Source organism: Oreochromis aureus, linkage group 3 (genome assembly GCF_013358895.1).
Source record: "Oreochromis aureus strain Israel breed Guangdong linkage group 3, ZZ_aureus, whole genome shotgun sequence".
NCBI lineage: Eukaryota > Metazoa > Chordata > Actinopteri > Cichliformes > Cichlidae > Oreochromis > Oreochromis aureus.
Window position 1 is genome coordinate 21277124 of NC_052944.1, and position 121649 is coordinate 21398772.

Genomic DNA, 121649 nt, shown 5'->3' on the forward strand with positions numbered 1-121649 from the left:
CAGAATAATTCATTAAAACACGCCATTATTTACCCTATTTGTCTCGAATTAAACCGTAAAGGAAATGCAGATGTAGTATACATTTGTTAGTTTCAATCACAAGGATGTAGTCATCACTCTCTTGCTACTCTTCTGTGTGAATTTACGGTTAGCACACACTGAGTGACCTGATCTAGTTTTGCAGCAAGAGCACAGATGTTCCACTAGATGGCGTGGCTCATCCACTGTATTATCTAATGTGATAAAGTCAAGAGGCTTTGCACTTCTCATCCTGGGGGTCTGCTGTTGGCCCACTACATGACTTTTAAGTAAAATGAATTCACAAAGATCGATTTTCTATCATCATTGCCACAGATGGTAATTGTTATAAATCCATTCCTTTCCTTTATCGATCAGCCAATCAAGTGTTCAGTTTTCGGGGACGCTGTGCCCACACTAAACCCAGATCACAGCTCCTCACAAGTCCATTCACACCACCTGACCCTTCACCTTCTCTCGGTATTCCACTTAAATTCCAGTTCTACACTTGTCCTCCATCTACACCCTGGAAGAGGCCCCAAAGCCACGAGAAAGTGGGAGGTTTTTATTTTCTTTGGAGGGGACCTGCCAGTCAAAGTTAAACACATTGTATATTGGATTAACACCCCCCTCCACCTCTCTACCAATACCCGTGGAAAGTGGGACTGTCCACTTTCCCATAGAGCTGAGAGGTATTAAGGTGATATGATGTTTGATGTTATGAGGTTTCCATGTGCTGGCATGTAAAGGCGTGAGCCTGCCGACTCCTTCAAAGTCACCCTCTTTCTGTGCTGCCTTTTGTGTTAGCTGAGTGTTGTGTGTCGAGTTCACACAATTCCAAGTTTCTATGCTCGCCTAAAATATTCTCTATCAGTGTGTGTGTGTGGTGTTTTCTTGCAAAGGCTGGCCCTCCCTCCCACTTCTACTGTGAGGGGAATTCTGTACCATGTGTCTGTGGTTTTCAGGGAGCTTTCAAAGAAAATAAAGCACTGAGGCCTCGCAGCCCCTCCTTACTTCCCTCCTCCTTTCTTCTTCTTCCCCTCGTTTCCCCTCACTCACTCACTCCATGTGGCACTTTTTGTTTTTTACAGTTTCCACCTCCCCATTTTTCAAACCAGCCAGCCAGCTCCTGAGTGACAGAGCTAATTTCATACGCATCCTATAACCCAGACAAATCCATAATCACAGCAAACAGTCTCTCACGAGTCGGCTGAGAGGGAGAGTGAGAGCTGGGTGGTGTTGAGAGTAGGAAGGGGAGGGAGGGAAAGACAGAGAAAGGCTTTTTGTTTGGCTATGTACACTATGTGAAAGAGGGGGCGGTGAGGAAAAGGAACTGGAAATACATTAGAAAATGGTTGCGTCGGCTGTGGTGTTTGTGGCTCAGATGGCTTCAGATGTCATGTAGTGGATGGACCCACACACATGGATACCATGACTGTGTGTAAACGTACTTTACTGAGTCTGCAGTGATGAACCTTTCCCTAAGGCTCATGTATACATGGAGAAAAATAAAGGAAAGTTGTAGGATTAGGAGAAGCAGCTTGCAGTAGTTTCTGGCTGTAGTCAAAGGTTTTATTGGCTTATTTATGTTTTATTGTGGCTAACTGTAAGGGGGGAATAAGGAAAAAAGAGCACAGCTGTTTCTAACCTCTGATGAATACAGTGCATTCTTAGTCAAGCTTTCTTGTCATTTCCTTAAATAGTTCAGGAATAGTTCTAAAGGCTTCTTGAAGGACATTCAAAGCTCTTCTTTGGATGTTTCAGCCTTTTGTTCTGTTCTCTATCGTGCTGATCCCACACTGCTTCAATAATGTTGAGGTCCAGGCCAATCCATGACTGATAGTTTTCCACTGTGTGTTTTTGCTCTCCAGGTATTGGCATCGTGTGCACTGGGAGTATTTTGGGATCACTGTTGTGCTGAAAAATTAGGCTGAACCCAAAATTTCAAACTTGAACTCATCACTTCCTGTTGCCACTTATTGTCAGTCCAGTTCCTGTGTAATCTGGCATACCTTCGCCTTTTCTCTGTTTCCTTTCTGCAAGAATGAGAGTCTGAACAGATCAACAGAGGAGCAAGATGAATATCTCAGGTCCCGTGTCAGGTCTTTTTTGTTTTTTGTTTTTTTCCCATTTCTTAAGGAAGCGCTTTTTTTCCTCTTTCCTATTTCTGATACGTCTGGACAGATTCAATTAAAGAAATTGGAGCAAATTGGATGGAAAATGAGTGAAAAAGCAGCCAATGTCCAAAGAAAAACAACATGAGAATGAATTTCAGAAATCCTTCAGATGTTTTGCTTGAGAGCACTTTAAAAAAACCACATGAAAATCTGCCTCCTTGGAAGCAGAATATAAAGAAACGAGGGATGGCTCAAGACTTTTGCACAGTACTGCAACAGAATAAGTGTGAATAATGTTGAGGAAGCACTCTTGAAGCATGGAGTAGTGCCCACATCACCATTCCCACATGTGCTTCGGGAACAAAAGCTTCATCCATGTCCTACATTCATCGAGCTTCCTGTGGCCCACACCATGGAGGAAGTCATAAAGACCGGAAGACTTCCTGTATTGTTGCCAGCATCAAGCAGTACGAACTGTACATGATGTGCAAGGCCAGGGACTAGTGATGTAAACCTATAAAAGTAGATCACTTAGCCTCATCAAAGGGCCAAAGACGTACATCTGACGGGAGATTTATGCGTCTGTTTTCTTTCCACAGCTTTAAGACCTGTTTTTACTGCGCTCAGCAGATGTGTTGATGCTCTAAAGCAGGCTGGAAACCAAGCTATTTTAGGAAATCATTTTCACATTTACAGACTTGATGGAGCTTTTAGCTTTCGTTCATATATTGAACATCAGATTTCATAACATTCCTTGATTCATTATAACACTAACTACAACAGCCTTGATTTTACAGAAACAGACTGTAGTCTAGCACAGCACGCAAGCAATCTGTGCTTACCTTAGAGTGCATGGGACCATTAATTTGCAGTTGCATCATTTTTGAGGACTTGAAGGAATTATTAACCTACAACAAACTGAAGTTTCCAAATCCTAGCTTCAATAAAACTGAGCATACACTATATTGCCAAAAGTATTTGCTTGTCCCTCACCCCTTCACGCTCATCATATGAACCTGAGTGACTTCCTGTTCTTAGTCGTTAGGGTTTAATATAATGTTGGCCTGGAGGGGTGTTTATGGAAATTTTCGACCATTCTCCCAGAAGCACATTTGTGAGGTCAGATACTGATGTTAGATGAGAACGCCTGGCTCACAGTCTCTGCTCTAATTCAAACCAAAGGTGTTCTGTCAGGATGAGGTCAGGACTCTGTGCAGGCCAGTCAATGTCTTCCACACCAAACTCGCTCGTCCATGTCATTTTGGTCCTTTCTTTGGCACACTGGTGTGCATCCATGTTGGAGCATCCCCAAACTGCTGGATTGCCAGATGGAGAAGCGTGATTTGTCACTGCAAACAACACGAATATTTAGGCACTGTTCGTGCCTTGGTGCTCAATTTTATACACATGTGATCATGGAAGTGATTGGAACACCTGAATTCAGTGATTCGGATGGGAGAGTGAATACTTATGGCAATATAGTGCATATTGAGGTTCAAAATAGACTCTTGCGCTCAGAAATTGCACCATTAAGTAGCTTTTTTCCCCCTCTGTGGTGTCGATCATATCTGCTATCACTGTGGAAGCTCACCGAAGCATTTTTCTTAAGCACTTTAAAGGATTTATGTACTCTGTGAAAATCTGACACAACTGGGAATTCCAGACATAAAGCTCATGCGATGTTCCACATAGGGACTCCTGTGGTTATTTAACTGAATTCGTTCACACGATACTCTGCAGGTATTTCTAATGTTTATACAAGCAGGGTTATAGAGTGTATTTGCACCGCTGTGTACCTGCAGGTGCATGTAGGTGTGTTTGTGTAACTGCAACACAGATACAGTATGATGAACACATATACAATGACGAGATTATTGGCACTCAGACACGTCGGGTCCACCCGCTGGCTCTTGGCCAGCGCACCTCCCTATGACTGAACTCTGTGTCCTCTTGCTTTGGCTCCCATCCAGCATCCGTCTTCTTCTCTCTTTCAGTCGTTTGTCTTCGCCAGGGATGCTGTCACCGTAGCCGAGCCTGGCATCATCGCTGGCTGTCGCCACTACTACCAGATGGCCGCTGTGTCCATTCTCTCCTTATGATGCTCTGCGTTTCCGCCTTGTCTTATTTAACTGTAGCGAGATTAATCTGAATGAGTTTATCTGCTTTGAGGGCCTCAGAGTGCATCACAAAGATGGTTTACTTCTTCGTTTTTATTTCACTGATTGTGGATTTCTAAAGAAAAAGGAACATTCTTTGTGACAGTGTTTAAGGTCACTCACTAAATCGGGAGCATTCCCTAAGCACTGAATGGGACCAGAGAAATGACTGAAACTATAATGTACTAGACTATTTTGGTAAATGTAGCATTTCTGATGTGTTTCGGCCTTTCAGGCCACACTGCAGAACGAGCTTCTAAAAGTATCCTTCCAGGGTCAGGATGATCTGCATTTAAATGTGGACAAGGAAAACATCCGAGGCGTGCACCTTTATCTGTTTTTCCGATGTCAGACTGTGCACCTTGTTGTTATTAGTTGGCTTTTGATTGGCCAACATTTCTAAATGGTTATGTTCATAGCGCCACCTGTTGCTTTGGCATGCACTTTTTTTGAAGATTAAAATTCTCTGACCAACACGGACACAGCTCAGCTCAATGTCTTGTTTATTGCATCCAGAAATGAGGCTACGGCATTGTCACGGATCGAGCCCCAATCAGTGCTCAGCATATGGCTTATTTCGCAAATCACAAATGCACAAACAGTTGGAGCACAGGTTTTACAGTTTTACCACTTTTGTCCTGCACTTCCACCATCTTGGCCAAGTCAAGTCAGGGTTAGTGGGGGTGATTCAACTTTCCGATTTGGAAATCTGACTTGATGGGATGTTCTGGTGGAATAGGCTCAGAAGTTGAGATTTCTGATTTTTGAGTATAAATGGTGTGAAGAATTAGTCATACCCTAACAGCTACCTGTTAAAATTCCCAATTTTGCAGCATAAATGTATGGAAGCTTGTTTACGCCAAAGATTTTTTCTCTTTTTTTCCATCTATAAGTCAGAATTATGGACTATTAAGTAAAATTCTGACGTACAAACTTAATTAAAAAATAAAATAAAAATCGCCGGGGTTGGGTCTTTTACTACTATAGAAATTTTGGCAAAAAACAAAGAAATTTTTCATCAATCAACAAAAACTTTGTTTGTAGTTTTACACATGTATCATGTAGAAAAACTGTTGAAACTGCACTTCTTTGTCTTATATTAAAATATCTCTGGTATTAAACGTGTAATCAAACAGTTTTAGCTCTTCATAATCAAATACTGAGTTTCACTCGTCTTGCCTACAGTTGCCACAGTTGGCTGACACTTCTGTTTTCAGCTGTATTTTCCGAGATGCATTTGCACAAAAAGTGAACTAGCGCCAAAGAGAACTAAAGTGTCAGAAGAAAAAGCAGCAGTGTAGGTTTCAGTATCCTCAGGTGTGGTTTTAGTGCCTTATTTTAATCTTTGGAGGCTTATGGTTGTCTAAACTAGCCTTATTTTTATTCATAAAGGGAAGTGAGAGCGTGTGCAGGTGCATGCCTGGTCTCTGCGCGCTCTCATTTCTATTAATTCCTTCTGCCAGCCCGCAATCACACCTGGGCTGGGTTTAGTTACTCATCCATCTGTGGACGAAGACGATACAAGATCAACGCGTCAACGGTGAGGACAGAGGAGCACGGATTTATCGGGCCGAGGAAAGCTTATTTAATTAACCCAAGTGCTGAGTGAGAGGGTCGCATTGAATGAGGCAGAGGGAGGCCTTTGAGCGAACACGGTGTTGGTTAAATTCCCGGTCAGACGAGTGATTAACTCCACCGGAGAGCGGCCAAAAAAAAATCGAGTCAACGATCTTATCAATGGAAGTGGCGAATGTGACTAAGGCAGCTGAAAGACGCCTTTGAAAAACGACCAGGCCATTTTCCTTTCCACAAAACAGCGTGACATCTGCGCTGTGGTCGCAGCCTCATCGAGCGAGCGTGTGTGACTCACAAAGTGTGAGAGGGGCATGAGCCCGTCTGCGTCTGTGGCATTTCTCGCAGATGTTCACACTTGCCTCAGACTGTAAATTAAAGCGTCTTCTGCTCGCAGTTCAGTAGCTCCGTTGTTTTTCTGTCACTTTTTCTTTCTTTCTTCTCTCTTTTTTTTTTTTTTTTTTTTTTTTACCAAATCATCCCCATTACATCAATCAAAAACCCAGCAGCCAGTCTCAGACACAAAAGAAACCACAAGTCCTTTTAGTCCTTTTGTTGTTTGACTTTTTTTTTAATCCTTTTTAGTCAGATTTTGTTTTTCCTCAAGCAATAGAAGTAAAACTGTCTACATCAATGGCAAATCTCACAATATTCCCCATTCAGTACCATCCCTCAGGGGGAACAGGAGGAATACATACAATTCAGAACAGCAGCAGCAGCAGCACCTTCCTGCACATTTAATGAACACGTCTACATCCGCTAACAACGCAATGAATAAAATCATACAGCCGACCTTAAAACTGCCTGAGCGTCTCCCATAAGGAGTTCAGTTCATGATATGTGGGTGTGACAATCGAGTACGTCGCCACGGGCAGCTGAAGTTTTCCAGACTGCGGGCAGTTTGACAAGGTAAAAACGTTCATTAAGGAGCAAAAATAAAATAAAAAAAAGAATAAAATCATCAGATGCTCAGAGCTTGAGGAGTGGGGGAGGCTCGGGCAGGATAATAACGACAGGATTGAAAGCAACTGTGTTTGTGCGCTCTTTCTAAACTCCAAAGTACCATCGAGCATTTGTGTTTTGGCTGAAAACTGCTGAGTTACATTATGAGAACATCTCCAAAAATACCATTAGAAGCATTTCTACTCATTATCGCGTGTTTGCCTGCGAGTCTGGAGTGGGTAAACACGTGAGATTCATGTGTTCATGAGTCTGTTTTTTATTCTTCCCCCTCTCGATTATGAATGTCTATCCTTTATTACCCGCAGTTTCCTACCACTCAAAAAAAGCTCAATTGTTTTACGCTGTCAACCTCAAAAGTCATGTGACCAGAGGGAAAAAGTTCACGAGCATCCCGAGGCAGGCGGGCAAACACGCGAGTCCAAATTTGCAGCTACACACACACACATGTGTAGTTATTTATTATTTTTCTCCTTCTTGCTGCTGTTTCTGTGCGGCGGCCTTTTCTTCCTCTTCGTGTACTTGTATTTTTTTTAAACCCTCCAGTCAGAGTCACACACAAATTCAAGGTTAAAGCATACGCAAATCTTCACAATGAGCAGACAGCGAGGTGAGATATGTCACAGTTTTCCCCTCGCTGCTAAAGAAAACACCAAGGGAGGGAGAACATAAAAGGTTACATTTTTTAACATTTTTTTTTCACCCCCCCCCAAAACAAAAACAAAGCAATGTGTCCAGACTTGAGAGCTCAAGGTCACGAGAGGAGAACAGCCGGGTTTTTTTGTGTTTTGGCACTGCAGCGATTTAGTCCTCCATTAAGGTCCAACACTTCTGGGATCAGAGCCACGGCTATCAGTCAAGTCATCGGATAGATCGCTGCCACACCGCACAAACAGAACAAGTTATTTCATGAGAACTGTACAGCCAAAAGAGACCCAAAAAACAATAAGAGACAAAAAAAAATAGTCAGTATACTCTGATAGGATATCTATATTAGTGCTAGCTGCTAAGAGAGAGACGGATAGGACAGACAGGCACTTAAGTTCTAATGCATAGCAGAGATTGAAGCAAGAGCCAGACAGAAAAGAAGGACTCGGGGCCAAAGCAAAGTGAAAACACCTCTTAAAATGTTTGGTGCTGTGTAAAAAAAAACCAAGTGAACAAACTGCAGTTTATTTCATACCGATGAAATGAGAACTGATCCCTGCTCAGCTGCTAAAAAGCAGTGTGCTGACGGCTACAAAGCTAGCATCAGCATGGCTATTGATAGGGCCTCTGTCCTCAGCTGTGTGCACTGTATGCTATTTAGCATCCTGAGATGAAGGGGATTAAGTGAGACACAAGTGTCTGGAGCCAGTAGCTCTAATGGGATTGCTTAGCTGTATATTTGGGGTCTAACCCTGAGCTGTGGTCAGCAGGACGGCGAATTTACGCCCTGGCACGATGCTAATATGTTAATCTGATCTAGCTGGTTTTAACTAGCTAGCAGGCTACTGTACTCCCTGCTAAAAGTGTCTTTTGTTTGAGGCCTGTGCGCTCAATACTTATGGCTCACCGAACAGCGAAAGTATGCAGTGAAGAAGATAATAGGAGAGGAAAAATAGAATTCTGAAAAGTAAAAGCGACACAAAATATTCAACAGTACGCTAACAGCAGCTATGCTAGTATTTCTCACAGTAGAAAGGAAGGCTAGCAGATTGCTAGTACTTTAGGTCTCAGTCACTCAAGCCTAGAGTCTTGCCAGCGACCATTTGGCAGCTACTGGTCGCCAGGTTAAAATATTTATTCCTCAACCAGTTGCAAGTCATTGCTAGAGGCTGCTAACAGTTGCTGTGAAACTGATTGCAAAAGCTCCATACTCGCGTGGTTGGAGACTAGTTAGTGACCCTGTTGCAACCATCGTTTTCTAAAGAAAAATGGGTATTACACGATTCCAAAATTGGTCACAAAAAGGTGTTTTTATTGCTGCATCAAAAACATCACGATTGTTTTGCTTGCTAGAGGTTGCAAGAATAAATGCTGTTGTTGCCTGTTGCTTACACGGAAGACAACTTGTCCACTAACACTTGCCATGTCTTCGCCAAGCAACTGTGAAACTGTAAGAAATGAGTGGAAAAAAGTAGAAATGGAGAACTGTTGGCCTTCAAAATAAGCTGCAACTTTTGAAATGTGTTGGTTGCAGCAATTACTTCGAAGGCGAACAGTCTCGGGAGAGTAAGCGGCGAGTGTTTGCAGACAAGTCTGCATCTTCTTTGCAAACTACAAGTGACTGCAGCAACCTGCCTGCAACCACAGCAGTGACAAGAAGGTGCAGTTTTTGGTGCAGTGATTTCCTCTAGCAACAATTCGCTGGGGAACACTATTTTTTTCCCTAGCAACCAGAAGGTGCCAGGAGGTTGCCGACTGGTCTCTAGGCCTGTGGCTCTGAGGCCTTAGTGAAATTGCTGCGTTCATGTCATATCAGATTTATTGTGTACAATTTCCCCCCCCACTGGTTTCATTTTATTTCAACATCCCAGTTAGAACTGTCAACATGTTTTTATTTATTTTACCCATCTTGGAAGACTCACATCAAGGAATATGAACTGAAACCTAATGACATAGTGTCTATAATGTTTTTCAGCCACATAGGAGCAACTCTGTAATCACAAAACTGACGATCGCTGTGTGCACACATAGCAAACCTTCAAACCTTCCATACTTTATGACATGAATGCAGTAAAAGCTCACACCAGTGCTCCCCACTTTTGTTTTTATAACTACATTAAATCAAGCTTGGAAAGAAAAACAACAAAAAACACCCCACAAAGCTTCACTGAAGTTCTCTGGAAAATGGCTACAATCTGAAAATGAGGCACTTTTTGAGCAGATGTACAATTCGACACATTTTTCTTTTTCATCAACCGTTGTATTCTTTATAATTGGAGCTTTTCCAATTAGGAAAAAAAAAGGAAAAGAAAAAAGAAAACACTGTTCTCCATTTTTGTACCCTCCTCTGACGGGTTTCACTCAAGGAATGAGAGCAGCAAATAGCTTTTTAAGAATGTCATTTGGCACACATCCCTGTTGGTTTCCACAACCAACTAGATGAAAGCGAAGAGGAAAAAAAAAAAAAAAAAAAAAGACGTTTTCCATCAGTCTCTGACAAAGTGCTTGAGGACCGTGTCCGATCCAGCTGCTCTCTCGATGCGATAGGTTGCCACAAAATGAAGAGGCGGAGCCTTTGTTTTCCCCAGGGACGATTCACCGACATCAACACTCTAGAAGAAAAGCCAGAGAAGAGAGGTTTGATTACAAATCGTATAAACAACACCTCAGATATAAAGAATAAGAAGAAATAAATATTATGTAAACAAAGTGTCTCCTCCTTATCTGGTTAATATGTAATGCGTGATATCAGCTCTGGAACACGCTGACCCTAAAACGAACAACTTGAATACATAGTGCGGCTAAACGGGCTGGAAGAAAGACTCAGACAGGAAGAACGAGATAAAGGGAACAGCAGGGAGGGAGAAAGTGAGGACACCTATGGCTACAGGCAACTGTGTGTGTGAGAGTGTGTGTGTGAGAGTGTGTGTGTGTGTGTGTGTGTGTGCACCAGCCCGTACGTGGGAAAACAGAGTTCTAGATCCCATGTTGCATTTTCCTGAGCACATGCCCCACATGTGAGCACACAGGTATGTGGGAAAATGTCACTGCTGCAGTTATTCAAAATGTCAAGTCTGAACAGTAGTCATGGCTTCTTTTTTCTTTTTTTCTTTTTTTTTTTTTGCACTGTTGGAAGGATTAGCTGCATAATTCTGCTCCACAGTAGAGACAGCAGCAGAATCACATGACATCCAGAGCCATCTGTCAGTCTTGGGTCCTCTGTGCCGTGTCATATTAGGTCACTCTGGTCACAGCTTTAGTAGTCAGTGTACAGCGATGATTGCAGTGCAGAAGTGAGCTAAAATTGTTTTTATACAAGCGGGACTTTGCACCCTCCATCCACTTACTGCTACAAATGGTACCACTGGTACAAAAGAAACTGGTATATGGCTCGAGAAGAGCGGCACCGCAGCACTTAGCACTGATGCCACGTATCAGGAATATTACAGCTCTAGCAGGTCTGTGTATTGTGTGGGTGTGTCTTATGTCATCCAGGAGCTCAGATGCCACTCATTTCTCCTTTAGGAGCCAATGTACAGGTGGCTTCATTCAGCGATCAGCCACCCAGCAGTATATAAGCTAGCGAAGAGCTGCTCACTGAGTGGAGCTTTAGTGGCGTATTCTGCTTGTGTTAACTAAGATTTGTGTTTTATTTGTGCTACTAGTCACTTTTGTGATCTGTTTGGCCTTTTCTTTTCCTGGTCATATCACTGTTACTCCACTCATCCTCTAGCTCTTGTTCTTGGGGAAGTAACAGGAAGGTTCCCGGTTTGAATCTGTAGGTTGGTTTTGGCCTTTCTGTTCTAAGTATTCATGTTTTCCCTGTCCCTTCATGGGTTTCCACTGTGTTAACCCACAGTCCTAACATGTAAAGGTTAGGTCAGTTGGTGCTTCAAGTTTTTAGACTAAAGATGTATGAATGTGCGGTTAAAATTGTATTTAAAGTTTTCACGTGCTTTGAGCAGCTAGTAAGACATCCATCCATCCATCCATCCATCCATTTTCTTCCGCTTATCTGGGGCTGGGTCGCAGGGGCTAGAGCCTAAGCTGAGAAGCCTAGACCTCCCTCTGTCTGACTACCTTCTCCAGCCTTTCCGGCGGAACACCAAGGCATTCCCAGGCTATCTGAGATATAATCTCTCCAGGGTGTCCTGGGTCTGCCCCAGGGCCTCCTCCCGGCGGGACATGCCCAGAACACCTCACCCAGGAGTCATCCTTATCAGATGCCAGAACCACCTAACCTGGCTCCTTTTGGTGTGGAGGAGCAGCGGCTCTACTTTGAGCCCCTCCCGCATGGCCAAACTCCTCAACCTATCTCTACGTCAGCCCCCCTTTGGAGGAAGCCCATTTCTGCCTCTGGTATCCGCGATCTTGCTCTTTCGGTCACTACCCAAAGCTTGTGACGATAGGTGAGGGTAGGGACGCAGATTGACTGGTAAACTGAGAGGTTCGCTTTTACGCTCAAGCTCTCTCTTCACCACGACGGACCAGTATCATGCAGCCACAGCACCAATCCGTCTGTCGATCTTCCGCTCCCTTTTCCCCTCACTCATGAATAAGACCCCGAGATGCTTAAACTCCTCCAGTTGGGGCAGGAACTCGTCCCTGACCATAAAAACGTAGTACAAACTTCAACATTGTGAAATGATGGTATGTACACCTGCAACGTTGCTGTAGCGAAAACATGTTTTATTTGCAATATTGTGGAAAAGAACTATATCTACAGTCCTAAACTGAAACGGTGGCAACGCTGATTGGTGGAGGTTGTTGTTACCATGGAAACATTCTGTCTCCTTCCTCTCACCCCCAAACGGTCGTGATAGATGGCCGCCCTGAGCCTGGTTCTTCCCGTTAAAAGGGAGTTTTTCTTTTCCATTGTCACCAAATGCTTGCTCAAAGCATTTCTGTATTATGGTGGAGTTTTTACCTTAGGGTATAAAGCACCTTCAGGCCATTGTTGTGATTTGGTGCTAAATGAATAAAACTGAATTGAACTTAAGAACATCATGTGGCGTACTTGGGATTTCAATGATTCCAGTCAAAAGTAGTGAACAATATTGATAATAACTAAGCTACTTTAACACACACACACATCACAAACTACAACATGTATTCAAAATTATTATTATACAACACTATGATAATGAAACTGACTATATCTGAGAAGGACAGGAGTTAGCTGTGAAAGCTGTGACTTGCAATGGATTATGGGATAAGTAGTTCCTCCACTGTTAAAAGTATTTATGTACACACTCTTATCTTTTTTTTTCTCTTCTTTTTTTCTTCTTTTTTGATGCAGATTAAATCTCTTTATGGTTACGATTCACCTCGTTCAAGGCTTGGTTCAAGGCTTAAAACTCTGTGAGGGTTTTCTGAAACGTCAGTGGAGAAAATGGACCAACCAGTCAGAATGCAGGATGAAAAGAATCAGAAAACACTGGCTGACTCAACATTGCGCAGTCTGACAGGCTCCCGGACTGATGTTGTGCAGTCTGACATAGATTGCATTAGACACATAACTCGGTTACATGTGTAATTATTTCTTCAAGATTTCAGTTTTCCTGTGGTGTGTATGGACCTTCAAACCAGATGTCAGGTTGTTGTATTGTGGAGTAGATAACGACCGAGTACAGGCTGACTGCTTTTAAGGTCTTGTGTGTTGTAAATAAACAATGAATGCAAGATGCGAACCACAGCTCCTGCACCTTGTACTGGAAGCACAATTATGACGACCATAAAGGTCAGTAAGTGCCCTCTAAACTGGTTCAGTCAAACGTGGTGACTCACACTGAAGGCACTCAAGCCGCCGTGTGCCAAAATAACCAAAGCACAAAGCTAGTGAAGAGGACAGGCTCAGAGAGAGTTCCCAGTCTCTTTTCTTAAAATTAAAAAAAATTTAAAAAATTCCCAGCCTTGCTAGACTCTCTAATTGCAATCGAGGGTACTCTGTATTTACACCCCCTCCCTCTCTCTGTCTTCCCCCCAGCTTGTCTTCTTCCTGGTGCAGTGAGCTATATTTAGCGTGCCTCAGCACAGACGGTGCCCGCCAGCCGGCCAAGCCGTGACGGCCTAAATCAGAGCGGAGCAGCTCGAAAAGCAGCAACATAACCGAGCTATCTGGCGTGAGGATCCAGAGGAGGCTGTCGCTACACGCTCTTGTTACTGCTGCAGCTCTGCCATGGATACACACATGCAAACTCTGGGAGATGCTGTAATTGCGCAGATGACATTCACTTAATAACGACCTTTCCTCTGCACAGACGCGGCAAATTATACAGGAAAAAAAAATGTGAAACAGCTGTCTACACATACAGCCTTTTATACGCGGCTACATGTGAAGTGCTTCCTCTCCTGGTCACACTAATCAGATATCTTATTTTCCCCAGGCTGCCCCATGCCGGCGGCTTGGACCTGTTAATCGATCTCATCCACTTCCTAGCATCGTTTCTCCATTTGTTGGCTAATCGATAGGATAATGACCGCGGTGGCGATTGTGTGAGTGTGTGTGTGTGTCTCTCTTCCCCTTTTCTCTCCCAGACTGTTTAAATCAAGAGGTTAGACAAGGCTATCTGCCTCCGGAGTACAGTGTCTAGCCAATAACTGTTCTCTAGCCGCCTGTGTGTGTTTGTGTGTGAGAAAGTGTGTGTGTAATTAGGAGAGTCTGGGTCTATGTGATGTCTCAATCGAGGGCTGCCTAAAATTGAAAGCCACCCTGTTCTCCTGTCGTAAATCGACTGTGTCAGTCTGTCATTTTCATGCCGCCCGGCTCCCACAAGACACGGGGGCTGCTCCCAGCAACGTGATGTGAGTCACTGAGTGCACTGGTCACTTGGTTTGGTTTAAATCATATTTTATGCTAAAGGAAATTGGCCAGACCCACGCTAGAGGTATTAGAGTCCATCATGTGTTTACAATCAACGGAAAGTGGGGCTGGTTGAAAAACCAACTGTACAAAAAGAGCACCGTCTTCATGAGAGCAAGACACGCATGCACTAGATGGATCTTTGACCTTCACACAGGAACAGATGAATGAAAAATCACCAGAAAGCTTTATTGCTCATCAATGCATCTCATCCTTCTGTGAGCATCTCACAGGTCGCAGGGCAGAAAATGTACAAATTCGTTCTTACTGCGTGCCTCCGGCATGCTGCGACCTCTTTGTGCAAGACAGCGAATTCCTTCCAACTCCAAAAGTACCCAAGAAGCCACGACCTTTGACATACACATTGCGAGAAGCCAGGAATATTCTTCTGGAGATCATTAAAGTCTTTTCAAACGAGAGAATCTCTTGAGGGTTTTTCCATGATGGCTGCAATTTTTCGAGCCAGCGACTTGAGCTCCCGAAATCCTTCTGCACTGTTATTATACTTGATTCCATTAAATCATCTATCCTGCAGGCAAGGCGAGCAGCTAAGAGGCGAAACAGCGCAACATGAGCCGGGATCCAGCGTCAAAGACAGCTGCGTATACACGGATAGACGAAAACTGGCAGGCTGAACCGGCAGGACAGCTCCCGTGTCACCTCATTTTATTTCTTCCAGCGACGCCAGAAAGTCTGTCAGTTATAAGGATTTAATGTTTGCACTCTGACCACAGCGTCTGATTTCACCGTACTTATTTGTTAGTCATGAATTTGGCGTGCATGTGGATGACGGTTTGGTAAAAGTAATACTCCACCCCTAAATCTTCCTCTGAGTATCTAATGCTTGGCTCGTGGGGGCTTCAGAGGTGGGTGTGGGAAAAAAAAAAAATACATTAAAAAATCTGAAAACGGCTTCTTCATGGTGGGTGGCAGCTGCAACCAGCTCATCTTACAAGAACTACTAAAGATACTACCGTTACCATTTTAAACATCCAATGCAAGCACGCTGTGGTCATTTTTGCACAGAAAAGAACAAATGGAGGAGTTATATGGAAGACCAACAGTGCCCGAATCGGAAAATAAAGAAAATACAGTAGAAATGTAGAAGGAAATACAGAAACAAGAACATTTACTACAATACACAAATGTTCTGTCTGTCCTTGAACTCCTTGCTCATGATCAGGAGTTGAGCAACCAAACGTGGCACACCCAAATATTTTAGGCCGCTGCAGGTTCTTATCTAATCACATGCCTTGCAACCACCTAATAATTGATTAAAATCACAAACCAAACATTACTTTAGCATTGGCCAGGCCAGGTTTCCAGTGGCTCTACTCCAAGCCCCTCTCAGATGGCTGAGCTCCTCACCCCTTCTCCAAGGTAGATGCCAGCCATCCTTTGGAAAAAGCTCATTTCTTCCACTGTCAGTTTTTGTCATTTCTTAAAATCAACTAAAAATTATTGGCTAGATTTTTTTTCCAAATTTTTCATTTGATTTAAATCCTATTACTAACTGTTTTGTTCAATAATTTGTTATTCTGGCTTTTTTGGGCCTCCGCAGACTAAGAACAATCATTTCCTCAAAACAAACTCCTTTGGTTGAAGTCAAAACGAGAAAATGCAAAAGCATTAAAACCGGTTTCAAACAGCCACATTTTAACCTCATCTGAACTGAGCTCTTGTATTTTTCAGTTTTCTGAGATATTTGGAATCACTTAGACCTGATAAGTATAAAAACTAAGCATCATCTTTGAACAGAAAGTAATCTTTTTTTTAAAAGTATGTCTTGAAATGGAGCTTATTTTACAGCCAAAGACAAGAAAGATAACACTGTACAGGTGCAGAAAAGCCAAAATGTAAAGTACCCATATGCGGACACGCAATATATGACAGCTGTTCAGGTAAAGAACAATTTAATAGCAGAAGTAGCTGAGTAAAACATCAAAGTGTAATTCAAACACTAGTGTAAAGTAGTGTTTGAATCACACATGTGACAGACATGTGCACAGTCTGTTTCGGAGTCTACGGGAAACAGTCGACAGATATTTCGGGCGGAGTACTCACACCGTTTTTTGACTGAATCCTTTGAGCTGTTGCCAACAACCAGAAAACAGGTTGAAGAGATTTGTAGAAAGGTAAAAGGCAAAAAAAATTTCTTTATCTCCTGGTTACATCCAGAATCAGATCTCAAGCCCGTCCCCATCGTATTTAATAGTCTGCATAAACTCAGAAAAGGGAAGAATTAGAGTAATTAGACGTCAGGTGAGTAGAATAAGATTGTCACCAGTGGGCCACGACATTAAAACTCTCTTTAGGAGTGGCCCTAGCTAGGAGAGTGTGGTGCCCTGAGGAATTCCTTGAGAAATTTATGGTTTTTGTGAAGCTGTTCTGCTGCATTTTTTGCAGTGCAGCAGAAGGAGGGGGGGGATTTATCCCAATGGGGAAGTTGCTGCTGTTTATGAGGCGGTTGCACATGGCCCGCAAAAACGCCCATGTTGGAGTTTTAAGTAACATCCCCATTAAATGGTTTTAATGTTGTGGCTGATTGAGTTACAGCACAAAACGTTACATTTTCTGCACATGCTGTTCAGTACAAACAGAGTGGGAAGGTTTTCCTGGGAAAAACTCTTCTGGGACTCAAACAGCATCTCGTGTTCACCAAAACACGAGTATATGGAATCAGCATGCTCCAGAACGAGCACCTCCACGCGATGCTTAACCACCTTTAAAATAATGAGAATTAAGGCGCTAACCATCCATCTTTAATCAAAGCTTTTTATCACCTGAAGACATCCCTTTCATCCGAACACAACATTTTCCTTTTATGCTCAGCTGTAAATTTCCATACATTACACCCGTGCAGCTGACAGTGGCGAGCAGACTGCGTGGTGCTGAAAGACGAGTTGATGTGTGCGCTTATTGCATTTTCACACCTGCCCCTTCTGTAGCTCTGCCGCCGTCAATCACGCCTCCAGCAGCTCGTAGCATAGCTGCTGTAGCTATTTAACCAGGTGTGTGCATGTGTGCGAGGGGGTAACGTATATATATGTAACATGACGCGTGCGGGGGAGGAGGGTGTAAAGTTGCAAAGATTACATTGAAAATAACACCTGCAAAACACACACACACACACACACACACACACACACACACACACACACACACACGAGGTTATGAGATGAGTGCGAAAAGCTTAAAGACACTTTAAATGGTATTAAAAGCTAAATGCTTATTAAAGGTGGCAATTTGTTCCTGTATTCTGTGAGGTTCAGTGACAGGCCTGTATAAGGCTCCAGAGACTTTCCATTATGCAGCAGCACAGTGGGAAAGCCTGAGTGGGCGTGTTACAGCACAGGAATGTGTGGGGACAGGAAGAGATGGACAGAGACAGAGCAGCACTGCAGAGTCAGGGGGGAGAAGAACATCCACCGTCCTGTCCCATGTGCCGCTTCGCATCCGAGTATTTTTAGCTCATCCTTGAACAATATCCGAACAAGTAGTTTGTTATGCCGCCAACATACCGGCCTTTGCACACTACAGCTTTCTCGTCACCTAAGAAATATACTGGGGAAAAAAAATCTTCTGTTTCATCACTCTTAAACTCGTCACACCTTCGCTATTTCAACACCTGCCTCAAACAAACAACACAGAGCTTCTGAACTTTGCACTCAGCCTCAGGATCACACCTTAAACTTGTTCCCTGTACGATTCTGAATTTTGAGATCTCACTTCTGGCTTTTGAAGCTCTTCATAGCCTCTGCCCTGGCGTAAGACCTCCCTGATCTTTTAGTCACATATAAGCCTGTGTCAGCATTCACAGCCCAAAAACTAAGGAGGGAGATGCCCGAGGAAATCAGGTCTGCAGAGTCAGTGGCTGCATATGTACAGCCCAAACGCTTTAGTGAGAATACACAAGCGTCTGTTTCACAGGGGTGGCTTAAACCCTTTCAGAGAAAATCAGTGTCAACAAGTAAAGCTGATTACTGCCTGCTTTCTTCCTGATCTAAACGCTCAAAGTGTTCCTCTGCAGAAAGCCAGACGTTAATAAAGTATAAAGAGAGAGAAAATAACAGCAAGTCCTGCAATGAATGGAAGGAAGATGTATGTTTCACATATTCATCACTCTGTAAAAAAATAAAAAATAATACAACAAATCATCACCGTCTTATTAAATGCATCTTGTATCTCAGCACCAGAGCAGTAAAGACAAGTCAGTCACTAAGAACTGGACACATCTGCTTCTGTCATTTAAGTTTGAGACACTTGAAACAGACTTTCTCTGTTTCAAGTCATTATACATTGATTATCGCTGGGTTTGGACAGAAAAATTGCATCTAAACATGTTATCTCGACCTCTGGACAACTGTAGGGAGATCGTTTGCTGTTAATTAGTAAACAAATACTGAACAAATTCAATTCAATTTCATTTACACAGCACAAAATCACAACAGTCGCCTCAAGGCCCCCTATATTGTAAGATAAAGACCCTATAATAATACAGAGAAAACCCCAACGATCAAACAACAATCTTTGAGCAAGCATTTGGCGACAGTGGGAAGGACAAACTCCCTTTTAAAAGGAACAAACCTCCGGTAGAACCAGGGTCAGGGAGGGGAAGTCACAACTGGATGGCGGTGATGGGAGGGAGTCAACACAGAGACAACATAAAAGACACACTGTGGACGAGAGCCAGAGATTAATAATAACTAATAAATAAATAGAAATAACCATCAAAGCTCACAATTAGTTTTTTTATTGCAACAACAAACCAGTCCGGGCCTGTGCGAGTTGCTTCTTAACCTTTGACCAACTTTTAAAAGATAAAAAGTGTATTAATTTTTCCAAACAGCTCATGCTGCAGACATCAGTGTGTTGTAACCAGATGATCCCACTGTAGGTCCAAAAGTCAGATTCCCCTCAGGCCATCCGAGGATTTTCCTAACTTGTGAAATGAGTGGCTTAAAAAAAAAAGAAAAAAGAAAGACAGAACAATCAATGCAGAGAAACTCGAACCCAGTTTGAGCAGAAACTTCCTGCAGTTGCTCCAAATGCAGCGTTTAAACTGTGGAACAGAAACTGGCAACCGTAGTGAAATCTGACATGGGACGTCCTGTCCCTGGAGAGCGCAGACACAGCTAAAGCCAACGGGACCAAAGGGTTTTTGTGGACGTTATCTCATTCATTCTCCCACTCTCACTCACACAGACACAGCCACTGTCTGCTGATTCAGACCGGCGATTTCGCTCCGTCTTTGTATGGTGCCGCTCCACCAGTTCTGCCACTTTTTGCTAATGCCGATGGCCCCACTGAGCATTGACACATACACACACGTATACACACACATGACGGTGGCATCCTGAGTGAAGTGATATACTGAGTGATAACATGAGCAGGTGGGATCCTCTCTTCTGTGTAAGGCCTTTCCCAGAACGCCAGCGAACAGCTCGCTCCGGTTCTCCGACGTGGACGGACAAACGAAGTGAAACACAAGAAGCTGTTGCACCATCTTGAAGTAAAGCCGCCGAGCTGCAGAGCTGCTGCTGAGACATTTGTGTCTTTTCTTGCGCCGCTGTGTCCGAACAGCAAAATTCAGCCAGAAAGTGTATTTTTTTTGGCTCATCAGCGAAGAAGATGCATTTAAACGTGTAAAAGGAAGGAAATCTTCTTTATTAGTCTTCAAATCACACCAACACCAATCTGGATCAAGAAATTCATTGTGAAGCCAACTAAGGCTGGTAGTTATGGTTGAACCAAAGTGCTGCAAACATGAACATGATAATGTTGGGACACTCCCACAGCCCACATGTGCATCTGGAGCAGAAATTTAGGGAAATACATTAACGCGAATACTCTCAGCGGCCACTTTACTCGTGTCTTTATCCTTCAGAGCGGCTCTAACCCTTCATGTCAAAGATTCAACAAGGTGATGGAAACATCTTTAGAAGTTTTGGTTCATGTTGACATGATAGCTGTAAAAGTCTGCAACAATACTCAGGCTGGCTATGGTGCTTAAATGATGCTCAGGTGTTACTAAGGGACTCAAAATGTGCCAAGAAAATATCCCTCATACCATCACACCACCAGCAGCCTGAACCGTTGCTACAAGGCAGGATGGATCCACGCTTTCATGTTGTTTGCACTAAATTTGGATGCTATCATCTGAATTTCGCAGCAGAAATCGAGACTCAGACTGGGCATCGTTTCTCCAATTTACTGTTGTCCAGTTCTGTTGATCCTGTGTAAAACTGTAGCCCCAGTTTTTTGTTCTTACAGGAGTGACACCCGGTGTGGTCTTATGCTGAGGTGGCCCATGATATTTATTCATATTTAGCTAATTGTTTTGGTTTTCCATTCTGCAACTTTAATGTTTTATAATCAGTGTAACCGCTTAGCTGCTGCAGGCTGTGCCTGCTTTTATTTTCAATAAACAGTGGCTTTTTCCTAATAAATCTGCCATATCAGCTTAGGTGCCAACATGTCAGTGTGGTATTTACAAAATGTTCCACCCTCAAGATATACTGACTGTTCCATTGCAGCTGGCTTGAGTTATTATTAATTGCGAAAATGTTGTTTAAAAAAAAAAAAAAAAAAAGATTGTATAAACAATAAAAAAAGAAAGAAAGGTTTGCTATAGAAGTGTGAGATAACTCTCAATCAAAACCTTCACTTCCTGATGCCATCACAGTCAGTTCTTCAATAGGTCTTCATCACCTGATGAAGGAGAGGAGTGCTCTGCTGTGACAGAGGACCCAGAGAAGAACTCATCAACCTTTGGATCACTAAAATGACAAAAAAAGGGCTGACGGTGTGGAATCTGGAGTTCAGTTTGGAAATTGCGTCCCGTGTGTTTGGAAACTGATGCCAATCTGTGTTTCACAGTGCCTCCGTGTGTGTGTGTTCATGACAGCTCCTGGCCTCTGCTCCAATCTGATGATGAATTGTGTAATTATTAATAGAGACGCCTCTGCCGCTTCATACGGCAACAGCTCTGCTGGTTTTAAGTTACTATGTGCAGCTTTATTGAAAGAAGTGCAGCTCTTCGTGACTGCATATATATGCGTGTGCAAACACCGAGGACGAGTGTGATCGAATGTGCAGGCATGCACATGAGAGCGTAGGTGTGGATCTGTGTGTGGATCTGTCTGTGTGTGTGTGTGTGTGTGTGTGTGTGTGTGTGTGTGTGTGTGTGTGTGTGTGTGTGTGTGTGTGTGTGTGTGTGTGTGTGTGTGTGTGTGTGTGAGAGAGAGAGATTGTGGGTAGACAGCAGACTTGGCCAACATGCACAGCAAATATTTATCTAAGAACCTTCTGGACTCTCCACTACTGACACTTGCCATCGCCTCATCTCCACAAGAGGAAACGCCTCCTCTCCTTCTGCCCTAACTGCTCCCCATTATAGTTCGAAGCACCTCCTCAGCATGAGCTACACTCATCCCGAGCCGTTCCCTGCACTTGCTAAGGACTGGAGATCAAAACAGAGTTAAAAGGACTTGTACTAGACTAATATTCAACAGCTGACCGAAGTGAATATCACTCTGTGTCTGCTGGATGTGTAAATGAGCAACCGCATGCTAACAAATTAGCCCTAAAGAAAGTTATAAGGTGATAATATGTTTGGGCACTCGTTTGTTGGCTTGCAAGGCAGCCAAAGTAGTCGATTCATGCAAGTCAAACGCCTTTTCAGTGTAAGTACATAAACAGTATGTTGTGTAGTTTACTGGCAGTTTTTGCCAAATTTGATTGACGGCAGAAATGAAACGGCAGGACTCGCACGCGGCTCAAAATTAAACCACAAGTTCCTACAGACCACTCCAATCACACCAGCTTGGTTTGCAAAACGCTTTGCTGAGGCTCATGCAAATCCACTGCACCGGTCGCCTCACATGCGTGCTGTGTTTGGACGGTTGCACGCAGGTTGAAACAAGAAAAGGAGAGGGGCTAAAGAGGAGAGACCGAAACGTTGACATGGATACGAGTGACACAACAACAGGAGATGGAGTAAGCTCTGAATCAATGAGCTGCAATGAGCTGGAGCATGAGTATGAAATGAGTATGTGATTATATGTCTGTGTGTGTTTTGGAGAGCTGGGCAGCCATGCAGCTGTGGCGGCTGGCCTGGCCCATTATTATGGCCACCAACTGGATAAGAAACACAGTTCATAAAAATAAATAAATAAAAATAAGAGACATGGCTGTGCTTTTACTATTTATATACAACGTACCACACAGTGCACTGCATTCACTGACTTTTCAGCTTGTTTGAATGTCCAGTTCTGAGTATGTAAATTCAACCAACATGGAGCACTGCCTCGGGGATTGATGGGATTTTGTTTGACTCCTGACAAGTATAAAAAAAACAACAACATTACTGACACGTGCTAGAAAAACACCCACTCGACCTCCAGCTGCCTTCCACCTCCTCATTGTTTAGCATGCACTGAAATCAACACTTAAAAAGAAAAGTCCTTTTAATGTTTGCAGTGGTCACTGGCAGATGCATGCTGGGAGTCACAGTCCGACAAATATACTGTTCTTACCGGTCAGCCGGACAAAGGACACGGTGATGCTCAATCATCCAGGTAAGTAGATCCCAAAAGGCTGATTCTGTTCATCTGGACGTAGCGTTTTCAGTGGGAGAAACGTTTCGTCACTCATCCAAGTGACTTCTTCAGTCTCAGCTGACTGCAGGTTTCCCCAGTCTTATAAACAGAACATTTGCACAATGACTGAAACCAGCCCACTGAACCATTCAGTGGGCTGGTTTCAGTTATTGTGCACTTAGAAGTCACTTGGATAAGTGACGCAACGTTCCTCCCTCTGAAAACGCTACATCCAGACAAACAGAATCAACCTTTTGGGACGTGGTGATTATTTAATCCTAGCTGATGCACGGAGTAGCTTCTTATTACCTGCTCCACAATTCCCAAATTCCCATGTCCAAAGTGGATTTACGCTTCCCTCCCAATTGTCCCTACCACGAGCCGCCGGGCTGACAGACTTTGGGTTTCTGGGATCGACGCTGTGCTGAAGGATTACCCTGATCTACGGTTGATGTGAATGTCAACCTGATAAATAACTGATGTTTTAACGATGTTGTCAGAGGGGACTGGCTACTTTGAGGTGTTGGTAACACTCGTGAGTGTGTGCTGTTTCTATTTGAAGATCTTTATTTGATGAATAAACAGAAGACGAGTGATCATGTTAAACAATCTAACCTCAGTACAAGCCTCGTTTTTGCCACAGTGAAGCAGTTCTTTCAATCAGTGGAAGAAAGATAAAGCAGGTATGTTTGCATTCACATTTCTCTGACTTAGAGCTACACTCCCTCTTTCTCACACCTGTACAAAGTAAGATCGCCGTGGATATTCAGCCCTCATGTTATGTGAATGAGCTGCGTCATGACGCACGGCCGACCACCACCTCTGTGTCTGTGTCCCCGTCTTGTTTTGGACAGTTGGTGATGATTCACATTCAGATTCTGCCTAAGTCCCAAAAAAAAAGAAAAAGGAAAAAAAAGAAAAGCCTCCAGCGTCATCAGCTCACAGCGGAAAGCAACTGCCTCGCGGTGAGCATACACAATCGCCGATGACGAGCGTGCTTTATACATCAGCAGACATCGTCGACCAGCCGTGTACGACGCACACGTGTAAACGGGGGGGAAAAAAAAGCTTGCGTCATGTTTCTTTCGCCTCTCCTGGCTGACAACTGGTAATGAATACAAACAGTTTCATTAATGGCAAATGAAATTCAGCAAGAACATCAACAGTAAACACCGTGCACATCCCTTCCTCCCCACCCCCATCCGCTCCTCTCTCCTCAACATCCATCACTTTCCATGTGCACTTGTTTGTTCTCGGCCAGGTATGACTAATGAGTAAACAGGAGAGTTAAGCGCCTTTCATTTCCTCTCAGCTGCCAAATCGAGGCTTTAACTGCTCCGGTTGGGTGCTGTGACGCCCGCGGTGGGGAAGAACATTGTGTTAACAGCTCTGTGTGAGTGCGCGTCTGTGCGCAGTTTAATTGTAGATTCCATAGATGGTCTTTATCAGACTGACAGAAACGGTCCTCAAGACAAAAGCACTCAAGTTTCACAAACCACTCAAACCCACATACATGCACACGCAGGCAGCAGCACTTACAAGGCTTGAATGGAGAGGTATCAGCATGTGTGGAGACTATCTGAAATCTCAAATGCCAAATACCAACTGATGCAGTGCCAGCTTGTGCCGGATGGGTGCGGTTTCCACATCATTTACATCTGGCACACCAAAGGGCACACGGCACATGCCGCTTGAGTGGTGGGAAAACAAATCCAGGCAAACATCATGAATTCAGGCTGGCTAAACTCAAACGAACGTCGCGTTTTCATCACAACAACACTCACAATTTGGGCTTTGATGGAAGCTTGATGTGAATGATAACTGGATGCAACCAGTGATGAAGCCTTAACATATTTTATAAAACTTCTCCAATGTCATCTACCCACCTGATTCTCCTCTAGAGCTCACCATTTGCGTCATCTGTCACCGATTCAGTGTTATGGTGCTTTAATGCTCGCCGTTCACCCACTGTTGGGACGGCACCAAGCAGCGAAACCAATGTCGCATCCGACGTGTCATTTCTGAGCATCGTGCACGTCTCGAGACACGAGCGTGCCGCCTTAAAGTCATGCAAAGCAGCCAACATGTCGGCTATATACGGGCCTTTAATCCCTGCTTCTAGCACACTATAACAAGTGCAGTTTCCTTCTCTTTAACTATCCAAGACTGTCTCCAGAGATACACCAATCAGCAACAGCATTAAAACCACAGAGATGAACCAAATACTGACCGTCACTTTGACACGCATCACCCACTTACAGGTTGCTGCATGCATGTAACTCATTGCATGTCCTGTCACATTGCAACAATCACTCAAGCATGGTCTGAGAACACAACAAAGAGGTCAGGGGGTCGACTCAGTCCCCAAACCTGATTAGGCACATCTCACGGCTGCTCAAACAAGCACGGTTTGTCCAGCTGGTGGACGATGACCTCAGGGACTGATTATGGTCAGATAAGCCTGCTAAGCAAGACCATTAAAGCAATAAATTTGTATTTTTACTAATACAAATTAATATTATTATTAAATTCATGCTAAAGGTAATCTGCCTTACTATAGTACAACATCATCATCTCCACATATAACCAACACCTGCGACAAGGAAGCGTCTGGGTGCGTGGGTAAATTAGAGCTCAGCGTAACCGTGTAGCTGCTGTGATGATGTATCAGTGACTGCAGACCTCACAGGGCGACGGCAGAAAGACTCCTCGGAGGCCTCACCCGGCAAATCATGGGACCCAAAGGATCCACTCCCACTCCCCATTTAAAATGTCCCAAAAGGTCAGAGCTGCTCTGGCAAGAAGGATCGACATTGTACAATACACATGGATTTAACGCTTTATATTTGGCACTGAGATATCTTCTAATAAAATACTAATATTTTAACACCAATTATTTAAGATAAAAAGCACATAAATACTATTTTAGTTAAGTTGACAACTGACAGTTCACCTAACCTGCCTAATTACCACTGTGACAAGTCACAGCCGACTTGTCAAGCTTTAGATTTAGCTGCATACCACTAAAGCACGTATGACTCTCTAGTAATAGTACCCCTTGGCCTCTGAAGAACTCGGAGGCTTTTGTTTTCACGATCCAACGTGCAATGATTGGAATGCACACGCGTTTATCAATGCTTCAGCCTCTTAACATCCTTTTTAACGGGTTGCTGGCAGTAAGGTAGGGTAAGGATGTGTTTTACCACATGTTAAACAAGCACATTTTCAAAGTTACAAGACAAAAGACCCAGAACCTCTAATGCATCCTGAACATATGTTAATTAATCAGCTTTTGATTGAGCGAGTTGAGGGTTCAGGTTCACAACAAGGCAAAACTTGACTTGAAAAGAATAAACTTAACTACAGTCAGAGAACCCATATGCTTAACTGCCTCTATAAAAACACACACACACATACATTCTGTTCCCAGCAGTAATTTGGGCAATTTAATGAAGGAAAAAAAAAACTGCAAAGCACAGGAAGCTGTTAGTTCTACCACCGAGGCCCGGTTATGGTGCTGACGACGAGGTGACGTCGAGGTGAGGCTGCTCTCTAAAGGTTAACGACCGCTCTCAAGCCAATAATGGCAGCGATAAGCAAACAAATCTGCTCCTTCACTCGGTCTGCACCGAGGAGTTACATAAGGCAGGTCGAAGTACTGTTTGTTCCTCCTTGCCGTTACCATAAAGAAAACTTTAAAGGTCTCAGGAAAGCGTTCAGCTCGGGGGACTGCGTGTGGAGTTTACTTCATCTTCCTATATAGGCACAGTCGGAGTTGGAGGAAGTGTACGTTTGTGTGTGTAAGGGGAACAGCTGGGGTGGTACAGCCATATGTTAACACTGGGAAATATCGTTTCTCTGAGGTGACATCAGAGACCGAGCCCTTTGGCAGCTTGGTTTCCTGAGCTTAGTGAACAGAGTTCGTTGAACTCGATTACACAATTCAAGCCTATAGGCTCCCCTATAGGCAGTCAGGGTTGATATATGATGTTGAAAGGCTGGCGTAACTCATACCGAGATCCTCAATTCATTGTTTGCACTTCACGGTTCTGTGTGGCAAGTATAAGAAGCTCCAGCTACCAACAATAAACTACATTTTCACTTTTTTAACTCATATTTTCCTTCCCTTTTTATATGGTTTTATAAATAATTAGATGCCTCCTACTGTTTTTATGGTGCTCAAGCAAATCAATAGTGTACCCGTGAGTTTCCCCCCCCCACTCTTCTTTGTGCAATGCAACAAACCGCAGCACTACGCATAATACCAGTTTCCTCTCAAAGAAAACACAGTTTGCTAACTTAAGGGAAAAAGGAAGCAACTGCATTTGGGTTTCCGGTGTTTGCCGTCATAAACTAGAAACGTCTTGCACTCGGACGTTGAACTGTGACCAGCTGCACGCAAATTTCTGCTTTTTACTTGATGCAAAAGTCAGCTGTTTCAAGACCTCGTGCTCTCTTATTGTTTTGCTCACCCTTATTAGTGGTTGAAACATATTTCTCCTGTCAACTTTACTCCCTCTGAGACACCTAAATTTACCTTGTGACAGATGATTTTATGGGCTGAAGGTCATATACTGTCTCCATTGTGCTTCACGTAAGATGACTTTAAAGTTAGGATTTGGATTCTGTTTGCAAGATCTACTCAAGCAGCAACCAAGACAACGCAAACTGATTCAAAGACTTTCAGTGTAGGATTTGAGCTCTGTGATTGTGGTTTATTGAAACTAGACATGACATGATGATATTCCCTGATCAGTTACAAGTAGCTGCTGAAATCTGATCACTGTTACTAGCTAAATTGATTGCAAAGAGGTATATGGTGCTGCACTGAAAACGTCCAAGTTGTTCAGGACTGCTGTTGTTGGTCGTTAGCAGATTGCCACAGTCACGGGTAGTTTGGATAGAAGTAGTTGTGAAACTGTGAAAAGTGCAGCACAAATTGGAAATTGAGACTGTTTGTCTTTTGAAATGTGTTGGCTGCAGTGGCGAGCAACAACTTTTACTCTGAAGGTGACGGTTCACCATTTCTGATTTTTTCATTTCCTTTCATTAGCACTCTGTGGTTGGTTAGCAAGTGGTTGCAGACAAGTTGGTATCTTCAATGCGAAGTACGGGTAATCGTGGCATCTTGTTCGCCATCAAAGCAATCCCATGGAGGTAGTCGGTGCAGAACCTTCTTTGCAACCAGCTTCACCTGGAAGGAGCCAGCAAACTCAAGAAACCACTTGCCAGCACATTTTTGGGATACACATATTTCCCTAGTCACCAGTGGCTGACAAACAGTTGCCAACCAGTCTGTAGGCAAGTGTGACTGAGGCTTTATGATAGCAAGTTGTCAATGAGAACGGGCGACCCTTAAAGCACAGCCTGCTTTCCCTTCTTTTGACAAAGGATCATGAGTTACACAATGAATTTTCTATTTAATAATACTTGAAACTAGTGGTTGAGACCATAAATTAATCAGGAAGGTGTTTACTGAGGTCATAATAGAAGTGGGAAATTGGGCTGTTTTCCTGGAGATTTCTATACAATCTCATTCCCTTAACAACCAGAGCTGTTGCTCCCTACTGGCCATTAGAGGCATGTTTCACTTTTCAAAGCTCACTCCTAGCAAAACTATAAAAACTAAATTAATTTAAAGAAAAATATGGGAGAGAAAACCTGAAGCCTCTTTTAAAGCCTCATATTTCGAAAAAACACAGTGGGGGGTTTTTTTGTTTTGTTTTTTTAACTTACTTTATTTTAAGGCACTACTTAGATTAGCTTTATCTGCAGTGGTCACTCGGGCACAATCACTGCAGAATCAGCAAACTCTATAAAAGCTGCTTAAACTGCATGGTTAATGTACACCTGCAAATTTCCCCTCTCTTTTATAGACTCCAGAAGAACTTCACTGCAAGTATTTTGCAGGGTTAGTTCACAAATGTTCAAATTTGACTTGCTGACAAATGAAACTTAACATGTGGCGTGGGCAGGTGGCACTCGGCCATAGTGCAACTGTGCAGAGACCGTGAACAATATACCATTAATACCACGACGATACCACAAACAATACAAGCGCGTAGCAAATTCAAGTGGTAGTGCAAAGTGCCATTTGAAGGTAGAGTTCTGGCACTCTGAGATTGTATTAACTGCACTGTCCAGACAGATTAACAGTCACTTAGTGGAAAACGGCTCAGTTGGGTCCAATTCAAACATCCCAGTCAAAGCCCAAGCAAGTGAGGGAGTAAAAAAAAAAAAAGGACTTTAAATCGGTCTCCTCTGAGAATAACTTGACCTTCTCTGCATGAGACTAAACTCTCTCCGTTTTCACCGTGAGCACTTCAGCTGACCTGCCATGCACTTTAACCTCCTCTCATCCCTCTGAACCTTCATCCCCTAATCCGTCCGGGCCTCGGTACAGCTCGACTCACAACAAACACACAAACATGCACTGAAATCGCACACGGCGACGTAAATAAACAGTAATACATCCAGACAGGAGTACAACCATGGTCTCCATGTGAGAAGTGGCTCGTTAGTAGAGGGTAATCAGCTTAGTGCTCTCCAGCGCCCACCGGCACTAAGCTCTTTACAGACAAACCCAGTTAGAGAAGTAGCAGCTGAGCAACGCCGCGGCCCCGAGTCCAACAAAACACACACACACACACACACACACACAGTCAGACACATACAGATCATAGAGGCGACACGGGGAGATACATTGTGGAGGTGTTGACATCAACACAATTACCTGTGCTAGAAGAGAGATGTGTACGCGGAGGGGAGAAAAGTCATTTATATGGCAGAGCAGACAGATGGAGAAAATAAGAGAGACAGGGAAACGCACAGAGAGTAAGAAGAACGCCGAAAATGCCACACAAAAACTCAAATAAAGCACCAGGGGAAGCTTTCCTGGGAGAGTGTATTAGGAGGGAGGGGGGCAAACAAGAATGAGTGTGTGTGAACGGAGGGAAACACTCCCTCCTTCTCCTCCTCCTCCTCTTCTGCACTCAGTAACCCCAGTGGGTTGGTGGGTGGCAGCTCCGTTCTTTTAGGCAGCGCCCGACGCGCTCCGAGCCCAGCATACATCCCATACCACAGCGCACAATTGGCGCTCTGTAGCCGGGATCATGCTCATACAAGGAACTGGCACACTGCCCAGAAAACACGCAAACACACACACACACACACACACACACACACACACACACACACACACACACACACACGTACAGGAACTGCACAGTGAAGGAAGCGCAATGTAACCTCAAAATAATCACAGGACTAATGTATAATTTTTGGCTATAAGATCAAAAACAGCAAAACCTGCTTCAGGCAAATTTCCAGAGCTTTATGTCCTGTCAGTTTTTTAATTTTAACTTAAAACCACATGTTTTTCAATGAAAGGATAGCCGTCTTCAGACTGATGCATCTCAACAACTGCTGGATAGAAATTTGACATTTGTCCTCCTCTGGATTTCTTAGAACAACCGCCAAGCTACTGCACACGTGTTACCGAAGGTTAGACTGCATTAAGATGGAACGAGGCCCTTGAGTGTTTTCACACCTTCGCTGTTTAGATCGATTAAATTGTCTCGATTCCCCCCATTGGTGCGGTAATCGTAACACCACCTCCTTCCAAAGGTGCAGATGCAATTACTGCGTTCACATCTGGCGATTCCACCTGCAGAGCGGTTTGTTCATCATTAAACGTGATCCGACCCGAATTACCAGGTGTGCCCTGCAAGTTTGGGCCAGGCATGCTTTGCATTCTGGGATGCGGCAGAGCACAACAGACGTGCACAAAGTGCAGCAAAAAGCCATAAAACAAACCAAGGAGTCACTTGGAAGAGTAACAAGGAACACCTTATTGCTTTATTTGGTCAGATAACTATGCTTGGTGTTGTGCCATGTTGCCTGAAATAACAACCAGACAGATACGAGGGATAGGAGTAAATCCTCCATGTTATCCACTAGTCTCAAACATAGCATCTTCTTACAACTTCAGTCATGAACCAGTTCAAATCTTAATAAACAAACTACACATCTATAAAAACCTTTAACCCCCCACAGTACTAGGATACTACTTGAACCACACAGTTTACAAAGCAGTAAATCATATTTTTGTCAATTTATGTACGCAGCTATGCATCATAGACTGTATTTAAAAGATCAACATAGCAAAGCATGCCTTACCACCCGGCAGCTATCTTGGTAACACCTCTGAGTACTTTAGGGGGTAGTTATCTCCAAGCATCATCTAGGTTAAGATAAGATATATGTTTTTTTTTCTATTTGTTTCTACCTAAATGCAATAAAGTAAAATGAAAGTAATTAGCCAGAATGTCTGATAGCGTAAAATATCTCCAATTGAACAAACACAAATGGGATTTGAAACATTGTTTTTTTTTTAAAGAAAAAGAAAGAATTTGCCAAATCTGGGGTAAATGGCATCTTAAAATATCTCAATGCAACAGTGGACATTGTAGTGTAATAATAACTTCAATTTTAGTGATCACCAGGACATAAAACTTACATATATACACATACATTTTTAAAAAAAGGTTAAAAGGATTCCTGAACCCAGCAGAGTATTAGTAGTAATAATAGTGCAAAAATCGCCATCACTGTAATGAAGGGAGACCTCATTTTTGTAGCTGGCTATAAACATGGTAATTTCCCCACCGAAGCTAAAGACTTTAAACAGACGCGTCTGAGGGGGGATTGATGCACTTTTGGCGCCAGCCTCAAGTGGCCACTTTACAGTTTGGGGAACTTCTCTGCTGGCTTCATTTATCAACCCGGGAGGTTTCTGATGATGCACACACATAATATGCAAGATTCAAACACAGTCCTCACATTAAGTTGAAGGCAACTTCAAAAAAAAGAAAAAAAAGAAAAAAAGAGCCAGTTGGACAAGATTTATGCTCTGCAAGTTAAATGAAATCATCGCTCTGATCTAAATAAATGTAATCATGTACTCTGTTTTATATTTGACGGATGGCTTGGGTCCACAGTGACTCAGTCATAGGTGATTTATTTCATTTGTTCAAACACCTTGTATGCAAACACGGCTCGCATGCCCCAGAGGAGCACGACTGTGAGAAAGAAAAATAGAAGTCTGGTGTGAAAATAAAAGGAGAGCGCAAAACAAAGAGCCCGCTCTGCAAGAGAGAGAAAAGACAGGAAGAGCAGAAGAAGAAAGAAGTCTGGAGCGCGGAGGAGGTAGGAATGGTAGGCCGAGGGGCTTTGTTCGAGAAGAGAATGAGCAAAAACAGTACCGACAAAAGAGAGAGAGTGTGTGTAAGTGCGCGCATGTCTGTGTGTAAGTGTGGGTGTGTTTGTGGTAGACCACAGTCAGGTCACTGAAGGTTACTTTAGCTATTAATTGAGGAGATTTTGGCTGATCCCTGCTTCCTGAAAGGTGATTGGCTTAGATGATCCGTTTTGAGCCTTTCCTAGTAAAAGAGGTGAGACGTCTGTGTGTGTGTGTGTGTCTGAGTGAGATAAGTGTGTCTTTTCAAGCATGTGTGTAAGCCAAACAAACTGAGACTTTTTAATGTAACTAAAGAGGTGAAAAGTGAAAAGCAAGCAAGTGCAGGTGTAGCAATCATATGCTCTTCTATCAAATCCTGTGACAGCTTCAACAGTGGAAGGCCTCAAAAGGCGCACACACACACACACACACACACACACACACACTTACTCTGTCCAGCGGCGCCTCTTTGACTGACCAGGCTGCCAATACAATTCACTCTGCTGCCTCTGTTTTCTTGTGTGCCAAATCCATGTGAATAAGGTACTAGTTAGTCAAAACATGACCAGAGTGCTGAGCCATTAGCCAACGTTTTACTACCTAATTATCATTCGAAGGCTGGGCAGCTCACCAGTAACACACACACAGAACAAAAAGCAGCACAATTAAGGTCCTGTCAAGGGGCTCTTGAGTAAATGATTTAAGCCCAAGCTGAGTCATTTTGTGGATGAGAGAAATAGATTCATTAGTGAAGAAAATGAAAAAAGCCCATCCTGTAAGAATTAATATTCATTTATTTAGAATTTTTAGCATTTCTTATAGCCAAAGGATTTCTGAGACCTGGGAGCAAAATTTAAAAAAAAGAATATTCAAATCGTCAACGCAGGAATCCAGAGCTTTTTATTTTGCCATATTATTCAGTGTTTCTTTAAGCCTGACATGACTGCTGTTGTGATATGGTGCTATATACAAATAATGAATGGAACTGAATAGAAAATGCTCACACACTTCAAACCTCTGCAGGTCTCATTTAGATACTTCTAGTGCCAACACTTCATTATTCAAAGTGTTGCTGAACAACAGTTCGCTTGCTGCTCCTTTATGCTTTTTTATTGCCAAGATACTCTTCTCACATCCTTTTAGTGCATATTATCTCATCTCACTGAAACAGACTGAAGGTGTGTGGGGAGAAGGTGTAAGGGCTGGACTAAGACTGGGCTTTTGAGACCATTCCTTAATCTATAACCTCAAAAACGGACTCCTTTGGTCTCAATAACTCAAACCAGTTTGAAAAACCTTGGCAGCCGCTGGTCATCAGAGAAAAGTGAGTACGCCTACAATTGATTGGCGAGTGGCTGCTGAAAGATTGGTAACACAGTGGTTGCCGCATGCACAACTTGCATGGAAGAAGCCAAACACTCATCTACTATTCACTGCGTGATAGCCAAACGGCTGAGAAATACACATTTTCCCTAGAAAACAGAGGTTGCCAGAGGCTCGCCGATCAGTCTTTAGACCCCAATGAGACCTAATGCTCATTCTGCACTAACAAATTAAACAGATAGAAAAATGCTTCAGGGTGTGGCTACCATCCTACTGAATTTTTGCGAAATATCCCCCGATCATAGTCAGATTTAACCCTCACATGTTTATTATTAAACACTTCGTGAATAAGCTGCCCAGTATTTCCAGTAAGTAAACTTCTTTAAAGCGTTCCTTTAAGATTCAAAACTGTAAAAGAAAACAAAAAAAAGCAAAACAGATGCACCTTGATAACCAACCTGACTGGCTACTGATTGCATTGGCTGATAATCTCCAAACTGCACGTCACACATGACAGACATGTTTTCAAAATACTGCCCTTAGCAGTCAGATGACTTTCTGAGAACCTCGTCGACCTTTGCTGAACTTACTTAAAACTGCATGATTCACATCAAAGTGTGTTTAACTTTTACTGTCGTGCTCCAGTTGGATCAGTTGACAAAGTACTCACCATTGTGTGTACTAGAGAACGTAAGCGATACATGTGAAGCGTAGTGAAGGATGTGTCCATTACATTAAGGGCCGGAAATGAGATACGAGCCCGGCAGGACGTGTGGAATTACTGGAATTAGTCCCACACACACACACACACACACACACACACACACACAGAAACACACATCGTGTCCCATCAGGTGATCTGTCCCACTTCAGCTTCATGTGATGAGCTCAAGAATGAAGCCACACAGGTCTGCAGCTCTCGCTCTGACCTCGTGATACTATACTGTCAGAGTCACACTCACTTATAACCCACGCGTCATTTTTTCACCTCCATCAGCAAGATCGCACCAAGCAGGATCCAGGCATGAATGTGTGCACCCCGGCCTGGTTAAGGCCTCGGGAAGGGGAGTTACTGAAAACAAAACCAGCTGTGTGATAATATGTTGGCAAGGAGGGAGTGAAAAAGAGTCGAACGATTAATTAATTAATTTTCTTTACACTTGAGCACCATAGCAACAAACACCTGCTCTCTATTCAGGCAGTATTCAGTGTGTAAAGTCCATTTTTCTTATCTTGATCCAAGTAAATTAACTTATTATCACTCATGAAGCTCCCAGATTAATCACCATTGCTCTAAAAACACCCTGAAAACCATCCTCATTGATTCTCCACGCTTGCCGGCGTTCCAGGCTTTCGTATTTGAGAGTCAACAGCACTTTATGAAAGGGCTTTTTGATGTCCGTCAAAACGTAGCAAATAGAAATAGTATGAAAGCAAATATGTAGGAGAGATGGTAAATATTACACACTCATGTATGCAATCCGCCAATAGGAAAACAATCCGCTCAAAAGCAGAATCTACAGTCCAGGTCACCTCGTGATTGAACTGTGCTGCAAATACTGCGCTGGCTGATTCAGTTTAGGGTTTCTGAAGGTTCAACACGTGTGCGGAGAGGCTGCACGGTGACACACGCGCACAATGTCCAACACATACACCAGAGATTTAGTCTGTATTCATGCTGCAGAACCAAATCCTCCCATTTCCTCTTCTCCCTCACACCACACTCAGTGGAAGATTAGTTTGTGACGGGGAGGACAGCGGGCAACATCTGAAACAACGCACACACACACAGAAAATGGAAAGTCCAACCACCACTCCCCATGAAGGCAAAAGTCAGCAGCTATTTTTTTACTTACGTAACACCGCTTAATTTATATTACTTTATATCAGGGAAAATACTGATTTAATCTGATGAGATAGTGTAATTGATCACTGAACATACTTCCAATATTGGGGCTTTTGACCCTTAACACAAGATTAGGATTTAAACCTAATAGGTGTTGAGTTAATGCTCGTTTTGAGTCGGGATGCACTGATCCAGCTTTTACTGGTTCTGATATGGTTTAAACCCCAGCTGGTGACGGCAGATGGCTGCCCCTCCGTGAGCCTAGTTCCCCTTGTTAAAAGGGAGTTTTTCCTTCCCACTATTGCCAAATGCTTGCTCATAGGGGAGGGTCGTGTGATTGTTGGGGTTTTCTCTGTCTTTAACCTATAATATTAAACGCATTGAGGCAACTGTTATTTTGCTTGAGTGCTATATAAATAACACCGACTTGACCTGGCTTGAATTAGGGGTATCTGTCAATACTGAATACCAGTCCAACACCAGGGTTGAATTATTAACTGTAATGACTCTTTCATGCGTAAGGCAACATCAGTCTTGGTTTAAAGAGAGAGACAGAAGCCAAGAGCCATGAAAACTAATTTGATCAGTTTAACGAAAAAACAAAAAAAAACCCAAAAAACATACAAACGCAAAAAGATCCCGCCGATATCCCATCAAAATATCAAATCGGTGCTTCCTGCTTCTCCTGGGATCTCTATAAAGTTGTATATATTTAATGAACTAACCAGAAAGACTTCTACAAACAGCTGGACGCAAGAAACACAACTTCAGATCCTTCATCAGACCGTGATTTTTAACGAGTCTCTTTAATAACCTTTAATAAAATTGGTCTGTGTGCGCCTCTGGCAACTTACAAACTGTAAGCTTTGTGTTCACTGTGGAGCAAACATCTGGATACATGATCCACACGCATTCACAATCAAATGTCTGGATTTGCTGCCCCTCCCCATCAGTGATATCATCTTAATTTCAGAATTTCTCTTGTTCTTCGTTCTTATGTTGAACCTACTGACTACCACATGACCCAAGGTGAGAATACACCTATGCATGCACAGCACTGCGTGTGCAGTAATTTGTCGCAGTGTGGCTCTTCAGTAACCTGATCCCAGTTTGTCTGCAGTCTTCTCTCAGCTTAAGTTACGTACTGTAAGCAGTGTTTTAAACAATGTATGAATAATACCAAAGGCCTAGGGGCAGATTTTTAAGAGAAATAAGGGGTACTGTTGCTAGTCTGGAGATTTTATACTTTCAGGCTCACACTGCTGACTGTCGCTAACCATTACCGCAGTGTACTGAATTCTGCATTTCTGCATAGTGAGTAGGGGTGCTCACAAAGATGTGTGGGAGTATATGTGTTAGTAATCAACCCAAATTACCCCTCAAGCTTTTGGATTCACCCGACTGGACCATGGCGATGCACACAGATGACATCATAATATGACTGAAGTCAGTGGGGGAGGTGGAGGGAGTTCTCCGACAAACACACGTGCAGCGGGACGGACACACACGCATGCACAACCTTCAACCCTCCCCCAAATCCCAAACAGAGGAGGGTTGTTGCTATGTGCGGTGTGAGTTCGGTAACTCCCTGAACGGACCACCCAAACAATGCACACCGGACTTCAGAGGACACAACCTCGACTTAAACAAAAACAAACCAAACCTTCTCTCAAATCCAGAAGTTATTGAAAGAATCTAAATAACCATGGGAGGAATAATATATTTCACAAAACCCCACAGAACTAAACCTCTCTGATGTTCTTGCGCAACTACACTGCTTTTTTTTTTTCTGGATCTCCTCCCGGGGGGCAAATCAGTTGCATTATTCTGGAATTAGGCTAATGAAGGAACGTTGAGTTTGCAGTGTGCAGAAATTCAAGCTAATTTCCAGCTTATTATGCATTATGTAATCATGAGATGCAGGGGTGCACCTCCCACCTAGTCGTGTTTGTCATCCGTACAGCCAACTGTACAACAGATGAATACCAGAGAGGAGAATCTGGGAGGCTAAGGGGTACATAAATCTGGGATTATGAAATTGCTGTAAATAAAGGTATTGCTGCTGGTCTCTCTCGAACCAGAAGGCTCTAACACTAAATAGATGCATACCATTTTAACACCAGTAGCACTCAAATTCTTAACACCATCCCGATGAACTGCTAAGAATTGCAGTCACATATCATGCTTGGATTCGGCCGCCACATGTTTTGTCCTGCTGCACATCTGTGTGCAGTTACGCTCTGCATAAATATGAGCTGAGTTGTGTGTCACTGCGCTCCGAGACTAACTCTTCGGAGCAGGCTGGAGCTCGGTCTGCCTCCAGCACAAACAGAAATCACAACTGATAAACAACTTGGAGCACAAATGCATACGTACACTCCGTGCCCTGAGCTTCACCCTCTCCGGGGGTCGTGTCCCAGCCACGTGGGTCTGTTTTACATAACACCACTAGTGCTGTCAGTCTAACCTGGCGCTGGTTTGGATTACATGCACAGCGAGACGAGCCTGTCACACTCTGGAAAACTGTGAGGAATTTATAAATGTGAGGTTTGCTGTAGATCGGAGCATCATTCAGCTGCTTAAAGAGCAGTGCTAAATAAACACTTGTATAATTCGATAACACCTTAGGATAATTACAATTTCCTCCATCATTCATTGGTAATAATGAATAATGGCACAATAGTCAGAAAGCAAATTTGCTGAGATCTAATAAAATTCAGCAACACGGTAAAAAAGTAAAAACGCAACTAGAACACAAGACAAACCATTTTTAGATATATTTTAAGATATTCAGTGCATATATTTATAATGTAATCAGCCCAATCACACGTTGCATATTGCAACATAGCCGTTTCCAAATAAGCGCTGACATTACAAAATTATGTAGTTTGTAATCACAGGTTAAAGGTGAGAAGTTCATCTCTGCAGTGTCTCTAAATCAAGGAATCTCTGTATGTGTGCACGATGTGGTCTGGATGAGCAGTTCTAATATTCAAGATGCTTTCTGCTACACATAGCCTGCCAGTGAAGCATTAAGGAAACCTCTGTAAATCCTTTAGCCAAACCACCCACCACCAGAAGTACATTCTCAAACCACTGGAAATACTGCAGTAAAATTAAGGCTCACCATGTATGGTTATCGGTGATTTCAACAAAGCCAGCGGCAAATATACTGCGAGATTCATTTGGATTATTTAGCAATGGCTCCATTGGTTAGTATCAGCTGTGCTACTCTGTGCTGTGTACTCTGTACTGTGCACATCATCTGTGAAAGGAGGTGCATGCTAGGGTTGGGCGATTTGCTCCGTAGTCCAGTTGCCCCATCATCCCTCATTGTGACATTGCCAATGACCAACAGCACCGCCCCACAGAGTGCATCCGAACACACAAAAGAAGCACACTGGTATGAAAGGGAAACACGTACACCTGTAGTGCATATATCATGAGGCTGATGAATTTGGCTGACTGTAATTAGTTAACATAAGTTTTTGGAAATCAGCTGAGAACCACAAAGTCTTTGCAATTGTCAGTCACACATGTTAATATATGTGAAAGTGCACCATGAATCTATAGAGGCAAACTCAGTTTATCATGAATCTAAGAAAAGTCTCTGACATCATCGTCCATTAATGTATGCACTCTTTCTTAAAGTTACAAAATAACACCATTAACAGTTTTTTCTTTACAAATGTTTTACTTGCCACGCACTGAGGAAGGTAGTGACAAATAAATAATGAATTAAAATAATAAGCTGCCTCTCCAAAGAGTCCAACTTCATGCCTGACTGCAGATGGTGACAGCAGCGGAGTCAGAATTCCTTCTATGGGAAAAAAAAAAAAAATGTTTAGGACCAAAAGAATAAAGCAGAATTTCCAATCTGGGTGTTTTTATTTATTCCATGAGCTGCTATCCCAACATAAAAAACCAGACACTGAATCACAATTGAAGGTACAGTGTGTCTTTTCTTCCCTTTTCCTCCCCGACCACCAACCAGTGAGCCTGAGTCTGGTTTCTTCCTGTTAGAAGGGAGTTTTTCCTTTCCTGCTGTCGCCAAGTGCTTACTCATAAAGGAGCGTCGTCTGATTGTTGGGGTTTCTCTGTGTTATTGCAGGGTCTTCACCTTACAAAGTTTTATTTGGCCCTATACAAATAAAACTGTATTAAAAAGTCCAATTAATTCACTACAACTTTGACAGATGCTGATCCAAACAGTCACTAAGGCCACAGCAAACATATGTGAAAGGCCTCACCTCTAGGATCTCTCAGCTACAGCGTAAATGGGACTCGGACACCAAGATAACTTCATTCAGAGTTCAGGGTAAGATGAGGAGAATACCTAGTGACTAAATCAGAGCGTGGCAGGCTTTGTATACCTCAACTTACCAATCATATCTAGGCTTAACTGAATACTACAGATATGTGTGGTTGGAAATTCCTATAAGGGATCCTTATGGAGCAAGTGTTGGGAAAGAATTTTTGGAGCTACAGGTTATTTTGGGACTGGAACAGAGATCCCCTCCAGATGGTGAAGAAATAAAATAATTGGCCTCTGAGGAAAAAGATAATAAAATTCTTTCACATGGTTTTCCTGGAGGAAATGCTGGAAGCGGTCACTGATTTAATTTGTCCCCAAAAGAAAAAAAACATCCTCTCCACTTCATAATCTAATGTTTCACTCAGTTCTGCTGAAGGTCACCAAACTCCTCCATTACACGGGACAAAAAATAAAAAAAATAAAAAAATAAATCAGCACGACACCGGCTCAGCATCTGTAAAACGCAGCACAGATGCTCAAACTGTCTCCATAACATTCACACAAATTTGTTGCAACTGATTCATTTTTATGTCGTTCTTCTAAAAGACAGAACTGGGTTTGAAGTAGCTCAGTCTGCCTTTTCCTCATTACCCCAATCGCGGCAGGTTATTTTTAAACGCTACATATTGCATAACTGGAGTCCAAAAGGAGTGTTTCTGGCACTCGTCCCACTACTGATGTTCAATTTTAGCCTTTGCCCCTCAGAGCCAAAAGAATGCACCCCTGAGACATATACAGTCTCTTCCTATACAAGCTGGTGCCTGCTGGAAAAAAAGCCCTGTAATTACAGCAGATCTGAACTCCTTAAAAAACCACACACACACTAGATTGACACAGACAAGATAATTAATCCTTTCAAAACTGTATTTTTCTGCGTAGAAGCCGACAGATTGGACGTTATGTACCATCTCTCCATGTCTGCGTTTCTTTCTCGCACTGCTGCTGCAAAACAACAACATCTCAGCTCGAGATGCGTTTTCCAAACGTGCCTGCTCTTAAAAGACGGTGCTGAGACACAGTGTGAGTGGGGAGGCAGAAAGACAAAGGACGTCTTCAGCAAAAGAAAAAAAAAAAAAAAAAGTTGTTGAACAATAGTGCGTGTAGTGAACAGAAGGGAGGGAAGGAATTTCAAAAATCCATCAGGCAAGAAGAGGAACGAGGACAAGCAGTGTATAGATGTGATGAAGGCAAGCTGTCCAGAGGAAAGATGAATGCAAGAATAAAGAGTAAAATCAGAAAAGAAAGTAAGTTGGAGGGCGCAAATTACAGAGTAGACGAGAAAAAAGTTTCAGGAGAGTCCAGTAGTCTTGGGGTTTTGGTCCTGCTGAGGCCTGCCAGCCCACCGCGGCAAAAACACCCGAACAAAAGGATCATTTATTGGAGGAGGAGGAAAGAGGGGGAGGGATGAAAGGAGGAGGAACACTGTACAGAGGCATTTGAGAGCTGTGTGAGTGAGGACTGGCCCCATCTCAACATTCACAGCCAATGTGTAACATTCCCCCCCTCCCGCCCCAAACGCTGCACCGCTGATGTTCTCAGCAGCCAGAGCCCATATGGTCCTTCTGCGGTAGCATGCTAGCATCTCGATGTAAAATACACAGAAAACTCATGCATCTTCCACCGAGACAGCCTCACGTTTCCAAATAAAACCAATGCAGCGAGGTATGGACACAAGCCGGTGGTTCATTTCTATCCGTGGAATTCATGAAAACCAACTGTTGAGCCACGGTCACTGCAAGATCCCATGATGAATTTCTGCTAATGCCTCAAATTCTTCATTGATTCCAACGTTTACCACAAAAAACAACAACAAAAAAAAGGAAAAAAACCCAGAGAGGATTTAGGTCCAGCATGGCCCACGGTGCAAATCACGTGGAAGCAAGCAGGGCTTCATAAGCGGCGAGGCTTGGCAGGATGCATGCATCACAAGAGACCCACTGTGGAAGCTTAAGCAAGACTACTGAGTGTTTTACTGATGCATATAAATTCCCCCCATCTCCATTTAAATGCTGCTCTATCTGCTTAAACTGCAGGCGTCCGTTGCTTAACGGGCCAATTTAGTGCAGACAGAGGTTCAAAGGGAATGTTTTTCTATGAGGAAAATGCCTCAAAGGGAGTTAGTTAAGGCATTGTTTAGCCGCGGTGGTCCCCCACAGCTAGAAAATTGCTCCACACAGGAGGAGAAAATGTAAATACAATGAAAATCCATTATCCAGCCTCGATGACCTCATTGAATGTGCAGAGAAAAAAAAATGCTGACTTTAAATGCAGCGGGAACTCTACACATAAAGTGCATGTGATTACAGGAAAACACTCATCATAAAACATTTTTTGTTAACTCTGCAGTGGGCTCAACTAAACATTCAAAGCTTTCAGCTTAGATTAAGTAATGTACAAATCACAGCACACAACGCTTTCAGGGCCAAATCTACAAACGTGGAACTTCTTGTGACTCTTTGCATACTTTCCTACATACGTTTTAGAGCTCTAGAAGTGCAAAAAAAGGAAGAAGACGACAAAAAAAATCTGAATTTTAATCCAAAATTTCTTTCTCTCACAGCAATCTCCTCCAGTGTCATAATGGAGGATTTTAATTTGACAGGTCAACAGAAAACAGAACTTAAAGCAGAACGCTTCAGTGGCAATTGTGAATGGTTTCCTTTGCTAAGAGTGGGACTGCAGCGAGATGTCTCAGACAGCTCTTCTCCTCAACAAACAATGGCTCAATCAGAGCAGAATGATTCTGATGTTTGTCATAAACGTATTAAAAACGGATCCCAGTTCTGCTTTTAAACTCCCAATAGGGAAAAGCAGCACTGAGCACGCATGGACAATATTCAAGAAGCCTCAGATCAATAGCAATTTCCACAACTTCGATATTTACTGATTTTTCAGGAGTCTGTCTGACCTTTAACACCTTATCTAATCATATCAGGTGAAGAGTTTCTGTACACCGACGCTCAGAGAGGTAAATCAATTCATGATTTTTTAGAACAGCTAAGCTTTGGCTCTTACTGCAGATTATGCAGACAGTCGCACAAATAAACAAGTCTCTACATTTCAATCTGGCGCCAGGTAAAGTTTGAATACAAACATCGATGGATAGGGAGGCTGTGCTCTATTGGATTATCTTGAAAGCATATTCTTTTTCATTCTGAGCCATGTGATTGCAGGAAAAGAAAGAGATAGAAAACCTATGAGCATAGTGGTGACATAGAGATCACAGAGTCTGTATAAAGACAAATACACGAAGGGGAAAAAAAATAGCAATTCTTACCAGTTCCCTCCTTGCTTCCATTTTGGTGCGTCCGCAGCTCCTCTGATTTGTAGAAGTCAATGCTGGCGTACGTGTTCAGACTGGAGCTGCCACTGCTGCCGACTGATGCACCTGCTGCCCCCACCCCAGAACCAGAACCCAGTACAGAGAAGAGGCGAGATGGGGCCTGGCTGCCAGAGGGCCCATCCAGTCCCACGTGGGGGCTCTCCTTGTTGGCCAAATCCAAGTCTATGTAGTTAAGGCCTTGCTCTGCAGATGAAGTCTGAGCATTTGTGGGAAGAGATTGCTGTCCAGGAAGGGGGAACTGAGTGGGAGAATCAGTCACAACACCATTCCCCCACAGCATGCTTTCAAAGCCCAGCCGGCGGGCTACAGACTGGTGTTCAGGAAAGAGGGAAGCAGTTGAGGAAGAAGTCGAGGTAGAGGTGGAGAGGGAAGTTGAGGCAAGGAAGGTTTCTGAGCAGTGCCGTCTCCGTCCTTGGGGGTCAGCCCGGATAACTTTAGCTCCCTGGTCTGGGTTAGGTCCTGTTTTGGATAGGGGAAAGTCTAGACCCCGTGGCAGCACAGATGTATCATCCCTGGTGGGAGATGGGCCTTTTGGGGAGACGCTAGATGATGACCGGGGGACAGGGTTGTTATTCAAACTGAAGGCCATCTCTGTGTAGTCTCCACATGATGTAGGAGACTCGGATTTGGTCACTGATGGAACGCTTTCTCTGTTTTTCCTAAGTGGGGCCTCAGCCACTTCAACCTCATCTTCATGAGGTCTAGTATTATCCTCATTACAGGGTTTAGGGGCATGAGCAAGAGTTGGGGGTGTGGGAGGGGTATGGAAAGAGGGGAAAACCAGCGGGGTAAGAGAGAGGGGTGAGGGTGATGGAGAAGGGCCCAGGTCCATGTTGACGTACTCAGAGGCAGCTGGTGGAGTGATAGGGGCAGATGGGCTACGGGAAAGGGGTATAAAGTTTCCGAAGGAAGAAGATGGCTTGTTTTGAGGCTGCTGGCTGCTGGAGCCATGAGGCAGCGATAAGCCATGCCTTAGACCCCTACCACGACCTAGTCCTATCCCAGTCGGATTGCCCTTCTCCCCCTTGAATTCAATGCTTACATACTCCCCAGGGCTCTTAGGTTCTGGTGGCAGAGGGTTCTCACGAACTCTAGGAAGAGTGTTAGCTTTGGATACGTCAACAAACAGGCTAACAGGTCTGCTTCTAGTATAGCTACCCTGCTTGGACAACCCACCAGAGCCCCTTCTCTGCTGCTGCTTACTCCCATCCTTGGACTGAGTTCCCCCAGTCGCGTTACTCAAAGCCTGGGTAGTTCGCTCATCGCTCTCACCCAGACTTTCACTGCTGGCTGAGCTGGAGGAGTACGATGAAGACGAGAGAGACAGGTGGCGTCCAACCACTGCATTACCAACTGCTGCTTGCTCCTGAAGCCCTCTAATAGGTTTACCGCCACCCATTCCCCTCCTAGAACTCCCATTGGGCCTTCTTCCTCGTCCAGGACCATCATCAAAGTGTCCAGTAGAGGGGCTATGCTTATAAGACCTGGGTAGGGAATAGTAAGAGTACACCATCTTGGGACCATGTTGCTGTGGACTGGTCTCCAAATGTGATGAGTGCTCAGGAGGTGGGGGACTGCCGTTTACAGAACGTGCACTAATTGGAGACATGTTCATATAGTCACTGCCTGGCCTGCTGTCTGCACTGTCACTGCCCACCCAAATCCCACCTGAGAGACCTCCACGCTGGTCAGGGGAGCAGCTGCTATTAGGGGACATTATCATATAGCCATCAGAAGTTGGTGGAGGTCGAATCTGCTGTGGAGGAGACACGCTGTTGTTAGGAGTCATGGCCATGTAATCATCAGCAGGTCTGGATTCTGAGTCGGGGACCGAAACGGCCAGTGACTGGGAAAGGGACGTCGGAGGCTGAGTAACTCCAGGTAGCATAGACATGTACCCATTGTCCACGCCTAAATCTACACTACCACCTGCTCCTCCACTGCCTTCAGCTTTAAACTCTCCTGCCACATCCAAGTACCCTCCTCCTCCCCCTGCCGACCCAGCACTCATGGCAGATTCCTTCTGTGTAGAAGAGCAGGTGGACGTAAAAGACTCTCGGCTCGTGCTTCTTGACATGATAGCGTAATCAGCCGAATCGTCATCTGCTGGCTCCTCGGCTCTGCGCTGACGTGGAGCCAGCCTTTCCAGGGCCATAGGAGGTAAGGAGGCCCGCTTGCTCAGCAGCCTACGTTCAGCTTCACATTCCCGGCTGGAGGAGCGGCGTAGAACTCTTTTAGTTTGGGAGCCAGAGGTTGGTGTTCCTGGGGTTGGCTGGGAGCCACTTCCTTGATTACTGTTGCCACCACCACTGCTACCACGTTGGCCCATTAGGATATAGTTGGCTCCATCTTCACTGAGGGACTGACTACTGACACTGCCAACAGAGCTTCCAGGGAGGCTAGGCGAAGGTGGGACCGTGTGATCTCCAGGACTTGAACCATACTCGTCTGAGGATCCGTAGTCACTGGGTGAGCCTGAGACAGAGGCTCGATGAGAGGGGATACGACTGTAGGCTCCAGACCCCGGAGCACCAGCACAAGACGTTAAGCCACCAAACTCTGAGCCATGACCAGAGCTAGAGGACAGACTTGGAGCTGGGGAAGGAGCTGGGGTCGAGATAGAGCGCATCAACGCTAAAGGAGTTTTAGCAGTTGTGGTGGGTGCTGAACGAGCTGATTTTGATCTGAGGATTGGGGTGGTAGAGCAGGAGCCATTGGTGGAGGGGCTGGAGTTCACCCCATGGATCGGTGTGGCACCTGTTATCCCGTCCTCCCCTTTCCCCCCATCACTTGCAGTGCGAGACCTCGGGAAGCTATGCCTTGGCGTGGGAGAAGCGTTGGCACAGTTGATGGGTGCTCCACTGTTAGTTCCTCCAGGGGGCTCGGTTCGGGGCCGGCGGGTGAAGCCAACCTGGCTAGGAGGAGGGTTTGGGTGGTGGCGGCGTGAAGGAACACTGATGGGGTTAGAAGCAGTAGCACCTCCTCCAGGGCCAGAGTTGGACTGAGACTTGCTGCGCTGGCGGAACTCCTCACTCAATGCCTTCATGGCCTCTAGCAAGGTTTCATGCATGTTTTGGGCGACTACTGAATCATCCACCTAGGACAAGAGGCAAAAAGCTTCTGATAAAGGGAATGAAATCACAATATGATAGATTTTATATTCATATAATGTATTCAAAGTTAAAAACTACTACACATTAAACCACTAACATCTTAAAGACAAAGTGCTCTGTATTTAAATCTTAGATTGTCATGGAAACCCTGTTTAATCTCCTTTTTCAAACCCATGAAGCCTTACTCTGACAAAACTTTGACGTTTCTTTCACTCTGCTGATTGTGGGCTTTTAAGGTATGCGTAGGATTGGAGAATGAAAATAACCATCAACATGAACAGAACTGTAGATTACAGGCTCACCTGCATCCAGAACTCGCCCGGGCCTGTCACCGCAGAGCGTCCCACCTCAACGAAGAAGAAGTTTTCTGAATGGCCGCAGCGTCTCACGTTCATCAGCTGCAGCACCACGGCGGCAGCATCAGAGTTGAGCTTCACAAAGTTCACCGTCTTGTCAGTCAGGCAAAGGCGGTAGATGCCAACCAGGTTCTTGGCCTGACCCAGGCCTTTGGGCCATACCTTTACCTGCCATACCTCTTTGAATGCTGGTCCAGGATTAGGCACTCCATAGTCTCCTGCACCGCTACCGTCATTAGGATTCTTACCTAGAGGGACAGAATGGGGACAGAGTGAGATTAAAAGGTTACTCGCATGAAAACAAAGAGAAAAATAAGAGATTAAACTATTAAAGTGAGGATTTATGAAGAGCACTGGGAAGTACAGCTGTTGCAACAAAGGACTGACATGACTTTGATGCACCTGTAAATAAAAGAAATACCTGATAAAATCTCTATTATACGCCTGTTAGTTGAGGGCAAGCTGTCTTTATTATGTAAGCTGTGCTGTGGCCGAGCTTTCCATATATTTCTAAAACAGATCAAGTATAAACTGGGCACGTATTGGCTTGTGAGACCGGATCATTGTACCTGCAGGCTCCATACCTGTGGTCTCATTTATCAGCTACACAGGCATCCTGACACACAGAGGCACACATACTACCAGTGTGGGAAAATTAAACTCTTGACAACTGAAGCTGAACACAAGAATGATGACTATGGAAAGGAAAAAAAAACAGCTCTGTGGAAAACCTTAAGAGAAGCGACTTAGAAAATGCTTAACAAAAAATGCTTCTCCAAAACAAACAATGCAAATCACTGGCAAGAATCCTAACGGCACGCCCTTAAAAGCTATATTCTCAAGCGGAACTGACAATAAAAACTAGCTTTGTAAACTAATAAATTTAAGTTTCTTTAAGCAGCAGCACAGGCAGCACATTCACCCTTTGTGTTAAGTGTGCTGTAGTCAGATACCAGAGGCCTACTGAAGCCATAACACAAGAGAAAACGGCCCAAAGTGATATCTGATCCTAAGCTAGTAGGGGCCAAACAAAGGCATGGGACTTATCTAACCACCTAATATTTGTCTGACTATTATCCCAGGAAAGTACCTTAATACTACCATGTACTGGAAAATATTGTTAGCGGCTAGTGACACTGCCTTTGAATATGACAGATTTACATCTAAGCTCATTTATATCCACACACAAAAGACGTCACATCTGTTGACTAGCACGGATTATAGGAACAACATTATGTGAGTCATGTTTAGGGTGGATTTCGTATTCTTCTTCAGGGAACCACCCTAAAAAGTTCCTGAAACTTATTTTCACATGTCCCACATTTCTGAGATACCTCTGTATTGTTGCCAGTTTGGATATGTCTGAGCATGATAACCATCTAAGACACAGACTCAATCAAACTAATGACAAGACTAAAGAAACAGACCTCAACATCAGAACTCACCTGTTCCCTTGAATGGAACAGGATGTTCTTTGTGCATTCATGGCGAGCTTAAGCACCTGCCTTATTAGCCTACCACATCTGGCATACTGAAATGAGGAGACGACATATTGAAATAAGAAAAGTTCCATATTCAAAAGGGTTATCTCATTGAAACCACTGGTTTGCTATAAACATATATACATATATATATATTTATTTTGATGTTCCAACAAAGCCGATAATCAAATTTGTTCTCTAGAATTCATTTTATCGTCTGATCTACTTTTAGTTCACCATCAGTTAGTCGTAGTTACACAGTTCTTCTAATTTACCATTTTAGCTAGCTAGCGTTTTTAGCCATTTACCCACGATGTTTAGCTAACAATTTGTTGAACTACATTTATTTTTAAACTGTTAGCTTCATCTTTAGTTAATCATTTTGGACTTTAAGTCAGAATTTTATATAATATAAAATATATAATATATATTATATATAGATATATACTTATATAATAAAAACCACTGGATTTAAATGTTAATGGCCAAAGAGGCACCATATTGATACAATACTATAAATTGCAAATACTGATTTTACGCAGATAAAGAAAAATATTTTTGATTTCAATAAGCACAAGAGAGAAATAATTAAGGAGTCCTGACCGATCTTCTCTCCAAGTTAGGAATTTTGATAATTACGATCAGTTAACGAAGTTGCAGCTGTTGAGCCACACGAGTTAATTAATGCACATAACTTTCTTCCTGTGGATGCTGAGAAGTTTCAAACTGAAGCAGCTGGAAGGAACAAACAAACACAACTTCAGCTTCAGTAAAAGCTGCATTTAGTGGTGAGTCTCTGTTTAACAACCTCTTACACACAAATTTCTGTTTAGTTCTGGTGCTAAAATGTAGAAGAAGCCTCATGACTAAAAAAAAAAAAGGTCTTTAGCCCAACTATTTTTCTGCACAAAGGATTAGCGTTGATTTGTGCACTTATTTTACTGTCGATTCCAACTGCTTATCCAGTTGCTTTTGATTTTGATTCATGTACCTCTAGCAACTGTATAAGAGCCCACAGAGTGCGTATTGGTGGTAATCACTGCCTTAAGCTATAGTTTTGATCCAACAATGCAATATTATCACAATACTTTACCTACAATATGATATTACAAGTATTGCAATAATATACAATGTAATTTATCACTTTTTGTAAAGTGCAAATTACATCTTCGAAGTTAAACATTATCTTGTTTAATTTAAAGACATAAAATCATCTCACTCCAGTTATTTTTTTGTTCCAAAATGAGAATGTAAAGCACACCAATATTGTCACCAACACTTGCCATAAATGTTGCCACAAGACTGAGTCTGTCTGCTATGAGTCTGCAATTAAATGGAGGTTATACTGGCAATTCAATGCAGCCAATTTCTGATAATCCAACAATTAACTTTGAGAAATCAATGTTCACATGTCGGCTTCTGTCTACATATAAAGAAAGCGTTTAGTCAAAAGTTGCAATCGGTCATAGAATGTGAAAAAAATTCATAGCAATCAGTTTTTTATTTGCCATTTTTTGGCAATGAAGGAGGTCTTTATCCTTTTTTTACTGATGCGACTGAGCTATTAGCTTGCTCGGAATAAGAAGGCACCTTTGTCAAGCTGTGTTTGTCCACTGTTGGATAGTTTTTTCAATTTAGCCGATTTAATGCAAGTTTGCTTTGCTAACATTATATCAGAAAGATGGTGCAGACAATGAACCCCCAGAGCGTTTATATGCACCTAATAAAAAAATAAATCTGTATTTGATGTCCCTGGATCGAATATCGCCATGCAAAATAAAGCAACTCTATGCTGTGTTGATTCTTTTTTTTTTAACCCCCAGATTATGAGTTTTACAGTTTCACTAATGTTTATGTACACAATCTCGGGGTTGGTGACTTCTCCGACTTTCTGAGGTGAAAATCTGTCCCTTCCACTTCAGAATTCCACCTTCGAAGTTCAAATTTCCAACAGAACAATGACCATGTTTTACACAGACTCCCTAGTTCAATTCCAAGAGGAGACACAAACCCCTTTGGGGTTTTGTCACATTGCACATCTGGTGTAAAGAAAGGAAAAAAAACCTGACAAATCAAACATGTGGAGCAGCCCGCTGTGGCGACCTCATTTGAATGAGGAACAGCCCAAAGTAGCTTTTGTGTGGACGCTTCATTCTGTTTCCCCAAGCATCTGCTGGTTGAAAAGAAAAAAAATATCCTAAAATGACAACCACATGTAGACCGGGACCCTCAGCATGCACAGCGAACATCACGTAACTGAGCTTCTGTTATGCAAACTGTTTTTCCAGATCCCAATCCCAAAACAGCTTTACATGCGATTGCACAAGAGGGAGAGGTCTGACGTGTCTCGCCGCGTCTCCGTCCACTCTTCTTACCCAAAATTGGAAGATCGCTCACGACTTGAAAGAGACCTAGAATAGATGTTTTGTTGAAAGCCAGTGAAGCTGCGGCTTCGCGGCTGTGTGTGTGTGTGTGTGTGTGTGTGTGTGTGTGTGTGTGTGTGTGTGTGTGTGTGTGTGTGTGTGTGTGTGTGTGTGTGTGTGTGTGTGTGGTGGCACTCCCCCTACATTAGATGACTCACTCAAGGCCATGCACGGCTGTCTTCATGTGCTGCTTTTCTCTCCATGTGTGTGAATGAGTGCGAGGACCTCTGTGCAAGAAGCCCCGTTTGCTTCCTCGATTTAGATTTACAACAGGAAGAGACGGTTTGGGGACTTTTCAGCGGGGACCTATGGAATGAGGGACTGCAGGAGATTGCAAGGAGATATGAGAGTGTCATTAAGAAAGGGGGTTAAAAAAAAAAAAGGAGCGTTATTCAAAGTTTATTTTGGGATTGCTTTGCCTAAAAGAATCTAATTACAGGCTTATTTCAAAATTCCTTTTTTTTTTTTAAAGTCCCTGCTCTCTGAGAGTGACTCAGATTGCAGTGCAGCACGATCCTTAAAGAGTATCTTTTTCTTTTCAAGAACCCATTTAAAATGTCTCGAGGAGAGTGTGAGCGTGTTGTTTGTTTTGAGTACAGCAAAGCCTTAAACCTCAGCTGTGCCCTCAACAGCACTTACACAAACACCCTTTATCTCAAGGCCGCTCTGGCTGTGTACTCTTATCGACAACCCTCAAAAAAATAAAAACCCTTAAAGTCTTTTAAAAGATTTATTTTTCTAGAGTTTTACAGATTTGCAGGTGGATTCACACCTATCAAGCATTACAGAGCACAGGGCCTGATCTTACACAGTGCTGTATAAATTATGAATCGCCCCCCTCGGCTTTCCTCTGGAGTATCTTTATGGCTGTTTGGTGTTTGCCGGAAAGAAAGCGGGGCATGGAGAGTTTATCAGTCGGTCAGCTTCCGTGCAGCACAACGCCCCTATACTACATAATGAACCCTCAGAAAAACACGCACACAGAGTTGGAGATAATCTAAGGACCTAAGCCGGATGCACATGAAAGCACCTGGAGGTAATGAACCATCCGCGTGAAACCTGCTGGTTGAATACGGGCAACACACAAACACACACACAGAAACACTCTGACAACCTTGTCCCAACCTTCACAGATCATGCATCGGGTCCGGGAGTCCGTGCATATTTATTCGCAGTTTGAGGTGAAGATAACGTACACTGGCTTATTCACGCACCGCTTGTTTAGTCCATGTCCGCGGTGAGCACACACTGGAAGCCTGAAGCCTGGAGAGCGGGAGCCTGCGCGGGCAACACTGGCGCCTATTCACGTCGATTTATTTGCTACGCTTGAGCTGGCTCCCTCGAGATCACAGGTTGAACATAAAGAGGCCATAATCCAAGCTAATTTACTCAACTGCAATTTCAATTACGAGTTGAGTTGTTGGCACTGAGGGGAAACTTGCTTTCCTATAGCCTTTTGTGCTACGAGGGTTGTGAAGGGGTGAAGGAGGTGCCATATTTAGCCTCAAAGGCCGCTAGATCCCTTGACAGGACCTCACTGAGTGGCAGGCTCATCACTGTCGTGGTTACCCCAAAAATCCTGGGGACTCGGCTGCAGCAATACAGAAGTCCAGTGAAGAAGCCGCCTGTAAATCAGGGGAAATTAGCTGGCTGGCTCTCAGTGGGTTCTATTTCAAATTTCTGACCTCACTGCCCTAGCACACTGCGCTGTAGGGCCACAAAAGACTGCACAGAGACTGGTGAGGGTAAAAACCCCCTCCATCTCAGCTACCGTGCCGCCCAGATCCACCCACGCTCACTTACCAGTGTACCAGCTCAGATAGATGGGAGACAGCTGTGTACATTTTATCCCCGCACGTATTTGTGAGAGACGAGAGCCACCCGGCAGTGAAAACAGTTGGTCTAATCTCTGGCTGACATGTGTACCCGTTTTCCTCTTTTCTAACCTCTCCACTTCCTCGATCTTCATCCATCTCAAGCATCTGTAATCCCCCCCGCCCAACCCTCCTCACCCCACCTATCTCTCTAGGCCCACACTTGGGGGGGGCAACACCAGCATCCGCCCGGCGCTAGTTTCACATGTGGTCTCGGTTAGACAGGAGAGCGCACAGACGTACACGCATGGCTGCCTGAAATTATCAGTGACGCATTTAAGGTTCGCCGTTCCGACGGGACACGCAAGAAAGCTGCAAGAAACCCACCAAGCTGGCATCCACCTCGGACTTTATTGGTCAGCGAGGCTCTGGGTTACTAAACTTTGTGTCGCACAGACCAAAATGAGACCGTGCGGAAGGAATTTTTAACAATACACAATGGGTTTGGGTTTTTATTTTTGTTTGTTTGCTTTGTTTTGTTGTTGGGGTTTTTTTTGTCTTTTTTTAACATTTCCAAAGTGGATAACTTGTATTTTAGAAATAAATCACTACAAAGCGCAGACCGATGCTCTGAATGGTAACAGCAGCTCGTTAAAACACACTGACTAAAAGCTTCTGCAGCCTACAGTTGTAATCATAGACTTATTAGTGCTGCTCGTGTTGCTTATGCTGATTACGGCCTGGTTAAAGCATGCTAATCTACAAAAAGCTTTAATCATCTTCTTCTTTCTGCAGCTAGTTTTAGGCGTCGCCACAGTGGATCATCTCCATCCATCTCCCTCTATCCCTACCATCCTCTGTCACACCAACCCTCTGCATGTCCTCCTTCACTACATCCATGAACCTCCTCCTTGTCTTCCTTTTTTCCTCCAGCTTCAGCATCCTTCCCATCCCTCCTGCGCTTCTCTAGCTTTATCTGGAAACCGCTCGATCTGAGTGCTCCCTCAAAGCTCTAACAATGCCAAAAATGAATCAGGATAACAGAGTTTACTTTTAGTTCACGATCCAAGTGTTGATGCCTGTGGTCAAAGTTATACCTCATGCACAGATAAGGTATAATGAGAGTAAAAGCTTGTCATATGACCTTTTGTAGTTGAGCAATTTGCTCCTAATCGTTGTCTTTGTAGTAGTGCTGTGCAGGTTTATACAGTAGTATTAAAAGAAGTACTTGCTTAGGGTCGTTCACAAACAACATAACAACAGTGTCACTGTGTGACGATGTTTTTCAATGGCTTCCACTGCACAGTAATGGTTTTGCCCGGTCCGCCACCACCACGGCCGCAAAGCACTCGAGGCTGTTTTATGCTCGCCGTTCTCACCCTTTTGGACGGTGGCGTACAACAAAAGTGGCATCACATCTGCTGACACAATCTGCTTGTTGGTGACATTTCAACATCATGCGGCCACAGCCGGGCTGAAGTCACGAGCGTACGACCGAGGTTCACAGGTTACACAGAGGGAAATGTTGCAGCAGTTAGAAAAGAAAAACTCAGTCATTTCTTTTAATTCTGACTTCGTCTCCACCTCTACTAAGGCTGATGTGGAGGTCTTGTTTTTCAGTGGTGACCCCTGTCATTCAGAAGAATACTGTATGGAGTACTCGCACCCTTGGTATAAAGGTTACAGAGGTGCAAAGACATCAGACATCAGCACGACCAATAGAAACGCAGCATAAGAGTAATCGGTCAGCCCAGCGCGTCACATCGTTCGTGTTAAAGAGCCATAAAAAATGCATTTGTCTTCTCTGATGAGCTCTCATTCCTAAAAGCAGCATTTGTACATTTTTTATAACAAACACTGGCACAGGGCAGGTTCACTGTGATCCATTCACTGCTGCTACATGTATATGTTACTACAGGAGCAGCATGGCACTAATTAAGGGTTTTGTTTACTACCACTGTTTCTAAAGCATCCCCCCATGTGCGTGTGTGAATATCAACCCATGAACTTCCTGACCCCCAATATAACAACGTTAATGGGATACTATTGAGCAACATTAATCAGTGAGGCCTGGTATAAAAGGTTCCTATGCATTTAAAGCCACACACGCTCCACACATCGGCACTTATTGATTAAACGGGTGCTGTTGCTGCTGGCCTCGCTTTACTGTCAGTCAAAGAGAGCTCAGCTCCAAGCTGGCCAGCGGACACAAAGCAGAGCGCTCAAGGCCGACTCTGACTCACATCCATGACGTTTTACAAGCTGCAGCATCGCTACAAACCAGATCCGGTCAGGCTGCAGCTCACCGCGTTAAAGAAATTACAAGGGGTTACTGTGCATCTAGTCGTTACATAGGAGAAATACTCTGTGGCAGCTCAGCACGCTCCAACCGGGGCTGAGGTTCTAACAGAGAGCTGTAGTTAAGCTTCACTTCTGCAGGAAACATGTTTTGTTTTGGGGGGTTTTTAAGAAAAGAAAGAGACGGACATGGTGGCACTTGGAAGAAAGTTCAATTAGCACACAGCCTCTACTGTGCAAACGTCGGCTAACCCTCGAGACAATAATTACCACCTAATTAGGGAGATGAGCAGTGCTTAAGCACGGCTTAACATTTAATCGGTCGGCTCAGCGAACCACCGGCGAGATCCAGATCTCTGAGGCCGGAGCAGCTGAACGACACTCCGAGATAAAAACAGCCTGACGGGGAGATTTGACTTCTAATTCCGACTCAGAGGGACGTCACAAAGGACGGTTCACTCAAAAACACAAGTTCTCCTCAAACCTACAGCGTGACTTACAGAAAGGAGGAAACACCTGCTGTATTCTTGGACTGAGTTCATAAATAAATGGTTAATAAGAGAAAACACAGAATAAAAGACAACCAGAACTTATAATACGGGGACCAAAAAGATCAAAAGTGATTAAGTAAATAATTTTAATGACTCATTGAAACATAAAAAAAATTATTTGACATATTTTGCCGCTAAATACTCCACCAATAGTCAAATGAATATTATTTATTAGTTAACACAGTGTGACACTTTTTTCTCTTTATATTAATTTATCTTTATAATAATCATCCAACTATTTATATTTTATTTGTTATTGATTTTCAGGGTTTATTTACGCTGCTATTTATATATTAGTTTACCTTTACAATTTCAACTGAATTAAAACTTGCAATTCTTTTAAGTTCATTTGAATCATGTGTTTATTTTTTTAAATATGCACTTTTTGATCCGATATATTAGCAGTTTCTGTCCTCCACAGACATAAAGTGAAGTCTATCGAATTGCCAAAGGGCACATCAAACACATTTAGTCTCATATGAAACATAAATAAGCAAACTGCTTCACTGCAGATGCTGCAGGCAGGAACAGATCCTCCCTGCTCCGAATGTTTCCGACTGATCTCCTGTGTTTCAGAATCAGGACTAAATCAGAGACTGTCAGTCAGTCTGCTTTCATCTCTGTTTATGTTGGCACATTTAAACGCGCGTGTGTGTGTGTGTGTTTGTAGATGGTGTGTCTCTCTTTTTCGGTGCTGATCGCTACAAAGCTTGGACTTTATCATAGTGTTTACCGAGGCCGACGTCAGCTCCCAAGGTGCCGCGTTCTGCCCGGCGCACGGCGACTCAGGGTCGCGCCTCTGCTCCGTTTCATCGAGGTTAAACCTTTACACACTCGACTGCCTCGTAATAGTTGAGCAAATAGCTGCCCTGAAGCCTAATACTGTACGCGCTGCCTGAAAGGGTCTTACTGGAATCAGCTGAATAAATAAGTGGGATCCTGCCCAGCGTGGCAGCTGGCTTGTGTTTAATTACCGCCAGCCTGTGCGCGATATTGAACTGTTCCTGGACGGCTTTAGGTAGTTTTCCCAGGCCTGGAGAGGAAGCAGAAACTGTACAACAGCAAGGACATCCGCGGTTTTTAATCATGTTTTCACTGCACGCACGCTGCAAACTCCAGCCTTTGCAGCCGGCTGCTTTGCAGAGGGGATATGTGGAGCTGCACAGGTATCACACTGAGGGCGTGGTTCTGTGGAAACTAGTGAGGCAGACAGTGCAGCATCTCTTGGCTCAGCATCAGCTTCAACTTCAACTTTCCTTTAGGCTGGGATTGTTCTGTTGCCCCACTGGGACAAGTGTGTGTGCGCATGTGTCTGTGTTTGTGGGGGTAGGCAAGGCTGTAGAGCAGGGAGGTGTGAGCGAGATTTGAAACTGTGCATGGGGTGCACATACCAAAGCAGGGCGAGAATCCTCACAGAGTTGCGTGCAGCAACATCTCAGTAAACGCCTGGATCATGCATGCATGTGTGCACGTCTGTGTGTGTGTGCGTGTGTGTGTGTGTGTGGCCTCATTTTTTTTCTAGAAGAGCAGAAACTGTGTATAAGCTGCAGCACATACCACAAGAGCGTTGGAGTTTACACTGCAGCCAGCCGCAGCCTTTTATTTTTTTAAACCCATTGTCAGCGAGGGAGATTTACACAAGAAACCAGCACTCTGGGAAAACAAAGGAAGGAGACGAGCAGCCACCGAGGGATCAGTCATTTCAAAGGCTGTTCGTGATGATGCTCGAGCCAGAGGCTCGTCGGGATAGCTTGGATTTCTTGGAAGATGGCGCGCAGGCCATGAAACGGGATTTTCTGTACATGTGACCACGCGAACACCTAGTACCTGTAGATTGGATTAAATGTTAGATGCTAGACAGGAGGAGTGCACCTCCAGTCACTTTCCCCGTCACGAGGAGCGGCTTATACCTGCAGATTTGTGACATTATAAAACTCCTCTGGCTCCAAATAAAAAGTGGACTATCACAAAGATAAAGTTTGTCCTCATTTACTTCTGTGCTCTCCCCCAGCCCCTACATTAATCAGCTGATTTATGTAACCCAGCAGCAGGTCCTGTGCAAGGAGAAGCACCTTGAACTCTTATCATCCACGATTGCGTCATGTGTCCCTGGTTGCCTATCTGCTCTCTCAGAGCCAGGAAGGCTGAACAGGTGATCTGGAGTTGCTGTGCTCACCGCTGTAGCTCTAACAGCTGTGTTTACACAGCAGCTGATAGACAAGACTTGAGAAAAACCCACAGGGATGACTGTTTTTTTTTCACCCCCTGGGGTACTTGAGGCCATTTGGGACAAACCTACTGCTTGAGCACCTGGATGGGACACATCAGGGCTGCTCACTCATTACCCATCAAATCAGGAGATGGATTTTAAAGTTTAATGACTGAGCAGTCAGATACTAATGCACTTCTCTCTCCGACAGGTTTTTGGGGATGTGTTCCTCCTGCTCTGAGATCAATGCCTGATGTAATACAGAGCAGTGTCAGCAGAAAAGCAGAGCAGAGTAAACAAGAGGGCAGGGTGTGTTTGAGCAGTAAACTCGGGACAGGGAGGCCAAGCTCGTACTCAGCTGAGGCCTACTCAGAGACACCCTCCCCCTCCCAAAAGAAGTGTGCTGGACAACAAGGAACAAACTCCTAGCCTGACACCAGCGTGATAAGAAGTGCTGGAGGATACAAGCCCCACCGCGCGGCTCAGAGGCGCACGTTTACGCAAACCGCGGTCAGCGGCTTTAAAAAGTGCACACATGAACCTCAACCGGCGTGAAATGTTTTAGCTTTTTTTTTTTTTTGTTATGTGAAGACCATTATTTTGTGTCGGCAGTGATAAATGTCTTTTTGTTTCTTTTGTGGCAAGACAGAAAATGATGATGAAAAATAATGGCATTATGAGATGCAGATGGTACAATGAGCGTCTCCATCTTAAGGCTTTTTGTTTGTTCCCAAACCGTATATATATATATATGTATTTTTTAACACCCCTTTTATCGAACTCTATCTGAAATTTACAAAGTGCCAAAGCATTCGTTTAAGGTGCCCTGCAGGTGCCATGCAATGAAAAGGACAACTGTGTCGTCTTGACACGGCAATCTGTGAGGGCTTGGGAATAATCCTTAAACTGTGTAATAAAACACGTCCCGGTCCACAGTGCGCTCCTTCCGCGCTGCTCTGCACGCATTGCCACGTTTCTCCTCTCGTGCAGAGCCCCAAACACACCAGTGTGTGTGTACAGATATATATATATATATATATATATATATATATCTGTACACACACACGTGTGTGTGTGTGTGTGTGTGTGTGTGTGTGTGTGTGTGTGTGTGTGTGTGTGTGCATGCAGGAAAACGTGCACGTGTGCTTGTTTGTGTGCAAATGTGCTCCTCTTACTCCTGCACTGCAGCTCCACCATGGCCTGGTACCACTCGTCCTGGTCCGCCTCGTTCTCCGCGGCCACGGCGAAGCTCTCTGCCCGGGTGTACAGCACGATCATGTGCTTGTTCTTGGAGTCGGCCCGCTTGTTGATGTTGAAGCAGGTCTCCAGCGCCACCACTTTCTTCGGGACGGGGGCCTTGCCCCGGAATTTCTTCTCGCTCTCGTAGTACTCCAGGCGGGCCGGACCGCGCTCCGAGGCGGCACGGAGCACAAAGTACCGCCGGTGCATGGACTTGTGCTTGCGGAGGTAGCCGCTCTTCCGCACGTCCTCGTGGCTGTGCTGCTCACCCGCTTGGCTCTCCATGACACCCTCCGATCTCTCTCTCTTTATTTTAAACCCCCACGTGAAAAACCAGCGCGACTTCTCGTTTTCCTCGTCGGTGTTTGTGCGAGTTCAGCGAGCTGATCCAAACATCCCCCGGCTCCTCTCCTCTGCCTCTCTCCCCCACACCGGCGCTGGCATGTGAGAGGAGAGTCAGAGGTCGGTTTGGGGTTGCTGCAACTGCGAGTCCCGGAGCTTAAATCTGAACCCGTGTTTGTTTATGACCGCCGGGTCGCTTCTTTCTTTGGAGGAGGAGGGGGTCGATTTTTGCCCAGCGCACGGAGCAAAACAAGTTCTTTCAGGCGCACACAGAGGAGCACATGCGGCGGAGCTCCCCCTGCTCTCCACTACTACTACTACTACTATTACTACTGCTGTTGCTGCTGCTGTGAGTGTTTCCAAGCGCCGTCCGGTAGGTTTAATCCCAATTACTGCACATCGCGGTGCGCGGAGCCCATCCTGCTGCACGCGGTCTCTGTGCCTGTCCCCCCACCCCTGCCTCGCTCGGCTCGGCTCGGCTCTGCTCTGCTCTGGTTTCTCTGGCGCGGAGCTGCTACCGTGGAGCAGGACTGTCACTCAGCGCTCTGCTGGTACTTTTGATCGCGATGCGTTCAAGGACTTCATCACAGCTCTGATAGCAGAGCTCCACCTCTCCCCCCCTCTCACACACCCCCACCACCACCAAGCCCCCTAAGTGCGCTAGAGCCCGATTTAAGGACAGCCCGTTTCGTTAATAAAGACTGGAGACAGCTGCTAAATAAAAATAAATAAAAACAATAAATTATAAATTGATTTTCCTGTCACTGAGTGAAATAAGTATTTGATTCCCTGTAATTCAACCAGTATCCTGGCTAACGCAGATTGGCTGTGTGCCCATGTGGCACAAAGATTACAGATACTACTGATCTCGCTTCGTTAAGTGTATAAAGTGCACCTGTCCAGAGACTCAACCTCTCCACCACAGTGGGACTCTCTCGGGACAGACCAAAGAGGACATTAGGGGTAAGACTGTAGACCTGCAAGACCATGAGCGAGAACCTTCAGAATCAGAATACTTTATTAATCTGTGAGGAAACAGTTGCTAGAAGCAGTAAGAACAATAACTAACTAACCTAAATTAAATAATAAAATATATTACAAAGTTATCAAATATAACCAAACAGCTCTAGTAGGTAATAATAGAATAGATAGCTCTAATTATTAACATGTATAACACAAATTAATTCTATACGGTTGACACTTATCTCGAAATGCATGGTGAAGAATGCACGTGTACAGCCCCATCTTAAATTTGCCAACGAACATATAAAGGATTCAGAGAAGGCCTGGGAGAAGGTGCTGTGGTCAGCTCTTTGGTATCAACTCAACCTGAGATGTTTGGAGGAAGAAAAATGCTGAGTGTGAACCAACGAACAGTCAGGCACGAAGGTGGAAACATTATGCTTTGGACTGTTTTTCTGCTAAGGGTAGAGGACGACTTCACCACACTGAGGGTCACATGGACAGAGCCGTGTGCTGTAAAATGTTGGATGAGAAAAGAGGACAAAGGAGCAGTTAAAGAAGAAGAACAGTAAGTTCATAGAGTAACCTAGCCAGTCGCCACATCTCAGTCCTACAGAAAATCTGTGGAGGGATCTGAACGTTCAAGTTGCCAGTTGTCAGCCAAAAAACCAAAAGGATTTAGAGTTTCTGTAAAAAGAGGAGTGGGCCAAAAATACTGAACTCTGTGCAAATCAGGTGACCAACTACAGGAAATGTCTTACTGCTGTGCTTACCAACAAGGGTTTCTCCACCAAGACCTACGTCATGTTTTACTTGTTGATTAAATAATTATTTCACTCAATGACATGCAAGTCAGTTTATAACTTATATGTAAGGTGTTTGTTTTGCCCAGTATAAACAAACTCAAGTGTCATCTAGGCCTCCTCCGCTCCGGGGGCCTGGCTTTTGTGCTTGGTTGCGTCACGTTTGTGAAACACATTTGTTTTTTAGGAACACACACCATGTCAGCACAAAGATAAAAACAAGACGTTGGCTCCAGATTAGATAACATGACCGGTCTAACATGTCGACATTTGACTTAAGCAGCACAATCTTCTTAAAACAGCTGCAGTTTCATCAAGATTGGGGACCACTGAGTTCTTCCCTTCAATAATACAGTCGCTAATTCTTGTGCAATTAAAGATTTAAGTAGGCTTCAGCCACATTTGCAGACTTACTGGGTCCTTCGTAAATGGTGCTTTATTTTAAGTACAGAGGAAACCAAACTGTAACACACAATAAATATTATAATTCTCTCTAACTGTTCTTATTAACAAGGCTGTTTTATAAACGGACGATTCATTGGCGATTAAGACTTGGAGCTATTTCTTCATATACCCCGCTCCAAAAATCAAGGAAACGCTTAAATTAAACAGTGAAACATTCAAATTGAAAACCTTTACAAATACAGAGGTCAGTCACTGAGAACAAAATGATGTAACAACACTCGGCGGAAACTAAAATCACCAACCATCTGAGTGCTGTTTTTTTTTTTAAAAAGTGCAAAAAATCAGAGTCACTATTAAATTATTATCATTTTTGCTAAGAAAAAGAGAGAAAAGTGCAACGACTTATTGGAATGTACACAAATAAATGCAAACAAAGTACACAAACCAAAAACAGAGTTTGTACTGTTTTAGTGTAATGATCAAAATCCGACCCTGCTTTTCTCTGTTCAGATCATCTCCAGCACCACCGGCAGAAACACAGACCCAAACCATGACAGAGCACCAGTGTGTTTTACAGATGGCTGTAGACACTCACTGTTGTAGCTCTGTCCTAACCTCCTCCATACATTCTGACAATGATTTGACCCAAAACTTTCAAAGTTCATTACTCCATAAAACCGGTTGCCACTGATTTTTAGTATTTTTTTTAATGTGTAATTTGGCACGTCTCAGCCTTTTCTCCCACTTCCCCTTTCTTAAGAATGTCTTCTTGACACTTTAGATCAGTGTCTCTTGGAGCAGTGAAACTCACTGAAAGAAGTTTAACTTCACTCTTCATCCCTAAGATGTCTTAGTTCTAGTATTAGTACATCTCACTTTTTCCTCCATAACAGCAAAACCTTACTCAAAAAAATGACAGAAAAGGTCATTTTAAAAGTTGCAGTAGTTCTGTCCTGCGATTCTAAAACAGAGAGCTTTTGTTAAATCACAGAAATTTTTCTAGTTTACTATTACTGTTGACTCTTCATAAAAAAAACAAAAAAACCCAGGAAGGTTTCTGTCATGTAATTGTTTATTACATTGGTGTAATTTAAATAGCCACGGGGAGATCTTTATCAGTGGGAAAAACTGTGAAATATTAAAGTACAGTTAAAGTCCAAAAGTTATGCCCTCCTTCACATTTTTCAATGATGTATAGTGGGCCCCACTGTAGTCTCTAGCGGGCCAATTTTGGCCCCTGGGTCTTATGTTTGACACCCCTTCCCTCGTCCCAGCTGTTACAAATTACCTAACTTTTCCATGTTATTATACGACTTACAAATTTATTAAGTGATGTTTTTTTTTCCTGTTTCTCCATTCAGTTTTTGTGTGGTGCTATAAACAAAATTTTAGCGCCTTCAGGCGCACTCCACTAACGATCAATATCTCCCACAGCACCTGAAGGCAGCATCCCTTCCAAAGCTAGGATTTCAGTCTTGGCGCTTCCACGAGTCCGTCCTTAAAAATCCCCCTTTCTGCTGAAATGTGAACACACTGACGCATGTTTGCAGCACTCTGTGCATTCAGAACAGAGAGAGAGGGGGGCATACTGATTAACACTGCAGAAGGTCGCATGACTGTAAAGAAAATCAAGGGTCACAGTAACCTCATAAATCCTTGGGGAACACAGTGATTTATATCCCTGCTACTGAGTCCCGATTAAGCTGATATAATTCGATAGATGAACCATTTCCACTCGCCATTTCTCCCCACTCTCGTCCGCCTCTGCGTGCAGTCACCCCCCCCAAAAAAGGAATGTAGAAGAGCTTACTTAGTGGGCATGATGTAGATTTGGATTCACACTGGATTTAATATTCCAATAAATATTTCAAAGGGGTCCCATTGTAGTCATCCTAGCGGCTCTAAAGGGCTTCTATATTTGTGCTGCACGCTTATGCAGTATGTATGTAGTTATGCAACATGCATCCAAAAGTAACCTTGCGCACGAGGTCAGAGAAGAAAACTGGATGCCTCACGCCCCCTGCTGTTTGAAATGCTCCACACAGCCGCATGTGTGTGTCAGAGCCGCGCTTGTCACAAAACACCACCACACACTGTTTTAAGAAGCAACAAACTGATTTTATGAACATGAATACTTGTAGTTACAAATACGCTCTTACATGAATCTCTTCTTTTTATTTTTGGCAAAATAAGAGAATTAAACTTCATGTCAACCAAAGGGGGAAAAAAGCAGAATAAAGGTTTTGGTCCAGTACATGAAGCAATGAAGATCTTTATACACATTTAAGTTACTCTGAAGTTGCTTTTACATTCAGTAGCTCCTTTTTAGCCCTCTAAGCGCATGCAGCCTGAGAGTGGAAAACGCAGATCATCCTTTGCAAGGAAACCTGACAACAACAAAAACAAAACAACAACAAAAAAAAGAAAAAACAGCAACAATGACGAATGCAAACACACGCACCCGCGCTCACACCCCACAGAGACAAGCCCGTCTCATCTTCGGACACCGATTCACATGCATCAGGAGGCTGTTAAGGCTGTTAAAACCATCTGTAGATGCTCGTGGTGCAGGGTCAGTCTCAGCTGGCTTCTCCGAGACTCAAAAGTTTTAAAGCGGGAGACACCACTGACGTATTTACTCATGGGCTGAGGGATTTTTTTTATCTCTCTCTTTTTTTTGCACTTCTAAGCAGGAGATGAAAGCAAATAGCAGCAGCAACACGTGTGTGTGTGTGTGTGTGTAATATAGGTGAGTGCATCTCAGCAAAAAAGAAAAGTCGTAGAGGCGTCGTGACTCCCACAGAGCCCTGAGGTGGCGTCTACTGGCACACAAACACCTTTTGACGTACGTCACGTGGCACAAACACAGCAGGCAGACACTCTCGCACATACAGACAGGGATTTTGTTAACTGCATTCACGCATTTTTGTTTGTTTTTTTGTTTTTCCTCTCCACAAACACGTAAACGAAGACAGATAGGGGAGGGAGGGCGGCGTGGATGCGTGACCCTCCCTTGGAGGGGGGGAAAGAAAAAGGGGGAAAAAAAAAGGTAAAAATACTTCAGAGGCATTGAAATGGCAGCAGCTCCTCCTTCAGTTCCCAGAGAGAGAGGGAAAGGGTGGGGAAACAGGGGGGTCAGATGAAAGGATTTTTTGACGTCCCCCGACTGGGGTAAACATTCCCCTGCAAAGACAAGAGAGGCAGGGTGAGAACAGCAGCCCGAGCTTACTTAGTATGCCATCGCAGTTCAATGAAAACTGGCGAGAACTACCAATTAGCGCCCCCGGAGTGCACTTCGTGGAGGGATACTCACCGTGAAAGGGTTCACCGACATGGGCCGAGGGACTTTGGACTGAGAGTCAGACGTGGGGAAGGAGGCAAAACCTGCAAAACACACACATACACACAGATATACATGATACAGGAAAATGGTGTGGCATGAAACCAGAAACCTGCAGCTCTAAACTGGGTGGGTCATTCTGGTATTCCTGGACTGCTGCTGGTGGACGCCACAGCGCGTCTCAGGAAAGACGAGCAGTCCCCGCTGCAGTGGGAGTTTTCCATTTGGGCCTTGTTTTATGACCAACATATGGATCAAAGTATGGTTTTCCACCCTTTCCCCCCCCCCAATTTTACTAGAAACCTTATATAGCACCAAACAACAACAATGCTTTATATTGTAAGGTCCTATATATAATAAGGACAGGTGTCAAACATCAAGCTGTAATTCGTACATTTTGGCCAGGCTGCAGCTGTGATCCGCACTGACGACTGTAAGGGTGTAAAGAGAAGCTTGTGCATGCAATTACTATGTTTTCAGCAAGTATGGTGATGTGTGAATGCACACACAGGCGGAGATATGGAAACAGAGTCATGTTTCTTTTAAACTCAATCTGAAAGTCCAGGCAAGTTTCATTTTTATGTGCTGTACGGTAAAGGTAGACGCCACCATCCAAAATCTACACAACTGTGAGGTCGTCGTGTTCAGGCCTGTGACGCAGGCCTGCAGACACATGTGGAAGAACAACAACACAGCTTGCTTTTACATCAGGACATAGTTCGCTGAATCTCTCGTGCTATCAGGAGATATCATGATCAAGCTGCTGTGAGTTGGCTGCGTGATACAACTGTGATCAGAAGGCATTATAAACTTCTTTTCTTTTTGAGGACTGGTTGCACGTGAGGAGGAGATGTATTAAAATAAATCACATCAATAAATGTAAATCTCTGAGTCTCTTTTCTCAGTGTGGCCCTTAACTTGATGCTTAAGGAGGTAATAAGGTAATATGGTTTGTTTTCTAATAAAAACCAATTACCACAGCACCTTATCTTCTTCTACCTCCCATCTCTGTCGTCCCTTGTTAAGCCCACCACCTGCTCATCCTCATCCATGTCATCTCCCAGTACACCCAGCGTCTCTTCGTTTCCTACCCAGCACGACTCTGAGCATCTGTAGCTCAGTTAACTGGGCAGACGAAGTGCGTAAATGGGCAGGGTGGCACCAGGAAGACCACCAAGGGTAAACCGATATTACAAGTAATAGATCTGGTGAAGGAGGAACTACAGGACGTCTCTGTGTGGTCTCTGTACTGTGGTCAGCTTCACAACTATTACAGTTAGTTAGAATGTAACTGACTTTATAAAGAGGAAAGAGATTGTTTGGCATTTTTACATGACTTTTGATTAAAACTGTCTTCCTAATTTGGAAAAAAACATTTTATTTCTGATTTCTTGGATCTACAACTTTAAAGTCTCGTCTTTTCATTTACACAACTGATGCATAAAAATAAGATATTTTGTTTAATGTCCTTTTAAATGATTAGAAGATATTAGTTTTCAGCAATATAAAACAGATAAGTAGCAAATCCTTAATAGAGCAACAAAATCCAACAAATACATGTTTTTGTTTTGTTTTTACTAAACAATGACCAGACTTTTCATTTTTCGTCTATTTTGAGTTATTAAAGAAAACTATGTAAATAAAAATAACAATAATAATTAAAAACATGACTTATAATCCAAGAAAACAAGGAAAACAAAAAAAACATCAAGCAGGAGGACAAATAAGAGGCAACAAATCTCACCATTTGCTTCCTGATTGGTGGCTGACTCATGAGGAAATGCATTCTGGGTAGCAGCCGCTGGGAAAGCGCCGGACGGAGGAAAAACGGAGGTGGGCGAGGTGACAAACGCACTGGAGTCACCTGGAGAAGCGAAACACCCACACATGCGGCGAAATTAGACACAGATCATTAATCCATGCAGAACACATCTGTCAGCTGCTCTCAGACTGACAGTAAAAGACTGTTTTCCCGTGTCTGTACCTTACACAGAGAGCCTACAGGAAACATAAAGCAGTAATGAGCCCTGCGACCAGTCAAGAGTATAACTGCATACATAAATACATGATACTGTTGAATAATTGAGGTGGAACTGATGGAAAGCCCAGAGCTGCGAGCGTCTAAAGCTGAATGGAAACAAATGCCAGGTTGTTCATTTTAATCATGAAACGTCACAGCATCGCTGAGCATTCGTTTATCCACGTTGTGGTTAATGCACCAGAGAAGCTTAACTGAGACTTCAGCTCCAGGCCGAGCCTTTCCTCTTACATATCTGCCTTTGTTGTGTGAAGTCAGTGACCCGAGTAAAAAGCAACGTTGCTAGCATGAAGCCGCAGTGGCTGTGAGAGCAGGTAGCTGTGTGCGAGCTTGTGTAATCAACCGTTTAGTGTGTACACAACATACACTTCAGTGTAGCAGCTCTGCGAGTGCTGTGCGTCGTTTTCACTGCCCTATAGGAAAAGAAATAAAGGCCCAGCTCACGCAGCTGATCTGGAGACTAAATGTTGCCCGTTAATGGGCCAAGCAGAGTGCAAACACAGGAGCGTTTTTAACTTTTAAATAAGCACAAAAGTTACAGTCAGACTCTCTAAGCAGGAACTAAATGCTTGAAATACACAGAGCAGAGGGATCAGTGTTTAATAACGGGCTGTGATTTGAATTTCCTGTTTTTAAGTTTATGCATTCACATGTCATTTAAGTCACGTAGAGTCAAGCTAAAAGACGTTAGTTTGAACACAAGTGTAGGTGCGCTGCCTCCTGACAAATCCATAGGACAGCCTGAGAAATATATCAGGAAAAATGTGATTGAGGACAATATCTACAGTATACAGAGCTGCTCATCTGATTTTTTTAAAAATGATTTTTAATTTCACTCTGAAGGTGAGTTAATGTGGTGTTCCTACAGGCCACTTTATTAGGTCCACCTGTTCAACTGCTTGTTAACGTATATATGTAATTAACTAATCCCATGGCAGCAATTCAAAGCATTTAAGCATGCAGACATGTTCAAGATGAACATGTCTGCATGCCTAATTTGGCACAGTTGTTGACGGCAGACTGGTTGGTCTGAGTATTTCAGAAACTGCTGATCTACTGCGATCTTCACACACAACCATCTTTACAGAGAATGGTCTGAAAAAGAGGAAATATCCAGTGAGCAGCCGTTCTCTGGTTTAAAATGTCTTGTTGATGTCAGAAGTCAGGGGAGAATGGCCAGGCTGCTACGAGCTGATGGGAAGGCAACAATAAGTCAAATTAACCAGTCGTTAGAAGGGAGGTATGCAGAAGAACATCCAAACTTGAAGCAGATGAGCTACAGCAGCAGAAGACAACACCGCATGTCACTGCTATCAGAACAGATGACACAATTCCCGTGGGCTCATTAAAATTAGATAACAGAAGATGAGAAAAAATGTTGCTTGGTCTGATGAGTATTGATAACTGCTGCAGATGGCAGAGATGGAGTCAGAATTTGGTATAAATAACATGAAAGCATGAATCAATCCTGCCTTGTATCAATGGCTCAGGCTGCTGGTGGTGTAATGGTGTGCGGGACATTTTCTTGGCACACTTTTAGTGTTTTAGTACCAACTGAGCATCATTTAAACACCACAGCCAGCCTGAGTGTTGTTGCTGACCATGTCCATCCCTTTATGACCACAGTCTACACATCTTCATATAACACACCACGTCACAAAGCTTAAAAATTGGTTTCTTAACCATGGCGATGAGTTCACTGCACTCAAATGGCCTCCACAGTCAACAGGTGGAACAAGAGATTCACATCATGGATGTGCTGTGTGATGCCATCATGACAACATGGACAAGAGAAAAGTTTCCAGCACCTTGTTGAATCTGTGCCACAAAGAACTAAAGCAGCTCTGAAGGTAAAAAGGGTTTAACCCTACATATATTTTTTTAATGTGTGAATTATTTCTTTGCCTCCACCACAGCGGTGTTATCTAACCAGCTCAAGCTGCTCTAACATCTTAAAAAGTTGCAGCAGGAAGTTTCAGAAAGAGTGAGCATGGGGCTTACCTCCTGAGGCGTTACTGAAGGGGTTACTAGGGGAGAGCGCGATGGGCTGCTGGGAAGCGGAGCTGGAGCTGGAGCTGAATGGGTTGGGGAAATCTGAGACACACAGGGTGGGGGTTGGGGGGGAGAGAGACAGGGAGATAATTCACAGTATTCTGCCCGGGGGTTAACGGGTTACATTCCTGCCTATTCAAAGCAACACTGCTCTGATTTTCACAGTCTAATCTGGAGCGCTGGACTGTTTTTGAAGAGGAGGGAACTGAATGTAAATAGTCCAGGTTAACAACAGCGATCGTTCAGTTTGCACTCGGCACTTACTTGCAAAACTTTGGGAGCTGGAGACGGTATCGACACCGGGGGAGCTGGGGAGAAGTAGAAGAAAAGAGCGAAAAAAAAGGAGGATCGATCAGAATTTGACCTTTAAACAGCTCCACAAGCAGAAAAGTTAAAAATCTGCCATGTTTAACAAAAGCTGATTTGACAAGGCTGCTTTTTTCCCTCTACCTGGCAGGAGTTGAGCTGGACGAGAGCCTGCTGCCGAAGATGGCGCTGTACTGCGGTGGGCCGCCAGGTGGAGCTGCAAACAAGCATTTCCATAGGCATCACAACACAACCAAACACAACGTCAGGCGTGTAAATGAGCCCCGGTTTACGAGCTCGAGCAGTGCTATGATTTTCAAATGTGAGTAAAAACCTTTAAAACACTCCAAACTGCTGATCCCGTGCATGTAAGTCATCACAGAACAAAAGAATTACAAACGCCCTGAAAAAATATCATCTTCATGTTCAGCTTGATATGAATCAAAAGTGAGCCGAGGCAGAAAATCAATAAGCTCCCTACTCTGCCAAGCAGGGGAGGCAGCGATGACGCTGGAAAGCAGCAGAGCTTACCAGGCCTCTCACACGAATCGTGTGCATTAAAGCAGCCGGCTTAGTTATAACGCAAACGCAGCTGATTTCAAAACGTATCAACGAGGTCCTTTGAATCACGCTGTGCACGATCTGGAGCAAACACAATGAGCATAATTCAGCTGCTAAAAGCCTTGGCATTTGGAGTAAGGGTGTTATGCAACCAAGCTGAGCTGGCCACGACAATCTGCACACGCGAAGCCCTCAAATCAAACTATCTGTTACACAGTGTTGGAAGATGTGCTCGGGTCTTTATTGAAGCCAGAGTGCTACTGAAACAATGGGGGAAAAAAATAATCAGGTCAAGCTGAAGCAAGGTTTAATTATTCTCTGTTCAGGCAGGGAGTTTAGTCCCTCCTCCTGATAAGTCAGAGAGGTTGTGAGAGGATTAATGGGACTGGAAAGAAGAAAGTTCTTCATTTTATAAATTTGGATTAGTTTTCTTGTGTTAATTTTTTTTTTTTAACCTGTGTTTGATAGGACAGTGAAGGTTTTTCAGTGGGGGACTGGAGACTCAATCCACAATCAAGTGTACAGACCTCTGGGTCTAAAATATGAACCCAATGGTGCAGTTCCACTAACGGCCACTAGAGGCTCCAAACCTGATTCAATCCATTAAAATCCCCAACTTTGGTCAGAAACCTTTTCGGTTTCTACAGCCACCCTCCCCCCATAATGACACAGGGTGTGATTTTTTTGTTTTATCATATCCTGCCCAACAAACAAATTAAGGTTATTCGTCATCAAGGGTGAGGTCACTTTGAGTAAAAACTGGACGTCGGCTGGCCAACTACCTGTCTGCTAGTCTTTAGCTAATTATAGTCACTGAACAGTAACTCTTAACCATGTCTGTGGTTTTGGTCCCTTTAGAGCATTTATGATGCAAATACACCTTCCTGTGTAGTCAACTGCACTCACATCCCTTACAGGAAGCGCGTGCACCAGTTTCGGTGAGTCATATTCTAATATTTATTCCTGTTACTTAAGACTAATTTGCAGATCCTGTCTCCGTGTGTGAGATGCTTGCTAGTGTCATGTTAGAACTTAACACTCCAGCTTCCTGTCTCAGTATGGTCACCTGTGGTTGCAATAAAACAAGGCAATGCTAAAGTTAAGGTTTTAAAAAATCAGAGCAGCTATCGCCATCTTTTATATACAGGCTATGTGAACACCTTACAAATCCAAAACGGGACAATTGTTCTTTAATAAAGCTGCAAAATAAATGCAAATGTGCAAAAGCCTCTGAACTACACTCATAAAAAAATTATTAAAGCTTTGACTGATAAAAACATCGTACCTGTGACCGATGTTGTATCAGAGAAGACGCTGTCCAGCTGTGACACAGCAGCGTACTTATCCTGGGCGCTGGCGCTGCTGACCGGCGGTGTCGTCTGACCTATGCCAACAGGCTGCTGTTGCTGCTGCTGAGGCTGCTGCTGCTGCTGAGGCTGGGACAGAGACTGAGGCAGAGGCTGTGGTTGGGGATGGTTCAGACCTCCAAAGTCCACGCTCAGAGACTTGGGGAAGGCCCTGAAGGGGCCTGTAGCCCCCGAGGCCGACACTGTACGACCTGAGAGAGAAAAAGATCGCAGATTAGTATGTACTAACAGGTAGATGTTTAAAATGTGATTGTTCGAACCTGAAGCATCGAATTCAAATAACATACAATAATTCGCAAGTAACTCTCACATAACACAGCCCATTCACTACGTATAGAAGCAAATTATCTCACGCCATGTAAAGATCCTCATGCTATGAGGTGTAGAAATAGCATTAGCTTAGAATGTACTAAATAAAGCACACACAATCGTGTTTAGGGGTTTAAAAAAACACCACAGGAAAGCAGCAAGCCAGAAACTTCTTAGATGTAATTGTTAGAAGTTAACAAAGACAGGAAATGACATTTAACATCAGTGTTTGTAGCAAAATATCAGAGTGTGGATCAGCCGCTTAGCTGTGAGCATGGGATCAGAAGTTAAAATCCAACATGGTCTCCATGAGGACACAAACACCAGAGCAGAATGGACCTGATGCAGCTTATCTGCTGGTATCTGCGTGTTTTTCCGCCTTTGAGAGCATACCTGAACTCCCTAGCCATACTTGTTGGGGGTGTTAAATGTGTATGGCGCGATTACAGCTGTGCCCTACATAGTTCTGAAGTTCTTCAACGCCAACGTGGTGCGAAATATCAGCGGCCCTCTGCTGACGGGGGCAGCAGCAGCAGCTCCGGCCTAAAAATAGCCCCACTTTAAACTTGTTCTTTTTCCTCTGAGGAAGGGAACTGTGTGTGTGTGTGTGTGTGTGTGTGTGTGTGTGTGTGTGTGTGTGTGTGTGTGTGTGTGTGTGTCTCCTTGACACTCCTAGGCTTCAGATCTGGGCTTTGAAGCGGGAAACCTGAGTGATGAAGAAAAACATTGACCCCAATTGCAGTATGTGACACTGGGCAGCCACGACTCGCTTGGCTAAATGAATACAGAGTGCTGCGTCGCCTCTCCCCTCAGGCCGCTCTGAAACAAACTCACATGCATGTGACGCTCGCTAAGCACCGGCGCGCCCCGCAGATTGGCCATCTATTATAAATGATACAGCATTGGAAGAGCTTATTGATTTCAGCATTCACACGAGCGCACACGCACACACTCAAAAGCATCGGCCGGAGATGCGTCTTACCTAAAGTGAAGTGGTTTTTGAACGAGCTACTGGCTACGTGGTTGGAGAAGAGAGGAAGAAGACAGAGGAGAAAAGAGGAGGGGAGATAAGGAGAAACAAGTGAGTGCTGCTGGCGTCGCATGAATCTGCCACTCGCAGCCGGCTCTGATGAGCGGAGAGCGACATCAGTGAGAATCAGCGAAAATATTCAATGATCTTTACACCGTGAACGATGCACTGCCAAATGTTCTTGCTAGAGGTGTCAGGAATAGAACAGAGAAAGCACAGTGTCTATTTTTTAACCAGGAATCTTTCCTAAGATCACATAAGAGGAGGAACTAGATTCCCAAATACAGCAAACACTGTGGCACTTTACTACACAGCTGGTAGCAGTAAACTTGTGAAAGCCTTCATAAGTTTACTACTAGCAATGGCGCAAAGCATCCAGTGGGCGGAGGGCACACCTGAAGGCCGTGGAAGGGCGGGGAATGAGGGTCCGTGGCTCTGACCTCCCAGTGTTGACGACAAAGAACCTGGTCGCTGTCTTTCTATCCCACACAGGGTGGGATCTGCGTCAGAGAGAAACAACAGATGCATTAAAAAAAAAAATTTAAAAGAAGAGATAAGCACGTGACGATGCCACAAACAAATCTTCCTCTCACCTTTCAGAGGGGGGTCTCTAAAGCTTTGGGAGCGCGACGGCCGAGCCGTGAACGCGTCTGTCCGCATGTCGGCGGGAGAGATGGCGGGGGCTCGATCCCAAGACGGCAGCTGGGACTGAGACTGGAGGATGAGAGATCGAAGGAGACAGAAGAGAAGCAGATGGAGGGTAGAAAGAGAGACACAAAGCCAGAGGAAGTGAGTCTCTTTCATCCTTTCTCAATAATTCATAAGCAGAGGCTTTGAAGCCGAGGCTACCTGGCCCTCCGACTGTCCGAACCATCAGTCTTTGTCTGTGTGCCGCGGCGAATTCAGGTCATTTCTTCACTTTCTATCCTTTTTTCGATACCCTTTGAAAATCTCGTCTACTTTCCCTTCCTCTTTTTTTTCATTTATTTAAAACCACACACCTACACCACCCTCGTCTTCTCACTTTCACTCCCCTCACTTTATCTCCACCCGTTTCACAGACAACTACCACACCTTTAGCCTCTTACCAGTGGTCTCGTGGCTCTGGCATTCGGAGGCATATTATGAGATGGCCCCTGGCTCGCTAAGGGACCATGAGAAGGGGGCATAGCCTGAACCCCTGGACTCCAAGGACCCTCCATATCTCTCCGGTTCTTACTTTTGGAAAAATGCCTGCAAAACACAAATGATGCAGTGTAACTAACCAGTCTCATTAGCAACACAATTAAAGCTTGACATCTGGTCATTTATTTACTAAACAAGAGGATTGAGAGCATTCTCTAAGCTTGAAAATAAGCAGTTATTAGCCTTCAGCTAATTTTTCTGAGCAAATATCTCTTATTCAAACACGGAAAGCCTAACTTTAACACAACCCTAATTAGCTATTGTTTTCATTTTACTTTGTGTTTACCTTTTAACCTCTCAAAATGACTATTTTTACACTTTTAAATATGTTTATTGCACAAGCAGAGCAGCCAAATGCTAGCAGCTCTGTAATAAAACAATAAAATCTGAGCTAAATGCTAACTTCAGCATGCTATCATGCTCAAAATAATATTTCTAATTAATTTTCTTTTTAAAGGCATTTTTACATATGTACAATACTGAAAGGGTTTTATTTTTACTCATATTCCCCTTTAAAAGCAGGAATTATAGCACCTATATTCTGCTAATTAGCAAGTTTGCTACTTTAGAAAAAGATATTAGCATGCTAATATTTGCTATTTTTATCTTAAGCTGTTCTATTTTAAACAGACTAACATATTTACCCAATACTGGTGCCAACTAAAAAATATTATAAATAATAAAAGTTCTTACAGTAAAAGGTTTTAGTTTATTTTATTATTTTAAAGGCTTTCAACTATTAACATGCAAACTTGAACATTTGCTGGGCTTTTTTTTTTTTTTTAAACAAATTTTCTACATGAAAATGATTTAAAATAAATAAATGAACTGAATAAAAATGAAGATGCTTTTCTCTGCTTCCATCAGTATATATTATATTTGGTTATATGCAGGCGGAGGCCAAGCTCTCACCATTTTTTCTTCTCATATTTATCCTGAAGGAACTCTTTGAACTTCTGCGAGTCCTTCATGTCGGAGCAGCCGTCAGTCTTTGGGTCAAACACACACAGCCACGTCCTTCTGCCCACCTGAAAACACACATTTTCCAAGAAGTCACATTAAAACCACGCCGCTTGGGATCGATCCATGAAAAACAAAAACAAAAAGAGGGTTAGTGAGTGTCCGATTCACGGAGTAGAAAATGAGAGCGCAATCCCTGGTTTTTGTTTGACATTTAATCTCAGAGAGTCTCTCAGATATACACACAGATTTTCTCATCAGTGACTCATCTCCGGTGCAAGAGTGCAGCAAATATTACTGGCAGCGAATCATGACTGGCTGGATCACTCTTCAGAGGATGATGAGAAAGAAAAAGCTGGACGATGCACACCTATGCCTCTCTGCACATTATACTTGACTCACAGACCCCAGCCAACAACAAGCTAATAAAAGCCGATAAGCACTCATGCTGATAGCCTCAAACTCTTTACCACTTACTGCTATATGCTCAGCAGAGAGAGCTGCCTAAACCGATAACTCCCAAAGTGGATGCTGTGAAGGGAGGGGGGGCTTTTTATGCAATCCAATCACATTTCAGCACCAAAATGAGGCTTAATTAACTTGGTAATTAAATTTTCAAACTAAAGAAATAAATAATTACCATAATTATCTAAGTTGAAGTAACACAACTGTAGCTCAACCAGCTGGATTGATTGGTAGTATATTAATATGGAAGTTGGAAAACATATCAGAAGTTCAATTTGATGACGTGGGGGTTTTATTTCTTCTTATATGGAATTTCTGGGTTTTTCTGGACTAAGAAAAACCGATTTAAACTCTAGAAGATAATGACAGGCTTTCTTTAATGATAAGTAATAAAAGATATCACTCAGTACTGACAAAAATAGCATGGAGATGGCCTAAGCTGCATAAAATGAATCCTAAGATAGCCTACCAATCTGCTCCACTGGACAATTTTCCAAGTTTCTACAAAGAAAGCAGAGCGATATCATTAATACTTCCAGTGTTTCAATAAAATGCACGGCTGCTAATGATGCGCTATTGCCAGGATTGTTACATGAGAGTAGAAACATTTAAAAATTTTAAAGGATTTCAAGAGCCTGACAAGGTATTTGTCCAGCTCTTGAATCAGAAAGTTAAAATCATAAAGTTAAAAAAAGAACGTTTAGTTCCAACACACTCCTCATGTGCAGGTCAGATAAAGGGGGAAGTGCTTTTTATATGTTATTATAAAAAGGCTGTACAGGTACGGCCCACTGGATCAAACTGTAGCCCAATAACTCAAATCAGTTAAACACTCTTGGCATAAACAAACACTGAGTAAACTTCAAGTTCACCTCTGTACCGTCCTGTGCCTCAGCTCCAACAGTTATCAGCTACAACCCTGCAAACGGCCGCTTTATAACGTGGCCGCGAGTTCTGACAGACGTGCAGAAAACAGCATTTTCTTATGACGCACCACGGATATGAAGCACTTTGCAGAAACATGTAATTTCAAGTATTCTCATATTAATTGTTTAGTTTATAAAAAACATCACACAGAACATTTGGTAAGAGACACGGTTGTTTTTCTTTGCATTTACATAAATATTTGGATGTTTTATTTGGCTGGGTCTCTGTTGTGAAAGGGTTCTGATGTCACCAAACCCTGCTGGTTAAATAAAGGTAAATAAATAAAGGATGAGATTTTGATAGGGTGCTTCTGTTTGACTTTTGGCTAAAATGGGGTCTGTTCAGAGTTTAAACACTGGTTTTAAAAAACACACACACACACTGTGAGAAAGGAAATAGATCGTGGTTTTGTGGGCCATAAAGTGCCCCATCCTTTTGTTTCTTGGCACAGTACGAGGTTGGGACTAGTATCCCCCCCCTCTCCTCCTCATCCAAAAAAAAAGCAAAAAAAAAAAAAAAAGAAGCACCGCCACAAAGACTGGTTGGACTGGTAGTCTCAAGGGGCGTTTCACATTCCATATCAGAACCACAAACAGACAGTTTTAACCTTGAATTTGGACCAAAGAAGAGGAAAAAAAAAAAGAGGAAACGGTAGCTGATGTCCTCGGACGACCCCGCAGTGTCAACAACAGGAAGAAATCATATTCAGCTGCACATCTTTCTTTTTTTTCTCTAATTTTTCTAAAGTGAAGCAAACACGATGCATCGGGTCCCCGGCTGGGACTTCACTCACCTCATTGCCATGGTTTTGGAGGAATTCTACTTCCTGTTGGGAGAAAGTTGTCATGGAGATGGACTTGACTCTGTGGGGAGGGTTGAGGCCTCTCCTGGGACACAGAGGAGAGACGGATGAGTCAAATAAAGGAGGGAAATGGGAAGATTTGCAGTCAGCCCTCACCTCTAAAGACAGCACAAAGGGGATGGAGCAGGTGGGAAAGGAAATATATCTGACACGTGACCGTGAATGAAAGGACAGATTTGTTGTGGAGAAGACAACATACATATACACACACACACACACACACACACACACACACACACACACACACACACGTGACAGAGAGAGACACATGTCTTCCAGAAGCTCCTATTTTCTCCATGCTGGGGACACAAAGTGGGACAATGTTGTACATGTGCAAGATTGCGCAATGACGCACACTGAGTGCCGAAACCGTCTTCCTGAAGTGGAGTGCCGGGGACTAGGCTGAACATGCAAAACAAAGTGTGACAGCACACACTCAGGCGCACACACTCTCTCTCTCTCTCACTCACACACACACTCCCACATTGAAAAGGAGCCTGGAGAAAGAGAGAGAGAGAGAGGGGGAGAGAGAGAGAGAGGTGGTGTCAAACCTGCACCATGACGAAATGAAACGTAACTCAGAGCTGGAAAATGACCAGCTAGCGGTCTGTCGGTTATCAAGCTGTTGGGAGACACGCACGAGAGAAAGAGAGGGAGAGAGACAGAGAGAGGTAGACACTGCGTAAATTAATGTGTGCACACATCCTCGGCTGTTGCATCGCACCAACAACCCCTGTTAACGTCAGGAGAGGGGAACCAAATGATACACATTTGTCCGTAGCTGGGTGGTGCGCGGTGTAATCTAAGGCCTGGTACTTTTACTCTATCAGTATCTGGCTGCCCCTCACACTGATGCTAAATGTGCAGTAAATAAACCCCCCCCCACACACACACCCCTCCCCACCCCCGGATGGGGCGGCGGGGTTTGCACTCACAGCATTCCGGAGCACGACGTGCAGACGAAGCTGCCCACGGTGATGTCGGTGTAAGTCACCCCGGGCTGGTTGCACTCGAAGCAGTGTTTGTTTACTCCAGACTGGGCCAGCTCCCGGACCTTGCGGGCGCAGATCTCTTGGTTGTCCCGGTGCTTACGGTTCGACATTTTTTTTTTTTAATTATTCTGGTCGCCGCCTGTCACGCAGGCTTCCCCCCCTCCCCGGTTAACACTCCTCGGTCCTCCTCCCGGATCCCCTCCGTTTACTCCAAGGAGCACCTCACGCCCGCATTATGGAAACGCTTTTATGCGGCTTCACCCCAAACGCAAGGCTGCACAGACTAGAGGCGCGTCAAGCCGTGAGCGACCCACCTGCAGCACAGCGGAAGCAGCTCGGGTTTCCTTTCAAAATAAAAGCGATCGAGAGGGGACTGTCCAGAGCGACTGTGACATTTTTACTTTTTGGTTGCCTGTTTCTTTAAAAAATTTGTTCCAACATAACCACTTGGTTATCTCATCAGCTGTTTTGTAGGTCAAGGTATTTTCCAGTTATTCTGTGGGTCACAGTGAATCAGCTGTATTACTCTTAGTCTGCCATAAAGACGCTGAGAAATAAAAATAATTAAAATGTTATAAGGATCGTGTGATATAGTCAAAGTTTCCTTTCAAGCCTGACCTTACTTTTAAAGATAACACCTGTTTATTGGTTTGGGAAATAGCAGCTGGGGCATTCCATATGAAATCAGTCAAACATGAAAAAAGTGACTCAGAGCAGATCTTTCATATGCTATAAATGGTTTTACACACATGGTAATGTCTTCCTGAGAACCGGTGGGGGAGTATGTTTCAGTTTATCTTATTTTGTCCACTACAGAGTACCTAATGAATAGGCTCGATCTCAGGAGGATATGACCTACTTTCTATGGTTTCCAGTGAATCAACAGAAAATAAAACATCCAGCATATCAATCATGGCCTCTGTTAGTCTACAGCAGGGGTGCCCAATCCTAGTCCTCGAGAGCTACTGTCCTGCAGCTTTTAGATGCATCCCTACTCCAACACAGCTGAATCAAATGGTTTGATGACCTCTTCAGCATGCCATCAAGTTTGGCAAAGGCCTGATAACAAGACATTCATTTGATTCAGGTGTGTTGGAACAAGGATGAATCTAAAAGCTGCAGGACGGTAGCTCTCGAGGACTAGGATTGGGCACCCCTGGTCTACAGGGATTAAATTGGTGCAGATTTTCTATCGAGACTATGATATATCCCATATCATACTAAGTCTGTCTCACTTGGAGATGGGTCAAAATAGATTTGCAGTTTTTAACACAGCTTAAATGTGTTTTTCAGTCGTTCAGAAAACGTCATGCAGTTACCTCGTGTACTTAAGAAAGTTTGGGAAAAGTGCCAAATGTTGACCCACCCCATGTATGAAGGTCTGTAATTAGAGAACATTACAGAAAATCATGAGATGCATCAATACCATCATCTGTATTTACACCTTGCCAGTGTCCTATCCACATTGGCCTAAATGCTTTGATTTTTTTTTTTTTTAACTTAATCTCATGAAAAGTGCTTTACCTGAGATTCTCGTGTAGCTATAAGAAGGGCCTGGCAGAAAAAATAGATAATTAAACATTACTAAATCAAATCTTATGAAACAAAGATAGAGATGGTTGTAACCAGACATTAAGCATCCCTCTACAACTTGGTGGTGTCTGCAGTTTTGCCTTTTATTTAAGTTGGTTGTATCTTATTTGTGTTTTATCAACCGATATAGACATACATTTTTACTTTATTATAAATAGCCACAATAGAATAAAGCCCTCCAACAAAAAGTGTGCTCCTAGTACGCTTTCTTTTCAGGAGAGTGCCGTTTCGCGCTTTACTTTGAAAACCCTGCCGGATGTGACCCCGTTTATTCTGACTGGTTTGGCTCTTGGAGAGATGCTGAGGGGATCTCCTGTCAAAGACAAACAAGAACCTGTCGAGTCGCCAAGTTTACTTCGCACAAAACGGTTTTATTTCTCCTTCCGAAGCGACCGTCTGTCGCTACGTGCCGTCTGTGCCGCGTTATCAGTGTGCGCTATTTACGTACACGCCCCCGTTTACTGGCGCAGGACTTGCACTTTGCTTCTGCTGCCCGCTCTAGCAAAGGGGCCATGATGTTTTTAAGGGCTTAGATACGTAAAGTTGAGAAGCTAAAATTACTATTTAATCCCTTATAGTTGTCAATTGTGTAAAAAACACATGCAGTTTTCTGTACCCGCCTTTATACGTTTTTACATATATATATACATATATATATGTGCCATAGTTGGCATGGGAATTTTAGTGAAGGGCCTACTTTGAAACGTTAAGGCTGGTACACTTCTGAAATCACTTCACTGTTTATTTTGATGAAGCAACTTGGCAACAACACACCTAACTACGCCCTTTCCGTGTCGCCTGAGAAAATACATGTGAGAATCACATCATTTCCCACTGAAACAGGAACAGTCTGGACACCGAAGGCGTCACTCTGCTGTGATCCTCCGACACCCAGATCTTTTAGGGAATAAGGGAAAACGAGAACAGTGACGTGAAAGCAAGAGAAGAAAGAAAAACATCAGTACAGTTATGTTGTTGACTGATGAGATAGGCGAGCCTGCAATGATTGTTTCTGTCAGAAGGGGGAGCCACACACAGGATCAGATAGATAAATAGAGTATTTTTGTGCATATCGACACGGTGGTATGATGGAGGTAGACAGAAGAGCCCTATGAGCCGCTGTAATTACACCTCCACGCAAAGTAGTCAACCACAGGCTTTATACTGTCTGACTACAAACCTGACTACACAAGTTTGTGGCAATGATAACGAAGCAAAGATTGCTTATTTAATGTTGGCCAATAGTTTGTTGTGCCGGTTTGTGAAATGTATGGAAGCCCAACTCTGCCAGGACAAAAACATAAAAAGTATAACTTTTTATGTTTTTGTGTTGTAACTTGAACTTGTTAGATAATAAGCGATAATTTACGCTTAAGATCATTTTTAACCCTATTAATTTAGATTTTTTTTTTTACTACGTATTTAAATATTTTTAAGTACTATGCCATATGATTTACTCTTTATTTTCTACCATCATTCTAACATAGAAAGCCTCAGTCAGCTGTACAGTACTTACTCATGTTTTTTGAGTTAGCCATTCTTTTGAAGTACTATCGAGATCTTTAGTGAGTAGGTTTTTTGTCTTTTTTATTTAAGCAGGGATTGTACGAGTCCGATAACGTCCACTAGGGTACCAGTGAGATAAAGCTCATCATCAGATGGTCCATGTGTACATCCACATACCTGCCTGATTTTTGGGATTGTGCAGACTTATCCAAGGAGAATTTACATGACAATGTAGCAACTGTCCATGCAACCAGGCGGCAGACTTCATAAAGTATAACAGGAACAGTCATCAGATGTCTAACTGTCCACAGCCGAGTATAACCGAGTCTTTAGTTGCCTCCTTTTGACCCAGGAAGTCACGGATTTTCTTTGTATTTCATGAATTTTCACCTTGGAAGTGTGACATTTCACATATTTTAACTTCTATTTTTACTTTTATCATGTTAATTGCATTGTATTTAGATTTTTGTTGCTGTAATCTTTATATTCTATCATATTCTCAATTTTTATTTTGTATCACAAAAGTTTTTCCACCTTTTCTGGGTTGCACAGTTTTGCACTGTATGTCATATGTTGTATGACAACTGAGAGACAAGTGTACTGTATGCCTGAGCAGAGCCAGCTAGAGGTATCGTTGGGTCTTAAGCAGAATTTGATTTTGGGCCCCCAGCTAAACCCAACATCTAACATCCATCTCAGCACCATCAATATTAGCTATATATTGTTCATGCTTGATTGTTTGAACATTGTTATTCTGAGACTTAACAACATGTTACTGGCAAAATCAGTGAGCAACTGAGTGAAGGCTAGTGTGTGCTATAGCTTTGTATCACATTATGTGCATGCAGTCAGTGGTGATTCGAGTGTGTTGCAGCCTTATGCAAATATCCACAGGGAGGTCCCTGCAGGCGTCACTCATGACCGCTGTGTTTAACTCGGTCACATAACATCAGATGGACACAGTAGGCTGCTCTGCTAGCTAAGAAAACAAACTTAAATACTAAAGTAAATAGTAGAAATAATTTAACGTCAGTGACATTTTGGTTATTTAAGTTTTTGTCCCTCACAGTTCAGTTCACATTCATTATTTAGTGTTATATTCAGTTGTTATTATCTGCTGACTTTTTTCTCACTTCTCTTGCTCTTGTTCTTCTTTCTTTTTTCATTCCCAGAAGGTTAACGCCTCGTTTTTGTTGAGTGCCGTTCATTGTTATCATTAGGTTTGTTTAAACAGAATCAAACTATTTGCCACTTATCACTCGGCTATACTCAATTACAGCTGGCAATGGCGGAGTAGTCATTCCTGTTATACTTCTTTGAAGTCCGCAGCCTAGGCACATGTGTAGTCAGTGCATTGTAATGCAAAATCTCTGCAGATAAGTGCACGTGCTGTGACCATGCTCACTTCGTCTGTCATTGCAAACTTTGCACATTCCCTCTGCTGTAGTTTGAAATTTGTCAGCACATGAGTGTCCCCCGCTAACTAGTTGCCCACCTTCCCTGGTGGCAAGTAGTAGCTCTGCACATAGCAGCTAACCTGGTGCCCTTATTGTTATAATGATATTTCTCCTGCTTCCCTATGAATAATGAATCCGCCTATTTGATTTGGATCTGTCACTATTCCTAGCAAAATGCTATCAGTTTTATTTTTGGCCTTACATCTGTGTTGTTGTATAGTGAGTAGTGGACTACATTTCTAACCTAATATTACCTGTAGTTACACTCTATCGGCTGTGGGTGCAGGGTAAAAAAGAAAGGGACTTTGGATTTATGTAGACAATGTGTGCAAATTTTTTTTAAATAGTTTTATTACAGCCATTTAGACACATTAAAAATCAAAACAACGCCTACATATTTAAACACAGAATGTCGAACCTCTTGTTCTTCCGCCACTTTTTCATTGCTATTAATAGGTTCATTATTTTCTTGGCATGAATGAACTTCCATAGAGGGATCTGTTGGCAGCGGGTGGTTATAGGGGAGTTTCTTTACACCTCAGCAAAAATCATAACAGACAAGGTTGTCAGACAAGTATACACACCCAGTCTAACTGCATGTGAAGCTCACTGTTTCACTGTAACTGAAAAGTAGAACACAAACAACTAAGGGAGAAACTGAGGGGGGTGAAACTACACGGCGCGGCCTGCTGTAGCCGGTGTGGATGTTAAACGTTAGTGTCAGATTATAAGTCCTTCAGCTCGGCGTTTTTTCATATGATGCAACCTGGCAGTGTATGTCTCTTATTATGTGCAGCTTCCTACTTCAAAACCATAATTTGCCATGAGTAACAAACCCGGAAATAGTGGGACGTGACATGGGGGGTGGACCTCTTCTGAGACAGAGAGAGAGGCAGAGAGACAGGCAGAGTACTAGACTCAGCACCCCCGGGGAGTCCTGATTCACAGACTGCCATCGGATTTTATTTGAAATCCTCTGGGATCCATAAAGACACTCTGGCCCTCTGCTGGAACTCCTCCCGTGGCTTTGCGCATCTTCTGCGCCGGACTGTGCGTTTTTCCTTTTTTTTTAATCTGCCGCATAAGATGGTAATGACGCGACTAACATCCCCTCAGTTCATTCAGTGCTGACAAGTTCTCTTCCGACGCGAATGTGCGACAGATCGGGCGAAAAAGAAAGAAACCCGGAGAGGAAAACAAGTCCTACACGAGAGCGAAAACACCCAGCAGCGAGAACAATGATCCGGGCTGCCGATGTGGAGCGTTAAAACGAGTGGGGGGAAAAAAGAGAGTTAGTTTTTGTCTTTGCCAGGCTGCCGGGCACCTCCAGCTGAAAGCCAGGAGTCACATACATACACGAAGTGTCACGAGGGTTGGTGTCAACGCGAAGGATGACGGTGAAACTGGACTTTGAGGAGGGTTTGAAGGACTCCCCACGCTTCAGGTAAGAGTTTCACCTGTACCTTTGTTAGTCATGCTGATGTCACCAGTGAAAAGCTGGCTTTGCTCCAGCTCCAGCAGGAGATTATGGATTAAAGGCTGATTCGTGTTTCCCTAGTAACACATTTATGCATCTGCCGGTGTTGCTGTTCACTCTTCTGTCAGAGAGTTTGAGCTGCTCGGGTCAAAAGTCACTGAAAGCTACGAGGACATTGTGCAGGCCTGCAGGGCTGTGGGGGGCTGATCTGCTGCTCTGAGGTGCTTTCCCACGTCTCACCGAGACCACAGAAAACCTGTACTAGCCACGGACATTCAAACATTGCCACGAAACTCCTTCCAGTGGAAAATATCAGCAGTGCTATCACTGATGGCTTGGTTTTCCAAACTTCAGTTGCAGCTTTGATGCTTCCTCTTCCTGATAGTTGTCGAGATCAACCCACCTCCACTCTCAGAGAGATCACACTAATTTTTTAAAGAATCGAAATTTTAATTCAGGCCGGGTCACTGCAGCCCCTGCTGCGTGTCAGCAAAGCGGAGCATGATCGGTTTCCTTTCAACATCAGCACATCTGGTGCAATCGAAAGGGAAGTGTTTCTGAGTTGCTTTTGCAAGTGGCTCAAGAGAGAGCTTGGCACAACTTTGGGTGTGCCTTGACAGTTTCTGGCACCTCGCCTGAGTCACAGTGGCTGCCTCAGCCAGCTGATTTGGCATACCTCAGTCTTTCTCTCTCGCCCATCTTGAATTTATGGTGCTCACACAGCAGTGGAAAGTTTGACTTGTGGCAGCAGACGTGGTGAGGTCTCGTGTCAGGCTGCGAGCAGGGTGAAGGAGGGAGGAGGAGGTGCTGCAGCCGCCAAATACACAGACAGGGTTAATCGCACACATATACACGGAAAGATGGATGGACAATACAGAGGGCAAAAAAAATGAGGGGAAATAAAGTGCTCTGACAGCTTGGGACACATATCAAATGTGGTACCTTCTGGTTACTAGGTAACAGCGGGGTGGGAGGGCGACAGGAAGTGAAGCGAGATGTGCTGAGGTGATCAACAGGAGACAGGAAGCATGTTTTCTGTGGGGAGAACCACGGCGGAAACACAGCTTAAGCTCTGTCTTAATTTGCTTTCTTAGCCTCCGTCTCTCTTGCAAGGAGACATGAAGAAGATAAAAAGGATGTGCTTCTTTTTAATCGAGGGCTCCTTCACTCTCCTCCACAGTGGCCTCTCTCCTTTAGACCTTTTTCTTTCTTTTTTAAAAAAACAACCCTTTTCTTCCCTTCTCTCCTAGCTTGACATGTCATTTGGTCGTGTTTCAAGAGCACATGACCTCAGACTTTGATTCAAACCTCGCCGCACTAACAAACACAAACAGTTACTGTCTGTCCCGGGCCTCCTCTCCTCTCCCCACTCAGACGCGCCTCTTTTTTTTCTTTCTCTGTCTCTCTGTTTCTCTCTGTATCTCTGTACTGTTGGTGGAAGGCAGCGGAAACCACATGGTTTAGCTTTTGGTATGAGAAGACACGACAGGCAGAAAGAGATCGAAAGAAAGTGTCACGACAAAAAAAACAAGAAAAAGAAGAAGGCCTTAAAAAAAAGACCAGCCCTGAAGAGGATTTCTGAGGAGCTTTTGTCTCAGAGATGTTCGAGTCCGCATCCTGAACCCAGAAAACAAAATGTAATCAATTACACGCACACTGGAGGTTTTCTTTGCAGTCATGTGGACCTACATAAACTTCTGATGGCTGGAGCGTCCCCTAAGCTCCATTCAAACCCACAGGAATGCACTTCAAACTCTGCCGAAGGTCACAGAGATTCTAAAAATACCCAAAGCTTCATGCTTAATTACAGCTAAATGAGTGTAAAACAAGATGCCCGGGGCTTGAAATAGCGGCGGCCGTGAAATATGTGGAGTAATTCTGTCAGCGTAACGAGGCTCTAGCTGCACAATATTAAGACAACAAAAAAAATACTCTTTCCTGTTTGCGATTCCGACTGTTCCTGCACACTGTGACGGTGACACGTTGACATCCACTGCTTTTAAAGGCATGGAAATGCTGGGGAGTCATATGCATCATCTCAGTGGAAATAAAGCACATGAATAAAAATGTTAAGCATGAATTATTTGGTTTATAAGCATGCAGAGCAAATGAGAAATGGAGAAATAAAGCTGTCCATGAAGGTATCAAGCTTGCACCACAGAAGCGCATCGTGTTGCAGTGGTTATGTTTTAATGTTAAGCAATAAAATGTGCAAGAATCCATCCATTCATTTTCTTAACTGCTTATTCAGATCAGGGTTTGCAGGAGGGGGAGGGGTGGTGGTGGCTATCCCAGCCAATCACGGGGCAGGTGGATTGATGTTTGCAGAAATGTGTAAAGAAATGAAACATTTAGTCTGTAAAACATCAGAAAGATGTTTTATTCTAGTTTATAATGTGCAAAAAAAAAAAAAAGAAAGCAGTTTTTGAGAGGATAGAGCTGATAAATGACTTTAAAATGAAGGGTTTTCGCCCCGTATATTGAAAAATCCATGACCCCTGGAATTTTCTCTTTTCCAGAGCTGAGATCGAAGACGTCCAGAATGACGTGAGCGAACTCGAGACACGGTTGGAGAAGGTAAGACACCTCCAGATGCTTTTGAAATAGCACCGCTGTGAGTCACCGCTCCACTTCAAAAAGTTAAAATGTTCCCGTAGACGCGCACACACAAACACACAAGCGCACAAACGGAGAAGAGGCGTCACGTGGCGGTGGACAGTGGCAGCGAAGTCAGTGGTGGGTGTTGGTGGTTGGAGCGTTTTTCACCTGCCGGCGAGCAGGAAGTGCCTGCAGGTGCTGCTTCCCCATCATATTGTCCTGCTTCAGAGAGAACTGCACTTTGTTCTGCTTCGCCGTGCCGACCTATATTCCCTGTTGCGTGCTCACGCTGTAAAAATCTACAGTTTCAGATCTATTCATCTGATAGACGTCAGTCACATGCTGCGTTTCTGTTCCCCGATGATACCGAATAAGCACAAATCAAAGTGACTTACTACTATGTTGTTAGTTATTCTGCAAGCTCAGGTTCTCACATGTTACATGTTACCATTTTTAAATACAAAAACAAACACACTCACTTTGCCTGTAAAGTGTCATGAAGGTGACTGATTTCAGTTGAGCAGGTGAGGGGGTGGAGAGACTTCAGTAAGGTGGGCTGACTGCGTTCGTGCTGTTTTTAAGTCACAGCGGCCACAGACGTTTCTGACATTACTGTTCAAGTAAGAAACAGAAAGAAACCTTTCCCAGCATGCGTGAGATGTTTTCCATGAGATTAGGTTTAAGGAAGTATCACATGTTTGTTTTTTTCTGTCCCGGTGCCATTTCACATGCTGCTACAGGTCTGAGCCACATAACGATAAAAAAGGATTTTGGGACAAAGTTCTTCTTCTTCTTTGACAGACACTGCACGCTATATTTTTCAGTTATCTGACTACACCAGAAGAAGTCATCAGATAATCCACTGTACGAGTAATACCACAGTCTCAAAAAAGAGGGTGCTTAGAGATAAACGTTGCTGGAGTACAAATCAAACTTAATATTCTATATAAAGGTCTGATTGTAAGTATTCGTTATGTAAGTGAAGTATGGATTTAATGCTGCATGGAGCTCATTTGTAATCTGTAGCAGTGTAGAGTGATGTGTAATCTGTGTGTTTTGTATGCAAATTAGCCACTATGCGTTTTTTTTTTTTTTCAACAATTTTAGAAGTTCATTGAGTTCAGGACTGAAGCGTGTGGATTCAGCTTCACGTCTTCGCTGTGTTCAGAGGTGCTTTTGCTCAGAGAAATGCAGATAAATTAACTGAGATTTGCACAAAAAAGTCGGACAGCGTGTCCTATGATGCCACTGCAGTAATATCTAAGCTCAGGTGGTGTGTGTGCTTACATAATGAGTCACTGACATGTAACATAAAATCACAGGGATTTAATATTAATGTTTCAGCCCTGAAAATCCATTACAGGTTAGGTTTTGCAATGTGCCAAAATGTTTTCTGAGACTCCTCAGATGTCACTGGTGGTTTAAATGTGACGCAAATGAAACTAAAGATTTCTCCCAACACGTCTTTTAAATTATTGTATCGAATTAGATATTTGCAGATGTAATAAAGGTCATGAGCTGTTGAACACGCTGGGGAAGGGAGGAGCTCCCCACAGGGTTTAAGTCCTTTTTGCTGAACGCTTGTGGTTACGAGCAGCACTTACGAGACAGGCAGCTAAAAAAGAGGAAAGCCATAAAGTCACTGAATTGGCTTGAAAACCACCTAAAGCTTCAAGCTGTAAGTGAGTGGAGCATGCTGAAGTGGTGAAGCGGTGGGTTTTATTGCTTGATAAATGGAGCTTTTAATGGGTAAGAAAATAAAATTTGTATGCAATTTCTTGTTTTTGAACTTCAAAGGGTGCTCACAGAGGCCAGAGGAAAGGTCTAATCAACAAAAAAGTGGAATTGACTGTGAGGGTGGACGTTGGGTACAGGCCTTATCTTTTCAAGGCAGAAGCTCAGTTTATATCTGACCTTTAATTAAAAACAAAATTCATGTAATTTGCTTTTATTTAAAAAGCACAATTCACAACACATAGAGATCCTCCACTTTCCTGGCCTCTAAGTAGCTTTAAAGCAAGTTTTCCTGGCATGACACAGTTTGTGCTGTGTCAGTCTCAATCCTGCTGTTTGTTTCCACCAATGAAATTTTTATCTTTTTTATTTTTATTTTTTACCAGAAAGAGCTGATTTTGAGTTTCAAGTTGGCAAAAACTTGAAACTATCTTAAAATTTCAACATCCTTGGAAGTTTTAGTCTCTAAGTCAAAATTTAGATAATAACCTGAATTTTTGACTCATAGATGGAAAATTTCTTTTTCCAGTGGCAGAAACAGCCTCTCATATTTTCCAGGAGCAGACTATCAAGAAGCTGTTTCAGCAAAAATAAGACAAAAACAACACTGCTTTTTATTATTTAGCCAGCTAGCCAAATTAGCTATACGCTAGCAAAAAGAGAAGAAGAAAAAAAGCTAACTTTAACAGCTAAAAGAGCCTCATATAGTCCTCGTATGGTGGTGGAGACCAAAATGGAGTTAAAAGAGAAACAAACATAGTGCTTACACGAAGTGGTCGACCGCTCTTTGTTCAGTATGACTCAAAATATGCGACTGAGCTCATACACTTGGCAGGAAAGTATTTACAGAAGTCAAGCTGCTTTCTGAGTACCATTTTATAGGACCACAAGTCTTTTTGTAACTGCAACTACAGCTATCGCCATCTGGTGGCGATATGAAGGTTTGAGACACTTCCGGCATGTTTTATACTTATTCTCTCAGGTCTCCAGTACAGCTACTGAGCAACCAGACTTAAAATCTGTGAACAAGGTTATACTCAGCATGAATGCAGATTATGTTAAACTAACGTTTGTTGCCTGCTGTTACATTGTTCAGGAGATCATTTAATCTTCGTGTTGCTTATTTGTGTCATCCAGCTAGTGAAACAGTGCCAGGCCATGCTGGAGGCCGGCAAAGCCTACTGTCAGACCAGCAAGAGCTTCGTCAACGGCCTCCGGGAGCTCGGACACCAGTGCTCCGGGGACAAGATGATGGCGGTGAGCAGAGCACGCTGGCATGCCAATCATCAGAGGGTTATTTGTGCACTAGTGTTGTCTTATGTAATGTTTCTTCTGTTCAGATTGTGTCAGATTTACTTCATCATTTGATAAATGCGCCATCTGACTGTCACATTTTGAAGATCTGTGCGCTTTTTCTGAGACTAAACAAACCAGAGTTTAGGTTCTCAAAGTGGCCGGAAGCTGTAAATAAAGATGGCGGTTATGAATCGATGAATGAAAACATTAAAATGCATTAATGACTTGATGGGTTTCAGAGTCTAATCTAAGATTTGTGCCCTGCAGGACTGCTTGGAGAAATTTTCCAAAAAGCTGAATGTCATTTTTGAGGCACAGGGGGTGAGTTTGTTATTCACAGTCTCTGACTTCTCTTTTTCAGTGCCGATGCTTATCAGCTGCAGTATGTGGTCAAGTACGGCTGCAGCACGCCGCTGAACATAGTACATTTGACATTTAATATGTTATGTGCGCTCACTAGACGATATTTGTCTTTGTCTCCTTTTAGGAAGTGATTGAGACCACGCAGAAGTCAGTGAGGGCGAAGCTGCAAAGCTTTGTGAAAGAGTGAGTGAGCCGCTTCGGTGGCCCCACCTGTGTGTTTGATCTAAGGCTTTAAGTTTCTGAGCTTCTGTCCCACCAGCACCAGCATACACTTCATACATACGTACATTTTCCTTAGATACAGTCATTCCCCTGCATGTGTGCCTGTCATAATCGTTCTGCTTCTCCTCATAGTTTGTCTTGTGGTCTGCTCCCATTAGTGGAAATAACTTGGTAGATTAGATAAGAGAGGTATTTGCCATAGCGTCACATGGTAAACAGTTATGCACAAAAGCTATGGTGAAAAAGAAGGAAAGAAAGAACAATAAATGTGCCGGTGATTAAAAAATGTTTTATATCGCGTGCATGTGACTTAGCAGCATCCAATAACTTGCTTGCTGCTTTTGCATTAAAACTGATGTGGTGGTACGGATATGACTTATTTTACCTTCCACAGCAGTCTCAATGTGCAAACACCGAACACTTATGAAAGGTCAAACTACAGTGCTGTCAAAGGTCTTAAGCCACCTCTCATTTCTTTATATTTTGCTTGGAATATGGGGAATAGGTGCAGCGATTTATTGCAAACATACATGAAATTCAGTATATAAGGCAAAAACCAGAGTTTGCAAGTCAATCTTTGGTGTGACCACCTTTATTCTTCAGCACAGCCTGAACTCTGAGGCAGCTTTCTTTACATTTTTATAAGAAGTCTTCAGGAATAGTTCTCCAGACTTGTTGAAGGACTTTCAAAGCTCTTCTTTGGATGTTTCTGCCTTTAGAAGATCCCACACTGCTTCAGTAGTGTTGAGGTCAGGGCTCTGGGGAGGCCAATCCATGACTGATAGTGTTCCATCGTGTGTTTTTTCTATCCAGGTGTGCATTTATTGCATTGGCAGAGTGTTTGGGATCATTGCCATGCTGATAAATGAAGCTGTTTTCAAGCAGATGCTTTCCAGATGTTATTGCATGGTGGATAAAAATCTGATGGGACTTTTCTGTGTACTTAATTGCATCAATTTTGATGCAACACAACTTAATGCAGTGGCAAACCATGACAGTTTTCACTGTGTTTTACAAATAGTGTTAGATAGAATCAATTAAATAAATGGGAACAAAGTTGTGTTTTTGTGACAGGCTGCTAACAACAAAGTGTCTAAAGATACCATATAAAGTTGTTTCTTTGCCAATTTGTCTAACACTGGTTCATCCCTTGAGTTAGGTGCATTTTTATTGCTTGAATGACTCATAGGTTAGTGTCAAGGGGCTTAATGAATGAGGAAATGTCAGGTACAGAGACTGGGCTGAAAAGGAGTGGAAAAGCCCCCAGAAGAATTTTTGAAAGACCTTCAGAAAGCCCGGAGAACTGTTGCTCAAGAGCACTATAATACAAAACTACTAGAACATTTGCAGGAAATATGTACGGAAAAAAGGATGGCTCAAGATTTTTGCACAGCACAGTGCTTTTTCCCTTCTTACCTTCGTCTCCTGTTCTGCAGAGATGTTCGTCGTTTTAAGGACAGACGAAAAGAGTTTGAAAAGAGCAGCGAAGCCCTGGAGGGGGCGCTGTCAAGGAATGCTCAGGCTCCACGCGGGAAGCAGCACGAAGTGGAGGAGGCGAGTAACGCCCTGCTCAACGCGCGCAAGGCCTTCAGGTCTGAGGCTTTGGACTACGTGCTGGAGGTGAGGAAAGATGAGTGCAGAGAGGCTCACACAGGCTTCACTTTAACTCAGACTGCTAGGTTGGAACAACGGCCTGGAGCAGCAGCACAGTGGATGATAACAGGCCTGCCTCTGGGCTTCTGTCCAGACTTGTGGTTGTGGCTTCTGGCTGGACAGTATCTGTTTTGGTCATGAAAATATGGAAGTCTCTCTAACCATTGCTTCCTGCTTTTTCTTTTTCTTTTTTTTTCAGATTAATGTCATTGAGGCCAAGAAGAAGACAGATATTTTGCTGGCAGTGAGTTATTTTTTTTACGTGTTTGTGTCCATTTTTAAATGCATACTCTATCTTCAGACGTTTCTCACTGGCTTTGTGTTGCTTCCTGTCAGATGTTGTCGCTGATGGATGCCCAAGCCCAGTTCTTCCTGCAGGGTCACCAGTCTCTGTCAGAACTGGACGAGTATCGACAAAAGCTGAATGAAGAGGTAACTCTTTCTGTTTTGTTACATCTCTGTTTCGGTTAAAATAAAATTTTGTGACTGAAACCATCTGTGCATGAGTCATAAATAACTAGCAGCAGGACAGGAAAAAGATATGCTCAATGTGAGAAAAATGTGTTCATACTTGTGATTGTGTAGAATAGAAACCTTACTTGTGATCCTGCTGTGTGTGTGTGTGTGTGTGTGTGTGTGTGTGTGTGTGTGTGTTCCTTTCTACATTCAAGGGAATAACAACAAATGATAAGTTAAAAAAATTAGACAAGGAGGCAAAGCTGGCAGGAAAGCTGAGGTTTTTATGAATAATTAAAAGAGATGGACACACTGGCATAGCATCAAAGGAAGGTGAACACAACAAAACTAGAAGCTGGTAACTAAACAAAAGAGTAAGCATAGAAGGGTTAAAGGAGCCAAACAAAACAGCCTCCTCTCCACTGAGCTCCTGGAGCACGCCTCTCTCTGGCTAAACTGGAGTCAGCTGCCAAGAGCGAGCAACACGCACACACACACACACACACACACACACACACACACACACACACACACACACACACACACACACACACACACACACACACACACACAGGCCTCCATAGACTGTATGTAAAAGATGGAAATAGTCACTTCTGATATCCTGCACTAGTTGGTCTTTTTAGACCAGAAGTGTCCATATTTGGTCTAGTAAAATTACACAATTTTAAGGATTAATCTTCATTATTGTATTAAATCTTAACCTACTCTACAGTTGTTGAAGGAGGAAATCAGGTTGTGTTTTTCAGAGTGTTTTTCTTGCATTAGAATGGGCTTTTTCTAGGGACTCACAGTAAGCATGATTGGGCCACATGTATAGACAAAGTGTTGCTGTCGAGTTGATTAGTCAGTGGTGATAAACTGGTGCAGTGTACATTGTCTGCATGCTAAAAAGAGAGAAGCCAACCAAAAGCTGGTGAACAACGCAGGCCTGAAACACCCAGAAAAGCCTTGCAGATGATTTATGAGGCAGGAAATGGATTACAAATGTTTGTTCTGGCTTAGGGATACACAAGATGTTGCTAAGACATTTTGAATGAAACAATCGTGTTTGTGGACCACAGGCGTCATGGTATGATGCTTTTGGCCAAAATGCTGTTTGGATTAACTCTGTCCAGCTAGGAACTGGCATTTTTTTGGGGTGGGGCAGTGGAGTCACAAGGTGACATCACACTTTCATCGTGACAGGAAAAAGTGAGCAACAACAGGAAATATTTCACATGTCTGTGTGTGTGCGCGCGCCTTCCTGCTCATTTGCAGAGGAAACCGTAAAATCTTTTCTGCACCGTCAACCTTGAGCAGAGGCAGCATTGCTGCTAAGTGTTTTTGGTACAATAAAAAGAGTTTCAAACAGGAAGTAAATTGTGAACACGTTCACTGACCGGATCAAACCACAGAAAAGCGCTTCCTGTTTGAACAGGAAATGATGAGAATGAGCAAGAGCAGAGGAGAGAGTGAAATAGGGAGAGGATGATGCTCTAAGCAGGCTCTGTGCAGGAGAGACCACCCATGTTGTTTTTTTGGTTTGGCGCAGGATACACGGCAGAAGTTCAGCACTTCCTAGTTCCTGTTTGCACAAGAGTGCGCAGGAGTGATAACCCACCGCGAAGCTGCCGATCTGTCTGAGTTTCTGAAAGAACTAAATGTGTCGGAGATGAAAATTAAAGGAGAAAGCTCTTCTTCATTACATTTAATGAAAAGACCATGCAGGTTTTACAGTTTTAAACGGTTCTCACAAACTGTTTTGGGCTTTGTTTTTTAAAATTTGCGATGTTCTGTAAATAAAGGAAAAAATAAAGTGATCGGTGAGAGATGCTGAAAAACAGTTGTTGTGGGGGTTTTTGTACTAGTTTAGCGACCTGAATAAAAGTGGTGCAAATCTGAAGGCTGGTAAAAATGTTGATGTTCTGAATAATCTCAGTTTCACTGGTAAATAGGCTGGTGCTTTCATAGCACCTTGCTACTCACTTTCTATGCATAAACAATTTCTGACATTCAGTTAGAAACTGTTTGCTTCAGTGTGTTGCCCAAGGGTATTTCGGCACAGTGACAGGAGGGGACGGTGATCGAACCACTCTCCTTTCAGTTTGTGTTTAACCTGGTAGAGCTGGACAGTGAGCTGAAAGTATAAAAATATGAATCCAGGTTTAATAACCGCTGTGTCGTGTTGTGTTTTGACAGCACAAACAGTTTGTCCTCGACTGTGCCAGAGAAAAGAGGGACATGGAGCAAAGACACGCAGCAGTCAAGAAAAAGGTAATACAATTACAAACGTTCACAACCAAAAGGGGCATCACGGGTATTGTAGGCACTAGGTTTTAACAAGACGGAGACAGTGGAATAACGAAAACGGCATTTCTGGTGCTGTCACATTTGTTTTTACACGATGTAGCTGCGTTTTCATCTGTTATTTTAATCTCTTGTTAGGTGGTTGCTAGACAACACGATGACATAACAGTATATGATGCACAATGAAAGTTGCAAAAATAAAATTTAAATGTTAGTGTTGTGAAGTTAAAATGACGCAATGCTTTAATAAAGATGCTTAAATACAACAAATTAGTCATTTTAGGCAGTTGGTAGGTGGTTGCTAGGCAACATAATAACACTATAAATGTAATATAGATAAAAAGATAAAAAGCTCAAGGGAACTAAGATGTACCTGTATGCTAGGTTTGGTTGCTAAGCTGCTGATTGTGCAGACAGATGTGTATTTCAGTAAAATATGCTCTGCTCACTGGAGGCCAGCAGGACTTTGGCATCTTCTGTGAAGGATTCAGTGCTAATGGCCTTTTTCTGGCCCCAACAAAGTGATGTACTATGAGACTAAAGCATATTGGTGCAAATATAACAAATCTAACATGGGCAAAGATGCAACTTGCCGGATCAGGTTAGGCCTGGATGTCAGCCTAAAAGTGGCCCACATTTGAATGGCATCGATTATAGCATGGTTGCTTTATTTGCGTCATTCCCGGATGAAATGCAACACCGCTATTGATAACTTTTGGCCAAGATGTTGCAAACGGGGGGACCACCCAGAGAATAATCATTCAACATGGTACGTCAGATCTGTACCGCACCAATTACTTCTATATTACATTACTTTTTGTAAATACAATTAAAGCTGTGGGGAGAAAAAAAAGACCTTGAACCAGATGACACAATGTGATTTTAATTTCTTAAATATTTCAAGGACATGTCTTATGATGACTCCATTATGGACTTTAATGGTGACGCAGCTAATGGGATCGCGATGGAGGGCTATCTTTACAAGAGGGCCAGCAACGCCTTCAAAACCTGGAGCAGGTACAACTTTACTGTGTCCTTTTCCTCTCATGAACCTCACTTTGAGAAATCCGATGTCCACCGTGCGTTTGCTTGTCCAGCAGTGAATGAAAACAGCTAAAAAGCCAAACTCTTTCTCCACCTCAGGCGCTGGTTTTCAATTCAGAAGAATCAGCTGGTGTATCAGAAGAAATTCAAGGTAAGTTGCAAATAACCGTCGCAGCTGTTCGCTTAGGGTCACGAGCACATTGGAAACACGAATTTGCACGTATGCAACCTGACCATCACGGTTTGTCCATCTTTTAGGACCAGCCTACAGTCGTGGTGGAGGACTTGCGTCTTTGCACAGTCAAACCCAGCTTTGATAATGAGAGGCGGTTTTGCTTTGAAGTGGTTTCCCCATCAAAGTGAGTGCACTTCATGCACACCTGCGTGTCTGTTCCAGTAATGGTGTTGAAGTCACATTAGCATCACATGTGTGTTAAAGCGTCCTGCAGACCGCCGAGGTGTTAGTTTCTTGCTTCTCGAGTGTTAAATGGTCACTGTTGTGTGACTTTGGGTGCATGTGTGCGTGTGTTTGCGTAGGTGCTGTTTGCTGCAGGCAGACTCAGAAAGGCAGCAGCAAGCATGGATCAGCGCCGTCCAAAACAGCATCGCCTCAGCCTTTCAGGAGCGCCGAGAGGACACGCTCAGCCCAGTGAGAACACACACACCACACACACACACACACATTATCTTCAACGTGCACTTTCCAGTGGGAGTTAAATGCTCGCCATTCCCGTGTGTCTCTGTTATCAGAGACAGCGCTGCAGCTCGGTGTCTACAAGCAGCCTGGGAGGAGGAGGAGGTGGAGGAGGTGTGGATCAGGAGAATGAGGGCTGCAAAGCACTGGAGGAGGTTCAGGCAATCCCGGGGAACAGACAGTGCTGCGACTGCGGAGAGCCGGGTCCTGACTGGGCCTCCATTAACCTGGGCATCACACTTTGTATCGTCTGCTCGGGAATACACAGGTAAACACACACACACACACACACACACACACACACACACACACACACATTTGGCTTCCACTGTGTGCTTTAATGGTTTCCTTCCCTGGCAGGAGCCTGGGAGTCCATTTCTCCAAAGTACGCTCCCTCACCCTCGACTCCTGGGAGCCCGAGCTTATTAAGGTAATTTAAAATTTTAAAGCTGCAGCGGCTCCACCTCCCTGTGGCCTATTGTGAAAAAGTTCCTGAGAAAATTATGATTGCGCAATGGATTATGCAACCGTTTTCTTTATATAAGCCAAAACAAAATTTAAAAAAAAATCGAAATTCGAAATTCGAAAGAAATTAGTACTTAATCTGGTTTATTTGTTCTTGTTTTAGTTGATGTGTGAGTTGGGGAACACAGTTATCAACAGGATCTATGAAGCTCGGATTGATGAGATCACCATCAAGAAGCCCAATCCCTCCAGTCCCAGGTACGCCTAATCAATCCAGTCCAACGTGCAGACATTCTGGTGCATTCAGCTGATTTTTCCACGTGCAGATGTGTCACAGGAAGTCTCCTGAGATATTAAAAATTAATATTTAATATCCTCTGTAGTCCTGAGGGAGCGCTGTGTAGTCAGACAGTTATTCTTGTTGGCTATCTTGCTTTGGGACTCAAGGCTTCATGATGCGTGCAAGAGAAAATGCATCAGAACCATAGACTGTATATAAAAGATGGCATGAAAAACCAGGTTTACAAACGTCTGCTTTAAAGGTTTCATTTTAGCATCACTGCCAGTTGCTATCTTGTTTTTTTGGAGCCCAGAGTGACCAGATTTGGAAGAGAAATTAGAGTGCTATGTTATCCGCTACTGCTAACTAGCTTAATGCAGTGCATCGATAGAGTACCTGTTCCACCTTTCTTATGACAAGAGGCCGGTTCATCTCAGAAGCATGCACAGAGACAGATTTATGCAAATTAGCGCTGGCATGAAAACAAAATATTAAAATTTCATTCAAAAACTAGAGAACATTCCTCTGGACAGACTTTTGACAGATTATTGATTTAAAAAGGGTCTTAAAGCCACAAATACCACAAACATAGTTGAGACGTCCAGTTCAGTGGCTTAGATTAGCTGAAGCTGAATTAGTGGCACGCACCTGTACCCATACAACTCAAAGAATTAATTTAGTGTAAACAGGAGAATTGTGAAATAATCACCCTGTACAGTTGGCATCAACTTCGAAATGCACTTTAAACAGTTTTAAGTGACATATTTATGTCTGCTGTAAAACTTAGAATTTTGGTCGGCCAAGTTTTTGGGTCCTTTGGCTTCAGTTTCAAGCCTCTGAGTTTCTGCTTGATTGGACGGGGATGCTACCGAGTATGAAAAGTGTGAGCATATAGCAGGAAATGTTGAAATGTCTAAGGTTTCTGTCAAAATCAAGTTATTTCTGCCTTTTCATGCTTTAGTTTTGAGCACAGTGGAATGGTTTACACATTAGCTTATCAAACAAAAGGTCCCTGATTAGGATCCAGGCCGGCACACGAATGTGCCCGAATCAAACATGTGGACCTACCTGCTGTGGCGAACACTTGTGACAAGGGAGCAGCTGAAAGTAGCTACTTTGTGTTTCTTAACTCTGTGGACCAGTAGAAAATTACTGGTGTTCCTCCTTTAAGTTTGCAGCTAGGCGATGATTATATTGCCAAAACAAGACTGATGATTGGGTAAATATTAGCAGTAGAGGAAGTAGACCATAGATGTCAGGAGCTAATGATAGTTGGTTGATACCAAAGGCAAAACAAATCAGCTGCAACTGAATTAAATATATTCTTTCATGAATCGTGTTGGTGTTTTATTTTATGCGTTTGCCTGTTTGCAATTCAGACGACTCCTCCAGATGGGAGAATATTGCATACATCTATTGCAATCCTCTCTCTGTTCAAGCGTCATTCGTTAATTGGTTCATGCAACATCAGTATTGATGCAGCTGCAAAGAAAAATAAACAGGAACATGCTCTTCATCTCCTTCAGCTGCCACATTAACATTACTAACAATTCTGCTTGCGCACGCTTTATTTTTACAATGACTGATCACTAACTCGCTACAGATCTGAGTGGGAGTGGACTGACGCCACTGCTTCACCGAGCATTTTTATTTATATGCTGAATTATAAAAAGGTGCTCTCCATTGAGATCTTCATAGTTTATGGATAACTTTATCAGCAGCCTACGACCCATCTCAGACTTTTTTTTTTCTTTTTCTTTTTTGCTTCCTCTCGTCTGCGTTTTGTCACGACAGACAGGAACTGCCGCAGGTACATGAAACAGATGGTTAACTCTCTAACTGAAGTGTTGTCCGGAAACTTGTAGTGAGGCTGCAAGCTTCAGATACGGTCAAAGGGAAGTACAGCCTCTTTTAACTCTTAAGGTTTGGGTATCAGGACGTAATAACAGTGATCCAGGCTTTACCAAGTTATAAAATGAAACCCATGAAATATTACACCGTGTTAAACTAATTACACCTCATGATTCAGCAGCTTGTAGATTCACCTTTAGCAGCAATAACTTGAAGTTATCGTTTCCTGTGTGGCTTTATCAGTCTCTCACATCACTATAGAGGAATTTTGACCAGCTCTTCACAGCGTTGCTTTAGTTCTTTGAGGTTTGCGGGCATTTATTTATTCACAGCTCTCTAAAGGTCCTACCTCAGCTTTTGAGTCAGGTTGAGGTCTGGACTCTGACAGGGCCTTTGCAGCATCTTTAATCTTTTTTTTTTTTCCCTACATTCTGTTGCAGAATTTCTGCTGTGCTTGAGATCATTGTCATGTTGCACGAACCAGTTTAGTTTTAGCTGTCAGACAGATGCCATTTAACTGTAGAATACTTCAAAAACTAGCATACTTTGGTGTGCAGATGTGTTCATAGTTGACTCAGTGACCGCGAGGTTCCCAGGACCTGTGGGTGCAAAATAAGCCCAAATTGTCACCCCTCCTCCACCGTGGAGTTGGTTTGAGGTGTTTGTGCCAGCATGCTGTTTAGTTGCTCTGGATTGTGAAAGTCTGATCTACTCTGATTTGGTTAGTCTTAGTCAAACATCCTATTTGAGGCCTACACTTACACTTGTGTATCGTCTTACTCACCTTAAAAGGATGGAGTTCAAATTATTTGTAAATGGTCTTATAGCCTCAGACTGATGGACAGCAACAGTTGCTTCTGTAAGATTATTGCTGATGTGTCTTGTCCTCTAACTGTAACAATGCTAGTTGTGTGCATACTTACATTATACCAATCAATGGTCAACTGTGAGTCTGTAAATGCCTAAAAACTAACTTTACTTCAGAAAGTAGGCACACAAACATTCCCAAATTTAAATGAATGCATTACTTCATTCAGTGCCTCAGAAACTTGTTAAATTATTTTCTCACAGCTTCAAGTAGAGAAGTGAAACTGAGCTTAAGAAAAGCCAGAAACACACTGGTGGACACGGCCCTGCATGTGGCCTTCTTCTGTTTTAACTCTCCGTAGGTGTGAGAGAAGCGTATCCTCCATCGCTCGCTCTTATTCTTTCTCATTTCCTGATACTTTCTGATCCTCAGAGGAGACAAGGAGTCGTGGATTCGATCAAAGTATGTTGAAAAGAAGTTTATCCATAAGCTGCCTGAGACTGGCAGGAATCCCCCGCTGAGGCGATCCAGCGGCAGGAGAAACCGAGCGACCACACAGATCGCGCAGAGACCGCCGCTCAAGCCCAAACCAAACAGAGCCACTCTGCCTCGGGTCACAGGTAAAGCAGCGAGTCGCCCCTGCTGATGTCAAACAGGAAGGCGTACTTCGATAACGCTAAGGGCCTGGTGGGCTGAATCAGTAATCACGACTGTCGTTCTCTCTTTAGGGTTAAGCCCCAGTGACCTTGTCCAGAGGAACAATTCAGGCTTCCACGGAGGTGAGATAAAACCCCAACAAAACACAGATCCACCAAAAAACTGCTTGTACAGCTTTAGGGAAGAATTACACAACATTACATCTGTTTAATCTTTCAGATAATGAAGAGGAAGAGGAGGAGGATCTCAGCCACCTCCACCCGGGGGCGCTGCTGTACCGCTCGGCAGCCCTGCAGAACTTCCCCGTCATGGCCGACGCGTTGGCCCACGGAGCCGACGTCAACTGGGTCAACATGAACGATGAGTCAAGCACGCCGCTGATACAGGCTGTCTCCGTGGTGAGAAGGACGCTCAGTCGATCATTAGAGTTTGAATCTTAAGATTTCTGTGACCTCTGGAAATGGATGGAGGTGATAACGAAATCTCTCTGTTGTCCTGTTTGTGGACACCAGTCTTGGTTGAGCAGCCTTTGCTTAAGTACAGCTAAACCCTTGTAGAGAACAAAAGAGGGATGGTACGGCCGGATTGTAATCTCTGAGACTGAGCTTACCTTTGAAACAGGTCCCGAAATATTTGCTGTCATGTGGTAGTCAATGGGTTCCTGCTTTCTCTGGTCAAAATGTCCTTCCCACTAAAAATAAAGTATCTCTTAACTGCCACGAGCACATTTGCATGTGGATTTGCATGCAAATGTGTGTTAAACCGTTAGGATACTGTGGCGTTTTTATCCTTAACCTGCCTTTTACTCACGCTGTGTCACACAAGGTGCTATTGGTAAAGGTTTAGAGGGTGTGTGAGCTCACTCGTTCTCCTGTTTCGGTCAGAACGCCCTGGCAGCCTGTGAGTTCCTGCTGCAAAACGGCGCCAACGTCAACCAGGCGGACAGCAACGGCAGAGGACCGCTGCACCACGCCACCATCCTGGGCCACACGGGGTAGGACAAACACAGATACTGTGGCATGTGCCCTGTTTCAGTGAAAAAAAAAATAGCCTCATACCAAGATAACAAACCTGACCTTAAACCTGCAGTCCCTCCAGTTGCCAGCAGGGGGCAACTCCACCATTTGCAGTCTGATTATGTAGAAGTCAATGAAAAAATGTCCCGACCGCTCATGATTCCAGTAAAGAGTTTCCTGATGGGTTTATGGGCTCAATTGGTGGTTTCAAGTCTTATTTAACACAACATGATGTTCTTTCTGTAAATGATGGTCCCATTTAGAGTATAATAGGTGGTAGAGCGGGGTAGATTTAAGGTGGGTGGCTGACAAGTCTTCACCATATGAGTGTGCGCTGTTCCTCGATGTCTGGTGTTGAAGAAATGCCTTCAGATCCAGTTTTCCTGTGAGGGTGTGTTTACCAAAGTATGGTGAGATTACCAACCCAGAAAGGGGGCCTGAGGCAGTAAGATGACTCTGAACCACTGGAAAATCATAGCATAGCATTTATAATAATAAACCAGAGGACAGCAGGGAACAATCAGTGGGGGGTATGGTTTACATGTAAGTGTTAAACAGAGACAAAAGGTCTAACACCGAGGGCCGGGAAGACAGCAATGGGGAGGCAAGATCATAAACTAAGACTAGCTAGAAATTGAGAAAAGTTTAGCTCTGGATGTTTACCTCCCACACCACCCTGCCAGCAGTTCTTTTATTTCCATAGTTTTTTGAAGTCGTCAAGTGTCAGTGACTTTCTGTAGTCTCTTATTGTACTTTGTGGGTGCAGTTTAAGGGCCTCGTCATGGTTCTCATGGCGTCTGTTGCCGGATGGAGCTAACGTCCAAATAATGTGGCACAACCAGTCTGCGGGCCGCTCTTGCATGTGCTGTTGTTGACCTGTCAGCCATCCGTGAAGAGGAGTGAAGTTTTACAATAAGCTGAAGTGAAACCGAGTGTTAAAAACAATCAAAAGTGCCCACTGCGGCCACTGCCTGTGCCTTATGCTGGATTTTTTAGCTTTCATCTTAATTCGCACTTCTCGTGTTCCCCGTGAACTCCACTGTTGCATCCTTCCCTTTTCTAGTCAGCGTCTCCACCAAACAGCATTTGACCTACTCACAGTAAAGCTGCGTGTCGTCGGGTTTATGGAAGAGTAAACAGTTTGCGTAGGTTGAGTACTTCTCTCTGTAGGCAGACACCTACTCAAATAGAGCTACCATAAATCAAGAGTAAGGGTCAAAAGCACCAGGAGGTAGACAACTCTCTACAACAAGACGTCAAATATGACCAAAAAAACAAAGTCAAGGATTCGGAATGTCCATTTTTGTGTATAAACTTGAAGATATACACAGAACTATTTAAACTAATAACAAGGCTAGTGTGACTCATTATGCCAACAATACCTGCCGGTGGTGAGTAAAGTGGAAAATGAGTCACAGTGAAACATAAAAGTTTATTCTTAAGAGCGACGTGTTAGTTGGACATAATTGATATTAACTGGTCTCAACGTAAAACTGTAGCTTTTTTCCTTTTTTTTGCAGCAACATTTTTAGTAACACTTTATAATACGGCCCGTACTATATATTGTTTCCTTAACTTTAAGTATCTGTTTATTTGTTTGCAATAATACATTGAAATTCAAGAAATAACATGATTCAGATACATTCATGACAACACTTCTTCACAATTGTTCAGAACTCATAGTTCCAAGAATTGAACCCACATGAATCTAATACAGAAATAAACCCATGAACTAATAGTCCCCGTTGTGCTTTCCATCAAAAGCATGAACTGATGACTCTGTGCATTAGAAAGCTATCGTTTAATCCCCGAGGTTCAGGTTTCAGGCTGCTCCAAACGTCACGAGCGGACATCCCCAATGCGGCTATCCCTCAGAGGGGCAGCCAATCAGAAAAAAGTCAGCATAAAGGGAGGCTACAAGGGGAATGGGGAAAGTGATTGTTTGAGAATTAACAAGAGTTTGATAATTCTGTTTGTTTTTATTGTTTTAACTATTTATTTTTATTGGTTCTCTTGCACGCGCCTTAGGGCTTGGAAAAACGTACATGCAGTTTGTCCAATTTCCTGTAAGATATTCCTGAGAATATTACTGTGACACTGTGGTTTTTACTGTGAGATGTGTTTAATGTTGATTGGATATGAAAGTGGACCTGTAGAGACAGAAAACGAGAAGAGAAACTACACTAAACTCCAGAAACTTTGGTTGGGAAAGTCAGTTTAAACTCCAGTCCCTTCACTTGAGTTCCTTAAATGCTCAGGTTCTTGGAAATGCTTGGACATAGTATTGATTTCCAGGCTATAGTCTCTCATGTGCTCTCTCTTCTCCGTTTCTCAGGTTGGTTTGTCTGTTTTTGAAGCGAGGGGCTGACTACAACGCCCGAGACAAGAACCAGAAGGACCCGATAACTATCGCCGTGGATAACGCCAATGCAGACATCGTCACTTTGTAAGTGTTTGACTCTGAAAGAAAACACGTGAGCCACGTTAGCAGCGGCGGGTTCGCTTAATCGATCTTCTGTCTTTCAGGTTGCGGATTGCCAAAATGAACAAGGAGATGCGGGAGATGGATGGAGCATTCGGCCAACCAGGTCATTCAGAGGGGCAGGGATCAGGGGGTGGAGTGGGCGGGACTGGAGGTGGGCTGGCCAATACTAGAAAGAGTCTTCAGGCTATAAAGAATCATATAAGTGGATGGGCTATGGGGATTCAAAATGACAAACTGGGCTAAAAAATATTTTTTTTAAACCAAGCATGCCTTACCGTGCATGAGTTTATAGATGAAAAATAAAAAAAACAAGCTCTAACTTAGATTTTTTAAAAGAATCCTGTGAGAGAAGATAGAGCTGGAACAGAGGGTACGACGGGTGGAAGCTGTTCTCCTGAGGTGGTCACACGCACTTTGAATTGTTAATGCACATCATGCTGCACTTTGAAACCCACAAAGCATCCGAACACTCTGTCAACACAGACCTACATGTGGGCGTCTTCAATACTAAACCGTTCTTTAAGCGAACTTAAAGAAGCTGTGTATAGAGTAGACCTTGGTCAGGCCTATTTTCAGTGTATTTAGGATATTTTCTGTCTGTACAGTGTGCTGACTTGTGTATTTGTGACTGTGTTTCTCATTCCAGTTTATGTAAGCTAAATTCAGGGTTGGGTTTTGGTTCTCAAGGACAATTTTCTCCCACTGTTCTGTGAACGGTGACTCAGTTTAAGCTTCGACACTGTTGGATTTGACCTCTTTTGTACTTAACTGAGCGCTCTGCCGCAGCCCCTCGAGCTTGAGGTTAACAGTGGGTTTTGTTTGCATTTTTTGTGCCATTTGGCTCTTTTTCAAGCTGCAAAGACCATTCCTTTGTGATTGTCTTCTGGGTCCGTTTAAGGGCTTCTTGATAACTTTATACTTTAGTCTCCTGTGTCCGGTTTTCAGTCATGCGGGAATAGGGGAAAAAAGGAAAAAAGAAAAGAAAAACAAGTTGTGTTTGTCTGCTTGAAAGAACTGCTGGTCAGTATTTGACGTGCTGTGCTTTGTCTGTTGTTGTTGTCTGTGTTGTATGCACTCGTGTGCCTTTGCCTTCTGCCCTCTGAGACGTCCGGCTGGTCTCAACTGCTTGTGCAGTGTGCGCCACCTACAGCAAACTAAGAGGTAAAGTGCATGTGCATGCCATTACGTGTGTTTATGTGTTCAGTTGCATGTGTCTTGCTTTAGGGCTACAGCTCTAAATGTGTCCAGGAAATAGTTGGTGTGCAATTAACAGTGTAGCTTTTGATGAAACGATGGCTGCGGCACATTAAAGTACGGGTGCTTTCAGAAAGCAAGGACGGCACTAACGTGGGTTCTTTAAGGTTTTGAATATTCCCGAAAGCTTTTGAGGCTCACGTCTTCTTCTCTGGTCTTTTTTTAGGTGATGAAACCTACCAGGACATTTTCAGAGACTTTTCCCACATGGCCTCGAACAACCCAGAGAAGCTCAAACGCCGCAGTGCTGACCCCAAGTCTTAACCAGCTGCCTCTCCACCACCTCATTCCACAGTGCAGCACCACATACTTTCAGGCACATATAGAAAAGATTCATCTTTCAGGCATGCAGACGCACTCGCTCTCTCTCTCTCTCTCTCTCTGGCTACCTGCCACGTGTTCGGTCACAGCTCAGCTGGTGTTGACTTCAGAGGGAACGAACGCTCCGAACAGTGAATTCTTTGTGCGAGCACGTCAGAGCAGAACAATCGTGTCCAAGTGGAAACACTGGAACAGCTTTATGAGACCAGCGTGAGGTGTCTGTAGCAGAGGGTAGCACCATTACTCTGCCAAAAGTTTTCTAATTAAAACCAGTAAATCTGTTTTTTATTTCTTTTTTTTTTTCCTTCTTTTTGTAAGCGAAAAGGGGCTGTTTTTTTAGGTTTTGCGATTTCTACTGACTCGTTACATGAAACTAAGAAAAAAAAATATTTGTAGGAAATTGTTGTAAAAAGTTGCATTTTATTTCTACCGTCTTGCGAGGAACTGGAGTATTTGCAGATTTTTAAATTTGGGACTTTGTGTTCATGTTTTGTCTAAATTATGTGAGGTACATTCAATTTGTATTCAGATCAAATAAAAGAAAAATTCAGACTCGTGTTTCAGTTTTAACTTTTTGAACTGAAGCGGTAATAAGTTCTTATTTGAAAGAACTCATCCTATTAGAGGAGCTTTGCAGAACTTTCGAATAGTCATTAATTATCCTTATTAATCTTGTCCTGGGTCTTGGGTCTCACTTTCTCTGAAACAAGCCACATTACCTCCACCTTTGTTTCATCCAGCTTTCTTCTGATTGGCAAACAGAAGAGCACGTAGCTCCACTGGTGGAGCTGCTGTGCTTAGGAGCATCAATACTGGGTATGTTTGCTTTCTGTGACATTGTATTAAACCAAGAATAGAAAAAACATGCCTGCAACAGAGCGTATAGAGCAGTCTGAAGAGTGTATAGACAGTAACCAGCCACTTAAGTGGGTATACCTGATCAACTGCTTATTAGCACAAATATCTAGTCAGCCAATCACATGGCAGCATCTCAGTGCATTTAGGGATGTAAAACAGGGTAAAGGTGACCCACTTAAGTTCAAACTGAGCATCAGAATGAAGAGGATTGAAGTGACTGAATGTGGCATGGTTGTTGGTCTGAGCATTTCAGAAACTGCTGATCTGCTGGGAATTCCCCACATGACCATCGGTAGGGTTTACAGAGAATGATCTGGAAAAAATGATAAAATATCCAGTGAGCAGCAGTTCTCTGGTGGAAAATGTCTTGTTGATATTTGAGGTCAGAGGAGAATGGCCAGACTGGTTTAAGCTGATAGAAAGGCAACAGTAGCTCAAATAAACACTCGTTAAAACCAAAGTATGCAGAAAAGCATTTCCAAAGTTGAAGCAGAGGCAGCAGAAGACCACGTTAAATATCACTCGTGTCAAGTAAGAACAGGAAGCTGAGGCTATCATCACACAGACTCACTAAAACTGGACAATAAAAGATTGGAAACCGTTGTCTGCACTGATGACTCTGTTGATTCCAGATTGTTCAGATGGCAGGGTTAGAATTTGGTGTAAACAGCATGAAAGCATGGATCTATCCAAAAAAAAAATGGGTCAAGCTGGTGGTGTAATAGTTTGGGGGATATTTTCTTGGGCCCCTTAGTACCAGCTCAACATCGTTTACTCAAATATCCTCCACAATCACCTGATCTCAATCCAGTAGAGCACCTTTGGCATGTGATGGGACAGAAGAATAAATGAGAGAAAAATGGAGTCAGACCCAGCACTAGCAGCGAGTACGCAGCCATCTTTAATATAAGCACACAACATTGTGACAGTATATGAGAGAAAATAAAGAAAAGCATAAGAGGGTCCCTTTAAAGAAGTTTAATACGGTTTGTATCTCTGTCAAAAGCCCAGCAGAGGGCGCCATCATCCTGCAGCCGTTTTAGATGAAAATCTCTGTGAAGATCTGTCTGGTAAGGAAAAGACTGAAATAAACTGAAAGAAAATACACGTTTGCTTTAAAAATAATAATAAAAAAGACAATCCCTGACAGTTTGCAGGTAACTGACAAGGTAAATTTACTCCAGAGTCACAGACTTAAGGAAGAACACACTAAGAAGAAGCTGTTCAGCACAGACCACCTGCTTTTTGGATTGCAACACCTTTAAAGTAAGTGTGCTAATGATCAGCAGGTCACAGTGATCCAGTCATGCTCTTCTTTCAAACACGGCAACCATCCAGCTGCTCTCCAAACCAAACATGTCTGGTTTACAAAGACTGCTCTAGTTTACGGTCAGCAGAAGTACAAAGTGCTCGAGGAAAAAAAAAGTGACGGCGTCATCAGGAAAATGCAACTGAGAAAACACAGTCTTGTGTTCCTGCTGTGCAACAAAACGCAGCGGTGGGAAGAGGAATTCCTGAGGCTCAGAGTCGACACCAGCAGCTCACTTAGCCGAGCTCATAATAAATCAGTGTTAACAGCGAGGACATGCTGCAGTTTTTATATCCAAACATCCGCTTCAACAGATTACAACCATATATCAGGCATTTGCAGGCAGCAGTAAATCATCATCAGCGCCGACCTGAAAAGACAGCCACTGCAGTCGTTAAATTTGTTCTCCTAATTTTGGAGCGTGTATGTGTGTTTAACACGCCTTTAAATTTGAAGCGTCATAATCCAGTGAACATCTAAAATACACGTTTTTTTAACCAGACCAGCTGGCACTGTGGTTTACCTCCATCCATGCCATCTTTGAGCCAGCAGAGGCTCATATGATTGTGAGATATCGCATGTCCTAAGAACTTTAAAAATCTGACCCTTTAATGCTCGAACCACAAAATAATTGCTAGAAAATCATATTTTTTGGAAATCGAGAGCTTACCGGTATTGAACCTTACAAAAAGCTTTAATTAATTAAATACAAAATTTGTACTATAGTTGCTACATTTGGGAATTTTTGCATCTTATAGCTTAAAAATGTACTGTGCAACAGCTTTTGATGATGACGACAACATAGAATTGTTACTCATAAAAACTCATACATCAGCTCATGTGTGATACACTTGGCATGACAGGGTTAAGAATATGAAAAGTCCAAAACACACATGTATTGTAGAGTTTTACTTACCATTAGTTTTACTTGATTTTCTTTTATATCGTTTTCAATGAACTGAAATTTATTTTGTTTAATTTCTTGTTTAAAAAGTGTTAGTTTAGGTTTTTTTTAATCAGTTTCAGAATAATTTTAGACTTCAGCCTTAATGTGGAGGCTGCTTCTCAGACTGAGGTGATGCAAGTTTTTGCCATGCATAGGTTTAGTATTAAGAATAATAACCTTGAAAAAGCTTTGACAGGACCTGTCAGCAACTGGACCAAAACCAGTGTACCACTGGTGTTAAATTCAATTTACTGGGTTTCTCTGAATTAAAACACTGTCACGTGCAGATCAGGTCTGAGAGCTAATGTTTCACACATTAGTCCAGCCATGCCAAGCTAGTAAAAGTGTGTATGCAATGATGGCGCGCACACACAGAGCACAAACAGCAGGAGTAAAAGTAAATTAAAATAAAAGTGACTCACTTTTTGGAGAGTATCGCCACAAAAAAATAAATGAGGGGAACACGCGACCTGGTGTATAACACAAATTCAGGTAAAGTTCAGTTCTATCCATTTGTCCAGAGAGGAAGGAGAAACCACTGAATCATTTCACCTGCTCTAATACAAATCAAAGTGATGACAGATGCACTGCAGAGGAAACAACCCCATACAAAAAGGACCACTGCTCTTTCCCTCCTGACTTTTCTCTAGTGTTGCCTTTTGCTTATTTCCTTGTCATAAATTAGGTCATTTTTGTAGCTCTGGCAGTGCTCGCCTTCAGCTCTCCTCAAGTAACAGCCTGTCTCCTGGTATCTCCCTTCAGACTGTGCTGGGGGACTCTGCAAACCTCCTGTGGAAGCTGAACTGGCTGCAGGTGCTCACTCGTTCTACCAACAATGACACTAGCAAAAAAAATCGGTCAGGAGGGAAAATGAGAGCATGATTTCATTTGTATCAAAGCAGGTGAAATGGACTCAGTGGTTTATGCTTCTTGACAGCACAGACCGACGTTCCTGAATTTTAACTGAGTTTGTGATGATTAAGCATTTGCTTAATTTTCGAGCTGTGCAAATATAAAAGATGCTGGCCAGTCTTCGGCAGAAGAATCAGACTCGTATTTCATGTTCACATGAACAAAAGAAAATAATAATAAAAATTGATTAATTAAAAAACAGCACCTCACTTTGCATGTAAAAACAGTCACGTGAATTATTAAAAAAACATGTCCAGTTTCCTTTAAGGCAGAAGGTTGTGGCTCCAGCGTTAAACCGAGGCTCATATTTGTAACAGAGCGAGGAGCTTGCTGCTCCCTTACAGCTGCTACGAGTTTCACAGGAAGCTTCAGCTTTCACTGAGTCTCTGAGGTATGACATGAATACATCGTTGCTCAGGGAGGTGTGCAACAGGATGCATTTTGATTGTGTGCTCAGAATGTGCAAGGCTCTATCTACTAACAGAGTTTTGAGTTTTCTAGATCATTCGACTCCACTGTGTGTTTTTTGTCAGAGGGCGAACTATTCATCTGCTCCAGCTCTAAATCCAAAACTTTCTCTTTGGCATCGAGGGAACGTCTTTGAGGAGGCGCTGGATCAGTACAGGAGAAAAAGCGAGGCAGGGTGGTCATGGTCAGCATACCGAGGAGGAGGAAGGAGCCGGCCACCATGAAGGAGGCGATGTAGTTTCCTGTGACGTCCTTCAGGAATCCTGAAAGAAAACATGGATGTTACTTGAAATGTAAGAAACCGTAAAACTGAGAATGAGATGATGAAAGACTGAGGGATAAACTTATGAAGTGCACAATATCGGCCTCATGTCGATGAAGGAAAACACTGCAGTGTTTAAAAAAAGATGAAGCTCTGATAAAGCTCTGCAAAATCGCACGTTTAATCATTGAATACTAGTAAAAAAGAAGCCTTGTAGGCTAAAATAAGAGCTTCTTGAGCTCATTCATTTTTCTACCTTGAATCCAGTGACCCCTAACAGTGCAGACAGTTAGAGCTTTATTTACCCAAGATGTGAGATATCAGGGAAAAAAATGTGGCAGGAAACCTAAGATCAGACATTTGATCTGTAAAAGGGTTCATTTTTGTGTTAAACTCTTTTTTACATGCTTTGAAATTAACATAAAACAGAAACACGCCAATCAGGGGAGATTCTCATAGCATTAGTTACTAGCTAATGTTAGCTGGCTCGGTTACACAAGCTGCATCCATAAACTGTACAAGTGCAACACATAGGCACATATCTGCTTGTAGTGCTAGATAACGCACTGATAAAATGCCAGAATTTCACTGGCTGTGCCACCAACTTCGTGGATGTTATTTAATACACTACAAGCTCTGATATTAGTCAGATAATTGCAGTAATATACTCCATAAGGCACCAACAGCACAAAGAGGTGTAGTTCAGTGACTCAGAGGTGAGGCTGAGCAGACTCACCTATTGGCTACAGCTGTCTGAAACACCTGTCAATCAAAGCAGCTACACCCAGGAGTCTGTATTGGACTGATTCCCTTTTGCAGAATGCCTCATGTGGCCACCTGAGGAACTGCATGCTCTGACAGCTCATTTTTCATCGTCGAAGCTTTCTGCTTTGGGTTGAATGTGAGAAAGAATGATTCTGGTGACAGTAACCAAAAACTGACGTGACGCAGCTCGCACGTCCAGTGATGATTTTTAAAAGTGAAAGTCAGATCGGGCTCACAAAACTTGATTTTTGCTCTCTGCACAGGTTTGAGGTTAACAGTAAAATGCCACGAAGTGATCTAAAAATAGCAGGTGTACACTCAAGGTGTCTGCCTTTTATAAGAGCAGTTATCCAAGTATCCAAGCACCTCATTAGCCAAGCAACCCTAAAAGTACATGTTTTTTTTTCTTATTGGGGTGCTCTGATGCTTCGACACATGCAGCCTAGCAGCTGTGTGATGAGGCTGGGGACATTTACTTTGCTCAATTTTTGACTAGTTTCACATTCAGTGTGTTGTATTTTGGGCTGATTTAGGTCACTTTAGATAGATTCTTTTCAAACTAAAGCTACAATGGAGTCATTTTTGTTATAAGCTGGCTTTATCACTGCAGCTTTAACGCGCACCTACCTGACAAAGGAGTCCCCAGAAGTCCCGCACCACTCTCGATGAGCTGCAGCAGTCCGAGTGCCCCCATCGTGCGCTCCACGCCCACAATCATGGGCAACACCGCAAAAACCACAGAGGTCAAAGCCCCAGAGCAGAAGCCATAAAGCAGGCTGATCACCATCAGAGCGGTGTAAGAGCCAGACATGGAGCTCACCGGCAGCAGCATGATAAACACTCCTGCTAGGCCTGTCCACAAGGTCAGTAAATGAACAACCCGAAAGTGGCCCAGGTCGGAGAACCAGCCCGACACTATGCGCCCCAAAATATCCGAAGCACCTGCAGCTGACATAACGAAGGCAGCTTGGTACTCTGAGAAGCCAACTTGGCGACTGTGGGCCACCAGGTGGAAGTAAGGCACGAAGTAGCCGACGTTAAACAGAGTAACGCCCAAAGTGTAGGTGAGATAGGGCCTCTCGGTGAGCAGGGACAGCTCCAGGTAAGAAGCGATGCGCCGCAGTATGGACGCACATGACTTTGTCTCTGAATCCACCTGCAGGAGAGGAAAAAAGGAAAGGCTGAGCTTTATCTTTACATATCACTCCAAAGTCAGTGAGCAAGAAACTTTACTCTCCTGTCCTGATGGTTATCACAGAGAACATTATGATATTCCTCTCTGAGAGAGACGTTTTTACTTAAACCAGACCACTGACTTGCTCCTCCTTCTGTTCTACCTTTGCCGGTGCTTTAGAGCGCCGCTGCGGACGGATCAGCGCCCCGCAGGGTACAATGTTGAGGCTGAGACCCCCAAGGATCAGCAGGGCCCCTCGCCAGGCGTACGTCTCCACCAGCAGCTGAAAGAGCGGGTTGAAAGCGAAGGAGGAGAGGCCGATGCTGGAGAACCCCAGTCCCAGAGCCAGGGCACGCCGGCGAGTGAAATTAGCCATGACTGTGGCCACCATGGGAGTGAAGACCATCCCCCATCCAAAACCTGGAGCACAAAGCGAGCAAAGTACACCGTGAGAGGCAAGCGAGCAGTTCAGCAGTTCACTACTTTACGAGTTAATCGGTTAACTGTTAAAACCCTTTTTTTGAAAAAAATTTCCACCTTAAAAAAAAGAAAGAAAAGAAAATCCTACTTTCAGTCAGTAAATGTTACAAAGCTGTAAGACAACCTCAGGCTCCACAGATAGGAGACACAACTTAACATATTGTAAATGTGAAATAAAAATGTCTCTCTGACGCATCACATGACTTGGAAAACAAAAATCAATTTTTTGCGCTCTTCCTATGATGAGTATGGTAAACTGGGTGGATGCACCATCATATGAAATGAGTAGAAGAATGAGTAGAAGAACACTGACAAAGTGCACGCGGTAGTAGAAAAAAATACCACTGACATATGCAGTACACGGTGTGTATACAAAACATCTTGAAGCACCAGACTTAAAGCAGACCTGTTGGTGACGGTGTAGTGAGGGCGGCAGTTAGCTTATGGCATGCATAGAAGCAGCAATAACTGAAAACAATAAATCAGTAATAAATTAAATCCTCAAAAGCTGGCCCGCCTCCAGGGCTACACTCTGCAGCGTTACAACAGTGTAGCTGCACCTGTGCGAGTGACTCACGCCTGAAATACACCTGCTGCTCGTCTGTGACGTCACGTCTCAGATGCAGTTTTGTGCTTTTTGTCACATGGCTTGAAATGAGTTCAGCAGTGCAGCATGTTCATTTTGAACATTTACCTGTGTCTGAGTCATTCTGACTTGCATTTTGTCTTTTTGTGAATTATTATTAATCTCTGGCTCTCTTCCACAGCGAGGTTTTGTTCTGTCTCCCTCCCCTCACCCCCAGCCAGGCAACGTAGATGGGTGTTCCTCCTTGAGTCTCGTTCTGTGGGAGGTGTCTTCCTTTTTAAAGGGTTTTTTTCCTTGCTACTGTCGCCAAGTGCTTGCTCATAGGGGGTCATCTGATTGTTGGGGTTTTCTCTGTATTGTTGTAGGGTCTTTACACTCAAAATAAAGCACCTTGGGGAAACTGTTGTCATGATTTGGTGCTGCATAAATAAAGTTGAACTGAACGGAATGGAATCTTGTTTCTGCAGGATGTGCAGAAGTCATCTTTCTTTAAAAAGCGAGTTTAATTATGACTGCTGGCACTGAATTGAGTATTTTTAACATTTTTACCTACTGGTGGTTTAAGACTAACACACCTTACCTGAAATTACTCCCATCGTGAGGTAGAGGTGTACGAGACAGGTGGACTGCGAGGCAAGTGTGAGGCCGAGCCCGGCCAGAAAGCCTCCCGTCATCACCACCACTCTGGGATTGTAAGCATTACACAGTGCAGCGGCCAGTGGACCTGCAGAACAAGCAAACACATTACCTGTACCTGTAATACTACAAACTGCACACTCACACTTTCACAAGCATCAATGGTAAATGGTAAATGGCCTGTATTTGTATAGCGCTTTACTTAGTCCCTAAGGACCCCAAAGCGCTTTACACGTTCAGTCATCCACCCCTTCACACACACATTCACACACTGGTGATGGCAAGCTACATTGTAGCCACAGCCACCCTGGGGCGCACTGACGTCTTATAGATCTTATAGATCAATGACTCACTGAAGAACTGCTGAGCTGCCAGGCCAGTGGACGAGATCCAGGAGATGGCCTGGGCGCTCTCCTCGAAGTACTGAACGAACTCCACAAAGAAGATCCCCAGGCTCCGCATCAGGCCGAACACGAGGCTCGAGCTGACAAACATGGCGACAACCAGCACCCAGCCCCAGCCTCCATCCGGGCCCTCGGCGTCATCGCTCCGGCTCTGCGATTTGGACTTTATGTTGGTCATTTCCAGAGGAGAGTTATCTGAAATGCAGGTGAAAGCAGTCAGAGAAGAACAATGAATGAGTGCAGAACAAGTCTCAAATCCTGTCTGTGATTCTCAAAAGCCATTATTGATTAACTTCCCACAGGCCAATAAATGCTCTGGTTGACCCATGCACATGTTACTCAGCTGCTTAACAAGCAGGTCTTCATTTGACAAGAAAATATAGGTGAGAGGTGACAGTAACCACTGAAGTGTTCATGCATCAGCTCTGATCAAATATTTACACGCTCACTGGTTTTGATCAATGACAAATCATATTTCACTGCCAGAGGGGAACATGGTGCAAGTCTGAGTGTGTCAAGATAACTCAGAGTTTAACAATGTCGCATCTCATTATAAACTATGAATGATTTACAAAGCCAGAATCAGCTCTGTTTATTTATTCTAACCATAAATTACGATGTTATGTTTGACTTTGACTTATCAGCTGACCTAAATCTGGGTCACACTCCTAAAACATTCACAGCTATAAAAAGTCATAAAATGGGTAATACTCATTCTGCACAACTGTCTTTTGACCCAGACTTACATACAAGTTAAACAGAGGCTTTTATTCATGACAAGTATTGTTAACAATCACCACACTATGAACACAGTGTCAAACACAATGAATAAAAAGGTAAATTGCAGGCCTCCAGAGTATTACCAATGGTAAATACAAGTGTGTAAAGTATCAGTATCTCTTTAACTTGATGAAGTAAAGCTCGTGAGCCACTACAGCCATCATGATGCTGTTAATGACTTTCTATGATCTGCTATTTCCCACATTTTCACTTTCGTTTTTCTGGTTTCTGTTGAGCTGTCAACCATTTATCTTCCTGAAAACTCTACTTCCTCTTCCATGTGACTCATCAGCGCACACATATATATGCAAAATCTCCCTCTCACCCCAAGACTGCACTCTTCCACATGGAGCTCTGACGTCGAGATGTTGTTCCTGGAATCTGCTGCAACTCTGGGTTACAGCTCCTAATGCTCCCATTATCACTGGGACCACTTTCAACTTTAGCTTTCACATCAGCTCCAGCTGTTTCTTCAGCCCCTGGTACTTCTTTGTTTTATGTGCCCTTTCTTCTTGATGTTGCCGTCCACTGGGGATTGCCAGGCTATCACAACTGTGGTTTTCTGTTCCTTGTCACACACCGCTATGGTTATATGGTTTACCGGCAGCTGCTCGTCTGCCTGGAACTGGCAGTCCCACAGGAGCCCTGCTGTTCTCAACCAGCTTTAGTGGCTTCTCCCACTGTGGCAGTCTGCAGCTTGGGCCCTGTCGGCTGTGGCAGACTTCTCCCACTGTGGATTTGGTGTTTAGGGACACTTGTGCTGACACGATAAGAGCCTCTGTGCTGTCCTTTAAGCCCTTTGTTCCACTCATAGGATTTTTTGATTTCAGGCACTTCATGCGGGAGCTTGAGCTTCTATGTTCCTCATCACGGTCTGTCTTTAGGCACCTGAGACACTTTTGAAGCAGGTAACCTTGGGGAGCAGTCATCCTTTTTTTTGTGAGGTAAACAAGACAAACAAGACCAGTAAGGACAGGTCAACAGACAGAAAGATAAGCAAACTGTGCGAAAATATTATTAAGTCCAGTGTACTCCATTAACTATGCACAGTAAAGTATGTGTTGATTGAAAAGGTACATGAAATAATTTGATAGTCATGAAAATTATATATGCTAAAGAAATAACAAAAATAAACAAATAAAAAAAATGCCCTGAAATGCAATATTGTCCATCATGATGATGATAATAATAATAACAATATAAAATAATAATTATACCTCGTAATGACACTACTATAAGTAGTAAAAATAAATGAATTAAGGGGAGGGTCAATTTTATTAAATTGTGATTTCCTTTTGAACCATTTTAAACTGTCGGCCCCAGAGCAAGCCACCAAAAGGCATGTAGGGTGCAGATAAACCAGGGGACATCCAAATCACCCCCCAACTCAGACGCACCCATATCAGCCATCACTGACATGTCTGCCCTGTTCTTTTGTTGTCATAATAAAAGCTTGTTATATTAGCTTGTTCAGTGGAGAAATTAGAATGATCCTTTTCTTTTGAGAAGTGTTCTATATAATTTTGGTTTGGATTATGATCTAGTTTATATAACTGATTATAGCAGGATTTGAAAACATTGTTGATGTCTTGGGGATTCTAACTGGTTCTCCTGTTTAATTTTCACATTTATGCTGACTCCTAGGTATTGACCTACTTACTGCTATATTGGCAGCTGTCGTATTTAAGTTGTTGAATGATAAATTGTGTTTTTTTGTGGATAATACCTTCCACACAATGATCACGTTCCTGGATTGATGGGTGGGGGAGTAATGTGTACTGTGTAGATGTGGGATTATTTATTCTCCAACTATCATCCGTCCGTAAGAGTTCATATAATGGTTTATTATATATGTTTATTATATATGTTGAGTTGCTGTTGGAATATGAACGGTATATTTTGGGGGTGAAAAGTGTATTAAGATCTCCATCTATTGTAATAAGTCTTGAGTCATTTATAAAAGTGAAAAAGCTATGAAACAAGGATAGGTCATCATTGTTGGGTCCATAAATGTTTGAGAGGGTATATGTTATATTGTGAATGTTTTTGGTGGTGTATGTCGATGAGTAAATATGTTTATGTTAATTAAATTTAAGGTTTTGATGTGTATATCCATCAATTTAATGTGATTAAGAAAGAAAAACAAGCTATAACAATAAAAGAAAATGAGAGACAAAGAAAAAGAAAGAAAAACATTAAAGAGAAGATTTTGAGTTTTATCCAGCGTTTCATCCTTGACTGCAATCCTCTCTTCTTCTTGCTCGTAGATTTATCGTGCTGTAATTTGTACCAATGGCTTCGAGCTCATTCATATCACTGAGCTGGCTTCTCACCACCTGTCTTATCTCTTTGAGGTATTTGGCTGGTGCTCACCGAATACCTTCCCTTGACTGCCCCAGGTAACACAGGTGCTCGAGTCTTACCTTATAAGCCTATACATAAGGTAAATATTTTTAACTGATGTTGACAGTTTGCTTTTCCTTGCATGCATGCAATTATAACACACCACACTGGAGTCAGACAATAATAGTGCAGACTGTCCGGCCGAGCAATAAGTTGCAAATGAGTCAAAGCATCCGAAAGTTACACCACCAAATCCACCCATAACCTAATGTTACTCACTGCTCAGCAGAAGGAATCACAGGAATTTGCTGCTAACACACATGAACTCAAAGACTTAAAGCCATCACAAAACTAACTGTGTCATTCTCAACAAATACAACTTTTACCCACTGTTTATCTGCTTCACCATGTATCATAATAATAAGATTTTGAGATTTACCTGCAGAAGAAGAAGCAGTCCGGCAGGGTTAGATACCAGGAGGACAGCAGACCATAAACAGGACCAACTGCTGTGTCCACCATTTGTTTCCTACAGCCTACAAAGTTGTCAGCAGCTTATAAGAGGGTTCTGTTAATGCAGATAACCCCACCAGCTCGCTGTAATGAAGCTGGTTTTATTTCCTATAAGGAAAGACAGAAAAAAGTCCATGTCTGTCCGAGTTGCCTGTGGTGACTATCACTAACTGGTTATTTTAAAGGCTGATTCACAGACTCGGAAATAAATTTCACGCAAACTTCCAACGTATGAAGCTAAATGTTTTGTCAGCTACGCTCGAACAGGTGGACGACCGCGCGGTAGATACTGTGCACGTGCCTTCTCCCCAATCATTATCACATGCACTTGACGTCGACGCATTCGGCGCGTGCGCACTGGCTGTCCGAGGCGACACAAAAATACTAGTTTTTCATGTTTTCCAGCTAAACTATTTGAAAATGTGTTTCAAGCGCATGTCAGAGGTCTCAAGTGAGGTCATTAATAACGTGTGCGCGTGAGCAGAGGTATGACAGCGTTCACTGTGAGAACTTTACCTTTTCTAGCGGAGTGAGAGTGAAAAAGCCGGCTGACCGCTGCAGATACTGAAGTAGATTAACTGTAAACAGCTCCTGCCTGAGTAAAGCCTCACTGCGCTGCTCACGGCGACACAACTCACCCCCGGTGTGCCTTCTTTTCCCCGGAGCACCTCGTGGTCCACGGTCTCCGGTTTTCACTTTTGTAAACAGCTAAATTACATAATAAGGCTCTGTAGTCCACCCGAGAGTACACCCAGGAAACTTACAACCGGTGCGCGTGCGCAGTCCTCACGAGGCGCGCATACTGCCATGAAAACAAGATGAATCTTATCTGAAAAAACATAAGTCTTATCACTAGGTTTATATAAATATAAGATGCGTTGTTTCTTTTTAAGTGAAGTGGAATTTCAGACCACTTCAGATTTTATAAAACTCAAAAAGTTTTTGAGCTGAAATCAGACTTCAGTAATTTCCTACAATAGTTAAATAAACTTCCCAGTAGGGCTCTAAAGACTAATTTTATTCTCCTGTCATTATCACACTCGTCCATGCATTGCTGGAGAATGAAAGATTTAGAGAACACACAGGTAATGTGATTTTGCTGTGTGTGTGTGTTACATTAAGGGTGTTTAGTTGTCGCCACACAGATAAGGGTCAAAGATCATGAGCAGAAATGTTGTTGACCACTAGTTCTATTGCTGAACAATCTACCACAGACATTATTTTTTTTAATCATCTGCTGCCTGCTTTGTCTTTACACAGTTTTAACCGAGCAGTACAACTGAATAAAAAACAAAACAAAACAAGAAGCTGTTTTGGCTTGAATTATATTGATTTGCATATGAATAGATTAATATCCTTTCAGGGGTGTTTGTTGATGATGAGATTTTAAGAACTTGGAAGAGAAAGGATCCTGATGCCCAACTTCAAGAAAGAAGCAAAAAAACAAAAAAAAAAAAACAAAAACCCAAAACAAAATAGGTAATCCGGTGGCTTAGACTTAAAACCATGGGCTGTTAAGGACCACAGATTCTCTATAGTGTGTTATCAGCCAATCAGATGAGTCGGTAAAAGTATGTAGACAGTGGAGAGTGAAACAGGTTTAACGGTTATCTGCCCTGTAGGTGTTCAGGATACAGACACTAGAGGGAGGCAACAACAAGGTTCAAAAATTACAACTGACCAGATTTTATTTATTTCTCACTCACAGGCAAACTCTCACAAAAATGACCTTAAATCCAAAATGTTGATTCTGTTCATCTGCATCTGCATGTAGCTTTTTCAGTGGGAGAAACGTTTCGTCACTCACCTTTCCGCATTCCTTCCTGATTAAATAACTGTTAATTTTTTTTAATTTATTTAGTTCTGTCGTTAAATATTTACTATTACCTGACAATGATGAGTGTTGGAGGACATTATTTGAGAACCATTCCCTTTAGCAAAAGAAACAACAAGATGAAAACACCTCAATACACATAATACTTTATTATTAGAAAGTAATTCATGAAATGACTAAAAGTGAAAGTATTTCTTCTGTTATATGGATCAATTTAACTCCTGCAGATGGTTAAGACTGAGCTGTCTAGAATAATAGATCACATCCAGAAAAAAAATGTTTATAACATGGTAAGCTTTAAATAATAATTTTTAATCATACTTATAAAATAGTTATTTTTTCATCTTTCTACATTTAGTGGTTGAAATAAATCATAAAAGCAAATTATTTCTGCTGCAATAATTAACCTGCAGTGAGTCAGAGAGGTTTAAAGCTTATTGTGTAGAACAAATAAAATTATATTTCTCATGTTCTCTTTTACTGACCCACTGATACCGTCCTCCTCTTTCCATAGCTGCACACCTATCACACTCATCAATCTTTCCTTTATCAGCCCAGTTCTCGTAGCAGACTCGTTTGTCATTGATCCAGAACCACAGATCCATCACGCAGGTGTAGCGCAGTCCCACCCATACGTAGGGACTGCTGGCATTCTTGGCTCTCTTCTCCACCCATCTCTGTTGGTGAGGGTTAGTGATGGTCTCCACTGTGTGGTGCAGTCTGCAGTAATCCAAGGCTTCCTCCCAGGTCTAGAGGACGCACACTCAAAATAGAGCATGAATTACAGATTTCAAACTTACATCTGGTTAGTCGTTCGGTCCTTCGTCTAATTTGGCCTCTTTCCTCGAAGGGTTCAAGTAAATACTGAAATAAAAGCAAATACAGAGAGCTCATTATGCAAAGATTGGGATTTAAATATTAAAATACTGCTGCTGCTTTCAGAAAGATCAAGACAGAGGGAGTTTTTTACACATATGAAAGCTGTATTCTGTTGCGTATTATTTATTTAAGAGCAGACAAGAAACAAGAAAATAGCTTTTTCCTCAATAATTGTAAGACTGTATAATTTTATTGTTGTTTCTTGTTTTTGAACTGACTTCTCATCATATACTTTCACGAAGGAAAAATCTGATGATGGTTTAGATCGTTTACATGCAGAAATATTAGAAATTATGGAAATATGTATATTTTTATTGAGCTTGTTCTTTACCTGAGTGTTTTATCTTGATGTCACTTTGTACCACTTTGCAATTTTCTTACTTTTGCATGTAAACACTGAAACACTGCTGATAAAATAAGACCTGAATCTGTGGATAATTTGCTTTTTATTACTTATTTTTCATTTAAAATGACTTTTGTTATTATTGGATGTCGTCACTTACAGTCTAATGTCTCTGAACTTTCCAACATGTGTGGGAAAGTGTTCAGTAACTATCATCATTAAGAGATTATCTTAATTTTCACATGAACACATTTTTCACTGTACGTGTAAAGTTATAAATCCTCCCAGTGTGGATCATATTTAAATTTTCAATGCAAATTTCTCTGAAATGATTACAAGACAAACATGTGAGCAAATGAGCCATAAGCTCAGAAAACTTCCCACGAACTCCAGTCGTCTGCAAAATGACCTCGAATATATATTTTTTAAAATGTGATCACGAGCATTTTCTTATTATTTCATCCTGTTCTTTAATAATACTTGTTCAGCAGGTTGTAACGTATCTAGGGGAGCTATGCCTTAAACATCTCTGTCAGCTCACATATGAGTGGTCATTTTTGTCATTAAATGAATGAATTAAGGATAAAAACCATTAGAGGTTTGTAATAAACTGACAATAAATGTAATGAAGGTGGAAATATGAGACAGTAAAAGGATAAAAGAGAATGTATTTTAGTCTTTTGCTTTATATTCAGAAACACAGACTAAAATATCTAAAATGACAGAAATACAGAAATACAGACTGCCCATTTGTAGTGCAATCCTCAGGTAAACATCCTGAGGATCAAGGTGCAGTATATGAAAGGAAAAGATACAGTGTAACTTGTTACGACATGTTGTGAAGTGAATTGGATTTTAAAGCATGTAGTCACATAAGAACAGGAGCTGTATGCTGTGCATGCTGCTCTCTCAGACTGTTACTGGAGGAAATACAGTGCTGTTAAAAAGTGTTTTCTCCTTTGCTGATTTCTTAGTTTTGTGCATATTTGTTACATGTTTCAGATCATCAACCAAATGTTAATATTAGACAAAGATAACCTGATTTTTAAAATTATGGTTTCATCTATGAAGGGAAGAGGTTATCTAACAGTGTCCTACAGTGTTTTTTAGCATCAAGGGTGTCATAAAGTTTGTTGTTTCTCTTATTTAATGTAACTGCAGTGCTATCAGCACTTTGTCAGTCATTTGATTTAAAAAATATTTCTCTTTCTGTTTGCGGTTAAAAAAACAA

General features: G+C 43.1%; 4 protein-coding genes across 15 annotated transcripts; 1 reads left to right on the plus strand and 3 right to left on the minus strand.

Moving 5' to 3' along the window:
• Positions 1 to 6413: 6413 nt before the first annotated feature.
• On the minus strand, positions 6414 to 59448 carry si:ch73-335l21.1 (insulin receptor substrate 1-B). The gene is made up of 4 exons (XM_031753146.2): positions 58419 to 59448; positions 46414 to 46715; positions 42933 to 46095; positions 6414 to 10083 (listed from the first exon to the last, which is right to left on the minus strand). The coding sequence occupies exons 1-4, from the start codon at positions 58765 to 58767 to the stop codon at positions 10076 to 10078; spliced, it is 3822 nt and encodes a 1273-aa protein (XP_031609006.1). The 5' UTR covers positions 58768 to 59448; the 3' UTR covers positions 6414 to 10075.
• A 3643-nt stretch (positions 59449 to 63091) lies between these two features.
• agfg2 (ArfGAP with FG repeats 2) lies at positions 63092 to 77898 on the minus strand. 2 transcript variants are annotated; one of them, XM_031753147.2, is made up of 14 exons: positions 77333 to 77898; positions 76329 to 76422; positions 74096 to 74211; positions 73087 to 73231; positions 72592 to 72712; positions 72394 to 72498; positions 71951 to 71983; positions 70578 to 70850; positions 68876 to 68948; positions 68690 to 68733; positions 68375 to 68467; positions 66080 to 66199; positions 64309 to 64379; positions 63092 to 64178 (listed from the first exon to the last, which is right to left on the minus strand). In XM_031753147.2, exons 1-14 carry the CDS (start codon positions 77497 to 77499, stop codon positions 64131 to 64133), a joined length of 1503 nt encoding a protein of 500 aa, XP_031609007.1. In that variant the 5' UTR covers positions 77500 to 77898; the 3' UTR covers positions 63092 to 64130. The 2 variants fall into 2 exon arrangements, with proteins under 2 accessions (XP_031609007.1, XP_031609008.1); XM_031753148.2 differs by lacking the exon at positions 71951 to 71983.
• A 4610-nt stretch (positions 77899 to 82508) lies between these two features.
• On the plus strand, positions 82509 to 105482 carry acap1 (ArfGAP with coiled-coil, ankyrin repeat and PH domains 1). The gene is made up of 23 exons (XM_031753151.2): positions 82509 to 83389; positions 85942 to 85999; positions 88892 to 89011; positions 89318 to 89371; positions 89538 to 89596; positions 91072 to 91255; positions 91488 to 91532; positions 91625 to 91720; positions 93944 to 94018; positions 94956 to 95068; positions 95195 to 95246; positions 95354 to 95454; positions 95633 to 95744; positions 95846 to 96057; positions 96150 to 96219; positions 96418 to 96512; positions 99626 to 99813; positions 99922 to 99972; positions 100070 to 100248; positions 100735 to 100844; positions 103202 to 103312; positions 103393 to 103454; positions 104772 to 105482. The coding sequence occupies exons 1-23, from the start codon at positions 83337 to 83339 to the stop codon at positions 104867 to 104869; spliced, it is 2298 nt and encodes a 765-aa protein (XP_031609011.1). The 5' UTR covers positions 82509 to 83336; the 3' UTR covers positions 104870 to 105482.
• Positions 105483 to 106662: 1180 nt separating this feature from the next.
• Positions 106663 to 118136, minus strand: slc16a13 (solute carrier family 16 member 13). Of its 11 annotated transcripts, XM_039609595.1 has the most exons (9): positions 118001 to 118133; positions 117879 to 117926; positions 117289 to 117470; positions 114832 to 115436; positions 113676 to 113921; positions 113267 to 113410; positions 111784 to 112040; positions 111074 to 111602; positions 106663 to 109682 (listed from the first exon to the last, which is right to left on the minus strand). In XM_039609595.1, the coding sequence occupies exons 4-9, from the start codon at positions 114923 to 114925 to the stop codon at positions 109429 to 109431; spliced, it is 1524 nt and encodes a 507-aa protein (XP_039465529.1). In that variant the 5' UTR covers positions 114926 to 115436; positions 117289 to 117470; positions 117879 to 117926; positions 118001 to 118133; the 3' UTR covers positions 106663 to 109428. The 11 variants fall into 11 exon arrangements, 9 of the variants coding, with proteins under 9 accessions (XP_039465529.1, XP_031609027.1, XP_039465531.1 ...); XM_031753167.2 differs by lacking the exon at positions 117879 to 117926 and having other exon boundaries at positions 118001 to 118136; XR_005612293.1 differs by lacking the exons at positions 117879 to 117926; positions 118001 to 118133 and adding an exon at positions 110418 to 110566 and having other exon boundaries at positions 109547 to 109682; positions 117289 to 117836.
• Between the last annotated feature and the right edge of the window lie 3513 nt (positions 118137 to 121649).

Bases quoted from the DNA above. Each gene is read 5' to 3' on its own strand.
- si:ch73-335l21.1 (XM_031753146.2), bottom strand. From the start codon at position 58,767: ATGGAGAGCCAAGCGGGTGAGCAGCACAGCCACGAGGACGTGCGGAAG. The intron at 46,716-58,418 runs GTAAGAGGAGCA...CTGTCCCTCTAG, and splicing joins GGTGGAGCTGCAGTGCAGGA to GTAAGAATCCTAATGACGGT. The intron at 46,096-46,413 runs GTGAGCCTGTAA...CTCTTGTCCTAG, and splicing joins CGGGCGAGTTCTGGATGCAG to GTGGATGATTCAGTAGTCGC.
- agfg2 (XM_031753147.2), bottom strand. From the start codon at position 77,499: ATGTCGAACCGTAAGCACCGGGACAACCAAGAGATCTGCGCCCGCAAG. The intron at 74,212-76,328 runs GTGAGTGAAGTC...GTGTGTTTTCAG, and splicing joins TCCAAAACCATGGCAATGAG to GTGGGCAGAAGGACGTGGCT. The intron at 66,200-68,374 runs GTAAGCCCCATG...TCGCTTCTCCAG, and splicing joins CTTCAGTAACGCCTCAGGAG to GTGACTCCAGTGCGTTTGTC.
- acap1 (XM_031753151.2), top strand. From the start codon at position 83,337: ATGACGGTGAAACTGGACTTTGAGGAGGGTTTGAAGGACTCCCCACGC. The intron at 91,533-91,624 runs GTGAGTTATTTT...GCTTCCTGTCAG, and splicing joins AGACAGATATTTTGCTGGCA to ATGTTGTCGCTGATGGATGC. The intron at 94,019-94,955 runs GTAATACAATTA...AAATATTTCAAG, and splicing joins ACGCAGCAGTCAAGAAAAAG to GACATGTCTTATGATGACTC.
- slc16a13 (XM_031753167.2), bottom strand. From the start codon at position 114,925: ATGGGAGCATTAGGAGCTGTAACCCAGAGTTGCAGCAGATTCCAGGAA. The intron at 113,922-114,831 runs GTGAGAGGGAGA...CCTGCATTTCAG, and splicing joins TGGAAGAGTGCAGTCTTGGG to ATAACTCTCCTCTGGAAATG. The intron at 113,411-113,675 runs GTGAGTCATTGA...CTTGTTCTGCAG, and splicing joins GGCAGCTCAGCAGTTCTTCA to GTCCACTGGCCGCTGCACTG.